Below are 144,179 nucleotides of genomic sequence, written 5' to 3' on the forward strand. Positions count from 1 at the left end.
GATGTATAATTGACCTTTCTCTACCTGCACAAGTATGTACCGTAAACATTTTCTGACTCAATATGCTCATTCAAGTCTATGTTGGGACTTTGATTAATGCTGTTCCTTTTCTATACTATGTCTGGCTTACTTGTAATTGTGATTATATTCTGAAAAAAAGAGATTTCTAAACCTTAAGGGAGACAAGGCAGCACTCCAGTAGTCAGGGTGGTTGAACCCTCTGCGGAGGTCTGGGGTACATTTTTTAGTAGAGGGGGACACATTGCCATCACTTATTATATGGGGAAACTGACAGCCACATTTTTTATAGAGGCAACACAATGGTAGAACTTGTTATAAGGAGGACAGAATCTCAGCACTTTTTGGAATTACCAGGGAGGAATATGTATGTACACCAAATAGAATATACACTATATATATATATATATATATATATATATATATATATATATATATATACCATATTTATATATATACACATTTGTTTAGCAGAGGAAGGTGGAAACGCTTCTACCACCGTTGCTGCTATCCCAAGGGAGCAGGAACCACAGACCTCAGGAACATGTAGATAAAGGCCTCGATTCATAAAAGTGCCTGCGAGCGGGGAAAGTCGAGCGGGGAAACACCGCTGTCGGTATTTCCGCCTTCAGGGTGGTAATTCATAAAAATTTAGCTAGTTGTGACAGGCGTGCGGAGATACTCCGCTGTAGGCAGGCGTTAGGCTGTCGGGAGACATGCGGAAACAGGAGAAGCAGGCGGAATCCCTCCGTGCGGTGTTCTCTCTGCAGCTGCTTGGGAGGTCTGTCCCATTCACTGCAACGGATTCCGCACGCTTCTCGCCACATCAGAGGTAGCGGTAATACCCGTCCGCATACCGCTACCTCTAATCTTTATGAATTGACATTTGTTACTTTTGCTGTGATAATCACCGCGCAAGGCGGTGATTTATCACTCTGCTCGTGGATGTCGGCTTTTCATGCGGAAAAAGCCTTTATGAATACAGATTTGGCTGTGTGGTCGGTAAAGTGAGCCGTTTTCAGCATTTCCTCATGCGGAAATGCTTTATGAATCGAGGCCATTGAAATGATGTCCCGCTGCACCGAGGGTGGGTGTAAAAAGTTTCTTCCTTTATTAATACATCAATAGACACACAAAAAGGCTGACGCGTATCGGAGCTCTAGATGGCTCCTTAATCATAGCCAGCATATACAATGTCAGCATGAGTTTAAATAGTTGGGCGCCCGCCTACGTCGAGCAGGGCCAGCCCACTTAAAGCAACATATACAAAATGCATCTAAAATGGCTAAGCCAACATACAAAAGTCAAAAAAGTTAAAAAACCGATGACATTTAACCACATCAATATGAAAAAACAGCCCGACAATAGACATGGTACAATAAATATTGTCAAAAGCATAATACAAGATGCTGAGCAGTGGGAAGAAGGGGGGGAGAGAGGGAGGGGAAGTGGAACATGAATGAAAAGGAAGAGGGAAGAAAGCAGGAAAGAAAAAGGGGAAAGGGAAAAAGAGGAAAAGGGGGAGGGGGAGGGGAAAACCCGGGTAGGGAAACCCAAAAGGGGATTATGTTCTTATGTCATATGTTAAACTAATATCCATTTTTGAATTTAGGCCCGCTGGAATACGTGTGCCCAATTTCCATATCCATAGGGCCTCCCGTTTGAGTAAATGTCTGTATAAGTCACCTCCTCTGGGTGAGCGTACCACCCTCTCCACCCCCTGAAAAGTAAAGCTAGTCATATCCCCCTGGTGTGCCCTCAGAAAATGTTTAGCCACACTGGAGACCTGGGTAATGAAGGCCTCATTCCTAATGCATCTACCTGATCCGTTATAGTGCTCCGAGATACGTTGCCTCAGAGGGCGGGTAGTGCACCCCACATACTGAAGCTCACAAGCATCGCAGGTGATAAGATAAACTACATTACTGGTATTACAGTTAATGTATTGTTTCATATCAAATCTCTCACCTTTGGAGATCGATAAGATCTCCCGCGTTTGGTTGTGGACACGACAGTACCTGCAGGTGCTATATCCGCATCTATACGAACCCCTGTAGCTTAACCAAGTAGGTGCCGATCTAGACGAACTGGAGAAAAGACTCGGGGAGAGACGGGTCTCCAAAGTGGGAGCACGTCGTGCAGAAAAGGCACAGCCCTCGCCCAGTATCTTGCGAAGCCCAGGATCCGAGTGCAGGACCGGCAAATACTTTTTAACAATATTAACTATCTTGTTATATTCCAAACTATAAGGAGTAGAGAAGGTAAGGCTTCTCTTTTGCTCGGTCCTGCTTCCGGCCCCCGAGCACAACAAGTCCTGACGTTTCTTACGCTGTATCTGTTGTCTAGCTTTATGTGTCAACTGTTTACTATAGCCCCGCTCCCAAAGTCTCTCCTCCACCACATCCAGCTCCCGCCCCAAAGCACAAGGGTCAGAACAATTCCTGGCAACTCTCACCATCTCACCATAAGGAATCGCCCTCAGAGTATGGTTCGGATGGCAACTTGATGCCAATAAAAGCGAATTACCTGAGCAAGCCTTTCTGTAGGTTTTAGTGACAATTCCGCCCAATGTGTGAGAGCCACTCAGAGTGAGATCAAGATAGTCTATCTGGGTGGAATCATGACACATAGTAAAGGATAAATTAAGATTGTTAGTGTTGCAGTATGTCAAAAAACTGGGCAGGACGTCTTGGGGACCCCCCCATATCAGCAGCAGATCATCTATATATCTCCCATACCAAAAAATATAATCTAAAAAGGGGTTCTCCGCTCCAAAGATGCGGAACTCCTCCCACCATCCCATGAACAAATTCGCCAGGGATGGGGAGAATTTGGCTCCCATAGAAGCTCTGCATCTCTGAAGATAGAAAACCCCATCAAACATAAAATAATTATGGGTCAACAGATAATCTACCGCCGACATGAGGAAGTCCCCAGTAGCCACAGAAAGGGAGCTATATTTTCGGATATGAAAGTCCAGTGCTTTGAGGGCAAGACCATGGGGGATGGAAGAATAAAGTGCAGTCACGTCCATCGTAACCCATATATAGTGGTCGGACCACTGCAGGGAGTCAAGGCTTTTCAAAACGTGAGTAGTATCACGTAGATACCCTGGTAACCGTTGTACCAAGGGTTGAAGACAAGCATCCACCCATTGGCCCAGACGTTCCCCCAAGGATCCGATGCCCGCCACAATGGGGCGGCCCCTGGGGGGAACATCAGGATTGTGTACCTTAGGGAGGTGATGGAAAATAGGGATCACTGGTGTCTTTACCATAAGGTAATCCCTCTCCTTTTCCGAAAACACTCCTGATGAAAAACCGGAACTAAGTAGTTCCTTAAGCTCTGCCTGAAATTGTGTTGTAGGGTCCCCTGGTAAAATCTGGTAGGTTTTTATATCCCCCAACTGGCGCAAAGCTTCTGCCCTATACATTTAAACCCATGCTGACATTGTATATGCTGGCTATGATTAAGGAGCCATCTAGAGCTCCGATACGCGTCAGCCTTTTTGTGTGTCTATTGATGTATTAATAAAGGAAGAAACTTTTTACACCCACCCTCGGTGCAGCGGGACATCATTTCTTTATCTACACATTTGTTTAGTCAAATCGTACTTACCAGGTTATTCTGTTACGTGAATAATGCTTGGTTCACACTGCAAGGCAACGCATCTGCTCCGGACTCCAACCAGACATAAAACACCATTGGTGTGAACACTGCACTGCCTTCTCCGAATAGGCCATTTGCAGACTGGCTCAATGCGCACAGAGCCTTAACTACTATATGGCTAGTGTTTTAAACTTTCTGGGCCCGTAGTAGCTATTAATACAGCTATAAATGTGGCTGAAGCATACAGCTACTTTTAGGGCAAGTGCAATTACATGCTAAATGCAATGGCTGTCCAGAAGATCTCAGACTGCTCTCTTTCACTGTGCCTCAACCAGAGTTAAGTTTTCTGGAAGTGTCACATGGGCCTGGGGCTTAGGCAGCTTCTGCCTAATGGTGCGGTTGGGCATGGAACAAGGGTTGGTGCATATGGATGAGGAGGCTGCCAATAGAAAAGGGTGGCTTCAAATGGAGAACCCACACATGGAAGAAGGAAGCTGACTCCCAATGGCACCCATATGCATTACCTTGCTTCAAGGCACTGCTTATTGACCTGAGGAAGCGAGTTAGTGCCCGTGAAACGCGTTGTCTATTTTGTGTTTTGAATAAATACTTTTCTAGTACTAGTGGTGTTTTTGTGGTCAGGAGAGGTAAAAGATTACCTCTCATTCTTATTTTAACTATTAGAATTTTATATATTTTTTTACACTTGGGAGCCTCCATCCTTACGAGTATCCACATAAACCTTCTTTGGAGGTAATAGGTTTTTCCCTGAGAACTACAAACCCAGGATAGCAACTATCCAGCTTCCGGCAGGACCTGGTAGACCAAGTGGGGATGGTCAATGTCTTGCTGGCTTATACGATGGCTGCAGGGATCTGAAACCCACTCTTGTGAGTAAAGCTGTTTATACTTACAGCTTCCCATTTATTATACTACACCATTTGGCTCCTGGTCTCTCTGTTTACATAGGTATTCTTGAGAATAAGGTCCTATACCTCCCAATGGAGCTGCTTTATGTGAAAGAGAGGTTCTACTGTAACTTGGATGTTACACATGTAAGATGGGGCTGCACATAGGACAGTAAGGGGGCTGCTGCAAATGAAAGAGGAGCCACAAGAAAGTGGTAACAATCTGGCCTTGGTGATCGCAGAGGGGCCCCATCTACTAACCGGCCCTTCCTCCGATGCATGGGACTATACTTCTGACGCGGACGGCCCAGACCCGGACGGCATTTTATTATAAACCCCCACCTGACTGTGTGAGAAAGCAGGGTCACACCTGCAAAATGCATTACATACCAAGGAGTGTATCAGTACATTTTTTGATTGTTGAACGTAAATATGTTTGTCTTTCATGTCCTTAGGAGTAGGTCCACCACTGCCACTCCTTTATTGTAAAAGTTGTATTTCCTTTTATTCTTCTGGTGCCTCTGTTCTCTCTCATATACTTCAGATCAGGTGTTTTTGTGGTTACACTTGTTATGGGTATGAAGATCATGATGGCCACACTTATTTTATGAACCTTGTGAGATGGGCCCCAAGGTCGTAAGGGCCAACTAGGGGAGGAGAGGGAACATTGGTAGCGCCCCATCAAAGTGTTGCTGGCTTCTGTACGAATATCCAAAAGACTTACAGTATGTTCCCCCTCCATAACTCAAGTGAGTGAATCAAAGACTAGGACTGATTGATACGAGTAGGTACGCCATTGCCGGTTACACACTGATGCTTTTTCTGTATTGATTAACAGTTGGTTTTTTATAATAACATATTAAGCCCTCCTTCACCCTGATGTTATGTAGACGGTTTATTATTGCAGAAGACATATCAGACTGACCACATCAATCAAAGCATTTCCTTAGCCACTCGAGTGGATGAAACAGTCTACAACAGAACTACAGGGTTGATTTTATTTCAGATCATAGAATATTTAAAAGCATTTAAGCTACAGCTTAACCTCATAGGAAAGGCCTTGAGCTAGAAAAGCTGTTCCTTCTTTGTTTCTCCTGCAAGTCTGCCAGGACTGAAACGTAAGAATGTTTGGGTGATGCAGGCTCACCCGTCGACATATAAACCTGTCAAGTAAACGTGGGTTGCCATAGCAACAAGCGAGCTCTCTATTTGTAATAGTGCTAACTCGCAGACCTACAAATTTAGGCTTTATTGCCAAGGTGCTACCAAGCTGTTTTATTTGTCATTAACATCCACCGCATGCTATGAGGTTAAAGGAGCATAAAATAAATATGTGCACCGGTTGCAAAACACGGCTCAGGCATGTATAAGAGGCTTAGGGCATAGCCCGTACCAGACGGCAAATCAAGCAGCAGATAGTAGCTATAAAATGTATCTGTTCTAATAGCCTATGTGGTCTGTCCAGATATCTCACCAACAAATCATACTGCATTCTGGGTGGCTCAATGAAAACGGTATTACAATGGAAACACCCATTAATTTATTTTACTGCCACTTCTAATATTTTCCAGCATTAAAGTCAGAGAAAAAAGACTACGGGACTGAGGCATGCCAAGAAAGTTATGCCTAGTGTTCCAAAAGCGAGCGGAGGAATTTGTTTCGCTTTCCGAGTGAGTTCTGTAGTTTGTTTAGAACCAAACGCAAATTAGTGGGATAGTGCGAGGTGGTAAGTGGAATCCTGCACTGGATGATTTGTTTATTTATACTGCACAATAAGATGATAGGAGGTAGGTGACATTCACAGTAACCAATGAGAATTCAACTTTAAGTAGTTTAGTATTTTCTGCTTATTTAAAGGTGCTTTCTGATTGGTTCTGTCCCTTCTTGTGCCTTATGTACTTAAGAAGAGAAAATTGTGTGTTCTTGGAAGAAGAGATGGATTGTTTTGCATTTAAACAAGAGGTCCACAGTAAAACACAGCTTGGACTGTATAGCTTGAGTTGTTACACTAAAGTACCTAATACCATGTCTCCCATTGTTACTAAGTGTTTGGTTTCTTGGCTGAGTGTGCCAAGCCTGCCACCAACACAGTATCTCACCCAACCAATTAAAAGATGGGTGTGGTCACATACAGGGGGATGAATACATTAATAATGGAACCCCCTTTTTTCTAAAATAGGTCCCTATTTGTTTCCCCCTTTTTTTTAGTAAGTAAGTAAGTAGTAAAGTAACAAGCTTATCTCAGCATAAAAATAACATAAAGCTTCCTATTTCAGAGAAGATAAAGACACTATGACCAGATGAGTTTACATGGTGATGTAAGCCTGTTGCCTAGGTGATATTTGCTGTAAGAGGGACAGTAAGCTGTGGCAGGGGGGGGGGGGGGGGGGGGTTAATTAACAATGGGCTGGGTTGAAAAAAGAAGTGAAGGGCGGAAGTGATGCCCCTTTGGGCATCACAAAGAACCAGTAAAGATGGAAACCACCAGAAATAATAAAATCTGACAATGAATGCTAAAATAGCAGAAAATAACAATATAGGTAAGCTAAATAAGTAGTTTATTGGATGATTTGTTTTATTTAATGTGGAGTTCCATCCCACTTTAAGACACCTGCTGTATTCTACTGTGTACATCTCTTTTCTTTCAGCATTTGGTCCAAAAATGCATACATTTTTTCTAAATTCAGGTTCTTTGGGTCATTCCCAGCATCCCCACTGGAGAATTCTGGGTTATTTGTAAATCAGAACAAATTACTTTTTCTGACAAGCATGATTAGTCATAATTGCACTTTTCTGCAATAGGGGTATTTTTAATGTCTGGCTTACCGACTGCTGTAGCCTTTGTGAATTGTAATTTACTGACATTTCTTGAGGCAATTACCGCACAAGTCGGTAATTTACCTCACACTAGTAGGTAATTCTAATTTAATGTGCGGTAACAGGTTTAGTGAATTGGAATTTGAGAAGGTGATCGGCGGTTTTCAGCACTTCCAGAGTCATTGTACCTTCTGGTGTAACACGTCCATGCATTACTTTCTGTTTAGCGTACTGATACCAAATGCGGAAATACTTAGTGAATGCTGCCCTATGACAGTTTTGTGCCCTGGAGGATACACCGGGTCCACTGTCACTGTCCCCCGCACCACCCCCTTGTTCACAGTGGCTCTTATTCAATTCACTTTTTTTCCCAAGTTTTCTCTTAGGAGATAATTTTCATCTCCTGTTTAAAATAACTTTTCAGCACTCTGCAATTGAAAAAGTACCAAAAAGTTGGTGAAAAAAATACTGTCAATTATTCTATTTTCTTGCTTGTTGGTGGCTTAAAATGTATTTTCTTGATAAGGTGTATAATTATCACCTAGGAGAAAATTTATGAGAAAAAGCAAACTGAATAAGGGCCAGTGTCTCCATTGTGTACCTTGCATCAACATGTCATTCTGTTATAACAATCAATCTCAGCCTAAAACTGAAAGTCCTTTAACCACTTCTTGTTGCCAAGGCACTAAGGCAGTATATCTACGCCCGGTGGGAGGACTGTTCCCATTCCAGGGGTGTAGATATACTCCTCTCGCCGCATTGCCGCTGTGGTTGCACCCCGTCATCTCCTGCGCACGTTTCTGCACTTGTCCACATCGCCGTCAGTTAGCAGGGAGATGAATGAAAATGCAGTTACCATTCATTAATCTAAGTTCCTGTGTCAATGATCGCCAGCATCAATGGGATGCCTGAGTCATTGTATCTTCCGGTGTAACACGTCCACGCATTACTTCCTGTTTAGCATATTTATAGTACGCTAATATGAAATAATGCAGGAGGACATCTTGTGGCCAAATAGTAACATTATACCTAAATACATTAATTTTAATAAAAAGACCCACAATTACATTTAAAATGAACTCTTTCCCTTCCACACTCTGCCATAGTACTCAAAAAAAATGTGCATAAAAAAAATGACATTTAAAAAAAATACATAAGTTGTTACCTTAGGGACTGAACTTTTTTAATATGTACGCCAAGAGGGTATATTACTTTTAACTTTTAAATTATGGGCTTATGATTAGTGATGGATGCAAAACTGAAAAAAATGCACCTTTATTTCCAAATTAAATTATTGGCGCTATACACTGTACTAGGGGTATAATTTAAACGTTGCAATAACCGGAACAAATGGGCAAATCAAAATGTGTGGCTTTTATCCACTGAAGGATGTTTTATTTTAAAACTATAATGGCTGAGAAATAATGATTTTTTTTTGTATTATTATTCCCATTAAAATCCATTCAGAATAAAATAATTCTTAGCATAATGCATAATTAGCATAATTTACCACTGAAAGAAAGCCTAATTGGTGACGAAAAAATCAAGCTATAGATCATTTTGTTATGATTAGTAGTGATTAAGTTATTGGCGAAAGAAAGGGAGGAGCGCTGAAAAATGAAAATATGCTCTGGTCCAAAAGGAGAAAAAACCCTCAGTGGTCAAGTGATTAAGATATCATATAAATATATGGATGCTTACTCTCTAGTTAGGTAATTCCTCCTTAATTTGAATAGGTGGATCCCAAACCTACAAGAGAGATACCCAGTGATCCTTGCACTTTATAGGAGTTGGGAAAATGTAAAATCTAAAAATACCTTTACATCACCTTGCAACAGGGATAAGCAGAAACTACACCAGTGCGAATTTACGCATCGTAGATCGCATCTACGCATCGTAGTTCATAACTGAAGTTTCAAAACTACGCTTACGAATTTACGCGTAGCTTACTCCCACTATGTGTAGTTAACATGTGTGTTGCGTAGTGGACTACGAATGCGTTTTTCGCGTCTAATTTGCCGCGTGCGATTACAAATTTACGCATTGGAAAGGGGAATGTACGCATAGAAGAGGTCTTCTGCATACGGGCATAAGCATCCGCATACACTATGCTTCGCACTACGCGTAATTGCGTATTTTAACGCGTAGTCTACGAAATGTATACAAAGTGAATATTTGATTTCGAAGCTGTAGTTTGGCGTAAAACTACGTGTAGTTCCAGCGTAGCGAAGTTGGCTGACTACGACCATCCCTGCCCTGCAATTGTAAAAGTATCAAAAAGTATGTGAAAAAAAATTCTGTCAAAAATATTCTCTTCCTTGCTGGTAGCTCAAAAGCCATTTTATTCATAAAGTGTGAAAATATCACTTAGTGGATCACTTAGATGAAAAATGGATTTGAAAAAAAGCCTTTCTATTATAAAATTCATCCATATGGCTCAAATGAAATACTTGTTCTCTGCAGAACAAGGAACGGCTAAAAGAAAAAAAACTCCTCAAGTCACCTTTCAGCAAAAGGCCGGGACAGACAGAATTATGGGCAGATTTTGTCAATTACAGTCACTTCCTTTATTTCAAAGACTGCATAACATCTAGCTGTGTTATTCAAAGTCTTTGACATATTAAATCACGTTTATAGCCACCCAGAAAACTCCATCATCCCAAAGGAGGGCTCAGTAGCCAAACTATTCTACTGATTTCCATAACAATTAGATACGTCAAAAAGTCAGATTGAGGCCATACATGGAAAATCACTTCTGAATGCCTCAAAACTAAAGAAAAAAAATCTGCAGTCTTCAGAGGCGTAATTAGAAATCACTGGGCCCCCTTTGAAACTTTGGTTCCACACACACACACACACACACACACACACACACACACACACACAGACACACACACACACACACACACACACACACACACACACACACACAATGTGCACACAAAACTGACAGACAATTGTGCTCCCAGCCTCAGCTTATTACACTCACTCCTTCCATTTCTGAATGGAGCAGAACTGGCTCTGCAGGTTCCTCCAGCATCGCTGTACACAGCACTTGGGAAGGGGCAGGAGAGGCTCGGGGAAGGGCACTGTACACAAGACTGTGCTGAACCCTGAAAAGGGACCGTCTACAAATCTCTGTCTGCAAATCTTTGTATGATTCCTTATCAATGGCTGAGCAGATGCAGTCATTAGGACAATTGTGCAGAGAGGAGAAAGTTTTTTTCTCTCTGTGCTCTTAGTTGTCAGTCTCTCAGGACAGTGAAAAGAAACCTCTCCCCTCATGGAGCCCCCTGCGGTTCTGCCTCCCCCCCCATTCGGCTGCATCCCTTGCAGGGTCTATTGTTACTCTCCTGGCAGCCTTTACCTTTGTAAGAACACAATCTGTAAATAATTTAACCCATTTCTTTAGGAATTATGAAGATGTTGAAGATTTCGTAGCACAAAACAAGTTTCAAGCTGCGCATATTTCTTTGAACATGGGAAACAAATGGCAAATGTTTTGTATAACAAATTTCACGTGTACCGGCCTTGTTCTTATAAGAAATATATATCTGCAGAACAGTTTTTAGCCTCTTAATTCTAATGCCAATAATTCTTGAATCATGTATGGAGTGGAGACTTAAGAACATTGCAAAAGTTTTTCATAATGTGCCAAGACAATGAACGCTGGCCAGATCGTATCTGTTTCTTTTATTACTGATGAATGTAAAAGAATAAAAAAAAGTTGTGTAATTTAAAGGGAAATGCCTTTTTTTTTGTTGTAAATATTGACGATGGGTGCTGCATAAGTCATTTTGCAGTTTAAAATTGTTAGCATTGTTTTTCCATTTCAATCAAAGCCAAGATTTTCCAAGGTTCAAATTGTTCCTTATTTTTATTATTATTTAGTATTTAATAGCACCAACATCTTCCGCAGCGCTGTACAGAGTATACTGTCTTGTCACTAACTGTCCCTCAGAAGAGCTCACAATCTAATCCCTACCATAGTCATATGTCTAAGTATGTGTCCTGTAGTGTATGTATTGTACTTTAGGGCCAGTTTTTTTAGGTGAAAGCCAATTAACGTATCTGTATGTTTTTGGATGTGGGAAGAAACCGGAGGAAACTCACATAGACACTGGAAGATCATTTAAACTCTGTGCAGATAGTGCCCTGGCTGGGATTTGAACTAGGGACCCAGCGCTGCAAGCCAAGCATGCTAACCACTAGGCCACCATGCTGCCCTGTTCCTTTGCAAGCCTGTACATTGTTTGGAGTACTGTTGCCATAAGACTGTTCTGAAACCTTCACCTTGCAGCATGACTTATTTGCTGCATAGATCAGAAGCCATATGTTACTTATTTTCAAGGCCCGCACTAATCCACAAACTGGCAGAAAACACTAAAACTGTTATCCAGTTTCTGTAGTGGTTTGTATTTTCATAAAGACAAATGATTTAACATAGCTCCGTCAACCTCATTCTGTTTTTTTTTAGCAGAAACATAATCTGTACATCAGATCAGTAGTATAACCATTTTTAACCACCTTAGCGATGTCTGTGACACCTACTGCCATTCTCTTCACTTAGGGAACCAAGCGCTACATTTTTTCTGCAGTGTGTCCTGGTTTCTAATAGCTGTAGGAGCTGCCATATTCCCCCCTCCCCTTCTAGCTGCTCGTTATCTTTCCAGGGGAAGGTGTGAAGACAGGATCTGTTGTGGCTTTTCTAAACTCTTTGAAACATAGTGTACAGTCTCTCCACCATCACCCCCCCCCCGCTGATGAAGGCTTTTGTTTATTCTCTGCTAATGTGTGCAATAAAATGATTACAGCAGTCTATACGTGCCTGAAATTTCTGTGGTCAGGCAGGCCTCGGATGTAGGATAATAAAGGCCTCTGCTGAACTTTGACATGTAAAAAGAAGAGGTAAAATTGAAGTTGTTTTAATAATGAACCACATTGTTGGCATGCATGTTTAATGTGCTATTGAGATGCCCTGGGGTCTGTTAATGGTGCTTGGTTCACTTTAACGACACAAATGATTTCACCAATCACCATAGCATTACAGATGCTGAGTTCAATTGCTTCACTTCATGGAGAAATGGCTAAATGTTTTCTGTAGGGTTTTTTTTAAATCAATCATTAAAAAATAGTGCTAATATTTACAAAAAAAGGAAAACACTGGAAAAATAAACAATATAAACTACAGTATAAAATGAAAAATGAAACAAAGAAAATTATACTTTACATTTGCTTTCACTCTGTTCCATTTTACTTCAGCTACTACAGAAAATCCAGTTTATAGACAGTTATCATTCCATTGTGCTTCTGTGAAGGAAACTCTGGCAGTCAAAATTAGCAATAAGATGACACCATTAGAAGTGCTTTTTGCTGCTTGTCCTGCTCTTTATGAATGTGCGGCGCATGCGAAGTGGGAATTTTTATGAACTGCGCAATCGCAGAACGCTCCTGGCCACGCAGTCTGGATCTGCATATACAGCTCTCAGGGGGGGAGGGGGGGAGGCGCTGAATGGATAGTCATGGAATATCAGCCAGGGACCAGGACTACAGGAAGATAGGAGAAGCCCTAGGGAAGTAAAATTGGGCAGATTTCTTTCACTTTGGGTTTCTTTTAAGTGGACAGAAAAGTTGACATTTGCTTACCTGGGGCTTCTCCTAGCGGAGGTGGTTGACGAGGTGCGCTGCCAGGGTCACAAGTGACCTGATAGGCTACAAGGGATTGGAAGTAGCCCCAAGTAAGCAAAAATCAGCTATTTTTATTCTTGTAAAGGTGGCAATACATTTAGCGATGATGGGCAGAATCGACCAAGAGACAAATCTCTATCTCATTGAATCTGATAAGAGAAAGATTTGTCAGCAGCCCATACACTGCAGTCCGATTCCCAATCAATTTTAGCATAAAATCTCTCGGAATTGTCCGAGCCAGCCACGTCCGCCACCTCGCCGATGCCTACCCAGAGTATAAATGTACACATATGTGCATTTATACATTACATGTCCTGTGTTGCCCATCCCTTTTCGGAATCCCCACTCTTCCATTAGTGGTATACACGCCGCCGGTGCATAGGACGTATGGTAACGTCCTATGCACGTCACACACGCGCCGCGTGCTATGCGCCACTGGCCTGTATGCTGCTTATGGAAGATCAGGGGGTTCGGAAGATGACATCTCACAGTGGGCAACACAGGACAGGTAATGTATAAATCCAGACAAGGAGGTTACATTTATACACTGAGGCAACAGTGCAGGGTTTTTTGACGCTTGTCCCAATATCCCTTGCTGTTACTGCCACACACTAGATCAACCATGACGGCTCCACATCTTGCAGCATGTCATATCAAGCGCCCAGAGGTGCCTGGCTGAAGTTTAGACGTACTTTGCTGTATACTGCCCCTTTTATTGCCTGATGAAGCAGGGTCATGCCTGTGGAACCTGTTGCATTGATTCCCAGAGTGTATGAATAAATGTTTGTGTTGATAAAAACTTCAACCTTTGTCTATGTCTATCAGGAGGAGGTACCGTAAGTCCACTGCTGCCTCCTCTAAACTTTTAAAAGTTTTATCCATTTTTACTCTACTGTTGCCTCTGTTCTTCTTCCACGTATGTCTGATCAATACATGTGACCAATTTCGGCCTGAGATTGGAAGCATTGACTATCGGGCATGGTGTGGTGGCGCCGATTTTCATCGAATTCAATAATCATTACTGAAGCGAATGGTCGATTGGCCGCCAAGTCAAAAGATGTATGGCTACCTTAAGTCCAGTATGTGCGTCTTTAATGCCTCGGAGAAATGCCTTATTGAACACACTGGAACAGCCGGCTGTCACTCACATTATTTTCCTAGCTGGTGAGATTATCTTTTCAAGAATGACACATTTCACCGCCGCTGCTGGTGCTGCAACTTTATACGGGCTCTTTTGAAAGTGATCTGTTTACGCAAGAATTTACACTGAATCAATCAAAATGTTATCTTTCTTAAGGGAGCCAATTAATAGTGAACCTGTAGAAACGGAGCAATAAAAGGACTTCCAGAGGTTGACTTGTCATGCCCCGGATTACGGGTTTATTTACATTTACATTCTTTAAGTAATTATATTGCATACTGCTTCAAGTGTCAGTCCTTTGCTTATTTAGGAAAGCCTGTTATTGCTAGATGTTTTTCCATATGAGCGGTGAAAGCCGCAGAGTAAGCCATTTTATTAAAGGTACTGCTGAGGGGTAGCAGGAAATTCAGGTGCCTGCGGCTAATGGACTGTTTGGGCACCCCATAGGTGCTAATGCAAAATATCGGCTATTGGGTGCCAAAAGCAAAAATATAAGCACCCGATAAATAGCAGGTGTTGGTCCCATCCAACCCCAACTTTTTCATTTTGAGAATTATTGCTTTGAAAATTATTGTTTTGAAATTGGTTTTGACAATTATTATCTTGTAAATTATGCTTTTGATTTTTATTTATTATTTAGAAATTTGTTTTGAGAATTATCATTTTGTAAATTATTGTTTTTCAAATGTATTGTCATTTACATGATTTGCAGCGGAGGAAGGCATCAGGAAGGCAGGTTTGAGGGTTAGGCACCACCAGGGGGGTCTTAGGGTTAGGCACCACCAGTTGGGTCTTAGGGTTAGGCACCACCAGGGGGGTCTTAAGTTTAGGCACCACCAAGGGGGGTCTTAGGCTTAGGCACCAACAGGTAGGTTCTTAGGATTAGGCACCACCGGGGGGTTTTAGGGTTAGGCGCCAGGAAGGTGGGTTTTAGGGTTAGGCACCAACAGGGGGGGGGGGTCTTAGGGTTAGACACCTCCAAGGGGGTCTTAGGGTTAGGCATTGGTAGAGGGAGGGTTCTGTGTAAGAGTAGGGTTAGGATTAGTTTTAGTAAAATATCAGTAATATTTACCATTGTTTTACTATTCTCATTACAAATATTTTGCAATTTCAGCTTCACCCCACAACCTTTTAAATACCATTATTTTATCATATGAATTATTTGATCTCAGATAAAGATGAAGAAACGATTTTAAACATTTTTTGTAGATGATATTTTAACATTTCGGATTTACACTGCACCCTTTTTCCCAGCACCCTTATTTAATGTACGTCTGCTGAGGAGCTTAATAATAAAGCTACCGTAATTCAGTTTTGCCACTACTAATGTCATTTATACATATTGTAGCCATTCTCATAGAAAACTTCCATGAATTCAGGGCCATACCACAGATCAAGGTTTGTTTTGACCACACTTTTTATGGATAGGGATCATGCTGGCCACACTTCTTATATGACCCCTACTAGATGGGAGAGAGGAAAGGGGTATGTGCAGAGTTTTTCTGGGGGAGAGCGGCCATGAATTGTAGGTACACCCCTGCATCCACATTTTAAGGGAGCCTGAAGCAAGAGGGATATTGTATTGATAAAGGGGAAACCAGAGGCGCCAGGAAGATTAAAATGTACTAAAAATAATTTAAAATGGGAGGTAGTGTTAGATTTACCTCCCCGTTGAAGACTCGGGTTGTCTTATATCAGGCAATAACTTAAATTGGGCTAAAACTCTGACATAGCATGCATTCAATAAAAATGTGTTTTCCTACTTTTTATTACACATACAGACATCATATTTGTTTTTGTGCACAAGTAATAATGGATGTTAACAAATACCCAAAGTACAGTTTATCTGCTTTGAAAGCTGTCATTGCATTTTATTTCATAGCTGCTGTATTTATATATTAAAATCTATCTAGTGATCACTTCTCAACTGCACATATATTAGAAGCAGAGAGAGCTCAGTTTCAGCAGTTTTCTAATGTTTACTAAATATATCTGACAAATGAATGTAAACAAACGATAATGTTATCACCTCTCTGGATGCGGCGAGAAGCTGCCCATTGAAGCAAGGAGCTTTTCACTGAAGAACAAAGTGCTGTGTTAAACTGTTTGAATGCTGCTCTGTTTCAATTTTTTTGTAATAGTAGGTTTAATCTTTTAGGGCAAAGAAGAAATGCAGCGTTTCATAGCACTTTAATTGTATACTATAAATAGGAGTAACTAGAAGGATCAAAATAATCAGCAAAGAGTTCAGTTGTAATTCATCGCTCCATCTAGTCAATATTTCAAACATGAAATTTTGGCACACCATTCATTATTGAAAAGGTTTTACCCTATGGCTTTAAATAATATCAAATATTTTATATCTAAAGGGCATCATAAAAGGACATTGTGCCTTCTATATGATTTCTAATCCTGAGGTACCATACAGTAATTTTGCATATAACAAATTAGTATAGCACATGTTAAATAAATATAAAAATGTATATAAATATGTATATAAATATAAACATTGTATATAAAAAAATTCATATTAAATGTAAAAAACATTATGATGATGATGATGATTATTATTATTGCTTTATAAAGCGCCAACATATTCTATGGCTCTGTAAAAAGTAACAAACATGAGGTACAAAATAATACAGACATTGGTATACACCAACATTCCAAATACGGAGTTGGTACAAAATACAGAATTGGCAATTACAGTGACAAAATTAGTATGAATAAATGTATAACAAATTCTCAACCTTTTGTACCCTGGAGGAACCTTGCAAATAATTTTTGGATCTCAAGGAACTCCTGCAATTATTTTGTAGGAGGCATTGTCTTTAAAAGCAGGTGAGGCTGTTAATTTCACTACCTCCTATTACAGTGCCCCTCATTATACTTTCTTCTTATTCTAGTACTTTTTATCAGTGAGCTCATTATTCTGACCCCCAGTTTAGTGCTTCTTTTTACAGTACCCTCTTTTAGGGGTGCTCGGATACCCCTTTTCAAAATCCGGATTGGATCTGGATCCGGATACCCAGATATCCGATGCAGTTCAAAATTTTCTGATTCGGATCCGAATTGGATATCCGACCTCTGTATCCGAGGTATCCGGGCAAATTCAGATATCTGGATAGAAAAAACGGAAGTGGCCTTTAAATAGCTTTAAAAACTTTTTTAGGGTATATGAGGCATGTAGCATAATTATTTTTTAAAGGAGAACACTAATTGACGATGTGGGGACTTAAAATCCCCCCCCCCCTCAAAAAAATGGCTGCCAATTAACATCAGGACTAGGTTCCAGACAGCGGTCGTGCAGCCCACATTGTGTCCAAAGTCCAACTGCACAAGTGGGACATGACAGTTTTCAGCCCAGACATCTCGAAAAAATTGCGCAGCAATTGTGTTTTGGGTTAAATATAGGTGGTATCAGTGGCCTGTGGCACCCTGGCGGCTGGAGCAGCAAAGGCAGCAGGAGCAGGGCAATGCAGCAGCAGCAGGTGTAACGTCTGCTAGGAGCATGCCGAACGTGGCACATGGCACTTGGCACTTGGCACGTGGCACTTTGCACGTAGCACTTTGCATGTGGCACTTTGCACGTGCCACGTGCAAAGTGCCACATGCAAAGTGCTACGTGCCACGTGTAAAGTGCCACGTGCCACGTGCAAAGTGCCACGTGCCACATGCAAAGTGCCACGTGCCACACGCAAAGTGGAAAGTGCCATGTGCAAAGTGCCACATGCAAAGTGCAATGTGCAACGTGAAAGTGCCACATGCAAAGTGCCACGTGCCCTGTGCAAAGTGCCACGTGCAAAGTGCCAAGTGCAAAGCGCAAAGTGCAAAGTGACACGTCACGTGGCACTTTGCACGTGGCTGTTTGCACATGGCACTTGTCACGTGCAGTGCCACATGACACGTGCCACGTGACAAGTGCAAAGTGCCACGTGCAAAGTGCCACGTGCCAAGTGCAAAGTGCCACGTGACACCTGTCACGTGACACGTGACACCTGCCACGTGCAAAGTGCCACGTGCAAAGGGCCAAGTGCCACATGCCAAGTGCCATGTGCTGAGTGACAGTCAGAAAGCAGAGGAGAAGACACTAACTGTCACACTGGCACTGCTCAGCAGCACAGCAGTTCTGTAGTAAGCTAACACAGTAGTACTACTACTCTAACAACTACTAGCACTGACTGCAGTACTACAGTACTAACTACACAATAACACAGTAATCCTATTCCCTAATCCCTAACCTATACTGTAGCTAGCTAAGGCTAATAGCTGGCCAGCAGGCAGCAGCTGGCCTGGTCTGCGCACAGAGCACACAGAGACACATAGCAGCTGCAGCAGCCCTGCAGCACACACTCTGACTGTCACACAATGAAATCAAGCTAATTAACAATACAATAATAGTGTAGTGATAGTGAAGGGGTTAATCACCAAACAGCTTTAGGTTTATCACGGTGTACAGCACTTGCTAGGCCAGCAGCACTGGAGCACACACTCTGATTGTCACTCACTGAATGAAATCAAGCTAGCTAGTCTAATTAACAATATAACAATAGTGTAGTGATAGTGAAGGGGTTAATAACTGAACAGCTTTAGGTTTATCACTGTGTAAGCACTTGCTAGGCCAGCAGCACTGGAGCATGTCTCTCAGTGAGCATTCACAAGCAAGGGACGATACGTCTCATCATGGCAGCCCTCCTTATTATACAGGGGGGCTGGTCAGTGTTCCTTTCTGTGATTGGGTGCCAGGGTTTAGGCTGGGAGCCCTCTGATTGGCTCAATGAGGTCAGGTGGGGCTGGCCAGGGTTCCCCTCTGTGATTGGTTGCTAGGGCTTCTGCTGGAAGCCCTCTGATTGGCTCAATGAAGTTCTGGACCTCTTACAGTATCTCAAGAGTCGGATTTCTCTGGATATCCGCCGGATATCCGCATTGCCAGCCAATTATCCGCAGATAGCTATCCGGATTTTGGCCCAGGTATCCGGAATACGAATCTGGTGGGATAGCTGAAAAAAGGGCGGATATCCGGGTTACCCAGATATTCGGAATCCGGATGAGCACCACTGCCCTCTATTATTATGTGCTCTATCATACGTCCCCCACGATGGGGGAAAATGCCAAAGAACCCCTGCAGAGCACTCAAGAAACCCTGGTTGAGAAAGCCTGATCTAATGGAATGGGGGGGGGGCAAGAGTTGAGGTAGTGTAAAATATTCATACCTAGAGGCATGGTGCTCTAGGTTATCTTTATCTTTAGGTTTGCTTTAAGCAGCATCACAAAGTCAATTTAGCAGAGTAATGTTAAGTGCACTTTCCCATATCCAATATCAGCTTCTCCTAGTGTCAATATTAACTCATACAGGATACAGAAATCCCCTTCCAATTTTCTAGCTAACCTATTCTATAATCGCTCAGCTGTATTTGATGATGTCAACAGGTTCTCTTTTTTAAAACAATATTCTGCTTATTCTCCTGACCGGAGATCTTCTTTGAAGAGATAAAAAAATAAAATACAGAAATGAATCTGGTAGAGAACATGCTTGTGTGAAAGCCTCGTTAGATTATCTAAACACAGGCATGCCTGGAAATATTGAGGGACACGATGATACATACATGGTGCCATTTATTTCCAAGCAGGCTTCTTAATCCTGTTATTCATAAACGTCCAAAGCAGTGGAGTATATTTCTCTGCTATTCACTCCCCTACTGAAAGGCTTTGTCCCGCTGATCCGCACGGAGCAGCAGCTGCCAAGGTTCCGCCTTTACATTTATAATCTTATTAAAAAGCGTGCCATTATCATCCTGATACAAGCAACAATGACAAGGACGGCTATCAGCTGGCAGGTGCCTCTCTCCGGCATACCATAGTGGGATCAGCGTCCTCCTCGCTGGGGCTTGTTACGGGCAGACGTTAGTGTCAGGCCACTGTCGTTTCGCTATACATTGTACTTGTGTTATTGATGTTTAATGAATGCTTTGAGAGTGCTCTGAGATGGCGGAGGTGGCGTAAGCCATTTGTGGCACAAGCGCTAAACGAGACAAGCGTGAAATAAAGGCTGATGTGGCAGGTGTATTAGGTTAAAGGCATCACACGTATAATCTCTATTCATGAGTTTCTAGTGGCGAGGCCTTCACACTGGCAGATGAAAGACAATGCAGGCCCGGATGGTGCCACCACAACAGACGATAAAAGGAAAAGGAACATTCTTCATAGGTTTAATGTCACAGTGCTTAAAGGTCTTATAGGCTACACTTGCGATCTTCAATTTTCTTTCCATCAAGTTCTCATGAATCTGTTGCAGCCGGTTCTTAAACTTCACCGACTGTACGCTTTTCAGCCAAACCTAAAACTAGTCTTAGAGCTGGCTTTAAATATCATTAAAATAATTAATATACATAATTCTGCTTGGCTGTATTACTTTGACATTTTACTGTTATTTACAATAATTATTCAAAGCAATCCTTGTCCTAGCTGATGTGTTGCGTTGAGTTGCTTCCCAATTTGCAAATGGGACACAACTCAACGCAGCTCAATGCAACAAGTAGGTGGGGGAGGTTAGTGATAGATGTAGGTAGGAATAGAATAGTGCTAGGAGTAGGTGGGGGAGGTTAGTGTAAGGCATAGGTAGGGGTAGGATAGAGCTAGAAGTAGGTGGGGAGGTTAGAGTTAGACACAGGTTGGGGTAGGATAGTGCTAGGACTAGGAGGGGGAGGTTAGTGTTAGGCATAGGCAGGTTTAGCATAGAGCTAGAAATACTGTAGGTGGGATAGTGCTAGGAGTAGGTGGGAGGGTTAGTGTTAGGCATAGGTAAGGATAGGATAATGCTAGGAGTAGGTGTGGGAGGTTAGTGTTAGGCATAGATAGGGGTATGCCACACTGCTACTGCAGCCTAATGAAAGTCTATGGGAAAGTTCATACTTCCGTCCCTACCATGCCGGAAGTGTCCGATTTAACGCTAATGCATACCTATGTTACCGCGCGGCTCCTGTGGTAATCTGCGTAGGCTGGAGAGACATGTTAGTCTATGGCGTTGTGACGTCGCGGCATGCATGCGTGGAAGCGTATTTTTACAATACGCCTCCGTGCACTTCCACAGACCAAAACAGGAAGTGACAGCATGTGCATCACTTCCTGTTTGGCCGGATGCCAGGCATGGAACACCGTGTACTAACGCGGTGTTCCCTGAAGGCCTGCTTTTGGCAGTGCGATGCGGTGTGGAGGGCGCGCTGCAACGCTAGCGCCAATTTGTAGTGTGAAACCAGCCTCAGGCATTGGTAGGGGAGGGCTAGAGTGGGAATTAGGTTACAGTAAGGGATGTAGGTATAATTGTTGATACTATCAGAGATTGGGGATAGTACAATATCATTAAAATTACCAATATTTTACTACCAATATTCAATATTCTACTACTACAAGGTAATAGAAACATTAGAATGAGGCATAGTGAGCAGAGTGAATTATTCAATGTACTTCGTAAGGTACTGAAAATGTGTCAGTACTATAAAAACAAAATAAAGGTAGAGTCTTAACTGCGCTGTACATTTTTAAATAATACTATCTAAAGGGGCACTATGGCGAAAAATTGTAAAATGTAAAATATGTGCAAACATAGACGAATGAGAAGTACGTTTTTTTCCAGAATAAAATGAGCCATAACAAACTTTTCTCCTATGTTGCTGTGTCACTTGCAGTAGGTAGTAGAAATCTGAAAAAAGCGACGTTTTTGACTAGTCCATCTCTTCCTAGGGGATTCTCAGCAAGGTTTTTATTCTTTATAAAGATAATCCCTAAAAAGGATTTAAACAATGATGCTGGCCAGCTTCCCTGCTCGCTACACAGTTTTTTGGCAGTTGGACAGAGCAACTTCAATTCACTAAGTGCTTTTGAAAATAAATAAATCCCGGAGAATCTCCTATGAACAGATGAACTAGTCCAAAACCTGTCGCTTCTGTCAGATTTCTATTACGTTGACAGCAACATAGGAAAAAAGTAATTTATGGCTCATTTTACTCTGGAAAAAATGCACTTCTTATTTGTATATGTTTGCACATATTTTACATTTTAAAAATTTTCGCCATTGTGCCCCTTTAAAGAAAATCTGAAGTTAAAAGAAAACTACTCACCTAAGGAGAGGGAAGGCTCTGAGTCCTATAAAATCTCGCCTTTCCTCCTACGGTTCCAGCGCTAGATCCCCCCTTTGCAGTCTCCGACAGATGGGTCAGAGACTGCTCACTTCCGCCGATGTGACAGACTTCAGCAGTCTTCGGAAGCCCAAGTGCTCCCAAAGATGGCCGCTCCATACTGCGCATGTACGAGCAAGCATTCTTGCACACTCGTGCATGCGTTATACAGGTTGGCCAACTTTGGAAGCACTCGGGCTCCCAAAGACTGCTGAAGTCTGTCACATCAGCGGAAGTGAGCAGTCTCTGACCCATCTGTCGGAGACTGCAAAGGGGGGATCCAGCGCTGAAACTCGGGGACCATAGAAGGAATAGTAAGGCTCTATAGGACCCAAAACCTTCCCTTTCCGTATCTGTTTTTTTTTTGTGTGTTTTTTTAGCTTCAGATTTTCTTTAAGCCATAATCAGTCACAGAAAAATGTATGATTTGGATTTATTTAGAAAGAATGTCACTGCCTCGTGCCAGTTAACAGGAAAGAGAATTTGCTCTGGACTTTATAGACGTTGGTCTTTGGTTGGAGCCTAAAACGTGTCAGAAGCTGTGTTATTTTCCTTTTTGGCAAAACACAATTAGGCTGTGGTGAACGTCAGCATAAAACACACTTAGGAAAGTTACCAGGGGAGGACCACCAAGGAGGAAAATATGTCTAACCTGCCTAAAACGACATTCAGCTTTAATAACCGAGAAAGAAAGCAATTTTACGTAGTAGGAGAGATACTAAATCCAACTTACCAAAAAGAAATAACTGTCTACATAGAAATTAATCCCAACATCAAATTCTGGTTACTCTGAGGGGGACATCAATCAGTTCCTCCATCTAAGTGAAGTTATTATTCGGAATGGCTGGAACCAATTTGCATGCTTTCAAGTTGTGTCTAGACATTAATAAGTGCTACACGCATGCGGCAGTTCCATGCCAGTATCTTACTAAATCCAATTCAGAAAAATAAATTCTTACAACTGTTCCTTCCGCGCATATTTAACACCAATAAAAAGGTGACATCTTTGCAGCCGTAACAGATCCAAAACACGTCCGTAAATGTTGTGTTTATTATAGAGCAGCAGTGTTGTTTTATGTGCCGTTTTACATTAAAAGTACATTTTGTTACCATGATGTAAGAATACGCTTTCTTTGTTTTAACAAATTGCATTGCTATGTTATTTGTTTCCTAATTTTTAGTACTCTGTGGCTTGGAATGAGCTGTTATAAAGGCCTTTTAGACATGTACTTCACACTTCTGATTAAAGTGCGATATAATGCATTAACCATTTTTATTTTCAAACAACAAAACAAACAAAAAAAAAACAAATAAAAAAAGTTGCAAGCATATAATAAAATATAAAAGTGGATCCAGTATCAGCATGCTATTGCGTCACAACGTGTTTCGCCGATCTGACGAAGGCGGAGATTGGCAAAGCTCGTTGTGATGCAATCGCACACTGACACCGGATCCACCTCTCAGCTGGCTCCTCTCCCGGTAGACCTGAGTACTCCAATTTACACCCACGCTGCTGGCCACGGGTGGAGTAGGACTAGGGACTAGGCACCACTGGAGGAAAATCCTTGATTTTATTAAATGTCCGCAACTTTTACATTCTAGTAAGTGCAATATGGTTTTATGATTAAAAGTAAAAAAAGGTTAATGCATGATAGCAGCGATGAGCGAAAATGCAAAAATTCTTTTTGCCGAATTTTCGCCGAAAAAAGTAGTAATTTCTTTTCGACAGGCGAATTTTCGATCTAATATTTTTGCGTTAGTTTTCGCCTAATGTCTGTTATTTTCGTGTTAAATTCGTAGTTCATCGCGTATGTATTTCCGCGTAGTCGTAGTACCGCTATGCGAAGCTTCGCCCGCTACGCGTAGTTGACGTATGTATTGCGAAGTCAACTACGCGTGCGGTAACTGCGTCTATACGGATCATTGCGCATGCGCAGAAATATTATTGGCCTTCTATGCGTATACAATTCTGCATTGTAAGGTGGAATGTACGCATGTATTAGTTCACCCATGCGCATATTTAGCGGATTATTGCGGAAATATTTCCACATAAGGGCATAAGCGTCCGCATACAGCGAAGTGTCTGTAATTTTCGCTGCTGGTCGAAAACGCTTATATTTCTAAAGATTTTCTTCGAAAACGGTATTTTCAATGCGAAAATGACTTGGGCGAAAATTCGCAAGCAACACTGCACGATAGCGCACTCCTTGTTCTCCTTCTTAGATCCCCATCATTGAGCCACAGTATTGAAGCTGCGCTTGTTGCTACCTCATAAATTGTTCCTGTTGGTCCATTTGTGCTGTAGCGCCGATATCTTACTGTACTGATACTTCTGATTAAACAGTGATGTGGGGAGCGGTGAGCAGAACCTGCTGGCATTGGCGTAATGATAGGGAAGAAGCCCCTTCAACTGCCCAGAAGTGTGAGGGGCCCCAACGTCTTACCGTCCTATCCTCCCGATCAGGTGTTGTTGTGGCCAGACTTGTTGGGGGGTTTTGGGGGGGGGGGGGGGTGCCCACACTGGCAGATGGGTCCCCTGGTTGTGGGGATCACCAAGGGGGAGGAAGAAAGGGGTTTGAACATAAGATGAACCCCATCAAAGTTTTGCTGGATTCCTGAACTTTAGATACAATCGTGCCTGCTACCATCCACTTGTTAAGGGGGAAGCAATGGGCAATGGCCAAAGTCTATCACATCATGTCACATGTCATCTTGTGTATCTTCAGGGGCGTAGCAATAGGGGGTGCAGAGCACATTCAAAAAGGTCCGCACTGTGACCCAAGAGCCTAGGCGCTCCCCCAGGGACCCAATGCCGGCCACAATGGGGGAGAGCCCGGCTTATGAATTTTAGGGGGGGATGTGGGTCTCTCGCCTGTCCTGAAGGACGGAGTTAGATTCTCTAGTCGACGGGCCCCTACTTTGGGACACATCCTTTCCCCTAGCCTGTTCTCCTCTGGTGCTACAAAGGACACCTGGCTGACAGTAAAAGGGTCTTTTAAATGCGGGACGGCTACGTGTAAATACTGCCATTTACATAATAAAACCAAAACGGCTGTCTCTGTCTCTAATGGCCATACTTACAACCTTAAGCAGTTCATTAATTGTGGCACCCGTCACGTAGTTTATCTCATTGACTGTACCTATTGTTCCGTCCAATACGTTGGGTGTTCCACCAGGCCCTTGAGACAGGGAGTAGCCGAACACTACCTAGGGGCAGGGTGGTCCACCACGAACATTTCAAACGTGGCGAGACACTTTAGAGACGTACACGGGGGGGACATGACAGGCTTCCGTTTTCAGGGAGTAGAAAGAGTTACCTTACCAAGAAGGGGGGGGTGATTTATACAAAATTCTTCTTAAAAGAGAGGCCATGTGGATATACCGCCTGGGGACTAGATTGCCCCATGGCCTTAATGCCAGGTGGGACTTAGCTCTTATCACCCAGTAACCAGCATGTTTCCCCCCCCCTTTCCCCCCCTTTCCCCCCCCCCCCCCCCAACCTTAGACAGTCGCTTCTGCTGTGTAGCTCCATACGCATTTTTGATCATTCCGCTGTTCTTTATGTCTTTTTAATTTCCTGTTCATTGCATTTTATGTAATTTTATCAATTCTTGCATTTAGCAAATTTCCCTGTAATAGGTGTATACTCATGAATACCTGTTTTAATTTGCATTGTAAGACCACCTCCATTTCCACCTCCATTTTGGGGGTGGAGCTTTTGAGTGTTGGAACAGGATATCCTCCTATATATAGGAGGTTTTGTCATTTCTTTAACCAGCTATGATTAAGAGCTGAGATAGCTCGAAACATGTCAGCATATGTGCATTTTTACACTGGATACGTCCTAAATAAAGACAATTACTGGGAATCCTGGATTGGTGCGGACCTTTTTGAATGTGTACTGTGGGCTTTGCTGACCTGGTCGTGCACATCCAGTGAATGGTGGGTAGAGCGGTGTGTACACTCACTTCAGGGGGTGCAGAGGTTGCGACCGCATCGGGGCCCTCCCTGAACTTCAGTATTAGCTCTCTATTGGTCCTGTGCTCACAAAAATCACTTCTATAGATACTATGAATAGGGGTAATCATTAACAAACTGTTCTCCATCCCCTTCTTGCACCTCTGACACTGTAGTTGCCATTGGCAGGTTTTCGTGCACCGTATCAATTATTATGTATACAGTGCTAGGGGGGCCCCATTGTAAAACTTGCATCGGGGCCCACAGCTCCTAAGCTACGCCATTGTGTATCCTTGAAAAGAAAATAAATATGGTAGCCTCCATATACCTCTCAGGTCACTTGTCTTTTCAGTTAGTTATACTTGAGTGATCTTCCCACTCTGCTTTCCACTGTATGCTCAAATTGTCCGCTCACTCATGTTTATGTCATGTTTATGTCAGCATTTGTTTGCAAGAAAAACACACAACACTCTATTGTCTGTATTCTATTTGCATGGCAGAGACCTTCCAATATGTCCAGGCAGGTTATTCCAATATTTAGGTTGGACATATGCTGTAAAGCATGACAATGGTTAGTTAAAGCACAACACCTGACAGAGAGATTACGACCTGGCACCTGGTCACAGTATTGTCCTATAGATGTAGGTGTGATTGCCACTCATTGTGTGTTTATTGGTTGCTACATTTTGTTTCTGTTGACGCCTTTTGATCCATGCTGGGGGTCCATTAATGTCCCTGAAAAGTATCCCCTTCCTGGTTCTGAAATTATAATTGTTTGCAAGTTTCCTGCTCTAGGTAATATGTTCATTGACACCAAGCAATTAATATCACTGCCGGGCTGTTAAAGGGACCTGACACAGGAGATTAACAGGAACCTTTAGGATGACCTCTCTGAGGAACTCCCACAGACGATATCAAGTAACACACTTGCGCTGCTGCTCCCTCGGCAAGTCTGCCTATGATCAGTGAATGAGTGAATGCGTATTAAAAATGCTAAGCTTACTAAGGACACCAATGCTCAGTTGCTGCATTACTGTAAAACATTTATGCTGGATACACACGGTGCGTTCCCACACTCGATTTCCCGTCCGATTATTTCCGACATGTCCGATTCGCAAGAAGGGGATGGGAAAGTGTTTAATAATGATTACTACTATTTAAAGCAACTATAGAAGTGATTATTACCAACACAGGGCCAATAGAGAGCTAATATTGTGCTTGAGAGCGGGCCCCTCGAGGCCCCTCTGACCTAAGGGCCCCCGATGTGGCTGCTCCCTCTGCAACCCCTATTGCTACACCACTGCCTCTCTGTCTCCTATTCTCAAACTAACCTTTGCCTCTTTTAATGTCAAACAGCCGAGCGCAATCAGGTTTACTCTACTGTGCAGGAGTGAGCCATATGCGACTGTGCCGCAAGGGGGGGTCCCGATCGGGCTCAACTATTTCTGCCAGAACCCAAGGGGAGAGGCGCTACTGCGCATGTGCGCAGCAGCAATAGTAAATATTGTTTCCCCGCTGAATCTCCTCTACTGAGGAGGTAGGGGGAAGCCTCTTTAGGATCCAGAGAGGCTTCTCCCTCCAGAGGTAAGTACCCCAGGGGCTTTTTTTTTTTTTTACAAATTCTCTTTAATCCTTGTACACATGCTAGATGGTTGTCGACCAAGGAGTCCAGTTAGGGTCACTTATGCCAAGAATCTAACATGTGTATAGCAGCCCCCAACCCCTCACTCCCCCTATACATTGGAGGGAAAACCAGACTGGCAGAAATTCTCGGTTGCATGCAGTCCGAGCCTATATTTTTCTCCTACTCACTCGACCTGCTCCGTGCAAGTCTGTTGTGCACAACACCATAAAAGTTTTCCTGGCAGCATACAACTTCTGAGAGCAGAGGGGGATAAAAAAAGGTCAATAGTTCATGTATTTTGATTTAGGGACAATTATTAGGCTACCACTGAGCAGAGACAACAAAACATTCACTCTACTTTGTAAATGTTTAAATATAAAATAAAACCATGGGATATCTAAAAAATATCATTTTTAGGAGTAGGAAAATAAATACAATTGTTTATCTCATCAGTTTCTTTTCACCTCAGGTTCACTTTAACTGGCCTTCAGAGGGGCTCACAGCCCAATCCCTATCATGGTCATATGTCTATATCGTGATGTGTATGTATCATAGTCTAGGGCTAATTTTAAGGGGAAGCCTTATCTGTATGTTTTTGGGATGCGGGAGGAAACCAGAGTGCCCAGAGTAACCCCACACAGACACGGGGAGAACATACAAACTCTGTGCAGATAGTGCCCTGGCTGGGATTTGAACCGGGGACCCAGTGCTGCAAGGCGAGAGTTCTAAACACTACACCACCGTGCTGCTGGAAAAAGTTGAGAATCATAGTTTAAATACACTTTTTTGTTATTATATGGCTTCACGCTGTAGAGGTTCTCAATTTCTGAACTATTTGGCACCCTATATTAGATTACACATAAAGCCAACACTGTTTTTAATATGGCCGGAGATTAAATATTATATTTAAGTGTGCTGTCAGATTGTAGCTGAAGATACGATCTACACTTTCCACCGTAGTGTTCATAAAATGTTCATGCGCTCATTTGTCTTGACTTTTCATTACAAGTCATACCATTTTCCTGGATCAATGATGTCTCAACTGGCCGATGAATAATTTAAGCTGTATCAGTTACTACAGTTGAAAACAGGGCATGTATTTCAAGTAAGTACTTCTCAGCTTGACAGTCCACGGATCATGAGTTCATATCAAAATATTCACTATTCCTATGCAAAAACACGAGGCAATGAAGCACGGAGAGAGGACAGTCAGTCAAACAGAATTTCCAACATTGCTGTATATTATTCATGGTTTGCTTTTCATAGGAAAAATGAATGAGGCAAGTATACACTGAACTGGAGTTTATTAATTTGTATTTATATATTATTGGCTAGTATATTGGCAAACACAAGGGTACAGTATAGTTAGACTAGCAGATCGGCTATTGGTTGCTGACCAGCTAGTTCTCCTATTAGCAGCCAATGGACTTGCTTTGTGCTTCAGTCACTTGGGCACTGGAGGGTTGGTGTTAGGCATTAATAATGTCAGGTATTTAGAGGGAAAGATAGTGTGAGAATACGTACTCCCTTTTTGGCCAATATCGATTTAGTAAATCAGGCTGTTTGTTTTGTGTTGAATGAAATAAAATGCCTTATGGTGTCCATGTACTGCTCAAGAACGGCTGTTATGCTACCTGTACCCAAGCCAGAGGCATATCTACAGGGGTGCAGGTATGGCATATGCCACGGGTGCCACTTTCTGGGGGCAAGGATAGCACCCTTGTTGTTCTCCATACAGAACCTAGTTTTCATCTGGGGGACATTCTGCTGCCGGGTTACATCTTTTTGGGTACAAGCTGCCTGCTATTTGTGAGATACAGTATGTATAGGCTGACCTATTGCGATTTTCCATTGTTACGGGCCATGCTTCACCTCAACTTGGACACAACCAATTCAACCAAGACTAAATATTTGGAGGGTACACCCCCTTCCCAGGGGGCTGATTTCAGTGTTTGCCATAGGCGCTAATTTCCTTAAATATGCCACTGAGTCCCCAGCTGGGCACCTTGCCCATGTGTGTGTTCCTTTCCATGCCTTTCTAACCAACACTTTATGGCATTCATTGGACACAAGTGCATGCCCGTGCTGTATTACACAGGACCTGACACTTCCTGGCAGCAGGTTATGCATGGTCACCTGCATAATAGATTTTAGGTTAAATCTTCTCCACCTCTGCTTGGCAGAATCAGTGCAGGAACCAGGTAACTCAGTCCCAGAGGCAGCAGAGATAGAAAAAGTGGGACTTCACTTCGCAAAATGACCCAAGTGAGATATAAACCTTTATTAGATCAGATAAAACCAGTGCACCAAGTTTGCCGACATGTTTGGGGCACACAATGGTCCTTAATCACAGCATCAATGACCATAGCATGCTATGAATAGGGACCAGTGAGTTTCTGAAACAGGTCGGCAAACTTGGTGTATTGGTTTTATCTGATCTAATAAAGGTTTCTATCTCACTTGAGGGATTTTGCAGAACCAAGATTATTCTATTTCTGTCACCAGCACACACATTGGAGTGTGCCACGGTGTGTTAGGGCATTTCCAAATCTGCCATCATCTTACAGAACAGTTAAGGTGCCCATACATCTACCAGTTTTGGCCGCTGATTGACCTATAGACAGATCTCTCTCTGATCTAATCTGATCGGAGAGAGATCTATTGGCCGTCATAAACCACAGGCCGATTCTGACCAATTTCAAATTAAAAATTTTTGAAATCGGCCTCGTGACACCGACTTGTCGCCTTGCCACCTCCCACTCCCAGCTGCTGTCCCCTCTAGTGTACAATGCACTAAAAGATGCATCTGGACACAACGGCAGGCAGCGGAGAGGTAAAGTATTAATGCATGGGCGGGAGGGAGTTGGGGGTGGTACATTTACACTGGGGGGGCAGTGGCTGGGGTTTTCCATAGGATTCTTCGTTTGATTATAGCACGCCATTACTGCCGCACACCCAATAGCATGTTGGCCTGTCATTTTGCACAGAGTCCAATCGATACAGTTGACCAATTTTGTGCCAAAATTGGTCGACTCGTCGATCGGGCTAGCTTTTGGTGCCACCGATTTTCATCTGTTTCAATAATAACTATCAAATCAGATGGTCATTCGCCGGCCCAATCTATAGATGTATGGCCATCTTTATTCTGTGTCTGAATCCTTTTTTCACACAAACAATCCATAATTAAAAAAAGATAAGAACTTGAGCACAGTTGTAACGTAGACCGTGACTGACTCCACTGTGGCTAACTACTACTAATTCTTGTTGCAGAATTACTTTGGGTTACCCACTTTCATGTTATAAAATCATCTCAGTCTGTTATTTGTAAATATATACATTTTAGTTTTCTTAAAAAAACAAGTGACACACATGCTAACGTAGAAATTAAAAAAACACATATATAAGTAGATAAATACTAGTTCTTACTTACATAACAGATGTATTGCACTATCCACATTATGATTCCTGTAAACATTAAAACGGAAAAGCAAAGAGTCCTATTCTAGGCAGTTTCCATCTTTGTTACCTTTGACCTCCTGACATATCTTCCTCCCTCACACTTTTTCTCCTCTTGCTAATTGTGTATTTGTTACCCACCCTCCTCCCATAGTCTTCAGACACTCCCACTGAGGTCTATACTAGGAAGTGCACTGTCTTATGTCCTTAGAAGGAGGGGGAAATAAAGGGAAGAAGAGGAATATATTATAGATAAAAAGACCCCCAGCATGCAACTATTTGGCAATGGCAATTAAAGGGCCAGTGCTCCTAAGGTCTGTGATAACTCTAAACCATAACAGCAGAAAAAGTTTTGAATGCAGGATTAGCATATTTATCACTTAATACACTAAGACCAGTTGCTGTTGAAATTTGATTTTTATGGTGACAATCCTGCTTGAACCAGGAGTGAAAAATCTGTGCTTCACTGCTCCTGTTATCGCACATGCCACTTTAATTATCTGACCCAGACAATGTCTACTTGGTGGAAAGCAGAACATTGCTAGGCTCAGAATATCCATCGCTAAGGAGAGTAGAGGAGGGAAAGAAGCCAATGACCTCCCTGTGTGGGTAATATCACTAGTCCATACAGCAAAACTGGTTGCAGAGGATGGCCGAGAGAGGCTCACACAAACATAGGATTGTTGTCCGATCCAACCACAAGTAGTCAGGATGGGTTGATAATCATATAATGTCCGTATGAGCCTTCACATTTGTCTCTGCTAAAAACATTCTTTGGGGCTGATAGTTCATCTGCCTGGATCACATAAATCTGTCTTATCCACCCATTTTCACAGAACAGACATCTATTAAACCTCTGTCCAGACTTCTGGGTGGTGAAATGCTAATGTGGAGTCAGTGGGAGAGTGACAGGTTGCATGCTTTATTATGGAGATTCCATTGAGTGTATGGAGGGTTATTTAGCTAACCTTGGGTCAAACCATGATTCAGCCTCAGAGCAAAAAGGCATTCAGCTGGTTTATCATGCTGGACACATTGCTGTGAACTCAGCCTGGGTTTCTGTATTGCAAACAAACCTGCAATTTGTGAATTGACCCTCCGAAAGGCAAAATGAGCTGTTCTAAATTTTATGTTTGGCTTCCTTACCTATGTAAACTCCACAGGGTCCACCTGTCCTCTGATGATTGTTATACAGTCTCTAGTGTTTGCATACACTCTGTCACTTCTGTAGAGCTTTTGTACTTGTTTAAAGCCTGAAATGGGTACATGTGATGCTGAAAAGGGAAGGAACTTAGATTAATATTACAGCAACAAATGCAAGATCCTATTTTAACAGTATAAGCATCTCATGGGAAATATGCACAAAACAACACAAGGAAGAGACTGCAGAGGCAAGAAAAATAACAATTCTATTGTACTTTTCCCCTAGTGGACTCAACGCTCTTGAGCTGCAGCCATTAGAAACGCGCTCAGTAGGCAGTGTGAGGGAGTCTAGCCCAAGGACTCTTTACTGAATAGGTGCTGGTTTACTGAACAGAAAGATACAAGATTCAAACTAACGTCACCTGTGCCTGAGGCAACACCCTTAAAGTGGATCCGAGATGAACTTTTACTCATTGCATAATTGTGTTCCTTTCCTATTGTTTATAGGGCAGTCCTCAAGCCAAATACTTTTTTGTTTTAATACTCTAATTCCCTATAAACTAAACAAGGTACGCCCACAGGTTTTCAGAGAGCAAAGGCTCGTGGGAGCTCAGTCTGGGCAGGAGGAGGGGGAGGTGTTACTAGCCATTGATTTCAGAGGCATATGGGAGGAGGGAGGAGGAGGGGGGATTAGGTTTTTTTTCACAGGCTGAGTGCTCAAGATGCAGATAAGCCTGCCTCTGTGTAATGTTTACAAACAACATGGCTGCTGTCATTGTATCACAGGAAGAAATGATCATATTCTATTAAAGCTGTTTGCAGCTAGATTTGCTGTGTAAACTATCTAAACTTTAGATTAGTTATATAGACAAGTTACTTGTTATAGTTAGTTTTTCATCTTGGATCCGCTTTAAAGGGACCCTGAGCTCAGGCTAAAACAGAAAATTTGGACTTACCTGGGGTTTCCACCAGCCCCCGTAGCCTATGTGGTCCCTCGGCATCCTCCTGGCGCCCCTCCCGGTCCTGCTGGCAGCTCTGTTAATCAGTGATTTCGGTTAGGTGGCTCTCAAGACTGAACCGCACATGCGCAGGATTCTCAGGCCGGCATGATGACGTATGATGTATAGCGTGCGCGGCGGGGCCCACACGGGCTGATTTCAGGCCAAACTCGCCGGTTAATGGAGCCACCAGTGGGCCTGAGAGGAGCTAGGAGGATGCCGGGGGACCTTGCAGGCTGGGGGGGCTGAAGGAAGCCCCAGGTAAGTCCAAACTGTGTTTTTTAACCTGAGCTCATGGTCCCTTTAACCATTACACTTTTCAGGCACTCAAAAAGCAACAGCTGTAATTATAAAGGAGCTAGTACAATACGCTGATATCATCAGAAGGTGCTAAAATAATTACGGCTTTTACTAATATGAAGTGACATAGAGCCTAATGCACTATATGTTGGTAAAGTTGTCGTGCGCAGGTAGCGCAGCCAATTTTACCACGTTAACGGGTTAGCATTAATAAGAAAAAGACACCGAGAGCCCAATATGGTGTAGTATGCTCAGGACAATAGTGGACAATGTAATGTGAGAAGGTTATACTCACAAACAAGGGTTACCGCTGAGGCAACCACTGTGAATGCAGGTGAGGAGATTAGACCTGTCCTCACTCAGGGTTAAGAAGTCGCTCTCCGTAGATAGAAGAAAGGTAGGGGTGGGTCCCCCTTCCACCAAGGGTGGACACTATAATGACTTTGATGAACAGAGGCGCCAGCAGAATAAAAACAACAATTAAAAGTTTTAAAATATGCTGGGGAGGCAGTGGTGGACTTACTTCCGAAAGCAGACTAGACTACTTGTCTGACATAAATAAACACTTTATTAGTACCCCAATAGATGCAACGCGTTTCGCAGGACCAAGCCCGCTTCATCAGGCAATAAAACAGGGGACAAAACAGTAGCTCTCAGGTAGCACATATAGCGCCTCTGGGATTAGCATTAATAGTATTATTATTATTAATTTATAGAGTGCCAACATATTCTGTGGTGCTGTACAAAGTAAGAAACGAACATGGGGTACATAATTCAGACGAATTGAAATACACCAATATACAGAATTGATACAAAATACAGAATTAATGACAGTGACAACAACATGAATAAAATGTATAATGAATTCCAACACACAAAAGAAGGACAGAGTCCTGCCCTGCGTGGCTTAATGCGTTCACCCAGTAGTAGTACCGATGGTATAGTGCATGTTGCTCATAATCTATTAAACTATGGCTATGTTTGCAAAGCCATATATATCAGGTTCTGCTTGGTTTGATGCACACACCTTTCTCTTGCTGTGAATCTATTAAACTATGTTGTGAATATGCCTAAAGGATAGCCAAGGCGGGGATAAAAGTAGTTGTACTTACTCTTCAAGTCTATTAGGGTCTCTTGGAGTCTTTCCAATCCCCTCAGTCTGCCGCTGTCCCCTCCAAAAGCATTCTGCACATGTACTTAAACTGTGCATGCGCATGACACGCCCGCCAACGGGACTGCACATTTCGCAGTTAGGGATTTTTTGGAGGTGTACAGCGGCACACTGGAGGGCATCAGAAGATATCTGGGACAATCAGTGGGATATCTGTGAAAAAAGGTGGCCAATCAGAGGTTTTGTACCAAGGAATTTGGGTGCCGGTGGTGCTGTGGTAAAATCGGCGCATCATAAACCATAATGTTGATTGTAGCTATAGCGGCCCCCTGGGGGTAATTTGGGTTCCCTGGCCACCCAATGAAAAGATTGTGACTATAGCGGCAACCTGGGGGTATTTTGGGTTCCCTGGCCACCCAATGAAAAGATCGTAATAACATGGCCGGCACCTGAGTATTTAGTAGTAAAAGCAGCACAAATATCGGTGGGGATTTTGGCGCCATGGGTGAACAATAAAATTATCATAATTAGGCAGCCGGCACCTGAGCATTTAGTGGAGAAGGTGGCATGGATATCATCGAGGATTGCAGTGGGAGGGGGGGGGGGGGTCGGTTAGAGTTAGGCAACAGTGGGGGGGGGGGGTTCGTTAGGGTTACGCTTCGTTGGTGGTGGGGGGTTAGTGGTTTCGTTGGAGTTAACGTTTCGTTGGTGGTGGGGTCGGTTAAGGTTAGGCATCAGTGGGGGGACAGTTAGGGTTAGGCATCAGTAGAGGGAGGGCTAATGTAAGAAAAGGGTTAGGGTTAGTGTTAAATATGGTCACATTTTTGTAGTGGTGGTAGTGGGGTAGGGTTAGGCATTTGTGGCGTGGTCAGTTCGCGTTAGGAATCTGTAGAGGGAGGAATCTGTAGAGGGAGGAATCTGTTCATGTGAGAACAGGGTTAGGTTTAGTGATAGTAAAATATCAGTAGCATTTACAGAGATTTTACTATTGGAAATAGCACTGCCCAATAGTAGAATATTGGTAATTTTACCGATATTCTACTAGTGGCTATCTCCCGCACTCAAATTACTTTTTTTTTACATGTACACATATTACACGAGTGTCACATCTTTACACACAGTTGCCTGCTGAGTTTCTGCATAAAAATGCTAAATTACATTTCATACCCTGAACATAGTTTTACAAGTAGGCCCTGAAATGTTAAGTAAGATGGTCTTCCTGTTGTCACATTTCAGCAAGGCTTGGTGTACAGAGGCATCAGGCAAACAGCAGTATAACTCAATGGGTCTAGATGCAGAAGTGAGCGCCTCTGTTTCTAGACCCATTGAGTTATACTTCTGCATCTAGACCCACTGAGTTATACTCCCGTTTGCCTGATGAAGCAGGACCACACCTGCGAAACGCGTTGCACTAAGTGGAGTTAATTAAAACGTTTTTTGTATTGATATATTGTGACTCAATTGAGTTCTATATTTTTGAGGGAGGTAAGTCCACCTGAACATCCCCCTCTTTTAGACGGTTTTTAAACATTTTTATTCTACTCTGGCGCCTCTATACACCAAGCCTTGCTGAAATCTTGATTCCACCCTCGGTGGAGGGGTGCTACCCCGTTTCCTATCTACAGAGAGCGACATCTTAATAACCTGAGTGGGGTCAGGTTCTAATACTCCCCACCTGCACTTGAAGTGGTTGCCTATGGGTAACCCATGTTTGTGAGTATTTCTAAATATTTTGCTTTAAACCACAACCAACTTAACAATACTACACCATATTGGGCTCTCGATTTCTCTTTGTTCTTCCAAGCACACTCCTGTTGTCACATGGTCAGTCTCAGAGCACTTAAAGGAAATATTATGCCTTCTGCTCCCATTTAAAAGTATATCAGCAACAAGGAAACTCCAGTTAAAGGAGAGGTGAGAATGAGGAAATCCTATCTACTGGCATAATTATGCTGCTGTGTAAAAAGAAGGCTAAATTAGCATTTTTCTGTCATCTGCAGAAAACCACAACTGGCTTCAGATTGAAAAGGTCAATTTTAATTGTGTTAAATTACAAAATGACCTGTGCAGCAATTACACAGGTTATATCAATGTATTGCTTTAAACACGCTATACGTTATTGGCCATTCATTACAAAACAATCTTTTGTGCTTACAACAAAGAGTCTTTATGGCATATTATAAGCAGCGGACCTATGCTGTCAGTGTTACTTTGATTCCTCTGAAACACCCACAGCGGCAAGTTTGTCATCAAATCTGCTGGATAAATTCAGCTCCACCTGTTCTAAGGTTATCAGTAACCAGACTTTTTACTTGGAACACACCAAATTCACTGATATCACAGATTCACATCATAATATTATGTAAGACTACAGCGTGGATTCGCAGAGCTTTTCTCTTAAATCATCTCACCTTACATGCGTCACCACCAGGACTGGTTCTTCCATGAAGCAAGGTGAAACAGTTGCATCAGGCACAGAGATTACAAGGGCAGCATTTTTGTACTGTGTTTATACTAACAGCATGCAGTCAGAGTAGGAGGAGAAGTGAGAGGAGAGCGAGGTGAAGAGATCATCATTGGGGAAAAGCAGCTTGTTGTGCTGTGTGAGGAGTCTGACATTGAGTGAGGAGGGGAGAGGCAGGAGAGCAGCAGTGTTTTATTTGACTTGCACAGCAAAAGAAAGATGGTGGCACTTCTCTCCTGACTGAGGAGGAATGGAGTGGCTGAGGGTGAGCAGATTGTTTGCCACAGACTCACAGCCAGCCAGTGTGCTATTGTGTTGAGCTGCAGCATGTCATGTGAGAACATTAAATGAATGAAGAAATGAAGACTGAAGAAAGCAGAGTAAATTGTTCGGTGCTATGCGATTATTCCAAATCGGGGGGGGGGGGGGTGTCTAGAACCGGCCCTGGTCACTGCAACTATAAGGAGAGCTTATTCATGAGATAAACACATAAAGAAAGGTTATTTATAAGATGAAAAGATGAGCGGCTTATTCACAAAGCTTTTCAGTTGACAATGCCTCCACCACCTGTCTGGCCACCCCCAAATGCCAAAATACCCTCCCCCCCCCTTTCACTGCCCATGCAGTGTAACCTTTCACCTGACCCACTGGTGTGACACCTGAACTCATCCCCATCACCCCCGTATATGCCACTACTGTGACATCACACTCATACATGGTGTACATGGTGCTACACGGGTGTGATGGAGGATGAGTCCCGGTGTCGCACTAGCTGGATAGGTGAGAATTTACACTGCACACGGACATCGGGAGGAGGTACATTGTACACTTGGGGGTTATCGTGCGGTCACATACGTCATTTGTCTGCTTATTACACGCTGTTACTACCACTATGTACTCAATTGACCATGTTAAAGTGAAATTTTCCCAGATGATGGATACAATCTACCATTTTTGGCCCAAACTCAACATTTTCATAGATGGGACATGCTTGTTGAGGCACTGATTTTCTTCCAATTCCATAAAACTAGCGTATAGTCGTTCGGTACACAAAATCGCTAGATGTAAGGGCTCCTGAAGTTAAAGAGACATTGAAGCGAAAAAAAAAATAATATGATATAATGAATTGGTTGTGTACTATGAATAATTACTTGAAGATTAGCAGCAAAGAAAATATTCTCATATTTTTATTTTCAGGTATATAGTGTTTTTTCTAACATTGCATCATTCTATAATATGTGCAGATTACACAACACTCAGCATTCAAAATGATTCTTTCAGAGCAGCCTGTGAACTAATGACCTCTCCTCTGTCAGAGAAAAATAAATTTGTTCACTAACAGTTGAGATAATAAAAGTCAGAAGATAGCCCTCTCCACGACTTTGAAAGTCGTAGAGCTTAATGGCTTTTTTGCATAGAGATAACAACTGGAGTTTCTAAACTCTTCCTGTACTGGAAACAATTAGACTGATGTATCTGATCTTAATGTTTTATTTCTTAGCTGTACTACACATACAAATCATAATATCATAATTTTTTTTTCAATTCAGTGTCTCTTTAAGTCCTAGTACCTAGTAAAGATAAATCATGTGTTAAGATAGATGAAGGGAGATAAAATGTGAATTATTAAGAAAGGTGAGATATTATTTGAGGTTTTGTGAATAAATCCTAAGGAGTGATTAAGCGTGTGTTAAGAAAGATAAAAAAAAATAGATAATTTAGTAGATTAGCTTTGTGATTCAGCACCTACAATTCTATTATTTTCATGGCTCTCCAGCAGCTTGGTGATGCTAAAGTCCCAGGTCTTAACCCCCTCAGGACACTATATGAATGTAATTTCTGCGCTGTCCCTGCTTACCTCTCATGACTTGCAATATGTAGAGACATCAATTTGCAACAGTGAGGGGGATTCAGTGAAGCGTATTGCTTTCTGTGGAAAAAGTTGGTTCTACACAGATAAATACAAGGAAAATGCCCTGATTCCCTTTCCTGGAGAATAGTAGTCATTTTCTACATCGCCAATCTAGCTATATCATTTTCTCCCCCTTTTTTCTTTTTATTTAGTCCAAAAATTCAGTAGAGTTCAGCCCTTCGGCCCAGAGCAGAAGGACGTCCCGCCCTCTTCTCTTCAGGTTTTACGCCTTTCAATAAATCAAGGCTACTGATTTGTGGCAGGCCTCTGTTATCCCCTAATGCTCAGACAAACAGCATGTCTATTAGGGCCTATTCAATCTATTGCCGGGGATGGGAGGTGTGTGAGGCAAGCAAATGAGGCCTTCAGTCCTGAAAACACAAGTAAATCAATTAGAAAGGCAAGCATGAAGTCAATATTCATTGCATCAGGCAGGGATTGTGCCAACAATGAAATCATAATGAGGAGATTTACAAAGGCGGCACGTTTAATGATAGGTTCTTAAAAGAGCCACTGCTCTTGTGATGTGTAGATGTGACTGGCAAACATGCGCGGGGCATATGGGGGTTCTGCCTTTGGGAATTGGCCTTATCCCCACCATCTGTGCAGGGGGCAGAAGGCTCCATGACAAACTAAGGGAATCTCAACATTCCCATCAGCCCCGTGCTATACCAGGCCATGCTGCCTCATTCCAATTAACTAGACCCAGTCTGCTGTGAAAACACTACGTTATTTATACGAATTATATGAATTCTTCTTTTGAAAATTTGTGAATGTAGTATATTTTATTATTATTATTATTAACTTATAAAACGCCAACATATTCATTGGCGCTTTAAACAGTAAGAAACAAACATGGGGTACATAATAATATAAATAATGGTGTACATCAATATTCACAATACAGAATTGGATGGAGACAAAATACAGAATCGATACAAAATACAGAATTGGATGGAGACAAAATACAGAATTGGTAATTACAGTGACAAAAGTAACATGATGAATAAAATGTACAATAAATTCCAAGACACAAAAGAGGGGGCAGGAGGAGAGCCCTGCCCTTGTGAGCTTACAATCTAAAGGAGGGCGGCAGGGAAACAAGAGGTATGGTAGTATACAATAAACGTACCTAGAGGTAGTGGCCCATATGCAATTAACGTTTTCTCCTGAGTTTTCTCCTAGGTGATGTTTTCAAAATTGTCAAGCTCATACCCAAGGGAGCTGTTCATGGAAGGGTGAAAGGGAGGGGTTACAGTACACGCATGATACACATGGAAGTATGGAAGTGCTTTTGTATATGAAAGTGGAGCCACAACAAACTTGGCCTGGGGGCACAAAAAGTATAAATCCAGCCTTGATTATAGCATCAAAGAAATAGAAAATTATGTTTTTAGCAGTTGGCCCCTCTTCAAGAGTCCTGCAAATGAATGCCCACATTCTCTACCTAAATAATATCTCATCCCACAAATAGGTGGCTACATGCTTGAAGTTTGCTAAAAAAATGAATAACATTTGTTTTTTTACAATATTGAGGTAGGATGCGTGACATCATAGCCTAGGCTAAACGTTACTCGGAGGGCGGGGCTACCTACCAATACACAGCAATATACAGATACAGAAACTGGTTCTGATGCTGAAACCAAGATAATTTACATACAATTGGGTATGCTAAATTTACTGATAATTGGGTATGTACTATATGTCAATATGGTTGCTCTTTAACTGTTTAGAAATCAATTGCTTTCAACATATCTGATCAAATTACTTTGGATGGTGGTGGTGGTGGTAGTGATGGTGGTGGTGGTGATGATTATTATTATCTGTATAGTGTTCTGGTTAAGGGCTCTGCCTTCGACATGGGAGACCAGGGTTCAAATCCTGGTTAGGGTCAGTACCTATTCAGTAAGAAGTCCTTGGGCAAGACTCCCTAACGCTGTATGGTGGCCTCTTGAGCGCGCCCCAGTGGTTGCAGGTCTTGAGCAAATTGAGTCCGACAGGAGAAAAGCACTATACAAATGTTTAGATTATTATTTAATATTTATATAGAAATGGGCTCACAGTCTAATCCTTACCATAGGTATATAACCATCATAGTCTAGGGCAGTGATGGCTAACCTTGGCACTCCAGCTGTGACAAAACTACAAATCCCATCATGCCTCTGCCTACCCGAGTTATGCTTAGAGCTGTCAGCGTATTGCAATGCCTCATGGGACTTGTAGTCCCACCACAGCTGGGGTGCCAAGGTTACCCCATCACTGGTCTAGGGACGATTTTGGGGAAATAATTAACATATCTGTACGTTTATTGGAATGTGGGAGGAAACCATAGTGCACGTATGAAACCCACAGAGACATAGGGGGAACATACAAACTCCATGTGGATAGTGACCTTGCTGGTATTCGAATCAGGGACCCAGCGCTGCAAGGCAAGAGTGCTTATCCAACACACCACCATGCTGCCCATACTACACCACCTTTCTTTAGATTGATTTTGGTCAGTCTATTGATATAAAATGTGATCAGATAAGTTGGAAAATATACATACGTGTGAGTAGAGGCGGAAAAGAGAGGGATTCATGAACTACATCGAGTCGAGTTAGGGAGGGATTGATCAGGGTGCCTTATCTGGCCACTATCGACCAGCATATCTCTGACTTAAAGCCTCATACACATTCCAGGAAGAACTCAGCAGAGGCATCTGTTTAGTGCCATCTCAACAAATAATCTAGCTTGTGTACAGGTGTCCCCTGACGTCACTAAAAGTGAACCTCCAGGCTAAAAATCTACTTAGCAGCACTGAATAAGCTTGGTGTTTCTTAAACAGTTTCACAGCATCAGAACTTTATCTTTCTTATGCAAGCCTCATTTTTTGGACTGCACAGAACCTAAGCTCCGCCCATCAAAGAAAACTGCCTAGGCATTTTTTCCCTGATGCTGTGCAAAGCATGATGGTATTTCTGATGTTGTTGTTCTCGTTGCCTAGCAACTGGGAGGGGTGATCAGGACACAGGACAGTTGGAACTGTGTCTCATGCTCCCTGTCACCTCCTTTCAACCAAAAAGATGGCTGCCCTCATGAATCACAAACATTTGCCTGTTCTTTTAAAACAGGGTGGGTAAGAGATTATATTACCTATCTATTTTAATTAACATAACTAATGTAACTTAATGACAGTATGTTTGTGTAGGCTGAAGTTCCTCTTTAAGGCTGTCATTCAATTCAATGTATTTGTTATTGCCACACACTAGAATTTAGATCAAAATTTATTAGCAAGGTTTTCTTGCCAGGTACGAAAATAAACTGCAGTATTCTGCAAAGCTGTGATAAACAGTAACATGTAAAAAAATAATAATTACATATTTATACATGGCACCCTAACCTTTAGGGTTTAGCAATTATTTACCTTGCTAGCAAGAGGCACCATTACCGCATTCTCGGGCAATATTCCTATTTTCTATATATTAGTCCAGTAGTGGTGTTTATAGCGTATCATTACATTTTTATTTTTTTAAATAAATAAAGTAATTCTTCCAACAGTGCTGATAGCCAAAAACATTTTTAGCCAAATTGTTTAGTTAACTATTGGGAATTATGGCCTTTTTTATCAATAGCATAGAACCAGCCAACAGCAGGAAATCGCTGGCAAACATCACATAAATTGCAATAAATGGCCCAGCTCCTTGTATTTTCATTAAGACACAGGTGATTTCATAGGAACCTCTTAAAATATTTAAATGCTTCATTTTAAAGTTTGAAAGCAGTGAAGTCATGGCATATTTTGGACAGAATGCATATCGTATAAACAAATAATTCATCTCCATGTAAACGTAATCCCAAGAAATTAATATACAGGTAATTTAAATCCATTTTACAAAAAATAATTTAATAGATACGCTGTTTTGTTGTAACAAATGATTACATTGGGGATTAAAAGCACAAATATACATTTTATAGTCTAATAAAGCTCTACCAAAAATAACATTAAAACAAATGGTATAGTAATGTACCATAGATTTAGTTATATATCATGTACTTTAAAAAAAAAAGAGGAAGAAATTAAATTATGCTGTAAACTTAAAGGTACTTAAAGGGACAATGTAAGGGGGTCAGGGGAAAATGAGTTGAACTTACCCGGGGCTTCTAATGGTCCCCCGCAGACATCCTGTGCCCGCGCAGCCACTCACCGATGCTCCGGCCCCGCCTCCGGTTCACTTCTGGAATTTCACACTTTAAAGTCTGAAAACCACTGCGCCTGCTTTGCCGTGTCCTCACTCCCGCTGATGGCACCAGGAGCGTACTGCGCAGGCGCACTGGTTTTCAGACTTTAAAGTCTGAAATTCCAGAAGTGAACTGGAGGTGGGGCCAGAGCATCGGTGAGTAACTTCAACTAATTTTCCCCCGACCCCCTACAGTATCCCTTTAATGCCATTTACAACAAAGTCAACTGAACAGAATGTGTAATAAATGCCAATTTTACACAATATATGTGGTGTAGTGGTTAGCGCTTTCGCCTTGCAGCGCTGGGTCCCCGATTCGAATCCCAGCCAGGTCAACATCTGCAAGGAGTTTGTATGTTGTCCCTGTCTCTGTGTGGGTTTCCTCCGGGCACTCCGGTTTCCTCCCACATCCCCAAAAACATACAGATAAGTTAATTGGCCTTATACTATGATACATGCACTAGATGATAGATCTATAGGACTATGGTAGGGACTAGATTGTGAGACCCTCTGAGGGACAGTTAGTAGTGATGAGCGTAATGACCTAATTATGATTACGCGTAATTTGCAAAATTACGATTATGGCCGTAATTGAAATTTTGCAAATTACGCTAAATATTGCGTTTAATTTCATAATTATGATTGTTTTTCGTAATTATGATTGTTCACTTAATATATATAAATCAGAATATCGTGTTTAACATGGAAATTCGTCCGTTCTCAAAATTGTGTTCTAGTCCAGAGCCTCCTAATACATTTAAAGCAACAGCACTTGCAGGTACCTTTGCATTATCAGATATTGCAAGGCCCAAAACCAAGTGTCTCAGCATGCATGACCACTAAGTGCACCTTGGCAAAGAGCACTTGTCTTAGAAGTGGCTGCAGGTAGAGCCTCCTGATACATATAAAGCGACAGCATGTGCAAGGGCCTTTGCATTATCAGTAATTGCAATCAATGAGTGACTTTCCTGAGTTTAGTCATTACCTAAATGTGCATAATTACTAATAGAAATGAAATTACGTCCATTTTCCTAATTAAAAGAACTTTGTTTCGGTAGAAAATATGAAATTACGAAATTTTGTGTTAAACACGAATTTGCGCCGAAACTTGTAATTACGAAACTGACATTTCGCTTACGGAATTCCGAATTACGGTTTGTATGGACATTACGAATTTGTGTTGTAGATGCAAAATTCAGGTCCGTAATGAAGGAAACATGAAATTACGAAAATTTCGGCTCAACACTAACAGTGACAAGACAATATACTCTGTACAGCGCTGCGTAATATGTCAGCGCTATACAAATACTTAAATGAATAAATATATAGTCTTGTAACCGACAACTATCTTATCTTTCATAATTTTTAAAATTAGGGTTTCTATGGTTAAAATTACACTGGACAGGCCTGGAAGAACATAGCTCCTCCTAAAATCTCAGAAGTTAAAATTAAAATTAACTGGATCAAATCCATGGAACAAATGACTGCTGCGCTGAGAGACACTGAGGACCTTTATCACAAGGTTTGGGGCCCCTGGTAACTTCATACACCAGACTACATGCCTCCTTAATTTTTCTAGGCCACATCACTCTCTCACACAACCTATGGGTATTGGACCCTTTGCATCACCATACCCATCGATCCCTCTTCCCATAGACACTACTTCGGGCTGAGGTGGCTGAACACTGTACTCCACCAACTTCCCCTCTCTCCCCTTCTCCCCCCTTCCCTCACCCCCCCCCCCCCCCGCCCCCATTCCTCTTCCTCCCTCTACCCCACTTCTTTTCTGATATCAACTTCTTTAGTCTTTCTTGACTACTAGAGAATCCTTTAAGCTACATGTGTATTCATCGTTATCCTTGTTCAATATCTAAATGCTGTTTCAATTATAAAATATCCCTTAACTACAGGATATGGACACTAGAATGAGATATTTCTGTTCATTAGATGACCATACAGCCTATTTTTAGTTACTTACCTGGACATTCACCTCTCATGAACACTCATACTAGTAAACATGGTGGAGTCTGACAAGCTCAGACTGAAGTAGTTGTTATACATATGCTTGATCTTTACAAATGTCATATTTTGACGATTTGAACTGTATTCTGATTTATATTTCTGGCTAATTATTAATAAAAGTGGAAGGAGGTATGGTGTGGCACTTCCCACAGTATTGCTAGGTGAGCTAGTACGGTTACACAGGTAAATATCCTTCTGCTCTCCTACAACATCCACAGTTTGTAACAGGAATTGCCCTCAGACGTGTGCTCCGCACAAAAACATACAGAAAACTGACAAAATCTTTCAAAAAAGCAAACAGCAAAGTCTGTGCACCTTCCGCCTTCTTACCACCACAGTGGTACGCAGCATGACCAAGTGTCATTTAGATGCGAAACGGCCGTCGCTCTCCCACTCAGTGCCTGACACCCACCTCCACACCGCTCATCCTGCTCCACGCTGGGGGACACGTAAGCTAACCCTAGCGCTTATTCCACGCAATGATTGATTGACCAATGTCACTTAAGAAAGTTTGTATTGAAAATGTGAATTGCCACTATTTTTGCAAATATATACTGTTTTTCAAGACGGAAGGTGCACGGACTTTATTGCTGTTTCTTTTTTGAAATAATTATTAATAAAAACAGAGTTACAAAAAAAAAATTACACTGGACAGAGAACAAGTAATTGGTGGTAGGGCGGAGCAGACTGTTTCAGCGCATGTACGTGGCCGCATTCCCCCTAAGTTGGGCAACGCTGTAACTGCAATATTATAGTCCATGGCCCGGGAACATGTAATTCGGCTGCCAGCAATAGCTAAATCAGAATTTCCGATTTCTGTGGCATGGGTTTTTTGCTATTTTTGTTAATAAAGTTAGGTAATTTAATTTTTGGGCGGAATCCAATATATTTTGCGGATGTAACATGCTTTTCAGACTATAAGATGCTCCGGACTATTGGATGCACCTAGGCTTAGAGGGCAAAAACTAGGGAAAAAATATATTAAACCGGGTGCGTCCATGATGCCAGGGGACTTGTGGAGCTTCTCCCCCCAAGCTGTCTTTGTAATCAGTAGTGTGGTCAGCAGTGTGGAAAGGAGATACAAACAGAATACAGCGCTTGGGAACCCCCCCAATATGGACTTATCACTTAGATGGAAGGTTCTTAGAAATATGTTAATCAATATGAACAAAATATCACAACCAATATGATTCAGGCAAAACAACTACACAGTCCTCAATATGTAGTCAGAAGACCCAGCACATCACATCCACTATAATATCGGTTATCACATCTGTGCAATCCCAAATTGCATAGTCAAAAGGCCCAGTACACAAGTCCACTCAGAGGTGCGCTGCTATTCTAGGAATGAGTAGAAAACAGTGAGATAAGAAAGAAGTGGGTATGACCCGATTGGACACAAATCACACACAAAATATAGTTGCAGTATCAAAAAGAAGAATATTTTATTAATCCAAAAGTTATAGCATAAAAGCACACAATTAAAAATGTGCCCACCCCGCACCCTCCACAATCCCCCCAGAGAACCCGGAACCCCCACCCCCACAGCAGGTCCCACTTCTATACCTCCACTAATGGTATCAAAGAGGGAGCTACTCTGGCCCCTATAGACAATAAGCCCAGCTGTGTGATCAGATCATTGGTTAGAAGCTGCAGTTCAGCATATGCAGATTGTAGATCAGAGGATTATAATAAGTCCATAGGGTTATCCAAGTGGAGGCACTTTGTACAGGTAGACTTCCTGCAAACCTCAGGCCAGTGACAAAGGAGAGAAAGCATCCAAGTATGTAAACAGCACCGACATCACCAGTCTAGTGATCAGGCATCAATTGTATTAATGTCTGTGCCAAGTGGCCTCATTTGAGCAGCAGCCAAAGACAAACAAAGCACATGTATGCAGTTGCCATGCAAAGCAAAGTTAGTAAGTAGAGACTCCGTATCAGCACATGTCCAGGAACAGCATTGCAGCCCTTGAGATGATAAACATATGCTTGATGCACAAGGGATAACAGCCAGCCGGCAAGCACATAGCAATATAATAGCTGTTGCATAAGTAGGCTTACATGCTCCAGAAAGTGTCCATGTCTGGGCAACAGTGGGATGCTTTCCAGGCTCAGACGAGGTGCTGGTAATCCTCAGGAGTCTAAGGACTGCATAGGGATGAGGCCAGATCCACGTGTGGGAGGATGATGGAGGTCGGGACGCAGCACATGCGTCCTCGACCGGTTTCGCCGGACTTCCGGCTTCCACTGGAGGTGTACGTCACTACCATAGTCCTCTATGCGGGGATCTTAACCCCCCGCCGGCCCGACGTCACAATTGGGCCGGCCACGCCCGCCCCCACAGGCGGCCAATGCCGGGCAAGAGGGCTGGGCGGGCAGACGCGGCGGCAGGCCGCCATAGCAACCAGCCGGCGGGTCCAGCCAGAGCCCCGCCCACCAGCCCGAACACCGCACACGGGGCGGGCAGGGCGGGCGGACTCCGCGCAAGAGAACAGCCGGGCCAAAGCGGCACCGTACGTCCCCCAGGCACGGAGTCCACCAGGCCCCAGCCGCACCAAGCGGCACCACCAGAGGGGGCGGGCGAGGCCGGGCCATGCAACGAGCCGGACCGGAAAGGGGAGACAAGGGCTCCACAGGTATATAGCAGTTATATAGTTAGAAAAATCCTAATGCCTGAATACGGCCAATGAACTTAAAGCTCGGTCAATGATGACAGAAATAGTTGGTGGCAAATAACAGATTAGTCATGACATATAGCGCACAGGGGACAAACAAAAAAGTAGTCCCCCCAAAAAGTGCCGATGCAAAGAGCACCATCAAAGACAGACATTTTTTTTTTACGTTATGGCCTATAGCGTTCAGCGATGTGCATAGTGTGGGGGACACCCCACTCGGTCACCCGAGGCAGAGCGAGTGCAGCAAAAGACACATATGCAGAGAGGCTCCCATAAAAGGGGCATCAGATAGGTAAAAAGGAAGCATAGCTGGTGTTCTCATTCAATCCCGGAGGCAGGGTTGCCTCCAGGTCGAAGATCCACCTAGATTCACGCTGTAATAACAGTCTATCCATGTCCTCCCCTCTCTGAGAAGCATGAATGTGGTCCAGACCAATGAAACGCATTCTAGCGGGGTCCCCTGCATGCATGGTTTTGAAATGCCTGGCCACCGGGGTAAGACTGGACGTATTTTTGCTCCTTATATTGGTTACATGGTCAGAGATCCTGGCACGTAACTCCCGTTTGGTTTTACCTATGTAAAATGCACCACATGGGCATAACAATAGGTAAACTACCAGTGTGGTATTGCAGTTTACAAAATGAGCGAGCGTCCAATCTCTACCGTCCGGTAGCCTGACATCGCGACCCACATGCACGTAACTACACATGGTGCAACCACCACATGTGTACGTCCCCAGTAGTGTTGGGCGAACACCTGGATGTTCGGGTTCGGGAACGTTCGCCGAAACATGGCCACGATGTTCGGCATGTTCGGGCCGAACCCCGAACTCCCCGAACATCCCGCTTTGGGGGGCCTTATGGGGTCGCAGGCATAAGGGGGGAGCATGCCCCGATCGCGGGGGGGGGGGCGGAAATTCCCCCCACCCCCTCCGCTAGCGCTCCCCCCTCTGCCCGCTTCCCCATACAAAAGTTTGACGAAAGTAAAATAGTACCGGTAGTGGTGGCTGGCTGCTGCAGTGGCTGGCTGGCACTATGAAGTGACTGAGGAGGAGGAGTCGGAGTAGGACGCGTTGAGGGAGGCCGGGCAGCGGGCGGTTCAGCGGTAGTACCCTTGTGGTACTTCCGCCCTTTCTCTGACCTCACGTCCTCTGCATACGAGGGTACGCGTCACGCGTACCCTCGTATGCGTCATCACGCAGAGGACGTGAGGTCAGAGAAAGGGCGGAAGTACCACAAGGGTTCTACCGCTGAACCGCCCGCTGCCCGGCCTCCCTCAACGCGTCCTACTCCGACTCCTCCTCCTCAGTCACTTCATAGTGCCAGCCAGCCACTGCAGCAGCCAGCCACCACCACCGGTACTATTTTACTTTCGTCAAACTTTTGTATGGGGAAGCGGGCAGAGGGGGGAGCGCTAGCGGAGGGGGTGGGGGGAATTTCCAACCCCCCCCCGCGATCGGGGCATGCTCCCCCCTTATGCCTGCGACCCCATAGGGGGGGCCGTATTCGGCCGAACAGGGCCCTGTTCGGCCGGGCATTCAGCAGTTCGGGCGAACCCGAACAGTTTGGCCGAACACCACCAGGTGTTCGGCCGAACTCGAACATCACCCGAACAGGGTGATGTTCTGCAGAACCCGAACAGTGGCGAACACTGTTCGCCCAACACTAGTCCCCAGTACCTTGCAATGTCTAGATGTGGTTGAAGGGTTGACAAAATGGCTACTGACCAGACTATCTCTAAGAGAGGGTGACCGTCGGAACGAGAAAAGTGGTCTTTCTGGGACATATCTGCTGAGCTTAACGTCATTGGTAAGAATATGTCAATGTTTCTTAATTATATGGCTGATTTGTTGGTGTTGGGCTGAGAATCTCGTACAAAAGCGCACGACGTTCCCACCGCCCCATGTCTCCCGATATTTGTTTGAGAGGAGGGATGTGCGGCTACTTGCATCCGCCCTCTTAAATGCCCTCCTCAGAATCCCCTCAGAGTAGCCTCTTTCCTTGAATTTGCCCTTAAGTTTATTGGCCTCTACTCTGAAGGTCGCATCGTCTGAGCAGTTACGTCTCACCCGTAGGTATTGCCCCACCGGTATGCCTCTCACAGTGTGGGAGGGATGGAAGCTGTCCGCCCTTAGGAGAGAGTTGGTGGCTGTCTCCTTTCTATATAGGCTGGTGGACACAGTTCCCCCCTTCCCCAGTGAGATCCAAATATCGAGGAAAGGAATTTCCGAGGGGCAACACAACTACACAGTCCTCAATATGTAGTCAGAAGACCCAGCACATCACATCCACTATAATATCGGTTATCACATCTGTGCAATCCCAAATTGCATAGTCAAAAGGCCCAGTACACAAGTCCGCTCAGAGGTGCGCTGCTATTCTAGGAATGAGCTGTTACCTTCAGTAGCATACGTTCAAAATCAAGCAAGCGCTTCCTTCTTACCATATGACAGGTGAATGAGTCACGTGACATGACAAAACTAGCAGGGAGGAGTCTACATGCGGAAAGAGGATCACATGTAGTGGAGGGAGGCTGCGGCGGTGGAAGCGAGTTCGGAACCCATTAACAAGTGAGCGGCGTTCAGCCCAGGAGGCCGCACGGGAGGGGGGGGGGGGGGGGCTGGGGGTTTCGTCAGGAACTCCACATGCCTGAAATAACACCCCGCTAAACGTGAGTGTAATGCACATATAAAGTACGTTTGGTTTTTAACAAGCTGCGCAATGAGATTTTTCTATTATTGTTGAGGTACATTTTATGGGAATCTGTTGTGCTGGATTTTAAAGAGGAAGTGCTGTCATTTATGAGAAGAGGAGTGATCGAAGGTGTGGGGAGCCTGTAATGCCCCAAAAGTGCATAAGGCCACTGTAACTCATGGCCCACCGCTGTTGGTGAGTTTGGATCTCACAGGGTGAACCTGGTGGAGGTGTAGCAACTGTCATATGCTAAGAAGGAAGCGCTTCCTTGATTCCTTGAGGGCAGGCAGTGAAAATAGGCAGGTCTAGTATAGGAAGGTGAGGACTGGGTGGATCCAGCAATGTCACTCCAGCTTCCCACTAGTTTGCATAAAAAGAGAGACAATCTGGGGGTGCTCAAGGACCACATATAGGTCAGGCAGAGACCAGGGAGGGTGCAGGTGGGTTTGGAGCCCTAAGAAAGCCAGCAGGGCTGGTTTCAGGCCAGGCTGCCCAGAAGAAACCTGGGCCTAAGTTAGTTCACTCGGCCTGCGGGAATTGCTTGAGAGCACTTCAGACATTCCAAGGTAGAGAATGGCAGCCGGAAGCCCTGTGGAGCCATGAGCAGGGAGGCAATGAGGAGCACAGCGTTGCTAGTGTAGGTGGACAGGCAATATGGAGAGTTTCTGGAGGCCAGGGGTGGAGATGGAACGATCCGGCAGCGTTTCCAATCTGTCACGCTTGGAGTGAGTGGCATGCAGCAGGAGGAGAGCCAGGCTGTTGGGACTTGGTGCCAATATTTTGTTTCGTTGGAACTCGAGATCGAGGCTAGAATCAGCAGCATGCAGAGGTCAGAGCCTTGGCAAACAGGAGTGAGGTGGGAGCTCTATTTTGTCAGAGTGCCTATGCCTGCTGGTAACCGGGGCAGAGGGTCAGAACAGGTTGGGGGTCAGCCCATGACTTTTGCTGGATGGGACCCCAGGCTGTGAGGGTCACCAAGGGTAGGCTTGTGAAAGAGTGTGAGCATGGGGGGGCAGGGGGGGGCATCAAAGTTTTGCTGGGGAATCCCATGATTTGTAGTTACGCCCTTAATACCGTATACAGTAGCGTTTCTGCGGTCCACAAGCCATCTTGAGGTTTGTGTGTTCAGTATTTCTTTAACAATTGGCAGCCAAAAAAGGTGTTGCAAGTTTGTAGTTACAATCATATACATGTATCAGGCAGACAGACAAATGACAGCGCTCAAGGCTGCACCTGCAACGAAAACTAACAGAGGCGTGCAGATCCCCACTGGGGCTAAATACATGCCTTGAATGCAAAACAGATACAAATTATGTACTAATTCTAATCTAAAATTTTGAATGTAGATTTGAAGCAATGAATGCAGCTAGCCACTAGTATACTTACGTTCAATTCATTCAATTTGTACAGCGGTAAACATGGCAGCGTTTTCAAACAGAAGTTATACCTGAATGATCTATCTGCATGGATGTGCAGAGCTCCAGAAACTGGACTATATTACACACCTAGCACTCAAAACCGGCAAAGGAGGGTGTTAGCTTAAGTAAATAATGTGTGCACAGATTATTACCTAATAGACTTCCCAATGGCGATGACGGACTCTCTCGGAGAAGGCCTAACACTAGTCTAGCAATAAAAGCATAATATTCCTTGTGCTGCTTATCATAAATGGTATACCCATTTCATCAAGCAAGCAGACAGACAAATGACAGCGCTCAAGGCTGCACCTAAAATGAAAACTAACAGAGGCATGCAGAGCCCCACATATATGCATGTATCATGTATCATCTGATAACATGAAAAGAAATAACTGAAATGAAGATCAGTGATGGAACAGGATATGCTTATTTGAAACTAAAACAAAGCATGTCTGGTTTTATTTTGAAATAAAACATATTTTGTTTATTTAAAGTGTTTCAAACCAAAAATAAATGCTTAAAAATAGTAATTCATTTATTCTATTAATTAGGCACATGTGAACTGTTATGTTTTTTCATAGTTTGGCACCACAAGCTGGTTTGTCTGGCAAGTTTTGTACGCAATGTACCTCTCTTTAAGCTATGTAGATACACTAAGGAGACCTATTAAGAGAGCCTCAGTCGAGAATCTACTGTGTGTATAGCATGCCTGATATTTAGCAGTCTGATGCCCCACCAACACCTAAGTGCATTGTTTTCCAAATCATCCCACCCACTGGAGGGCACCCTGTTGTGCGCAGTAGATTGTCCCTCCACCCTCTCCATAGCAACAGAATACATCATTAGCCAGCAGGCTAGTGACTCGTCTGTTCAGTCTCAGCCATGAACTCTCACTTGAGGGATTGAATCTTGAACCCTGCCATGAACAGTAATCAAAAGATTTAACTAAACTTCACTGCTGTAGTGAACAATTCTGCAACATTTTCTATGGCTACTGATAACTAAGTCAAATGGTTAAAGAAACACTGAAGTGAGGCTAAACTCCCTTTTTTAACTTGTAGTTATGTTCATCACTATAACCCCTGCTAAAACGTCGCTATCCCGTGGCAAAACGAGGGGTTAATACCCCCAAATCCCCCCTGCAAAATCCTCGACTTTCTTGGCAGAGCTATGAGCCGCAGCTCTGCCTCCATGCGCGTCAATCTACCGGTGGATCTCGGCCTCTCCCCCGCCCCTCTCTGTGAAGGCAGATTGAGAGGGGCGGGGAGAACCGGCTATCAGCTGGGATTGACGCGCTGAGAGGCAGAGCTACAGCCATTAGCTCTGCCTCAAGCAGGAAGCGCTCCCCGGACACTGGAGAGGGGATTTGGGGGTTATAGTGATGAACATAACTCCAAGTTAAAAAATGGAGAGTCTCTTTAACCATTTCAGCTGCCCGGGCGTGATCCTCACGTCCAGGTGGCTGCTCTGCTGCGGTGCCGCACTTCGGCGCACTCCTGTGCGTGATCGCGGGCGCGCCCCCATGCTGTCCTCCAGTAGCCCTGGGATCAGTGAACCGGAACATGGTTTCTGATCACCGATCCGTGCCCCCAGCAGAAAAACCGAAGCGCTCTTACTAGAGGCTTCAGTCTTTCTGCAAAAAAAAAGTTTCCTCATCCTTTTTGTGCTTCCGGTGATAGAGAAGCACAAGGAGAAAAAAATAAACTCAAGGTGGCCATCTTGTGGCCAAATAGTAAAACTACATCTACATACACTTTACATTAAAATGTACACATATAATAACATTAAAAATTAACTGTTTATTTCCCACACCAAAATATTACCTAAATAAACTTTTTTATGGAAAAAAAAATACAATTTTAAAAAAGAAAAAACATAAATAGTTACCTAAGGGTCTGAACTTTTTAAATATGCATGTGAAGGGGGTATACTACGAACTTTTTTTAAATTATAAGCTTGTAAATAGTGATGGACGCAAAACGGAAAAAATGCACCTTTATTTCCAAATAAACTATTAGCACCATACATTGTGATAGGGACAAAATTTAAATGGTGTCATAACCGAGACAAACAGGCAAATAAAATACATAGGTTTTAATTATGGTAGCATGGATTATTTGAAAGCTATAATGGACGAAAACTGAGAAATAATTAATTTTTTTCTTATTAGTCCGGTTAAAATGCATTTATAAAAAAATAATTCTTAGCAAAATGTACCACCCAAAGAAAGCCTAATTAGTGGCAGAAAAAACAAGATATAGATCAATAAATGGTGTTAAGTAGTGATAAAGTTATTAGCGAATGAATGGGAGGTGAAAATTGCTCTGATGCATAAGGTGAAAAATCCCCGCGGGCTGAAATGGTTAAAGAGACTCAGAGACGAACATCATAATAGATTTGTACATACCTGGGGCTTCCTCCAGCCTCATCTGCATCGATCACTCCGCAGCCTTCTCAATCACCGGTACCGGGTCCCGTCACTTCGGCCAGTCAGGGCCAGACAATGCAGGTGCAGGCGCTCCTTCCATACTGCGCAGGCACATGTGTAAAGCAGGTGCTAGCAAGACGGAGGGAGTCCCTGCGCATGCGGAAAACTGGTCGCGTCCGGCAGAAGTGACGGGACCCAGTACTATTATGTTATTCGTCTCTGAGTGCCGTCTTTGGTTTTCTCCTAAAACTACTTCTTTAGCTTCTGTTTAAAATAAATTTTCTGCACTTTGCAATTAACGATTTCTGCTGCACTACCGTGAGTCTCACGTCTGTGGCTGGAGCTGCTGCAGCCACAGGGATGTGACTCACGTCCATGCAGTTTGCGGGGCTGTGCGCACGATCATGCGGGTGGAAGCCCACAATCGCAATGGTCCCGGCAACAGGGGGGGATTGGTTGCAGGGGACAGAAGTCCCCTGAGCCAATCCATGCTTATCCGGCTAGAATGATCACTGCTTTTGTTCAAATGGGAACTTTGTTCTCATTCATTCATCTACCCTTTTAAGTCCCCGTAATTGCCGGTATCAGTGAGATGCCTGCAGGCATGAGGCGGGGTGAAACATTTGCCTCAGGCGGCAAACTTCTAGGGGTGGCACCCGCCCGGGGGCAGGTCGGGGGTATTGGGCCTAGCGGTGGGTCCTCCCTCGCCTGGGTCCCCCGATTTGTGCTCCCCTCCAGCTGTAATTAGGAAGCAGCCGCTTGCAGATCGTAAGAGGTAACGGGCGGGGAGGACTCACCTTTTCTGCGTTCCAGCGAGTGCTCCACTGACGTCACTTCCTGCATCGCCGCCCACTGTATTGTAAGTGGACGGCGATGCAGGAAGTGACGTCAGTGGAGCGCACGATGGAACGCGAATAAGGTGAGTCCTCCCCGCCCGTGCCTCTTACGATCTGCAAGCGGCTGCTTCCTAATTACAGCTGGAGGGGAGCGCAGATCGGGGGACCCAGGCGAGGGAGGGGGAGGGTCCAACCCCCCTCCCCACCGCTAGGCCCAATACCCTCAACCTGCCCGCTACCCCTCCAGCTCAGCGGCCGCCCCCCCCCGCACGGGCGGGAGGTGGGGGCGGCAGCAATTTTCTACTAAATTTGCCTCAGGCGGCAAAAAGACTAGGGCCGGCCCTGCCTGCATCACTTCTGAAGTAACATAGGCACGCATGACTTCCTATTTGCATACCTATTGTACGCAATAGAAGATAATGCGCGAGGACATCTTGTGGCCAAATAGTAAAATTACACCTACAGACATTAGGTAATACAAAAAATGTAATATGTAGGTCAAGAGGGTATATTACTAAAATTATGTGCTTAAAATTAGTGATGGATGTAAAACTGAAAAAATGCACCTTTATTTCCAAATAAAATATTGTCACCATACATTGTACAAGGGATATCATTTATACATTGCAATAACCAGGACAAAAGGGCAAATAAAATGTGTGGCTTTCATCCACAGTTTTACGCTTTATTTTAAAACTATAATGGCCAAAAGAAATAATGATTTTTTTTCTATTTTTTTCCTCATTATGCCCATTAAAATGCATTTAGAATAAAATAATACTTAGCATAATGTACTACCCAAAGAAAGCCTAATTGGTGGTGAATAAAAAAACAAGGTATAGATCATTTTGTTGTGATAAATAGTGATAAAGTTATTGGGGAATGAAACGGAGAAGTGCTGAAATGTGAAAATGCCTCTCGTCCATAAGGTGAAAACAACCCGCGGGCTGAAGTGGTTAAAAATGTAACAAAAGTAAGTGTACAAGTACTGGGAAAGTTATTCTGAGTATTTTCTTGCTTGCTGGTGGTTTAAAGGGCATGTAATTGATATGGTGTAAACATTTTTTTTAAAAGTAGGAGACAAAAGGATATTGAATAAGGCCCCCTTATATTTATTACAATGGCCACAGCAGTCTTTTCTAGTAACAGTCTTTCAAACCACCAGGAGGATCGAAGCATGAAAAATTAATTTGAAATATTTAAGTCTGCCTGGTTACAAAATTGCTGCCTTTAAATGGCCAACATAAAGCTCTAGTTCAGGATGAATTAGAATTTCCTACTTTTGATCTAGACCAGTGGGGATCCTCTCTCAGAAATTCAAATGTTCCAGCTCCAGGAAGTCCTTTTCCTTTGTTATGGTACATACACACGGGTTACAACTGTCACTGCAACCGCGTGGCACGCGCATGTTGCAGCGATAGATCCCAGTGTGTATGCCGCACGCGCCATGAACCGTCGCTAGTCTGAGCTATCGCCGGCAACAGCTGTCGCCGCAACTTCGATGAAACTGTCGCTAGTCCGCCGTGTGTATGCGGACTAACGACAGCAACGCCATACACAATGTATGGAGCTCCCGGCGGGGGGGAGGAACCTTCGGCGACAGCTTCCGCCGCGTCTCTGCCTTTGGGCAGAGACGTGTAGACAGCTGTTGCACGGGCTGAGCTGTCGCCGAGCTGTCGCGCGCGCGTCCCCTGTGCGCTAACGACCAGCCACAAAGGTCCCCCTTGTGTATGTACCATTAGAGGAAATGCAGCAGGCACAGCAGACAGGACATCAGTCCTTCAATCAAGCCAGAAGAGCACACATGAAGAGCAGCCACACAGTGATGATGAGGATAAATACATTAAGGCAGGGAACACACTTGACGGTTTTCATGTGCGTTTTCTGCACAAAAAAACTGAGAACTCATGTTAATCAATGGGCTAGTTCAAACTTAATGTGTTTTTCGCGTGCAAAAAAAAATGGACAATCTGTATGATGATTCTGCACATTTTGTCAGTTTTCTATATCAATTAAGTCAGCTTCTGTGAAAAAACGCGCACATTTTTCTTCATAGAAACACACATGGTGTGCATAAAACATACGCAGAAAAATGCGCACCGAAAACTGAAAGGCAAGTGTGTTCCATGCCTGAAATTTTAAAATAACAATGAATTTCTGCTGGAGGATTGTCATGTTAGTCAACAGTAGGTGATGCAGGCTTGCCAAAAGAACAAAATCTAAGCATCCTCCGCCCCAAGTCTTCACTAGAGCACCCCAGTAACCAGTGGCCACTGAATTCTATGCTGCCAAGGATGCTTATGTCATTGCCATTCGGTTCTCCTAACTGATGGCCATTCTGGACAGGAAACACTGCAGTGTAGATACAGGGAGGAGGATGGTGATGAAGTTCTGGCTTGTCAAAGGTTCAGGTCTAGGTTAGAGCAATCACATGACAGCAGGCTATATGACGGTCAAAGCTGAGGCCAGGTCAAACAGACAGCAGGTAATATCAAGGTCACAGGCTGAGATCAAGGCAGGTAGATATCAAGCAATATCACGCAGGGCCGGGCCGAGGCATAGGCTGGAGAGGCTCCAGCCTCAGGGCGCAGTGTAGGAAGGGGCGCAGAATTCATTCAGCTGTCATTCCTAATTGTGTTTGAAGCAGAAAGAAATAAAAAAAGGGGCTAGATAGCAGTGACTGCAAGCCAGATAACTAGATATTAAGGTGTTGGGGAGGTTGTGGGCCCTGTGGCCCTCTTAGTCTAATAGCAATCAGTGTGTGACGGTTGGGGTGGGAGGGATGGAGGGGCGCACTTTGCTGTCTCAGCCTTGGGTGCTGGAGGACCTTGTCCCAGCTCTGATATCACGGTCACAGACCAAAGTCAAAGTTGGAGAAGGAGATCAGGGATAGTTAGATAAGCCAGATCAAAAATGCCAATTACAGCTTGAGTAAGCACTCGTAATTGGCAAATAAGCAAATGCAAGCCGTGTGTACATAAAGAACTGTGGATACACCCGGGACAGGGCATGGACTAGTGGATATGACAGTGACATTACCCAAATACTCATTTGTTTTAAAAGTAGGTGTGTCTTTTTCATGGAAAAAAAAAATTACTGTGTCAAAATCTGATCACATTTAGCTTAGCAATTGTAAATGCAGGGCTGTACTAAGCTAAGGATTGCTTTTGGCTTAATAAATAAGTCCCTAGATCCCTTTTAAGTTAGCCACTAAAAGGTATTACTCTGTTGAGAATCTAGCATTTGTACAATGACACCTCAGGGGAAAGAAAAAAAAACACAGAGGTGCTTAGATGAAAATCTTCCATCTTTTTGACTTTCGTGATTGACCTGAAGAAGTGGAGTGTAATCCACGAAACATGACTAATGAGTCAATAAATGCTGTACAATTTTATTTGACTTACTGGGGGTTTTTGTAGTTGTCATTAGTTCTACCTATTTATTACCCATTGACATTATTATTATAGTTTTATACATATTTTATGTATAATGCTTTGGCGCCTTATAGTTCTTGTCAGTAAGCCTTACATGAAGGGGTCACAATTTAATGCCTAGTCTGATATCTGTACCATTGTTATTTCCACCAGAACTTGTACTTACGCTGTATTTTTTGGTTCAGAAACCCTTGCCCTAATGATCTTGGACCAGAAGCAATCACACCAAAAACATCAGTGGTATTACATCAGCGTGAGGAGACCCCAGCCAGGACATTTAGAATACACACGCCAGAATAGACTCATAACCGAATGTTAGTTTAGCTTGGATTTAGTGTTTAAAATATAATACTGAAATGCAATCACGTATTCGATTATTGCTAAAATAGTAAATTATTGTAATTACAGTAAATGTTCCGAATCCAAGCAGCTCTATAAGAGAAAACGCTTAAAACCATGGCGGATGACAGCATGCTTTCCCTTAATTATATAAGCCTTGATCTTAACAAAATAAACCTCTTAGCACAAAACCATCTAGAGAAAACTGTTATGTCCAACGACCAGCTGTGCAAATAGTTTACCTGACGGGCGGCAAGTATGCAAATAGCCAGCCAGACATTATCAATGTACACAGCCATCACTTTTGCTTTGTGTGCCGGGCTCCTGAGAGTTGTTAAAATTCAAAAAGATTAAAAAAAACTTCTCAACTTCTTTATGAGCTTTCTGTCGGTCTGCGGCTCGTCTTGCGATATAAAAAGTGATTCCTTTGAAGGATTCCTGTTTTGTGTCACTTAAGCTACCTAGTCTACAAGGCCGCTGGGGTCAAGGCACTATCAGGAGTAAGATTTCTTAAGTGCAATGTGTGAGACACCATCTGACACTGTTTACAGATAGAGTGAGTCCCTTATTGACTAAAGGATATAGGTTAAAAGCATTTTACTTTCTGATTCACAAATGTTAACTGGTAAGGCGATGCTTAAATTGATTTTTACATTTAACAAGCCTACTAGTTTCTATTCTTTTTATGATACACCTACCTCTAATAATGTTTTTATTTGACTGGTTATTAATTTAAAAAAACATCCAATATGTCCTATAACATTACAATCAAGTGAATATTTTTATATGTACAAAATATCTAGAAACATAGCATTCCAAATTTCTATCACTAATACTTCTGATAATATCAGGGTTGGTGCTTCCAAATGGGAAAACTGGGTAATTGCCCAGGGTCCCAAAGCCTGTAGGGGCATCCAAAGCTCCCCCCTTAAAAAGGACCAAACATTGAACTGAAGTTCATCCCACTAAGTAGCTGATACCCCCTTTCCCATGAGAAATCTTTACCTTTTCTCAAATAGATCACCGAGGAGGAGGGTATGGCTGATATTGTGGTGAACCCTCCCACACACACACACATGTGTGTGATGTCAGGACCCAGGTCCTGACAGTTTCCTGTCTGTGAGCCATGTTGCATTGTGGGAAATAACAGCTATTTCCAACTGCAAAGCAGCCAGTATCTCCCTCTGTGCTTATGTATATCTATAAAAATAAAAAAAAAACAGTTAGCCTATCGCATTGTTAGAGGGTGTGTTAATAGATTATGGCAGTTGGTGCGGTCTGTTTTTTCATGTCTGCCAGTAGTAAGGATGATGATGTGCAGGCTCATTGTGGATCAAACAATATGAACAAATTACATGGCGAATATCAATCATTTCTTGATCATTCAACTATTCTTTAAAGAGAGTCTGAGGTGGGCTTATGAAATGAAAAAAACAACAACTTGATGCCAAGATATTACTGGTACTAAGTGCACTGCTACTAATGTATCTAATAATACTAATATACTACTGCTATTACTGCAGCCCTCTGCAACTAATATTACTACTGCTCCTACAAGAGTAATGGTGGTACTACTACGAATATGACTATTATAAATAACACTACTAATACTGTGTTTATTGTTACTCCTGTTACAACAAATACTAATCTTTCTGATACTACAGGGTGGGCCATTTATATGGATACACCTTAATAAAATTGGAATGATTGGTGATATTAACTTCCTGTTTGTGGCACATTAGTATATGTGATGGGGAAACTTTTCAAGATGGGTGATGACCATGGTGGCCATTTTGAAATCGCCATTTTGAATCCAACTTTTGTTTTTTCAATAGGAAGAGTGTGACACATCAAACTTATTGGGAATTTCACAAGAAAAACAATGGTGTGCTTGGTTTTGCCCATTGAGTTGGATTGTCAATGCAACCCTCTTCTTCCACTCTTCACACACTGATAGCAACACCGCAGGAGAAATGCTGGCACAGGCTTCCAGTATCCGTAGTTTTAGGTGCTGCACATCTCGTATCTTCACAGCATAGATAATTGCCTTCAGATGACAAAGATTGTGGGGACATTCTTCATCAATGGAAACCTCAAGGCCACTGGATATGCAAATTTGCTACATGATGATGTGTTTTCCTCTTTATGCACTGAAGCTGGCACGTTCCCTGAGTTTTTCCAGCAAGATGGTGCACCACCACATTATGGGTGTCAGGTCCGAGCATTCCTAGATGAACAGTTTCCTGGAAAGTGGATTGGTTGTCGTGGGCCAGCTGAATGGCCCCCAAGGTCTCCCGATCCGACCCCCTTAAACTATTATATTTGGGGTAATGTGAAGGCAGTTGTCTATGCTGTGAAGATACGAGATGTGTAGCACCTGAAACTACGGATACTGGAAACCTGTGCTAGCATTTCTCCTGCGGTGTTGCTATCAGTGTGTGAAGAGGGGGAGAAGAGGGTTGCATTGACAATCCAACTCAATGGGCAGCACATTGAACACATTTTATAAGTGGTCAGAAACTTGTAAATAACTCATAAAAGAATAAAGTTACATTAAAATCAAGCAGACCATCGTTTTTCTTGTGAAATTCCCAATAAGTTTGATGTGTCACATGACCCTCTTCCTATTGAAAAAACAAAAGTTGAATTCAAAATGGCTGACTTCAAAATGGCCGCCATGGTCACCACATATCTTGAAAAGTTTCCACCCTCACATATACTAATGTGCCACAAACAGGAAGTTAATATCACCAACCATTCCCATTTTATTGAGGTGTATCCATATAAATAGCCCACCCTGTACTATTAATACTAGTACAAATATCCCTACTAATACTAAACTACCCATACAGTGGTATAATACTAATGCTACTGCTACAGATCCCACTTCTGTTTTTTCTCTTTCTACAATAAAAGCTCAAAAATACACTTTAAGAATTAGTAAAACAAACAATTATTTCAAAAAGCAAGATAAACCACATACAGTGGGTTGCAAAAGTATTCGCCCCCTTGAAGTTTTCCACATTTTGTCACATTACTGCCACAAATATGCATCAATTTTATTGGAATTCCACATGAAAGACCAATACAAAGTGGTATACATGTGAGAAGTGGATCGAAAATCATACATCATTCCAAACATTTTTTACAAATCAATAACTGCAAAGTGGGGTGTGCGTAATTATTCTGCCCCCTGAGTCAATACTTTGTAGAACTACCTTTTTCTGCAATTACAGCTGCCAGTCTTTTAGGGTATGTCTCTACCAGATTTGCACATCTAAAGACTGAAATCCTTGCCCATTCTTCTTTGCAAAACAGCTCCAGCTCAGTCAGATTAGATGGACAGCGTTTGTGAACAGCAGTTTTCAGATCTTGCCACAGATTCTCGATTGGATTTAGATCTGGACTTTGACTGGGCCATTTTAACACATAGATATGTTTTGTTTTAAACCATTCCATTGTTGCCCTGGCTTTATGTTTAGGGTCATTGTCCTGCTGGAAGGTGAACCTCTGCCCCAGTCTCAAGTCTTTTGCAGTCTCCAAGAGGTTTTCTTCCAAGATTGCCCTGTATTTGGCTCCATCCATCTTCCCATCAACTCTGACCAGCTTCCCTGTCCCTGCTGAAGACATGCACCCCCCGAGCATGATGCTGCCACCACCATATTTGACAGTGGGGATGGTGTGTTCAGAGTGATGTGCAGTGTTAGTTTTCTGCTACACATAGCGTTTTGCATTTTGGCCAAAAAGTTCCATTTTGGTCTCATCTGACCAGAGCACCTTCTTCCACATGGTTGCTGTGTCCCCCACATGGCTTGTGGCAAACTGCAAATGGGACTTCTTATGTTTTCTGTTATCAATGCATTTCTTCTTGCCACTCTTCCATAAAGGCCAACTTTGTACAGTGCATGACTAATAGTTGTCCTATGGACAGAGTCTCCCACCTGAGCTGTAGATCTCAGCAGCTCATCCAGAGTCACCATTAGCCTCTTGACTGCATTTCTGATCAGCGCTCTCCTTGTTCGGCCTGTGAGTTTAGGTGGATGGCCTTGTCTTGGTAGGTGTACAGTTGTGCCATACTCCTTCCATTTCTGAATGATCGCTTGAACAGTGCTCCGTGGGATGTTCAAGGCTTTGGAAATCTTTTTGTAGCCTAAGCCTGCTTTAAAGAGTAACTGTCAGGCTGCAAAAGCTAATTTAAACCTCTATTCTCATGTGTTGAACAGTTTAGAAGAAAGCCAAAAAGGCAATACTGAAGTTAAAAATCTCTCTTACTTTTGATGTGTGCTGAACAGCAAGGCTGTTAGACCCAAGCTCTTAAAAGGACGAGAGGCCGCATACCATACTGCAAAGCATTCTGGGGCTGCTTCTCCCCACCTTGGGTCCTCCCCTCGGCTGCTAGTGAGAAGTTACAGACTCATGTTACAACAGCGTGTAACTCACAGCACTGAAAAATCTCCGGGCAGAGTATACTGCATGAGTCCGCTATTGTTCCTAGCCACATGGCTAATTAATATTCACTGCACAGTAGTGTTGTCTTTTTTCTGAGTGGAATCATCAGGAAGCAGGGAGGACATGAGGACACATTTGGCTTAAGAGGAGACAGACAAACATGGAACCTGCCATGAGCTGTCAGGAGCATCATTCTCTGCAAATACTATATAAAAATTCTGTGAAATCCAAACGTGGACAGTGAAATGCATATGTAATGTAAGTACAGCCAATCTTTAGCTAGTGATATATGTGTTTTTTTTCTCTGAGACCTTATACCTAACAGCTCCTCTTTAAATTTCTCAATAACTTGATCCATGACCTGTCTTGTGTGTTCTTTGGACTTCACGGTGTTGTTGCTCCTAATATTCTTTTAGACAACCTCTGAGGCCCTCACAGAGCAGCTGTATTTGTACTGACATTAGATTACACACAGGTGCACTCTATTTAGTCATTAGCACTCATCAGGCAATGTCTATAGGCAACTAACTGCACTCAGATCAAAGAGGGCCGAATAATTATGCACACACCACTTTGCAGTTATTTATTTGTAAAAAATGTTTGGAATCATGTATGATTTTCGTTCCACTTCTCAAGTGTACACCACTTTGTGTTGGTCTTTCATGTGGAATTCCAATAAAATTGATTCATGTTTGTGGCAGTAATATGACAAAATGTGGAAAACTTCAAGGGGGCCAAATACTTTTGCAACCCACTGTAAAAGCAGAAAACAGCCATAAACACATATAATATATCACATAATCCCCCAGGACAGTCAGTAACAAAGACACTGAATTCCCTCTGGGTTAAAGAAAAGAATCCCATCAGGAAAAGAAGCATAGATTTAACGTGAGAAACTGCAAAGCAAAAAGGCTCAAACAACAATTATGTTTCGCATTGATAATGCATAAAAGAAGATAATAAAAATAAGGCTACAGACAAATACAGGATCTTCTCAAAAAATTAGCATATTGTGATAAAGTTCATTATTTTCCGTAATGTACTGATAAACATTAGACTTTCATATATTTTAGATTCATTACACTACAACTGAAGTAGTTCAAGCCTTTTATTGTTTGAATATTGATGATTTTGGCATAAAGCTCATGAAAACTCAAAATTCCTATCTCAAAAAAATTAGCATATTTCATCCGACCAATAGAAAAAAAGTGTTTTTAAAACGAAAAAAGTCAACCTTCAAATAATTATGTTCAGTTATGCACTCAATACTTGGTCGGGAATCCTTTTGCAGAAATGACTGCTTCAATGCGGCGTGGCATGGAGGCAATCAGCCTGTGGCACTGCTCAGGTGTTATGGAGGCCCAGGATGCTTCGATAGCGGCCTTAAAGAGAACCCGTACTGAGTAAAAATATTTAAAATAAACACATGAGGTAACTTCAAATGAACATTACATACCGTATTTGTCGCCGTATAAGACGCACTTTTTCTCCCCCAAAAATGGGGAGAAAAAGTCCCTGCGTCTTATACGGCAAAGGCAGAGAATCCCCAACTTAATAACGCCCGCCGATCCGAACCGCTGACCCGCCGCCACGTTGGGGATTCCCTGCCTTTCTGTGCCTGCCTTTCTGTGCCCGCCTGCGTCTCCTGGCCCCCCGGATGGAGTGTTAATAGCGGCGGCAACTTACCTTTGCCAGGCTCCCGCGCTGATCCTAGATGATTGCGCTGCCCCCCGCTAGCCTCCTCTGCCTCCCCCCTGTGTATCTGGCCCCCCCGGGTGTAGGAATAAGTATCGGCAGCTTACCTTCGCAGTGCGCCCGCGATGACTGCAGACCTCTGTCTTCCAGGCACTTCTCGCTCTAGTGGCCGGCTTTGAACTGCGCGTCATCAGTTCAAGCCGGCCACTAGAGCGAGAAGTGCCTGGAAGACGGACGTCTGCAGTCATCGCGGGCGCACTGCGGAGGTAAGCTGCCGATACTTATTCCTACACCCGGGGGGGCCAGATACACAGGGGGAGGCAGAGGAGGCTAGCGGGGGGCAGCGCAATCATCTAGGATCAGTGCGGGAGCCTGGCAAAGGTAAGTTGTTGCCGCTATTAACTCTCTATGCGGAGGGCAGGAGACTCGGGCAGGTGGGAGGGAGGAAGGCAGGGGGGGCAAATGAGGGCACATGGGGGCACCGGAGCACACATGAGGGGGCACAGAAAAACACATGGGGGCACAGGAGGACACATGGGGGGCACAGGAGCACACATGGGGGGCACATGAGGGCACAGGAGGACACATGGGGGGCACAGGAGGACACATGGGGGCACAGGAGGACACATGGGGGGCACAGGACACATGGGGGCACAGGACACATGGGGGCACATGAGGACACACAAGAGAACCCATGGGGGGCACAGGAGGACACATGGGGGGCACAGAAGGATACACAGGAGAACACATGGGGGGGACAGGAGGACACATGGGGGGCACAGGAGGACACATGGGAGGCACAGAAGGACACATGGGGGCACAGGGGGACACACAGAAGGACACATAGGGATATGGGGGGCACAGGAGCACACATGAGGACACACAGAAGGACATGTACAAGATGCTCCTGGAATAGGGACGCACCAGGTTTAGTATTTTTTTTCCCTGGTTTTTGCCCTCTAAACCTGGGTGCGTCTTATATTCCGGAGCGTCTTATACAGCGAGAAATACGGTAGTTACCTTGCCATCAGTTCCTCTCAGAAGCTCACCATTTTCTTCTGACAATAATCCCTTCCAGTTCTGACTAGAGTTGGGCCGAACGGTTCGCCTTCCGTTGTTCGCGTTCGCGTCCCGCAGGCGAACGTTTGCAGAAGTTTGGTTCGCCCCATAATGCACCATGGAGGGTCAACTTTGACCCTCTACATCACAGTCAGCAGGCCCAGTGTAGCCAATTAGGCTACACTAGCCCCTGGAGCCCCACCCCCTTATATAAGGCAGGCAGCGGCGGCCATTAGGTCACTCGTGTGCCTGCATTAGTGAGAGTAGGGCGAGCTGCTGCAGACTGTCTCTCATAGGTAAAGATTAGTTAGGCTTAGCTTGTTCCTGGCTGCATACCTGTTCTGTTCAGTGAGCCCACCATACCTGTTCTGTTCAGTGAGCCCACTGCATACCTGTTCAGTGAACCTGCCACTGCATACCTGTTCTGTGAACCCACCACTGCATACCTGTACTGTGAACCCACCACTGCATACCTGTTCAGTGAACCCACCACTGCATACCTGTTCAGTGAACCCACCACTGCATACCTGTTCAGTGAACCTGCCACTGCATACCTGTTCTGTGAACCCACCACTGCATACCTGTTCTGTGAACCCACCACTGCATACCTGTTCTGTGAACCCACCACTGCATACTTGTTGTGTTCAGTGAACCCGCCACTGCATACCTGTTCTGTTCAGTGGACCCGCCACTGTATACCTGTTCAGTGAACCCGCCACTGCATACCTGTTGTGTTCAGTGAACCTGCCACTGCATACCTGTTCTGTGAACCCGCCACTGCATACCTGTTCTGTTCAGTGGACCCGCCACTGTATACCTGTTCTGTTCAGTGAACCCGCCACTGTATACCTGTTCAGTTTGGTGTGTCAGTGTGAAGCAGTACCTTAATTACACTACCTGATTGATGTATACACATGCAAGATGTTTTAAAGCACTTTAGGCCTGTCATTTAGCATTCAATGTGATTTCTGCCCTTAAAACGCTGCTTTGCGTCAAATCCAGATTTTTCCCGGGGACTTTTGGCGTGTATCCCACTCCGCCATGCCCCCCTCCAGGTGTTAGACCCCTTGAAACATCTTTTCCATCACTTTTGTGGCCAGCAGAATTTTTTTTTTCCAAAGTTCGCCTCCCCATTGAAGTCTATTGCGGTTCGCGAACTTTTCCGCGAACCGAACGTTCCGCGAAAGTTCGCGAACCTGGTATCCCACTGATGTACCAGGTAATGTCCATGTTTCCCTATGGCTCAAGTGGGCAATGTTACAGTTTAACTGTGTGCTGACCAGAAAGCTGTTATGGGTAATGGCCATTTTCAAAATGGAGGACGGAAAATTCCATTGATCACAGTGAAAAAACAGGACGCGGGAGAGGAGAAAGACACTGAGGAGTAGACTACATGAAAGGTAGGTATGACTTGTATATGCTTATTTTGACTTTTAATTTTCAGTTCAGGTTTTCTTTAAGCTCATCCAGAGTGTTGGGTCTTGCGTCTCTCAACTTTCTCTTCACAATATCCCACAGATTCTCTATGGGGTTCAGGTCAGGAGAGTTGGCAGGCCAATTGAGCACAGTAATACCATGGTCAGTAAACTATTTACGAGTGGTTTTGGCACTGTGAGTAAGGTGCCAGGTTGTGCTGAAAAATGAAATCTTTATCTCCATAAAGCTTTTCAGCAGATGGAAGCATAAACCCACTTTTGAACCAGAAACAGCGGCAGAGGCACCTGACCTGGGCTACAGAGAAGCAGCACTGGACTGTTGCCCAGTGGTCCAAAGTACTTTTTTCAGATGAAAGCAACTTTTACATGTCATTCGGAAATGAAGGTGCCAGAGTCTGGAGGAAGACTGGGGAGAGGGAAATGCCAAAATGCCTGAAGTCAAGTGTCAAGTACCCACAGTCAGTGATGGTCTGGGGTGCCATATCAGCTGCTAGTGTTGGTCCTTGTTTTATCAAGGGCAGGGTCAATGCAGCTAGCTATCAGGAGATTTTGGAGCACTTCATGCTTCCATCTACTGAAAAGCTTTATGGAGATGAAGATTTCATTTTTCAGCACGACCTGGCACCTACTCACAGTGCCAAAACCACTGGTAAACGGTTTACTGATCATGGTATTACTGTGCTCAATTGGCCTGCCAACTCTCCTGACCTGAACCCCATAGAGAATCTGTGGGATATTGTGAAGAGAAAGTTGAGAGACGCAAGACCCAACACTCTGGATGAGCTTAAGGACGCTATCGAAGCATCCTGGGCCTCCATAACACCTGAGCAGTGCCACAGGCTGATTGCCTCCATGTCACGCCGCATTGAAGCAGTCATTTCTGCAAAAGTATTCCCGACCAAGTATTGAGTGCATAACTGAACATAATTATTTGAAGGTTGACTTTTTTTATTTTAAAAACACTTTTCTTTTATTGGTCGGATGAAATATGCTAATTTTTTGAGATAGGAATTTTGGGTTTTCATGAGCTTTATGCCAAAATCATCAATATTCAAACAATAAAAGGCTTGAACTACTTCAGTTGTAGTGTAATGAATCTGAGGGCTCGTTTCCACGATTGCGTTGCGAAATCGCTGCGGCAAAATTCGCATGCGGGTGCGAATTTCGCATGCGTGTGCATGCGAATTTTCGTGCGAATTCGCATGAAAATTCTCATGGATGACGATGTATGCGAATTTTATTTAACCATGGCAATGCCGGTGTGCTTTTCCATTGATTTCATGCGAATTCGCATGAAAATTCGCATACCAAAACAGCATGCGAATTTCCTATTAAATACATCAGCGGCGATTCGCATGCATTCCACTCACAGGCGAATTCTGCGGCTCTTTTGTGCGTTTTTTCACCGCTGAAAAAAACGCACCTCAACAACGCTACAGTGGAAACAGGCCCATCCACTTGCATTACATGTGCGAATCTGCATGCGTTGGACGCATGCGGATTCGCGATAGTGGAAACGAGCCCTAAAATATATGAAAGTCTAATGTTTATCAGTACATTACAGAATATAATGAACTTTATCACAATATGCTAATTTTTTGAGAAGATCCTGTAGCTGCTGCACAAGAGGTCAAATGCAATAGAGCAAAAAGGGGAAAACATTACCCAAGATATCCAATAAACAAAATCAATCAAATCTAGTGAAACCTGCTGAAGCTGTGAGCAAAAGAAGCAAATCAGCCAGGTGGTCTGACGTGTTGCAGCAATCACACTGCTTCCTCAGAACTATGGCTTCTAATGGCATTCTCCTGCAAAAACAACCTGTTCACCCTCTTTATAAATGACCCTTCTTGTTTCAAAGGAGGTTATATGTTTTCTAGGCAAATATCAAGATTAATCTTAACCACTACGGATTAGACGGCTCTGGCCGTGAACCTGAACTATTGCACAGGACAGAAGGTAAACATAGAGAAATGCAAACTGTATGTATTTAGAAAGTTTAGGCTGTCTAAATCTTATCTTTTAAAGCAGAAATTAAGTTCTGAGTTCAGGTCCGCTTTAAGCAATGTAATTGCTGTGATTGGCTCAGTGCAATCACAGGGTCAAGAGCCAATGAAATTGGCTCCTGCCAAATATATGGAAACTCTGCTGTCAGCGTGACAGCAGATTCAGTGCGTGCAGCGACATGAACATCGATGGAAGCAGCGAGAGCGAGCGGGCCGCGCTGCGGTGGGGATTGCAATCTTTGCCCTGGCAGGAATAACAGCACAAAAATAGGGCCTGGATTTCAGTTAAAAGGGTTAAAGTATTCCTGAAGCATTTTTAAAAATAAATATGTAATACTTAATTGAGTTGAGTAGACAGCTAGAAAGACTTTTGTGATTATGTAGCGAGCCTGTTCCTTATTCTGTTAACTTTTCTTCTGAGTTTACACATAAGAGATCTTTTCACACCTTGTTAACAAAATACATTTTAAGCCTCCAGTAACCAAAACATTATTTAAAATACATTTGATTTTATTTTTCTCCTTACTTTTTTAGACGTTTTCAATTGCTAGGTGCTGAAAAGTCATTTTGTAGGTAAGATGACAAATTATCTCCTGGGAGAATACTCAGGAAAAACTATAATTGAATAGGTGCCTTCAGCTGTCTTAACTCATGAGGTGAGCTATGGTAATTAAAGAAAAACTATTTGTGAATCAACCCCTGGGTTTTTGTGATATTAGAAACTTGTTTAGTACAGCAGCAAGGCAAGACAATTCTCTGCATACATTTTTTTTTGTTTTGTGTTGTTTTTTTTTTTGTTTTTTTTGTTTTTTGCCAAACCAGCAAGCGGAGATCTGCAAATTACCATCTATTTGAAATATTTCATATGTTTCTTATTACAATCAAATTAAAACTATTTTGGGCAAAAAAAAAATGTAGTGCTAAACATAACGAATAAATAAAACAAATATATTAGAAACATTCTCCAGTCTACATTCTCCTCAAAAGAAATAAGGCAAATTTTTTATCTTGGGTTTTCACTTTCCATTGGCTCAGCTGGGGTCTCCGAGGGTGTTTTTATGCTTTTGCTTTTTAAGCTGATCCCAGTTGAAATATCTTTTATAAACCTGTGTAACTATTAAACTATTATTATTTCTATGGAGAAAAAGTATTGCTAACTGTTATTATTAGCACTAATAAGGGTAAAAAAAAAATAGTTTGAAAATTAACCGGTGGAGTCCCACTTGTAGTCCTTTTTTCCCCTTAATAGAGCAGCTGGTAAAATACAGCTGATGTATTTTAATGTAACAGTATGCCTCTAAACGAGTTCCCTGCATAACATGGCTGTTTTTTAAAGATCAATCACATAAAGGGCAGTGTGCGTTGGACACGTTCCCAAACAATTAAATACTTGCCAACATAAAGCAAGAGAGCATGGACAATTATGCCAAAAAAGCTTGTTCATTCTTTGGCAATTCTATCCAAACACCCATAGATTAATAATCACCCAAAGCAAATGCAACTTACTCAACCAACGTGCAGACATTGTTAGAGATACAGCTCACTGTATGATAAACGGTTTTTAATAAATAGTTTGTCTTGACCATAATCAAACGTAGGGCAGATCCTCCCCAGAATGCCATTTTATATAAGACAAAGTACAAAATTGGACTGAATTAAAGATACCGGCTTTATGGAAGGTGAACACAATTGACTAAGCGATGCCAGTTTTCTCGTCAGATAAGGTTATCTTTCCTTGACGCGGGAATGGTAAAGATAAATGCTGGAAGCTACTAAGGCTCCATAATAGCTATAGAAAGTCCTACACTCCCCAGACAGAGGAATGTTTCAAAATGAATTGTTAAAAAATGAATTATGAGGAGAGATGCTACTTCTAGCAATGTAAACAAAATCAAGTATTACAACTCTCTGTGTTTTTGACTCCCCTTTCATATTTTGGACAAATAGTAAAGGATACTAGGCAGACCCTTAAGCTGGCCATACACTGGCCCGATTTGCCGCCGTTTCGACAGCAGATTCGATCACTGGGATCGAATCTGCTGCCAATCGTTCGCGCTACATGCCGAATTTCGATCCATTCCGTCCGATCCCGTCGATCGCGCCGTGCGGAAAATAACCGTCGATCGCCCGCGGGTAAAGAGCGCATCGCTAGCGGCGTTCGAGTGCCCGACGACCGACGCAATAGAGCTGCAATACATTACCTGCTCCGCCGGCGCGAGTCCCGGGTCTCCGCTCTTCTTCTCCGCTCTGGTCTACGGCATGCTTCCCTTCTTCCTGTCCCGGCAGGAAGTTTAAACAGTAGAGGGCGCTCTACTGTTTAAACTTCCCCCAGACAGGAAGAAGGGAAGCATGCCGGAGACCAGAGCGGACCAGAGCGGAGAAGAAGAGCGGAGACCTGGGACTTGCGCCGGCGGAGCAGGTAATGTATGCGGGATGGGGGGAAGCGGCGGCAGCACCACCACCACCACAGATTGTGAACGGTTTCAGGCTGAAATCGGTTCACAATCTGTTTGCAGTAAAGGTAGCCATACGATCCCTCTCTGATCAGATTCGATCAGATAGGGATCTATCTGTTGGTCGAATCTGATGGCAAATCGACCAGTGTATGGCTACCTTTATACACATTAGTCAGGTCATGGGTGCTTATCTTGAAACTGGATACCACTACAAAACATTACCATTATTACTGGGCAGAATACTGGGTTGGAGGGGGAAGTTAAAGTGCTCACCAGCACAACACATGGTGCTTCGTGGAGGGACCGCTTTGTTGCCCCACTTGCAAAGTACCCCTCCACTACAGCTGATGACCTTTGGGGTTACTTCTGACCTTGTTGCAGGATGGCAAGGCTAGATAGCTCTGGTGAATAGGTGGGGAGGGGCAATCTGGCTACATTACTTGTCTACTACTTATTACCTATTACTACTTATAATACTTATTTGACTGCTTTAATGTTTTGTGGTTTTTTTTTTGTTTTTTGTTTTTTTGTTTTTGCTTTCTTAAAGTGTACCCAAGGCAATATGTGACATGATGTATGTACAGTACAAAACATGCTTGGTTTATTTTGCTGCCTCAAAGACTTAATTTCCAGGCATGGAATTGACAGCTTCTGTCTTGTCGATACCTTGTCGGGAAAATAGTGAACATCACTGACAAGCAAATTAAAGCCATAAAAGTTTTCCCTGGCAGAATACAACTTCTGAGGGCAGGGAGAGATAAAATACATGAACTATTGACCTGTTTCTAAAACTGGGACACTTAAAGAGACACTGAAGCGAAAAAAAATATGATATAATGATTTGTATGTGTAGTACAGTTAAGAAATAAAACATTAGGAGCATAGACAGAAGTCTAATATTGTTTCCTGTACAGGAAGAGTTAAGAAACTCCAGTTGTTATCTATGCAAAAGAGTCATGCTTCACTACTTTCAAAGTCACACTTTCAAAGCCGCAGAGAGCTCTGTCTTCTGAAGCTTGTTATCTCAACTGTCAATCATTGTATCTTCTTTTTCTCTGCAGAGGAGTTCAATACTTCACTAGCCTGTTCTGTAAAATAATTTAGAATGCTGAGTAGTGTGTAAACTGAAAATATTAGAGAATGATGCAATGTTATAAAAAAAGCTATATAACTGAAAATAAAAATATGAGAATATTTACCTTGCTACTAATGTTCTAGTAATTACAACCAATTCATAATATCATAATTTTTTTTTCTTCAGTGTCTCTTTAATAAGCTGCCACTGATTAGAGGCAGTGAAACATTCAACCTGCTTTGTAAATATTTAAATTCGAAAAAAAAAACTTGGGATACTTAAACAAGTCATTTTTAGGAGTAGTAGGATAAATATAATTCTTTATTTGTTCAGTTTATTTTCACCTCGGGTTCACTTTAAGTGGAACCTGAAGTGAGAGGAATATGGAGGCTGGAAGCCTCAGGATAGTCTAGATGCTTTCTGGATTCTTCTCCAGCCCACCAATCCAGCGCTCTATGCTTCTAAAGAGTGAATATAGTCCCTCAGACCCATTCTTTATTAGATATTTAACTCGGCACTTGCGTTTAAACATCACATTGGCTCACCAACCACTTCCTGTCATCTCATTCTGTGGAAAAATTTGTGTTAAACTGCTTATGCATGCTCTTGGTTTACCCTGACTTCACTACTGCACCACCCATCTCTGTGGCTTCTCCACACCCGTCCACCTACCGCATGATTCTCACAACCTATGCACACTTCTCTTATGCCTCTACTTTCTGTCAATCCTTCCACTGGCTAGCTATCACACATAGGATTTCAAGACCATTCAAGCTCTTACGTAGAAAGCTCTCTATTCTAGAGCCTCCATAAGGTGCATACACACACACACTATAACTGTCATCTGTGGGGATTGGGACTTGATCACTAGGGTGACAGTTCTGCAATAAAGGCATACTAACTTCTCGGGAGGGAAGACAAAGCCACTTATCACCTCACCCAATCAGGATGCTAGAGGGTATGTGGTAGTCATGCCACTCAAATCCTCTCCCACAGGGTCAATGGGTAAAAGCTATCTCTCGGAATCTCGAAACAAGAGCCAAAGTGGCATGGAGGGAGGGACAAAAATGACCTGTAATGGCCATGTGAATGCCTCTGTGTACTCTCTGAACTTTCATTCATGGACTACATCTCCCGGCAGGCAAAACACTGCCAGGAAGTTATAACCTGCAATTGCTGTGGCTGGTTCGGTAGAGAGGAATGCTTATCACATACAGATGGGGGAACCAGAGGAGCAGGACTTCGTAGGTAAGTAACAATGCTTCCCCCAACCCCTTCCCCCCAATAGCACACTCAGTTAAGAAATCCCTTATGGGGAGATTCATTTAAAGTGACTCCGAGCACCTCTCATGGGTATGCCTTTAAGTCAGACGACTTCCAACAAAGTCGTGCTATGACCCCTCTGGAGGAGCCTCTTGCAATGGCCATGTGTGTCACTTCCTGCTTCATTCAGTGATGCACTTCTATAACAGAGAAGACAGGGTTGACCCGGAAGTTATAACATAGGCAAGATGGCAGCCACAATTTTTAAATTGAAATTGAACGAAAACTATTTCGTGTAGAACAGCGATTCAGGCATCAAAGAAAGAGGAGAGAACAAGCTACATAAAGGTATTAATCTTTAAGTACTTGGCAGTACTGGTCGGAGTCTCTTTAAAGGCATACCAATAAGAGGTGCTCAGAGTCCCTTAAAAAAATGTTGCTTGGTTCCCTTTAATGGGATGCATAATCATCAAAAATGAATATCTGTGATTGGTGGAATGCGGAGAAGGAGACTAGCATAGAAAAACCTTTATTTTTGACACTGACGCCATATTGGACTGCTCATCAAGATAATATTGGACTGCACACAGCTGCCTTATTTACTGAAGGAGTTCTGTCATCATAATATCTTTGTAGAAATACAATACTAGCCATTCATTTTGATTAAATGTGGATGGGTAGCAATATTGTTACAAATTGGCATATATATTATACTTAAAAATTATTGTAAATAGTGATCAGCTGAGGGACTGGAGACCATCAGTGGCCTCTTGACCTGTGCTTTAAAACGATCCTCCTAAACAGGAAGTTTTGGCATTCATGCCAGATTGGTCAATACTAATTTGTGGCTATGGCGTCACTGGGTGCTTAGATGTGGCAGGAGTGCCATGGCTATTCCTAGGGTGCTTAGCAATGACTAAACTGACCGGACCGAGCAGCAGTAGCAAAAGAAATGGGAGGAGGGATGAGCAAACACAATTGGCCAATGACTGCCCAATTTTTCCACTTCCACGTAGTATGAAGGCTAACAGATTTTGAATCCTGTGAACAAACTGAGCAGGTAAACTCCCACACTAGATGCAGGTGGTAGAGTTGGCCAATCATTGGCCAAAATTGGCCAAGGACTTGTAGGTCCACATTAATGTATCCGACACTGGGTATTGGGGAAAGGGGCTATGGAAAATTCTTACTTACTTGGCCAAATATATTTTTATACCAGTTGTATCATTATTGCCACAGAAGTGTATGCGCATCCAAGATTTTTGTACCCTTGCATTCTCCTCTTTGAACCTGACGCTGTCTTCTATCTACTGCTTCAATGCAACCGCTCCTCTGCTGTCTGATTGTTGCAGAATGTGAGCTGAAAGTCCTAGAAAAGCCTAGCATGCCAGGCATTTGCTTACATGCTGCATGTTGTGACTTCATCAAGTGCATGTGCATTATCCTAAGGACAAGACGTTGGCAGAGGAGTACACAGAGCAGCCCCCCTCACAAGTTGGAGGTCCATGCTGTTTAAGGATAGTAAGGGATAGTAAGGCTGCCCCATGCAGCCTCAAGCATCTTACATGTGCATGGGGTTTCCAGGGCAAACTCAATCTCCCAGGCGACAGTTCCAGGCCAAGGCTGTACAGACACTTCACTAGCCTGTAGAACATATTCTGTTACTATGCATAAGGGAGGGAGGCTGGCAGTGCAGCAAAAAATGGAGAACGTCAGGTGGATCAACTGCCAATGGAAAAGACCAACATAGACTGACAGCCATGATAGGCCAGTAGTGAGCAGACAGAACAACCAATCTTCTCCATAAAGAGGATTAGATGACCGTATTTTGGAAACATACATTTTAATAAAGTAAATTAAGTGTGCATTTGCTTTACACACACAAGGACTTTCTTACTGTACATATTGCTGAAGATGATTCAGAAGCACCAGATAATATTATGGTGTAATTGCGACATGGTTCTCATTTATTTCTCAACTGTTTGTTTTCCAATTGAGTCAGATGACGTTACTCATCCCTTTCTGAGTGACTACTCCTCCCACCCATGTGGTGACCCCCAGGTCAGAAAGCTGGTGCAGCCATAACATATGTTCCAACCTTTAACAAGGATGGTCGTCTCAATCCCCCCCCCCCCCATCCCACATAGCTCCCCCACAGCAAATAAGGCAACTATCAAACATCGCTCAAGGGAGGGGCTACATTCCAATATACAGCAATGTTAAAATATAGGAAGTCTTACTGATATTGAAACCAGGATGATTAACGTAAAATTGTGTATCCTGGATAATGTATCACATTCTGTTATGTGTTGTTTTGGTACAGGCTCTTGGAATCAGGAGAAGGACCTGCATGCTCAGTACATCTCTGCATGACTGAGAACCGGGTTGGTTTGCATATGAAAGACTAAATTCAAATGAAAGTGCCTTACCACTCAAAACACACAGGCCCATATGTAATTCACTTTTTCACCTTTGTTTTCTCCTAAGAGATAATTTTTCATCTTCTCTTTAATGAGGAGCTGTCAGCCATACTATCTCAGAAAAAAAACACATATATAAGTAGCTGAATACTTGCTCTACTTATACAACATATGTATTGCACTGTCCACAGTTTGTTTAGTTTGTTTATAGTGAATTTTCTACAGTAAAAAAAAAGATAAAATCCGTCTTAGGGTTTCCTATCTTAACTATGGCTATTCTGAAGCCAATCCTGATGTAATTTCCCCCCTTACTATCCTCTGACTGATTTGCCTGCCCTTCACTATAGAAAGTGCATTGTCTCCGCTTGAAAAATATTATCCAATCAGAGAGGAACAGAGGTGTGTGTGTGTGTGTGGGGGGGGGGGGGGGGACAGAACGGAAAGAGGATTCAGCCAATCAGGCTGCAATAGTTAAGTCTGAGGGGAAGTATAGAAGCAAAACAGGACAACCCAGCATGCCCTGCAACTTCCTTTTTGTGTACCAAATATTGTGTGTACCAAATAAGAGTCAGGTAAACTGGGGAATGATCATTTATCAACAAGAAAAGTAATAGTGATTTTAACTTCTGGATTGCCTGGTTAGCATCCTTATTACTTTTTTGCCAGATAAAAATAAAGAATTTACTTTCTATTTTATGCCCGACAGTTACTCTTTAAAATAACTTTTCAGCACTTTGCAATTAAAAAAGTATCAAAAAGTAGGTGAAAAAGCATAATCAAAATTATTTTTAGTATTTTCTAGCCTGCTGATGGCTTAAAGGGCATTTTATTAACAAGTTGTGAAAATATCACCTAGGTTAAAACTCCGGAGCAAAAGTGAATTGCATATGGGCCACAGTGGCATAGCAACAGGGGATGCAGAGGTTGCAACCGGACCAAGGCCCTGGTCCTGGGGGCATTCCTCCACTCACTGCATTAGCTCTGTATTGGTGTTGTAATGGTAATGATCACCTCTAAATTGCTTTGAATAGTGGTAATAATTAACAAACCTTTTGTTTTCCTCTGCCTACATCTCTCTCTCACAGTGCTGTCCTTAAAGGAAATAATAAATGAGGGGAAAACCTTGAGGTGTACTTACCTGGGGCGATTTCCAACCTCCGTACTATATGTGGTCCTTCAGTATCCTTGCAGTTCCCTCCGTTGTGCCATGACTGGTTCAGTCGCAGACTACTGCCTAGCCGGGAGCATTTTGCTTATGCACAGTTGCATGTTTTTCGAACAGGAGCAAAATCGAGGAGGTGTGCGGATGGGAGAGTTCCATGGGTTGACATTGGCACAACAGGGAGGACAGATACTACATGGGGCTGCAAGAAGCGCCAGGTAAGTAAAACTCAACTTTTTTCAACCTCTTCAACAACGGCCCTACCACAGAAAAGAACATTTTCTTCAACGTCCCTACCACAGGTTATTTCCCCTTGAAAACCACAGATATTTTAATACATCACACTCCTCTAATTCATTTGCCAACAACTTTATCACTACTTATCACACCAAAATGGTTTATGCATTGTTTTTGTGGGACAAACAAAACATTCTGTGGGTGGTACTTTTTGCTAAGAATTATTTTATCTCCTATGCATTTTAAAGGGAATAAGAAAAACAAATGTGGAAACAGTCATTATTTCTCAGTTTTCAGCCATTATAGATTAAAAATTAAAAGTGGTACTGTAGATAAAACCCCCACATTTTATTTGCCCATTTGTCCAGGTTATTACAACAATTAAATTATGTCCCTAGTACAATGTGTGTTGACATTATTTTATTTAGAAACAAAGGTGTATTTTTTCCATTTTGCGTTTTTTTATGTTATATCACTAATTACAAGTCATTGTTTGCAAAAATAACAGTAATATAAACTCATGACATACAAATGCTGAATCCCTAAAGTAACTATTTATATATTTTTTTTAAATGCTTAATGTTGTTGTTTTTTTTTGTTTTTTGTTTTTTACAGGTGCTTTATTTTGGTAACTATGGGGAGTGGGGATTTACTTTTTTAATGGATTGTACATGTATTTTGCTTTTTGCTGCTTTGACTTACCCAACACTGCTGCCTGTGTACTGAACAGTACACAGAAAGTAATGTGTATGTGTGTTTTGTTTTGTGAATTAACACAGGCATCTTGCTGATGCTGGTGATCCTTTAATACAAGCACTTTGATTGGCTTTAGGAACACATGTTCCCATTCACCGGGATGGTGGCTGGAGTACGCGTGCAGAGCTCAAAACAAAAAAAAGATATGTATTTCTAAGCCCCTAATCTGCAAGTGAAGTTTAAAGGGGTGTAGATTTATGTAGCAAGGATGCAGAAAAGGTTAAAAAGCCAGTTTTGGCACTCTGTATCTTGTGATTGCTACACAAACTATGGTGGTGGGCGGGGCTGGGGGGGAGAGTCAGTGTACAATTAGCACTGAGCCTCATGGCTCTGTAGCTACACCACTGAATATAGATTTGCTTTAGATCTTCTCTTCCACCGTAAGCTCTGGTGGTTCTGATTTGCAATTAAAACTGCCCCGTTTCCACCTCCCTGTTTGCAAAAGACACAGCTGAATGTTTGCAGGCTCAGTCTGTTCACGTAATTGCAGATGTCATCTATGCACAAAACACAATTAAACATTTTAGGCAGCCAATGTGCAGAGCATAAGGCATATTTTAAATGAACTGTATCTCAGTAAGTCAGAAATGTTATTTTTCCTCTTGTGCATAAATGATATAGAAAAACTCACATACTTCTGGACCAGATGTGCTTCATGTAAACTGGGAAGATTCCTCTGCGCTCTTTTTACAGATTGTGGGTTAATCCCCCTAAATCCCGTCTCCTCTAAATATAGCATTTGATAACTTAGTTAGCAGAGTTCCCAAATGGTCAAATGGCATTTTCCTTTCTGCTACTGCTTCCAGGGCGGGATTTCTGAAAAGGCCACAAAGGCCCGGATCTTGGGCGGCTGCAGTCCAAGGAGGCACCTGGTCATGAAAGACTGGTTGCCAGTGGCGTAGCCAGAGGTTATGGGGCCCCATAGCAAAACTTTCATGGGGCCATCAGATGGAGGCACTCTTGAGCGATGGGACCTGCCCCTACCCTATGTATGTGAGTTAGTTGGGCAATTTACAATCTCATGCACTCTACACTGCATATGGTCAATGGGCACTGAGACAATGTGAGAGGGTGTTGGAACACAAGTAAGTTAATAGTGAATACATCAGGTACCACCTGGGCCCCCTCTGCTCCAGCAGATGCTATGGCTGCTATGGCTATTGCTACGCCCCTGCTGGTTGCTACATATGAAAGAGGAGGCTGAAAATGAGGAGCAATACATGAAACAGGGAAACTGATGCTCAAAGGAGCTGTTCATGAAAGGAAGGGGGTGCCGTACATGGAGCATTCTGTGCATGCGCTCTTAGCAACGCTTGTAACTACGCTAAGGCAGAACACTTCCAGCCACTAGAGTGCAATGGAGATGGTGCACGGCCCAGAAAAGCTCATTTGCAGTGGCCCATAACCCAGCTGGATCACAGACTTCACAGCAGCACTGCGCATCAAACCGGGACTACATTGAGGAAGGTGACAGACTACAGGGGGCTGGAAGAATCCCCAGGGAAGTAAAAATCCACTTGTTCACGTCACAGGTTTACTTAAAAGCCCACCTGAACCAAACGTCAAACTAGGTATTTTGAAGTAGATCTGAGATGAAAAATTAACTATAACAAGTAACTTGTCTATATACAGTATCTTATCTAAAGTTTAGATAGCTTACACAGCAAATCTAGCTGCAAACAGCTTTAAAAGTTTATGATTATGTATTCCTGTGATACAATGAGGACAGCCATGTTCTGTTTGTCACATTGTCAAAGGCTGAGGGCTGAAGATGCTAACAGCTTGCCTGTGTGTAAATTCAGTCCCCTCTCCTCCTCCCTGCTCCCCTCTGCCTCTGAAATCAATGGCTAGTAAGGTCCTCCTCCTCCTGCCCAGACTGAGCTCCCATAAGCCCTTGCTACAGTGCCAAGGCACAAAAGGAGCTGTGGGCGCGGCTTGTTTAGTTTATAGGGAATTAGAGTATTAAAACAAAACAAAAAAAGTATTTGGCGTGAGGAATTCCCTATAAACTATATGTAAGGAACACAATTATGCAATGAGTAAAAGTTTATCTCGGATCCACTTTAACTTACCTGGGGCTTCTTCCAGCCCCCCTGTAGTCCATCAGGTCCCCCAGATGCCGTCCAGTCCCCTCTGTTCTCCCGCGGTCAGCTCTGAAATTTCTGCGACTAGAGCTACATTTCCGGGAGCATCTGTGCATGCGCAGTTCTCAAAAGAAGAATGCTCCTGGCGTCATGACCAAGATTGCAGAGCGTGTATGTACAGGACCGTGCATGGGCAGTGAAGCTTGAGACCACAGGAATTTTAGAGCTGACAGCAGGAGAATGACCTGATGGATTATGGGAGGGTGGTTTGGAGGAGAAGCCCCAGGTAAGTTAAAATCCCCAGGACTTCCTCTCTACTCTAAAAGATCAGCAACAACATGATAACCTTTAAAGAAAAACATTTCTCATTACAGCTGATAGATATCCTGCAATACATCTGCAGTGTGTCAACTTCCTGGTTTCATGGAAACAGACATAGGGTTAACATCCTGTACAAATTAGCTATCTGCCAAGGCTGCTAAAATTCCTGAGCTAACACAGCTAAGAGATCAAATTATACTTGTGATTAGTCACATGTGATGGGGGTATTAGGCTAAACTCTCTAAATACATACAGGGTGGATTTCTCTCTGTTTTCCTTCTGTCCTGTGCAAGAGTTCAGGTCCACTTGAAATGATGCCAAATATTACAGTGGAATGGACTTTGTTAGCTAAGCAGCATATCAGGTCGTAAGATTTCTCTCTTATGATAAAGCACTCTTCACTAGCAAAGAGTTCCTTATCGTTTCGGACTACAGGTACGTTCCAACAACTTGTCTGTGCGTATTTATATCGCTTATCATCCTTCCCTTTGATGTTGCCTAAGTAGATCTTAGTTGTAAAAATCTTTTAAGGAAGGAACTGCTTTCCAAGTATTTACTTTAATATCTCCATCATTTCTTTGAGAATACAGACTGCTGTGTCAAGCTCTGGCCACAGGGAATCTGCCATACAGACACATCTAAGGAAGACAGATACCAGTCCACAGCAGTGACTCGGACTCCTTACTAAAAGTGTCATCTTTACTTGTCATACAATGTTGGAAAATAAAAGGCTTTGTATGGGAAAGACGACGTAGAAACAGAGGTCGTTTTTGCAAAGTGCTTTGTAGTCACATTCGCTGATTTAATAGTTACTTTGACCTGTTCTGCATCTATACTGGATCACTTTAAGCTGTCTACAGATACACTGAGGGCAGCTGGCTATGCAGGGGTAATCCAACATTCAATCAATCAGGATGGGAGCCTGTCAATGCGCATCCATCTGAAAATGGCGCCTGTGAATAATGGCGCACAGTGTTGCCGCTAATCCGTTTGCCGCTTATCGCTATTTAACGTTAAAGCCTTATTGTTATTTAGCGTTAAAGCCTTATTGTTATTTAGCGTTAACACACAGAACCCTCTCTGTACCTATCCCTAACCCCTAAACCCCCGGTGGTGCCTAACCCTAACCACCCCCCTGGTGGTGCCTAACCCTAACCACCCCCCTGGTGGTGCCTAACCCTAAGACCCACCCCCAGTGGTGCCTACCCTAACCACCCCCCTGGTGGTGCCTAACCCTAACCACCCCCCTGGTGGTGCCTAACCCTAAGACCCCCTGGTGGTGCCTTACCCTAACCTTGACAGTGTTACATTAAATCCATTCATCGTTTTGCAGTTAAATAACTTCTGCAGTTTGGCTTATGTAGGGCGCTATTGATAAATAACGTTAGTGTGTGCCACTATTGATAAATAACGTTAGTGTGTGCCACTATTGATAAATAACGTTAGTGTGTGCCACTATTGATAAATAACGTTAGTGTGTGCCACTATTGATAAATAACGTTACTGTGTGCCGTTTTTCTTCTTTATTTCCCTGTGCGCCATTATTATGCAGTACTAACGATAAATAGCGATAAGCGTATCTTTTTAATGCAGCGCCATTTCTATGCATAGGCACTGTGCGCCATTATTCACTGATCCCTGTCAATGCAGCTTACATGCAATTGTATTTTGTATGTTCTCCCCATGTTTGTGTGTCTTTGCTCTGTGCATTCTGGTTTCCTAGCCTCTGTCTTTCTGTACCAGTACTCAGATTAGTTTCCTCTTATCTGACCTTGCTTGTACTCTGCCTGCCCTGACAATAGGTGGCCACTAATGATCCAAACTTTTTCATCCAATGTTACCAAATCTTTGTAGTGTAAGAGTTAAATTAAGCGGATCCGAGATGAAAAACTAACTATAACAAGTAACTTGTCTATATATCTTATCTAAAGTTTAGATAGTTTACACAGCAAATCTAGCTGCAAACAGCTTTAACAGAAAATTATTATTTCTTCCTGTGATACAATGACAGCAGCCATGTTGTTTGTAAACATTACACAGAAGCAGGCTTATCTGCACCATCAGCACTCAGCCCCCTCCTCCCTCTGCCTCTGAAATCAATGGCTAGTAACACCACCTCCTCCTCCTGCCCAGACTGAGCTCCCATGAGCCCTTGCTACTGCCAAGGCTCGCTGAAAACCTGTGGGCGTGGTTTATTTAGTTTATAGGGAATTAGAGTATTAAAACAAAAACAAAATAGTATTTGGCTTGAGGAATGCCCTATAAACAATAGGAAAGGAACACAATTATGCAATGAGTAAAAGTTCACCTCGGATCCACTTTAAGTGAATATATTGAATGGATAAGTTACACGGTTCCCTTATATTACATAGAAATGGTAAGATTGGATGAAAAAGATTGGATCATTAGTGGCCACCATTAGCCTATCTTCCACCTGCTCCAACCTCATCAATCACAATTGTTACTTTGTTGCACCTTGGTTTGTTCCCTGACAACACCTTCTTCTGATACCGGCCTTCAATTCTATTGAAACCTGAGACCAGTGAAGCCTCCTGCACCTTGTTTTTCTAAGGGGGGGGGGGGTGTCTTTGGGGCCTCATGCTGATGGCTTTCATGGCTGGGTCTAGCAACAATGGGGCCCCCGGGGAAACTTAAACTTGGGCCTCCACCCTACAGACCCGACTTCTCCTTCCCTAAAGTTGCGTTAGGGTCCCCTTTTTGTTGATAGCAAATTGCCTTGACTTGCCTGCCCAGGTCTCCCCTAAGTTTATCTTCACTTCAGGTGTACTTAAGAGACTCCCCAGACATAAGATAATCAGCTAGTCCAGGCAAAAAATGGATCTGCTATGTCTCGTGACAAGTTTTCATATTCTGTGCTTTCTGTATTATTGTTTATTTCTATATGATATGATCATTTTAGGTGATAGTCTACTGTTTATTACTGCCACATTAGGAGCACTACAAATCATATTTTGTTCAGTCCATTGCTGTTTAAAGTAAAACTGAAATTTGGAAAAAATGACAGATACTTACCTATGGAGAAGGAGATCCCTCTCTGTCCTCATTCCAGCACTGACACCTCTCCGTTGCATGTGTTCGACCAATTGCTCAAATACGCCTTCAAGGATCCTGGGAAGGCTTTGGGAGTGCTCGTGTCCCCAAGTGCTACTGAAAATGGTGGGCTCCATACTGTGCATGGGCAAACACACACCCACGCACCCTCGCACATGGGAAGTCAGGAACTTACCTTCTTCGGGAACACTCAGGAACGCAAGTGCTCCCGAAACCTTTTGACAGCTCCCAGAGGTGGCAAATTTAAACAGAGGACAGCACTGGCACGAAAACACCAAGGGGGGCAGGGAAGGCTGTGTAGGATCCAGAGCCTTGACTCTCCATAGATAAGTATCTGAATTCTTTACAGATTTGCATTATGTTAACAGCATTGCCAGTTACCAACTCTTGCTTATCCTCCCCCTCCCCTCTTCATAGGATGGTACAATTTGTTTGGCAGAGACAGGGGCGTAACAAGAAATCACTGGCCCCCCTGCAAAACTTTGGGCCCGGGATTCCCCCTCCCTCCGGTCTGCTCTGTTGCAGCACCTCACTCTACTTTCTGATTCATAATCAGGAAGTAGGGTGAGGTGCTGCAACAGAGAAGACCGGCACTCCGTCGCCTGGAGCTAGGAAGAGGTGAGTCTGTGGGGAGCACTGAAGGCAGACCTTGAGGTGAGGAAATGGGGAGTTGGGCCACCCTCCACATCGCTGTGTGTGCCTGCTGCTCCCCCCTCCTGCACTGCACTCCCTCCTGACCCTAAAAATGGCCTTGGTTAGGCCCCAGAACTGCAACACACCCTCAGGCTTTTCCCCCCACAGGCCCCCCATGGCTGCATCCATTGCAGGGGCGACTGTCACGCCCTTAGCCAGAGAGACAAACATACATGCCTCGATGGGGACACCTAGAGAGCTGTCACTTGGAGCAACCACAAAAAATTATTTTGTGCAACAGAAGGAACAGTCTGTACATAGTTTAAGATTGTAGGCGTGACACGGCAGGTCTTTCCTTCTCTATTGTGCTTTCTAATTGTTCATCTCGCATTTGTATTCTCTCCACACGTTACTAATGTAATGTACAGTTCTACATAATATACTGGCGCTCTATACATAGATGATAGCAATGACTGTAGATGCCTTTAGGGTTTCCAGCAGTGAGAAGTTTATCATCCTCGCCCTGTTCCTGCACACCTTGTGACTGTTGGGTTTACACACTACTCCCTGTTTTATTTTCTCTTGCTGCATCCTTTATAAAATAAGACCAAATACGTTTATCCAATGGCAGTAGAGAACCCTTGTAAAAGCCTGAAGGTCCGAATGAACGCTAGATAAAAGTTGGTGCGGACAAAAGCGTGATGTTGCTAAAATGACATTACCCGGTAAAAAAAACAAGTCCTTTGAACGACGTTGTCCACACAACAATATTCTAAACGAATGGATGGGAAATCTTGCGCTGCTCAGAACAGGGGGGCAGCCAATGGGACAGTTGGAAATCACACTCTAGCAGCTCCTTGACACACGGCTGTGAGGCGGACTGGAAGAGAAAAGGCAAATGAGGAAGAGCTAGTGTGATAACTTTTAATCAAATGCACAATACAAATGCAATTACTAGAAAGAAGATAAAAAACAGGCATTGTGACACTGAAGCAAAAAAAAAAATTATGATACAATGAATTGGTTGTGCAATACGGATAATTAATAGAACATTAGTAGCAAAGAAAATATTCTCATATTTTTATGTTCAGTTATATAGTTTTTTTTATAACTTTCTGTCACTTCTTGTCTGAGTCAGGACTGAGTCAGACACTTACATACTTGATATTTAACTCTTCCAGTCAGAGAAAGAAAAAAAGGAACACAGCATAGTTATTTGTGTGCTAAGCACTGTACATACACATGTCTGTTTCATCATGTCACATGTCACTTCGGGTATCCTTTAATATAAGAGCACTTAGAGCAGTGCCTGGGGGCATTAGCAATAGCCATAGCAACCACGGGGCGATGGAGTAGACGGGGCACAGGTGGTACTTGATGTATTCACTAATATCTTTCTTGCATTCCTCTGACTTTCTCTCACTGCCCATGGACTATATGAATATATCGGATCAGTGAATAATGGCGCACAGCGCCTATGCATAAGAATGGCGGCGCATTAAAAAGATACGCTTATCGCTATTTATCGTTAGTACTGCATAATAATGGCGCACAGGGAAAAAAGAAGAAAAACGGCACACACTAACGTTATTTTTCAATAGTGGCACACAGTAACGTTATTTATCAATAGTGCTGTTCATTTCTCAAACAGCAGACGTTATTGCCCACAGTAACGTTATTTATCAATAGCGCCCTACATAAGCCAAACTGCAGACGTTATTTAACTGCAAAACGGTGAATGGATTTAATGTAACACTGTCAAGGTTAGGGTTAGGTACCACTGGGGGGTCTTAGGGTTAGGCACCACCAGGGGGGACTTAGGGTTAGGCACCACCATGGGGGTCTTAGGATTAGGCACCATCAGGGGGGACTTAGGGTTAGGCACCACCACAGGGGTCTTAGGGTTAGGCACCACCAGGGGGGTGGTTAGGATTAGGCACCACCAGGGGGTCTTAGGGTTAGGCACCACCAGGGGGGTGGTTAGGGTTAGGCACCACCAGGGAGGGTTTAGGGGTTAGGGATAGGTACAGAGAAGGTTCTCTGTGTTAACGCTAAATAACAATAAGGCTTTAACGCTAAATAACAATAAGGCTTTAACGCTAAATAACAATAAGGCTTTAACGTTAAATAACAACAAGGCTTTAACGTTAAATAGCGATGAGCGGCAAACGGATTAGCGGCAACACCGTGCGCCATTATTCGCAGGCGCCATTTTCAGATGGATCCGAATATATATGTACATTTCTCAATTAACTCTTATCCATAGGGTAGGGTCAGGTGGCACTGCTCAAGAGTGCCTTCTTCTGATGGTCCCATGAAAGTTTTGCTATGGGGCCCCATAATCTCTAGCTATGCCACAGGCCAGTTCCCCATGCCAGAAGAACACAGTCATCAGTTTGCGACATTAGAACCAGGTCTAATGTATTTTTTGTAGTATGGATACAGAGGCGCCAGAAGGATAAAAATATCTAAAACGTTGAAAAGTTAGGAGGTAGTGGTTGACTTACCTCCTACGGGCAGACACAAGAAAATGCATATCCATTTTCAGCAAAACAATTTATTTACACCAGTAAAATGTAATGTGTTTCGTGGCAGTGACCCGTTTCCTCAGGCCAAAAGATGGAGCATATACTAAAACAGGTCTAGTACTATGCCATGCGCCTCTGTATTTTTTGTATACACTTTGGAGGGCAAACAGCAGAGGCGTATCCACTTGGGGAGAAGCTCCTACAGCGTCAGTGGGACCCAAGGTATTTTCCTTATTTCTGATTCAGCCCCTCCCCCACATTGCAGGTGTCATTGTGGCTATACTTGTTCCGGATGAAGGGAACCATGGTGCCCATACTGTTTTAGCAGGGGTTGAAAGTGGCAAGACATGTTATGTGACCCCTGGCAGATTGGTTCCCAAGCTGTGGGGGCACCATGGGATAAAGGGAAGGGGGCGTGAACATTGAAAGGAACCACAAGTTTCACAGGGGGTCCACCATGATTTGTATCAATGCCTCGACACATAGATAACCGTTATTACATGCATAAGTACAGTTATCCTGTAAGGTTCCTGTTGAAGTGTAGAACTTGTTAAAAATCAGTTTCACTACTTATAGGTTCATTTTATGCACATTAAAAAAAATCCAGTTGAAAGATTATTATAATGGGGGATTCATGGAACTTTTAATGGGACTTACTGAGGTTTTAGAAATAAAGTTAGACCTACATAATTTTCCATACCATGCATTCGGACATCTGAAAATTCTGCACTATAATCTTGTACATAAAGTATGCCGTAAAAAGAAATGGCGGGGACCATAAAAAAGATGCATATTTCTACAACAACCAAAGTCAACTACAGTCTAAGCAGTAAACAAGCACATGTTTTCTATTTCCTGGTAAAGAAAATCTTTGTCCTTTGAATATTCATATAGTGTGTACATATGTTCTGCGAGAGTTTTATAAGCCAGCATTACAATACTTTATTAATAAGAAAGCTTAACAAGGGTTGCAAGCAGTTATCCCGGTACAATAATTACACACAACTATAGGATTCTTTGGCTTGGCCAACACAAGGAATCCTAATGATAGCAATGTGTAAGAAAGAAAAAAAAAACAGAACATGCTAAGTTGATAAATAGTTTGGATTTACCCTTGAATTGAATATGTTAAATAATGTAGGCTGCGCTTATGACTAAATGCATGAGTGTGTAATGGAGTAATGGCAGGGCCGGCGCTTCCATAGAGGCAAAGGGGGCAATTGCTCCAGGGCCCTCGCATCTATAGGGGCCCCCACATGTCCTCCCTTGCCTCTAGAACTCGAATTGCTGCTGGGCAGATACCCCCGCTTGCTCCCCCAAGGCTTCCCTCACTTCTCCTCCCCCCACGCACTGTCCCCCGCAATGTAGCAAAGGCAGTGGGACTCATCTCCTGAAGGATCCAGGAGATGCAGCTTCTGTCTGTCTCCTCTGTAGTTACGCTGTCCTGCACTTAATGCTTTGAATGGAGAAACAGGAAGTGAGGGACAGAGTAACTACAGGGGAGACAGACAGAAGCTGCATCGCCTGGATCGTTTAGGTGAGCGTGAGTATCTCTCACTGCCTTTGCTACACTGCGGGGGGGGGGGGGGGGGCAGTGCACGGGAGGGCAGCCACGAGGGGGCTGGGGTTGCATGTGTTAGGGGGTTATGGGAAGGAAACTTAGGCTTAGGGAGGTTTGGTTGGGGGGCCCTGGGTTATTTTTGCATCAGGGCCCCATTGTAGCTAGAACTGGCCCTGATTAATGGTTGAAGACCAAACATACAAGGGGACACCACAAAAAAAGAGGAAGCAGAACCAGTGGAGATATCTATGCATGTTCATCATCTATTCCAGGGGTATAAACTTTTTATGCCAAAAGTCATATCACCGTTCTTGAAAGTGCTATGAGGTCAAACTAGCAAAATTAAGCACAATTTTTGCCAATTGCCAATAGGTACTCTACGCCTGTGACATTTTGCCAAATTAAACATTTCCACGGGAAATAACCCATATACCATGATGTGCACTTTAGCACAGTGGCAGCTGCTAATCAGTGCCCGTTACTGCTGCTGGCCCCTGCATGTGGAACCACTGCTGCGGCCTTTGGGCCGCATGGAATTAGCAGCTACAGAGAGCTTTGGGGGCCACCAGAAATAGCTGGACGGGCCCCATTTGGTCCCTGGGATGGACTTTGGACATGTCTGATCTATTTTGTCAGATTTTGGAAATGGGCACTACAGAACAGCAAGTCACCTCAGAGTGACATTTGACCAGACATAAGCTCAAGATGTTCCTGTAAAATGCAAAGGTGATCCCAAGCTACCTGAGGGATCTACATTAACTTTGCTCAGGGTCAACCCGAGGCTTTCTCACAGTTGGATCTATTGTATTCAAGGACATGGGCCAAGCTAACTAGCTTCTTACAATTAAAAACCATTATAACTCTAGTTTGATAGTTTGTAGTTCTTCTAGTTAATCAAGCTATGTACTCAATTGTAGAAAACGAAGCCCAATAACAATAGGAGAAAAAGTCTCACCTCAGTTAGTTTTAACGGTGACCTTGTTCCCACAAAGTTCATGACCGTAAAGTTCAGAGACACAAGGAGCATAGCCTGGATAAGTAAGCTGAAAGGATGCCTTTACTTTGAATAACACAGAAGGCACCACGCTGAACTGTTTTCCAAAACAAGAGAATGGTTAAAACTAGTCATGATGTATTCGGTATATTCAAATTCAGAACCCTGCTCCAAATTCTGTCAATCAGAGCTTGAATCTTCATACATGTGCACCGTGGCAGGGGGTACTAACTTGCCTTTGTCTCTGCCTCTATGCGCTGCCTTACACATCGCACCCCAGCTTGCAATCTGAAGTTACATTTTTAATTTTTTTTTTCCCCACAAAAAGATGGTGGATCTGCGGCTTTACATAGGAGTACAGTATTATAACTTTTCTGTCGTAAAATAGTAACAAACCAACCAAAGATCTTTCTGTATGAAAATGTTTGGGATAGTCTTTGGCCCTTATTTAATTCCCTTTTTCGCCAAAGTTTTGTCCTAGGAGATAATTTTTCATTTTCTGTTTAACTCTCCAACACCCTGTAATTGAAAAAGTACCAAAAAGAAAATGAAAAAGTTCTGTCTACATTCCTATGTTCTTGCTTGCTGGTGGCTATAAAGGCATTTTATTGATAAGGGTCCATATGCAATTAATTTTTTCTCCTAAATTTTCGCCTATGTGATATTTTCACTTTTGTCAAAACATGCCTTTTTAACCAGACAGCAAAAAAAACCCCTCAAAATAATTTTGATAGCACTTTTTCACCTACGTTTTGGTACTTTTTCCATTGCAAAGTGCTGAAAAAGTATTCTTAAGTTTTTGCAAATAGAAGATGAAAAGTTATATCCTTGGAGAAAACTCAAGAGAAAAAGTTAACTGCATATGGGCCTTTAAATCCCAGCAAATAACATTCAGTAACACGAGTTTTCTATTAGGAGATTTTTTTTATGTTCTATTTAGAAAACTTTTCAGCACTTTGCAATTGAAAAAGTATCAATGCTTATGGGCCAGGGCCAGGATTCACTCTTATTCTGGTAACTGTGGAGACAGTCTTTCACACTTGCTGCCACTGAGGGGTTAGTTATGGACATTCACAAAGTTTATGCAAACAATCTGTTGGTGTAGATCTCCAGCATTTGATCTTTTGGCAAATTTTCTATCTGGACTAATGCTATTGCTATTTACATATTGGATTCTAATATTGGATTAGCCTATCCCTAATGGCCGCTAATTGAGGGACTAAATATGCCTAATTTCATCTCCAGAAGGAAAGTGGCAGCTCTACGATCTTAACATAATGATATTTTGGTCTATTAATTTAAATTTGGTCTAATAATTTTTTCACAATATACATTCTATCTCCGAAGTAATACTTTCTATTTTTGGGGGATCACAACTAGAATAAGGAAGCAAGTCTTCTTTGAAGATATCTGAAGAAATCCTTGTTTATTACGTGACGTATTAATTTCAACTGGTTACGTTCCATAAAATTATGATTCTGAATATGTGCAATGCAGTTGACTCCTTATGATGCCCAAATTACTGGATAACTTGTATACTGTAGTATCTTTTAATTCTATCATTTTCCCCAGAGTAGATTAGGAGGGGAGATCCTTCTATGCCTTTGTGGATGCTATTTATGCACTTGGTTCCATGCTCTCAACACTTTTTTTATACAATTGATCCGATATATATTTAAAGACCACCTCCAGCCAAAAAAGGTCTGAATGGCATTATATATATTTAGTCTATGCACTGTGAGCAGTGAGATGAACATATAAGGTTTACATCTGGTACATCAAAAACATACAGATAAGTTAATTGTCTTCCCCCTAAAATTGGTCCTAGACTACGATGCATGCACTACACGACACATACATAGACATATGACTATGGTAGGGATTAGATTGTGAGTCCATCTGAGGGACAGTTAAAGTGTACCCAAGGAGACATTATTATTATTATTATTTAGTATTTATACAGCGCCGACATATTACGCAGCGCTGTACAGTGTATATATATATATATTGTCTGGTCACTAACTGTCCCTCAAAGGAGCTCACAATCTAATCCCTACCATTGCCATATTATGTTGTGTAAGCACTGTAGTCTAGGGCCAATTTTAGGGGCAGCCAATTAACTTATCCGTATGTTATTGGAATGTGGGAGGAAACTGGAGTGCCCGGAGGAAATCCACGCAGACACGGAGAGAACATACAAACTCTTTGCAGATAGTGCCCTGGCTGGGATTCGAACCAGGGACCCAGCGCTGCAAGGCGAGAGAGCTAACCACTACGCCACCGTGCTGCCCATGTGAGACATGTGACATGATGAGATAAACATGTGTATGTATAATACTAAACATATTCATAACCAGGCTGTTTAACTTTAACTAGTTTTTTATAACTTTTTGTTTTGCTGCCTAAAAGAGGTAATTTTTAAGGATGGAAGTGGCAGCTTTTGTCTTGTCGGTAGTTTGTTGGGAATATAGTAAACATCACTGACAAGCAAATTACAGCTATAAAAGTTTTCCTGGCAGAATACATTTTCTCAGTGGCGTAGCTAAGGAGCTGTGGGCCCCAATGCAAGTTTTACAATGGGGGCCCCCAGGCACTCTATACATAACAATTGATACGGTGCACCAAAACCTGCCAATGGCAACTACAGTGTCAGAGGTGCAAAAAGGGGATGGGGAACAGTTTGTTAATGTTTACCACTACTCAATGTGTATATAGAAGTGATTATTATGAGCACAGGACCAATAGAGAGCTAATACTGTAGTTGAGGGAGGGCCTTCGGGGTCCCTCTGGCCCAAGGGCCCCGATGCAGTCGCTGCCGCTGCACCCCCTATTGCTACGCCCCTGCATTTTCTACATATTTCTGAGAGCAGAGGGAGAGAGAAAAGGTCAATATAGTTCATGTATTTTTATTTAGGGACACTTAATAGACTGCAACTGAGCAGAGACAACAAAACATTCAATCTACTTTCTAAATGTTTAAATATAAAGTAAAATACTGGGATGTCTAAAAAAAGGTCATTTTTAGGAGTAGGAGAATAAATATAATTGTCTATCTCATCAGTTTATTTTCACCTCAGGTTCACTTTAAGTGACAAGACAATATATACTCTGTACATCGCTGCAGAAGATGTCGGTGCTATATAAATAATAATAACCATTAAATCACACTGACATTAAAATACTTTAGTAATAATAAAGTAATGTGTATTATAATATCTAGATTTAAAGCTTCTATAAAGCTTCTGCTAAATCCAAAGTTTTTTAATATATTGTATAGGCAAAGAACAAACGTAGTATGTTAATAAGGACCAGGGGTGTTTTGGAGGATCTGTGCTGGGTGGGCTCTTCAGCCCTCAGCACAGATCACGTTGCAGGCAGGGCGATCAGACTTTCCCCTTTTTTCCCCACTAGGGGGATGTCCTGCTGGGGGGGTCTGATCGCCGCCGCTCACGTGTGCCTAGCGGGGGGAAGGGGCTCCTCAAAGCCCCCCTCCGCAGCGCTATTCCCCCCTCCCTCTCCTTCCCTTCCTCTCCTATTCTCTGTGGGCGGCACAGGTCGGCGAATCATCCTGTACCGCCTCTGATAGGCTTCAGCCTATCATATGCGGGCGATCCCCGCCCAATCAGAGGCCGGGGATTGCCGATCTCCTTTACGGCACTGCTGCAATAGCAGCGCAGTGCGACGTAAACACCAGGGATTTCTTCTCTGCGTGTTTACATTTCGCCTGCGAGCCGCGATCGGAGGCTCGCAGGCTGTTCACGGAGACTCCCTCCGTGAACTGACATGGAACGGCCTCCATGGAAACACCACTGCGACCAGCCGACGCCTATCGGCGTTAGGCGGTCATTAAGTGGTTAATTTATTAATCATTTGTCCTTCCTAAGAGGTGAGTTTTACTTACAAGCCTTTATTTTTTTATTTTTTTTATTTTTGGGTACCCTCTTTCTCACATCCTCCTCCACTCTCCCCATCACTATGTGATTCACCTCCATGGTGCTCAATTTCTGCTGGATTTTTGTGCAAAAAGTGGTTCAATAAATTTTCATGACATTTTTGCCTGTAAATGACCAAAAATGTGTCAAGGAAGAGTCTAGTATACATTTTGAGTATAATAAAAGTTTCAAACACAAAATAATGTCAACTCATGTTTACTTGCAGGTTTCCAGAGCATCCAAACATGGATTTTAATGCTAAAAAAAAGCATACGAGAAACATAACTCTGCCTTAGAACTTCTGGACGTCCCTGACTCATCCATACAAGGCCAGATTTATATTTCCCCTTTCTTTCATGTGCAGCTCCCTTGGGCATCAGCTTCCTTTTTCATGTGTTGCTCTCCATTTGCAGCCTTCTCTTTTTGAAGCAGCCCCTATTTCACATCCAGGTGTTCCCTTGAGCTGCAGCCCCCCAAGGCTCAGACCAGGGGCATGGCTAGGATCCTAAGAGATCAGGGGCACTTTTGGGCACTCCAGCTGAAAAATGGGTGTGGCCACGCACTGGAATGTGGGTGTGGTTGTGGGTGGATCCAAATTTACATGAACTTAACAGCGGTCTAAGTAGGCTTTCCCAGCAAAATATTAGAGACATCATTTGTAGCTGGCGATTCTCCCCCTAGCATCAGACGCTAGGAGCTATAAGAGCTGATCCATTCTCAGACGCTAGGGGGAGAATATGTATGCATAATCTGAAGACCAAGTGACTGAAGGTGTATCCTGTCATTCGCTGCCTGATTCTGCCTTGGGATCATCCAGGGCACCCCAGAATACATCCGTGGCACGTGCCACTGGTCTTTGCCACTATACTTAGGAGGGCGGCATTGATGCGGCGAGCAGAAGTAGAGAAAAGGTAAGCTCCCCGCTCACTGCATATAAACATTGTAATTACTTTTGAGCAAACTAACTGGAGGGGTAGCGGGGACGGGGACCCCAATCCTGCCTGCTATACCCCTCCAGCATGGCAGCCCCCTCTCCCCCCACAGGCTGTGACACAGAAACGGATCCGTTTCTGTGTCCGAATCTACCTGTGTAGACCGGGATCTGTTTTTCCATTGCCTGCCACTACCCCTCCGTGTATCAGGATCCAGATCCGTTGCGTGAAAATGCAGCAGATCCGGACCTCCCCTTCAGGTTTTAAAAACTCGTCCGCAGACGGATCCGTTTTTTGTTTGGGTGAAGACAGATCCTATTTTTAACATTGGTATCCGAGCTCCGGTTTTGATAAGGTTTTAAAAATGGAGCCAAGGATATGTTTCCAGACCTAGTGTGGACCAGGCCTTACTGAATAATCCATAATAATCCGTGATAATTTTAATGAACGTCAATGAAGGATTGAGATCAGGGGATGATCCTCCAGGAACCTCCCTATTATCATGTGACACTAATACTAATAGCACGGCCGTTTTCACGCACATTTTCCTATTTCCGCGCGATTGCGAATTTTCACGCAAAAGCGAATTTGCACATGCAAAGTTTTTGTGCATAAACGCGAATATTTCGTGCGAAAACATTATTGTTTGCGCGCAAAAATCCACCATCGCGCGAAGATGAGCGCGAAAACAGCCGTGCGATCAGTTAGCACTCTTTTGTGAATCAAGCACTATATGTCAGTGTGTGAAACGTGGTGTGGTTACCCAATAGCAAGAAACCACCTTACGCCGCCCGGATCGATTCCCACTTGTCCCAGCGGGCACTTCTTATCTCCTGTTCGTTTTCTTCCATTGTCCGCCCGCGGGTAATGAGCGGGGAATCGATCCGCGCGGTGATCGGACCTGTCGGAAATTATCAATCGAGCCATCAGCGGCTCGATTGATATAAAATAACGAGCCGTGTATGCCCGGCATTAGGCCTGCCTTGCATAGACAGAGAACAAGATGATGAGGATATCTCTAGCCATCTAGCTATTACACTGCAAGTACAAAATACATGTTCTTATTTTGACACTGAATTGAGAAGTATGTATGAATACTGCTATTTTATTGCAGAACCTTAGTTCTGCTTTTAAAGGACACCTGAAGTGAGAGAGATATGGAGGCTGCCATATTATTATTATTGAATTATAAACATAGTCGTGGTGCTGTAGAAAGTAAGGCCCCGCTCACACTGCACGCGTTGCCGTCCGGCTTTCGGCAACGCTTGCAGGAGGCCGACACGCACGACATCAGAAAGTGCATAGACTGCACTGTCTGATGTTCACACTGCATGCATTCCGGACCAGTGCGGTCCGGGAACGCATGCTGCACGCATTTTTTAACAAAATGCACGGCTGATCCATTCACTTTCACTGAATGGGGTCAGCCATGCAATGCATACAAACGCAGATGGCGTGCGTTTGTACGCGTTGCGTTTTGAACGCACAGCCATGTGCGTTTCATGATGTGAACGTGGCCTAAGAAACAAACATGGGACATGTCCGATCTGATTTCCGATCGATTTTTCATAGAGGTGAGCGGAAAACCGATCGGAAAATCGTTCGGAAATCAGATAGGACATGCTGGAAATAATTGTTCTGGCAAGAAATCTGCCAGAAAATCACGTGTGTATTAGGCATTCGAGGCAGAGGATCAGTGGGACAGCCATGCAATATGCATTTTTTTAAAATGAAACAAATATGGCAGCCTCCATATCCCTCTAACGCAGGGGCGTAACAATAGACCCTGCAAGGGATGCAGCCGCAGGGGGGCCCAGAAGCCGCAGGGGGCCCCCTGGGAGGAGAAGTTTCTTTTCCCTGTTCTGAGAGACTGACAACTAAGGGCACAGAGGGGAAAAAAACTTTCTGCTCTCTGCACATTTGTTCTGACTGCAAATTGCGTGCGCAAAAGTCCGCGATCTCGCAAATGGCAGCACTTTGCACGCGCAAAAGTCCGCGAACGGCACTACACGTGCTAACTGTTTAGCACACCCTTGCTAAACAGTTTGCACGGCTTTGTGAATCAAGCCCAAAGTGTTGCAGACAAAAGATTTGTAGACAGTCTTTATTCAGTGTTAAGCAGGGTCTTGTGTACAGTGCTGCTCTACCCCCAGTCTCTTCACCCCCTTCCCAAGTGCTCTGTACTGTAGTGATGCTGGATAAGGGCAGAGGAGAGGGGGCACCATCAAAAGTTTTGCAGGGGTACCCAGTGATTTCTAGTTACGCCCCTGCTCTTACATGAGGTGTACTTTAATATATTAGCAAAATACATTTACCACTGAAATTAAGGGAAAAAAGGGACTCAAAATCATTCGGTTTAGATTGTAAGCTCGCAAGGGCAGGGCTCTTTCCCGCTTTTGTGTCTTAAAAATTATTATACATTTTATTTATCATGTTACTTTTGTGACTGCCATTAGCAATTCTGTATTTTGTATTCTGTATTTTGTATCATTTTTGTATTTTGTCACTAATTATGTATCTTGTATATTAGTGTACACTATTGTCTGTATTATTATGTACCCCATGTTTGTTTCTTACTTTGTACAGCGCCACGGAATATGTCGGTGCTTTATAAATCAATAATAATAATACGGTTGTCATATGGTGGCAAAAGAAAACAAACATTACCAGTTAATCTAACGCAGAGCTAAAATGTCAACTTTGCTCTAGGGTTAATTTCCAGAGAAACAAAATGAAAATAACATGCAAACTGTGCAAACAATAAGACACATGATAATCCCAGCCACCCCCTAGGCACCGGCATAGTGTGCCTATTTCTGAACACTGCCTATATTATCTACCGGGAGGGATCGGCTGTAACGCAGCAGAGGAGTTTACTGTAGACTGGTGTGAAACGCAAGCCTACGGCGTATATTGTTCTGATTACGAGTACACAAAGTACCAAGCCTGACATCTGCTGCACTGGATTAGACCCTGGTTAATATTACACATGTGTACCTCCTTTAAAATACAACAATCTGTCTTCCTCCCTACATACATTCCCATGTTTGTGCCTTGGTGATAAATACTTTGAATAAGCAATACGCTTCTATGCGTAGCCTCTTATGGGACATAAGGGGTAACTACAGGCACTGATTTCCTTCCAGCAATCTCAGAACTCTATTACTTGAGGTCTTTTTATTGTTTTTTTAAGATTTGGCCCTCTCTGAAAGCCAACTAATAACAATGATGTCCAGATCTAAAGCATGGGAACATTGCGGAATAATGTGCAGACCGTATTTAGCATGATTTATGGCCGAGATATGATCAGGGAAAGAGGCAGGACTCTGTTCCAATCCTTATTATATACTTCGTGTCTAAATAGAAATCCTGGGATTAGAAGGGCGGATGTTTACAGAGCTTTGTGCCTTACAGGGGCCTGTCTATCCAAGAAATATATGAGGGTGTCAAAAAGACAATGCAAAATTATAACACAGCCGAACGGAAGAGTAAGCATGGCTACAAGTAATACGGTTGTATTGTTGTTGGTTTTTTACTTGCATTTTATGCTGTCGATAAGAGGTTCAGGTATACAATACATTTAGATTTATTTTTTTTTAACACTCCTTAGGCCTGGTGCACACCAGAGAAGTTTTTCTGAGCGTTTTGAGTTTTTAAATCTGCTGCTAATGTTATCCTATGTGTCTGTGCACACTGGAGCAATGAGGTTTTGTAAAAAAAAAACCCATAGCATTACATTGGGAAGAGCTTTTGAAACCTCTATGTAATGCTATGGGGTTTTTTACAAAACCTCATTGCTCCAGTGTGCACAAACTCAAAACGCTCAGAAAAACTCCTCTGGTGTGCACCAGGCCTCTGGCCCAGTGCACACCGAGTGGTTTTTGGAGCGATCCGCCGGCCGCATCCGCCTGGAAAAATGCTTGGCTAATGTATTGCAATGGGATGGTGCACACCGGCGGTTTGAGGTTTTTGCCAAGCCGCAAACGCGCCTCCTGCTGCGCGTTTGCAGTTTGCTAAAAAACCTCAAACCGCCGGTGTGCACCACATGTTGAAATACAATAGCCAAGCGTTTTCACTGGCTGATGCGGCTGGTGGATCGCATACAAAATCCGCTTGGTGTGCACCCGGCCAAATATCTGCTCTCTGCTCCCAAAACCGCTAGCGTTTTGACGATCTGCTAGCGGTTTTGGTGTGCACTGGGCCTTACACAGTTCTGCTTTTATAGTTATTGAATTCTACTTTGATCCCTAAACTGCATATTCTTGTTTCATCCAAATCTGCTGTGAACTTATATTAGGCCCAGTGCACACCAAAACCGCTAGCAGATCCGCAATACGCTAGCGGTTTTGGGAGCTGATTTCAGAGCGATTCTAGGTATGTTTAGAGAGGTTTTCTAAACATACCTAGCGGTTTTGCGTGCGTTTTTGTGTAGCAGATTACACATATTGTTACAGTAAAAGCTGTTACTGAACAGCTACTGTAACAAAAATGCCTGGCAAACCGCTCTGAACTAGCGTTTTTCAGAGCGGTTTGCGTTTTTCCTATACTTTACATTGAGGACGAAACGCTTCCGAAAACTGCAAACGCGCAGCAGGAGGCGCGTTTGCGGCTTGGCAAAAACCGCAAACCGCCGGTGTGCACCATCCCATTGCAATACATTAGACAAGCGTTTTTAGAGGCACTGGGCCTTAGTGGCAACATGGAGGCGTAGTGGTTAGCACTCTATCCCAGCAAGGGTAACATCTGTACGGAGTTTGTATGTTCTCCCCGTGTCAGTGTGGGTTTCCTCTGGGCACTCCGGTTTCCTCCAACATCCCAAAAAACATACAGATAAGTTAATTGGCTTATCCCTAAATATTGGCCCTAGACTACGTTACATGCCCTGCACGATAGCAGCACGGTGGCGTAGTGGTTAGCGCTCTCACCTTGCAGCGATGGGTCCCCGGTTCGTATCCCAGCCAGGTCAACATCTGCAAGGAGTTTGTATGTTCTCTCACCGTATCTGCATGGGTTTTCCCCGGGCACTCAGATTTCCTCCCACATCCCAAAAACATACAGATTAGTTAAACGGCTTCCCCTAAAATTGGCCCTAGACTACGTGTACTACATGATACATACATAGACATAGGACTATGGTAGGGATTAGATTGTAAGCTCCTCTGAGGGACAGGTAAGTGACAAGACAATATATACTCTGTACAGCGCTTTGGAAGATGTCGGTGATAAATAAATACTAAATAATAATAATTAGTGTTGCACAAGTCTTTTAGTTATTTATTATCAATATTGTGCTGTACACTATTTGTATACTTTATATATAGTGTAGTGCTGTATTCGATAAGACGACAACTGGCACCTAATCTAATATAGCATGATCAGGCCTGGATTTACATCACAGGAGCCTATAGGCACAGATGTCCTGGCAACTTAGACTTCTCCCTCCATGATCCTACTATCCCCACCGAACGCACCACAAGTGTGCTGGCTGGTTCAGCTGTCACTTCTCCCTTACCTATGATGCTCATCATAGATAGCCACAGGGGGTGCATATTATTTCGGCGCTGCTCAGTTCGGCGTGGTGAGAGCCGAATGACGGCTCTCACCGCTGCCGCTAAACTCCGAGGCAGCGTTAAATACTATTCCCCCTTCGAGTTGTCGCAGCCGCCAGAGCCCCGAATTACTGCTACGCACCCCGCGCAGCATAGCATTGCTGCTATGGGGCGCCCAGTTTCAACTGATCTAGCTACAGGTGCCCCTTAGTAAAGGGTAGCCAGTGGTACCCTCAGTATTAAGTTGCCTCTGACTGAAGGTTGATCTCATCAGTGGAATGCCGAGAGCAGGGTGAGGAACCTCTCATTTATACTCTGCTCGGGACTCTGCATAGGGAAGGAGGCAGGGAAGCACTCGAGGAGCAGAGTGAACCGCACTCCATCATCAGGCGCCTGTAGGCACGTGCCTACAATGCCTTTTGGTAAATACAGCCCTGAGCATGATCTAAGTACATATGAAAATAAATGTTTAACATCAGAAATATATTAATTGTTTATGTGAATCTACTGTATTAGTGTGTGGGCACAGGTAATCAGTTTAGTTACTGCAATGGTCTCCTTTCTGACTTCCTGAGACCAGACTCCACCCCCTGAAATCCAATATGAATGCAGCTGCCAAACTCATTCACTCCTCCTGACGCTCCTGTTCAGCTACCCCATTATGCAGGTCCCTTCACTGGCTCCCTGTTCCCCTCAGAATTAAATCTAAGCTGCTCTGCCTGGCATACAAATCTATGCACCATACCTCCCCTTTGTACATCTCTGATCTCATCCAGGGATACTCCCTAACCTGTTTTCTCCGCTCCTTCAACACTACGGATGTCCACCGCATCACTTGCTCACCCTCAAGGCTCCAGGACATCTCAAGAGCAGCCCCTACTCTATGGAACTCCCTCCACCCAGCACCACCATCACAAGAAATAAGAGCTGCTGAACTGCATACAAAAGAAAAAGAGGTGTGTGCTCAGACCAGGTATTACCTAACTTATTCACTATACAGAACAGGCGCTCAACTATACTATAGCTATACTATATAGCCAGGTGCAGCTAGCCACAAATTGCATTGCAGCCAAAGGCAGTGCCTAAATCGCCAACCATCCATTTTACCTGCTATTGATTCTGCTTGCTTCCTTGTAATCAGAGCGCCGACAGGTTCTCCTTCTCGTATGACTCACCAGATTTTTATCCCAAAACATTTAACAGTGATTTGGCTAAGATAGCCAGCCATGAATAACTTAAAGGGAAGGTCCGAGGAGTATAAAAATAAAAAATCCACTTACCGGGGCTTCCTCCAGCCCCTGGCAGCCATCCTGTGCCCTCGTCGCAGCTCCGGTGGCGCCCGGTCGGCTTCCACGTCGGCTTCTCCTGCGCTACAGCATGTGGCTCACTGAATAGCACTGACATCATCAGGACTGTAATGCGCAGGCGCAGAGTTACTGTGCCTGCGAAGTACAGTCCAGATGACGTCAGCATGAATACGTGACGCGCGCTGGAACGCAAGTAGGCCTCTAGTACTAGAGGGGACTCCGGCCCACTATTGGGAGTGGAGCTGCGGTAAGGGCACAGGACGTGTGCCAGGGGCTGGAGGAAGCCCCAAGTAAGTGGATTTTTTTTTATGCTCCTATATCCTTTAAGGCTCAAAAAAAGTAAATCTCACAGCGAACAGAGCAAAAGAAGATAAACAGTCCACAAGAAAATAAAAGATAATGAAGATTACAGGTGTAACAGCAACTGACTGTTAAAACAGTCTGAAGAATTTTCAAGGCGTTTTATAATGCAGAACAATCTCATTTGGGCCATTTTGCTCTTAGTATGGGCTAAGTTACAGGGTGCCTGATTGCAGTGCACCTTCTCATCATCCCATAATTACGCAACATAATCACCATTTGGTCTCCAGTCACTATAACATTAAGGAAGCTAAAAAATGCAGGTAGCATTTAGCTTTGCAGCTTAATGTGACTTAAAATTCTGCAGCTTGCCTCTCTCATCCCCTGTGTACAGAATAAACATTTCCTACTAACAAAGTCCACTAATGCTAAAGAATATTAATCTTTAAAGATACATATGCAGTATAATTTCATGAAATCTGGCACCCTCAAAAATCCATATTATCTAGGATGTTAGAGTAGAGTTTATTATATACAGTGGGTTGCAAAAATATTGGCCCCCCTTGAAGTTTTCCACATTTTGTCATATTACTGCCACAAACATGAATCAATTTTATTGGAATTCCACATGAAAGACCAACACAAAGTGGTGTACTCATGAGAAGTGGAACGAAAATCATACATGATTCCAAACATTTTTTACAAATAAATAACTGCAAAGTGGTGTGTGCATAATTATTCGGCCCCCTTTGATCTGAGTGCAGTCAGTTTCCTATAGACATTGCCTGATGAGTGCTAATGACTAAATAGAGTGCACCTGTGTGTAATCTAATGTCAGTACAAATACAGCTGCTCTGTGAGGGCCTTAGAGGTTGTCTAAGAGAATATTGGGAGCAACAACACCCCAAGGAGCACTGTTCAAGCGATCATTCAGAAATGGAAGGAGTATGGCACAACTGTAAACCTACCAAGACAAGGCCATCCACCTAAACTCACAGGCCGAACAAGGAGAGCGCTGATCAGAAATGCAGTCAAGAGGCCCATGGTGACTCTGGATGAGCTGCAGAGATCTACAGCTCAAGTGGGAGACTCTGTCCATAGGACAACTTTTAGTCATGCACTGTACAAAGTTGGCCTTTATGGAAGAGTGGCAAGAAGAAAGGCATTGATAACAGAAAGCATAAGAAGTCCCGTTTGCAGTTTGCCACAAGCCATGTGGGGGACACAGCAAACATGTGGAAGAAGGTGCTCTGGTCGGATGAGACCAAAATAGAACTTTTTGGCCAAAATGCAAAACGCTATGTGTGGCAGAAAACTAACACTGCACATCACTCAGAACACACCAGCCCCACTGTCAAATATGGTGGTGGCAGCATCATGCTCAGGGGGTGCATCCCTTCAGCAGGGACAGGGAAGTGGTCAGAGTTGATGGGAAGATGAATGGAGCCAAATACAGGGCAAACTTGGAAGAAAACCTCTTGGAGACTGCAAAAGACTTGAGACTGGCGGAGGTTCACCTTCCAGCAGGACAATGACCCTAAACATAAAGCCAGGGCAACAATGGAATGGTTTAAAACAAAACATATCTATGTGTTAGAATGGCCCAGTCAAAGTTCAGATCTAAATCCAATCGAGAATCTGTGGCAAGATCTGAAAACTGCTGTTCACAAACACTGTTCATCTAATCTGACTGAACTGGAGCTGTTTTGCAAAGAAGAATGGGCAAGGATTTCAGTCTCTAGATGTGCAAAGCTGGTAGAGACATACCCTAAAAGACTGGCAGCTGTAATTGCAGCAAAAGGTGGTTCTACAAAGTATTGACTCAGGGGGCCGAATAATTACACACACACCACTTTGCAGTTATTTATTTGTTTGGAATCATGTATGATTCTCGTTCCACTTCTCATGTGTACACCACTTTGTGTTGGTCTTTCATGTGGAATTCCAATAAAATTGATTCATGTTTGTGGCAGTAATATGACAAAATGTGGAAAACTTCAAGGGGGCGAATACTTTTGCAACCCACTGTATTGTTAGCAAGACCATTGAGACGCCTCTTCCTGTTCAGTAAGCCAGCACCTATTCAGTAAGGACAGGTTTTAAAGGGAACCTAAACCCATGAAAAAAAATTAGTTTCACTTACCTGGAGCTTCTACCAGCCCCCTGCAGCCATCCTGTGCCCTCGCAGCCACGTTTAGATCCTCGGGTCCCACGCTGCCAGTTAGTTTCGCCCTTGCCATCCCGGAGTCGGCGGGCCGCCAATGTGTATTCTTGCACGCGTTCCTGCAGGTGCAGGATGCTATTGCGGAATTCAACACGTATCTTTGTACGCATTGAACCGCAACACGTACAAAGATACAAGTTGACGTCCACAATAGAAAAGTTGTTTGAAGGGGCCTAACACCTGGATGGGGGCATGCCGGAAGGGGATCCATGGCAAAAGTCCAACCAAAAATGACGTAGTCGACGCAGAGTCGTATTTCAATCTCTAAAGGGCAGAAATCACATTGTATTCCTAAATTGGTGGAATGAAGTGCTTTAAAACGTCCGGCATGTGTACATGTCGATCAGGTAGTGTAAGGGTTACGCCCTGCTTCAGACAAAATGCCGCTGACTGACAGACAAAATGCCGCGTTTAACGCAAAAAATTGTAACTAAAATTGAGTTCTTTGGGCATAACAAGGGGCATGGATGCATGGAGGAAAAACAGCATAGCATTCCAAGAAAAACACTTGCTACCTACAGTAAATATGGTGGAGGTTCCATCATGCTGTGGGGCTATGTGGCCAGGGCAGGGACTGGGAATCTTGTCAAAGTTGAGGGACGCATGGATTCCACTCAGTATCAGCAGATTCCGGAGACCAATGTCCAGGAATCAGTGACAAAGCTGAAGCTGTGGCAGGGCTGGATCTTTCAACTAGACAATGACTCTAAACACTGCTCAAAACCCACTAAGGCATTCATGCAGAGGAACAAGTACAACGTTCTGGAATGGCCATCTCCGTCCCCAGACCTGAATATAATTGAAAATCTGTGGTGTGAGTTAAAGAGAGCTGTCCATGCTCGGAAGCCATCAAACCTGAATGAATTAGATATGTTTTGTGAAGAGGAATGGTCTAAAATACCTTCAACCACAATCTAGACTCCCATTGGAACCTACAGGAAGCATTTAGAGGTTGTAATTTCTACAAAAGGAGGATCTACTAAATATTGATTTCATTTCTTTTTTGTGGTGCCCAAATTTATGCACCTGCCTAATTGTGTTTATTAACAATTATTGCACACTTTCTGTAAATCCAATAAACTTCATTTCACTTCTCAAATATCACTGTGTGTGTCTCCTATATGATATATTTAACTGACATTTTTTATCGTAACAACCAACAATTTATACAGGAAAATCATGACGACTAACAAGGTTGCCCAAACTTTTGCATCCCACTGTAGTTCGACCCACCATCTCTACCTATACTGTATATTGTGGACCTCTCTGGCTATCTGTACTGGGGAAGGAGGGGCACTTTCTGGCTATCAATAACAAAGGACATACTCTGGCTACATGTACGAGGGTCACTCTTTGGCTACCTAAACTGGGGGGGTACATTCTGGTTACCTACACTCGGGGGTCCCCCTCTGGTGGTCTAAATTTAGATGTAGGATTCCTTTACGGAGAATGAATTGTACCGCGTTTTAGAAACTGGAAAGAATCATACCGTTAAGGAGGTTAAATCTCATCTTTACCCTGTCCAGTAAACCACAGGCATTTTTATTTATATGAAAAGAACAGGAAAAGTTCAATCCAAATAAAATTGTAGGCCCTGAATAGGTCTGGTACACAAAGGCCTGGAGAGGTCCCCCCACCCCACCAAAAAGTCATAAAACACTTTCCTACAACTCAGCGATATTTACTGCTATGTAGCCCTGGACAAAAGAATGGCTATCATTGTCAGGGCAGGAGAACAGAAGGTGACCTAAACTAGCAATACTCACAGCCTTAAAACATAATTTATTTGGCCTTTGGAGAATACAGAGAATGCTTAGCATTAAACACAATCTATGACAGGGTGACGTGTGAAGGCAATATTGTCTCTGCGAATTCTTAACAATAGACATATATTGCCTAGAACTGCAGTAGCATCAGGCTTGGGAAGTCTGCTAAAGGAAGACTCAGGGCAAACGTTAAAAAGCAGGATTCTGTTTTCTAAAAGAATTCCAGGGTTTATTGGAATGGGCACTGCATTAGGGCTGGCACTCATGGAGAAGCATGTGATCAGTTTGATCAGCTGATAGATTTGTAAGGCTCTGATTTGCTGGTCATGGTCATGCATTAAGCCAGGAAGTCATCACAGCAAATCCTCAGAACCTTACAAATCTATCAGCTGATCAAACTGATCACATGCTTTTCCATTAGTTCTCCTAAGCATTGCCATAAGTGCCGTAACTACAATTCATTAGGGTCCCACAGCAAAACGTTGATGCCCCCTCACCCTTCCCCCGCAATGTTCACACCCCTTCCCTTGCCTTCCCTTCGTGCCCTCCACGGCCTTGGAGCCCATCTCGCTAGGGTCATAGAACAAGATTGGCCATCATGATCTTTACGCCCATAACAAGTGTAGCCACAAAAACAGCTGATCTGAAGTATAGTCCTCTGTATCAGAGGAAGGGAAGGTTAGTAGTTGGGGGCCACTTACAACTCTGGAGCCCCATGTGATCACACACATGTGGCTAGCAACATGTGTTGTCCGAGTTGCCGCCGCTCCCTCCCCCCCGTCATGTCCGATCGTCGCCATAGTGACGACCAAAGTCGAAAGAAGAAGTTACGGCTCTCGCGGAATCCCGGAGTGATAAATATAGCCGGCGGCGATCAGGGGCGGGACACAGCACCGGGTCAATTAGGGAACACATGTAGCTAGCCTAGTGCTAGCTACATGCTTTAAAAGAAGTTTAAAAAAAAAATAGCCCAACAATTGAACGCCAGGGAGGTTAAACCCGATGTGAAAATAAACTGATGAGATAAACAATTAAATTTATCCTCCTACTCCTAAACAATGACTTTTTAAAATATCCCAGGGTTTTCTTTTATATTTAAACATTTACAAAGTACCGTAGGTTGAATGTTTTATTGTCTCTAATCAGTGGCAGTCTATTAAGCAAACCCTCAAAACTTTTTCTTTAAAATGGCCTACCCCACATCTACCACACTCTAACTCTCTCAGTCAACCACCTTTTCCACAGTCCTACCTTATGTGTCCCTCCCCCACCCCTTAGACTGAAAGCCATTGGTAGGGCCTCCCCCCTCCCTCAGTGTGTCCTTCTTAATTTTACTACTCCAGCAATGACTCCGTTCTCATGGACTAACTCGGACTTGTTTTGCCGGGTCTCTGTAAAACGCAATTTATACCCTGATTGCATGTATAACCTTGTGCTATGTTGTATAACCGTTTGCTGCCTTGCTGTCTGTCACCCCTTGTTGCAATGTATGTATCCCTGTTTATTGTCCAGCGCTGTGTAATATGTTGGCTCTTTATAAATACAATTAATAATAATAATTATAAAGTGTCCCAGAGTTAGAAAAAGGTTAGAGTTAGAAGAAGTTGTATTCTGCCAGAGAAAACTTTTATGGCAGTAATTTGCTTAACAGTGATGTTTACTAGACTCTTGACAAGGTACTGACAAGACAGAAGCTGTCACTTCCATGCATACAAATGAACTCTTTCAGGCAGCAAAAATAAAACAAGTAAAACATACTGATTATAAATATGTTTAGTACTGTTCATATACTGTACATGATTATCTCATCATGTCACATGTCACCTCGGGTACACCTTAATGTCAAAAAAAGTTGTTGGGTTGTCTGACCACTCCCCATTCTCCTTGCTTGCCTGAAGCATAAACATACAAGGCCATGGCTACCCCAATGTTCAGTTTCATGCAAGAGGGGTAGGCTAAGGCAATAGTGTAGACTAAGTTTATGACTCAGGAAGTGGGTATTTAAGGATATATTTCTTCAGTGAGGAGTTTTTAGCCTTGGAGCCTTCGGTACACCAACAGACAGCAGACCTGGTGAGAAGTAGGCATTGGAGTAGAAGACAGTAAAACGATGCCTAGACAGGTAAGAGGAAATTCAATAATGTGTAAGGCCCTTGATCCAGGAAACTGCATAAGTGAAGGTGCTTTTGCACTGTGAGCCAATGGGAATAGGATATGTTGAGAGAGAGTTATGACTTTACCGTAAATACAAAGTTGCCAAAACCAAACCGCTGAATAATCTTAAGTGCTGTTTTGGTGCCGAGTACCAGCAACCAAAACTCTTCTGCCAAATTTACACAGACTCCTAGATGTTCAGGGAGCAGAGCCACCACGTCTAGAATGGTGCATGAGAGGGTAAGTTCACCGAATTAAGCATCATTTTGTGAAAATGGTAGTAAAGAAAAGTTATGTAAGACCTGGCAGAATGTGGTTAGCTTCTGGCCAAAGGCTGCATAATGGGCTCCAGAAGTTTTAGATTCCAGGAGTCTGCACAAGTGAAGGTGCTTTTTTATTACGGGCCTATGTGAACAGGGCAAATTGAGGAGGAATGGACCACAGATACAAGTCTGCTATCACTAAACAACTGAACACTCTTAACTGTTGTTCTGGTGCTTCGCTAATACCCAGTACTTCCCCCACCAAATCCATATCCAGTTCTAGAAGTACAGAAAGCAAAGCCATCTCAGCCAGATTTTAAATGACAAGTATACTTCACTAGAGGCAGGCAGGTGCATGGGGGAGAGGGGCTCTGGGTGCTCAAGAAACCCCCTTTGTGTGACCCACTACCCTAGTCCCTTAATCAAAACGAGTGTGGAGTCTGTGGTGTGGAGTGGACTGGAGAGTTTCAGCAGACTTACAGTAAGTAACTTATACTCACTGGTTGCTGACAGATGCAGGGACCCAGGCAACACAGGCGTCAACAAGTAGGAAGTTTCTTGAAGCTTGGTGCCTCCATGGCAATTGCATGCCGCGCGTGTCACGTAGTGTTGTTGTCATCCTGACATCATGATAGCAGAGACGAGGCTGTCAAGTAGACATAAAAAGAGGAGGAGGGAACGTGAGGCCACCGGTGACAGATCTGACTTACTCAACACCAGCGCCTCTGTGACTGCATATGTATGTCAAGCGGAGGGGCTAAGGGAGATTGTTTGGGACAGTCATAGAGCTTTACTACTCTGGTTTGGTACTACTGAGCATTTCAGGGGGGGAGGTCACATATCATCCCAGGGATAGGAGGTTGGGATGGTCCCCCACCACTTGTTGGATGGTACTATTGTGCATCTGGGGGGGGGGGGGGGTTCAGATTTGAGCATTTGAGCACCCACCATTTATGGACCCTCTGCACGGCCCTGACTGAAGCACAATTATGTAAAAATATCAGTAAAGACAAGGTTATATAAGGCCCGGCACAGTGATGCTTAGCTTCTGATCAAGGGCTATAGAATGGGCTTCAGGGTCGGAAGATGGGAAGCTGCTTTTTCCTTGTGGACCTACGGGAATTATAAGTTGAGAGAGATTTATGAATCTATCATAGATAAAAGGCTGACATATCCAAACAGTTGAATGACCTTACTTGTTGTTTTGGGTCTTGTAGATATAAATGTTTTCTAGCTACAGACAAACACGAGACCGTTATTCTCACTGGTACACGAATGTTCCTTTTTGCTTACATATGTATGACATATGGTTTAAGTGAGAAGCCGCTACAAAGTACAATATTAATGAAAATGAGGAGTTTCGGGCTAATTGCGCATTTTTTGGCAGACTTTGACCTGCCTAGAGCTCTGCCAGATGAACAATTTTATGTACTTTTTAACATTTAATCATATCCTAATGTTAAAAATTAAATGATTTCAGACAACAGATGGGACTTACATTATTGTACCTCCAGCTGCTCTATGGCACAGCATGACCTGCACATATTAGGATGAAGAGGATTGGGCACAGCAGAGTAACCTATACAAACCACTACCTGATACCAGAAGCACCAGGATTGTGTGAAGTTAAGACCTATTCACACAGGAGGGTTTCTTAATTGCTTAAAAAAGGTTAAAAAGAAACATACAATACAAGTTCCGTGTTTGTAAAAAGCACAAGTCCAAGTTTAGGTCCAGACTCAGACTGTAAGTGTTCAGACTTCACATTCACTAAGGTTCTGTAATCAAATTACAGTGGTGGTTAGCTACAGATGAGACAAGCTCAACTCTCTAAATACATACACGGTGCATTTCTCTCTGTTTTCTTTCTGTTCTGTGCAAGAGCTCAGGTCCACTTTAAAGAAAGCCCCAATGTGCCAATGGTGACATGGGTCCACCAAACAATTACAAGTCACAAAAGCCAACCGATCTTCCAGGAGTCAAAGTGGCCCCTAATCCACAGGCACTCATCTACACGGTACAATTTACCATCAGATCAACCAGCGATCTGATAAGAAATTGCATTGTGTGTAGATGTCCAAATTGTTTCTGATCAATTTTGCGATAGATTATGCATTGATAAGTACCCCAAATCTATTGCAATCCAATTGGACCGGTTGGAAATTATCGAATAGATCCGTCAATCCAACACAAAATTGTACCATGTAGATGAGACTTTAGAGGCCCACACTCCATTAGCAGTCACTGGAGTACTAAATCTGCCAGCAGTCACAGCAATGCTATCTACCAGCTGTTAGCAGTCACAGGGACCCCCAATCAGCCATAAATCACAGAGTACCCCATCAAACTTTTTTCCTAGGCCTCGGAGGTGTGACGGTATGTTACACGGGGGGAGGAGACTATGTTGAAAGATATTACTAACGTATAGGAGGGCAGTAGTATTTAGCATTAGAGTGGTCATGACTAGAGTGTGGGGAAAACTTAAAGGGAACCTGTACTGAGTAAAATTATTTAAAATAAACACATGAGGTAACTTCAAATGAACATTACAGAGTTACCTTGCCATCAGAGATTGATAAGTAGACTACACGGGAGTATGACTTGTGCATGTTTATTTTGACTTTTAATTTTCAGTTCAGGTTTTCTTTAAAGAGGAACTCCAGTGAACATTTTTACTGTTGGCAGGTGATGTAGTTGCTGCATGGTTTTTGACAGTTGGAAACCGCTGTTACAGCTATTTTCCACAATGCAACGAGGTTCACAGACAGGAAACTGCCCAAAAAGTACATACTTTTCTTGTGGGAGGGGTTTCTTGTGGGAGGGGTTTCACCACAATATCAGTCATACAGCGCCCCCTGATGGTCTGTTTGTGAAAAGGAATAGATTTCTCATGTAAAAGGGGGTATCAGCTACTGATTGGGATAAAGTTCAATTTTTGGTCAGAGTTTCTCTTTAACATTCACACTGTAGAAGGATGTGCTAACAACTCCAGCCTGACCAAACCAACACATGTGCTGAAGGCCAACTCCTACCCAACTGGCAGGTCCATGAACTAAAGTCTTTTTACCACATGTCAAGCTTTTCTTTTGTTTTTAGCTTAGAATGCTATTCTTCTGTGGTTGTGTTTCCAGCAGAAGGACCAGTTTTCTGCTGCAGGCAGGAGTTGAGTAAGTAAATTACATTAAACAAACAAATTCCCCAGTATTTAACCCAGTCAAATTAAAAGGGACCTAATTAAAACCTTATTTTAACATTTAAATTAAGCATTGAGGTCTCAGCTGCTTTGCAAACATATGTGAAAGTCACACAACACTTGCAAGGTTCCTCCACAGAATGTGGGCCTGCCCTATTCTGTGAGGACACCAGCACTGGGATAAGCAGAAATGACTGAACTGAGAGCATATTAGGTAGCAGGAAGTAGTATGTCAGCCATTAGTAGCCATTGGACTAAGGTAATACAGTTAAATGATACCTTTTATTGGCTAATTAAATACATAATAACTCAGTTTTCAATACTGTTGATGTCGTAGCAACATTGAAGTGACCTACAAAAGAATAGTCAAATACTTACCTATCAAGAGGAAGGCTTTGGATTTCATACAGCTTTGCTAGTCTTCTCTCTGTGTCCTCATTGCTCCATTGTTCCCCATTCAGAATTGGTGCCTTAGGGACATCTCGGAAGGTTCTGGAAGCACTCACGTCCCTGAGTGCTGAAGATGGCGCATCCATACTGCACATGCTCGAGTCTATCTTCAGAAGTACTCAGGAACACGAGAACTTCCAGAGGAAGCCCGAGGAGGGCCAAAAACATTCGAACTGTAGGGTGAAAAACTTTGCCAGTGGGATTGGGAGGGGGAAACGAGGACACAGAGGAGGACCAGGAAAGCTTTATGGGATCCAGGGCCTTTCCATAGGTGAGTATATTACTCTATTTTTTTAGGTCGCTTCAGAGTTGCGTTAAAAAATAAATGATTGAATATTAATCTTGTGATTGGACTTGGACTGCTTGTTGCATACAACATTTTTTGTCACAAAACAAAATGTGGAAGTAAAATTCTCTGTTGAATTTAATAAAGTGTGTACTTCTTGAAAATGGACCTGGGCTGTCGACTCCCACCAAGGTGGGCCAGCAGGACATCTGCATGAAGTTTGTATGTTCTCCCTGTTTTTGTCTGGGTTTCCTCTGGACACACAAGTATCCTCCCTCAACCCCAAAACCTACAGATAGAGACGTAAGGCAATGACTATAATAGTAGTGAAACTGTGAGCTACTGTAAGCTAGTGTCATGGCCATATACACTCTATATAAAGTGCTGTGGAAGATATCAGTGCTACATAAATACTAATGTTAATGAGTTCCTCCAGTAAAATCCAAGGTGCTCTTGGCTATTATAAATGTACTCTTTAGGCCTCTTGCACACTACATGCGATTCCGATTTTTAATCGTTTTTCACATGCGATTCCGATTTCCAATTTTTAATCAGTACTGCATGCTGTGTTTTTTCTGCAGTTTTTCTTATGATAGTATACAGGGAAAATCGGAATCGCAAATCGGATTTGCAGTGTGCATGGAGCCTTACTCGTTTTCTGTATCACACCTGCATGCGAAAAGTCGCATTCAATGGAAATGACTCCATTGATATTCATTGATTTCATTTTTAATGCGAATATTTGCATTATGAATTCGTACTTAGTGCAAACGGGCCCATAAGACCCGCGCCCATTATGCAAATTTTCCAACTATTTTTCTGATGGCCGACAATTTTTTGAGCAACAAGCAATTGTTTTCACGATTTCGATCTCGCGACGTGGGCACTGGGCACAGACGCATGATTACGTGAATGACATTTGGGGACCCATGTCGATAACGGCCGTCACAGTGGAACAGATCTTTAAGACGACTCCACGCAAAGTACCGCGCTCTTTTGACTTTCCATTCACGCCCGTCATGTGATGTTGCATGTACCGCCCGCAGGAAGATGGTTCGGGGAACACTCATGGTCATGTGACGTCGCTGGTATCCATCTTCCTGGGTTGTCAGGTGAGTATTCAGCTTCAGGAGAAGCCGGTAAACGTATCCGTATGTTTGTATACAATGCATCATTATTGTTATCATTATTACTATTAGATACTGTGAAAATGAGGATGTTAGCTTCATCCTTATCACTAGTGAGATGGGAACACATTTATTGATCACTATGAAAGGCCAGTTTTGTACAGGAAGTGGAATGTAAAAACAGCAACTATTTTAACAATCTGGTCAGTGCCCTCTTCTGTCAATATTCATTATGCAACAAATGCAAAGTGGATTTTATGAATTGCTAACCATCTATCACACATACAGAGTACCCAGATCGCTCATGGTGATGCTTTTACATACAGCTACAAAGTGACCTTTTGTGCAATGATCAAGGAACATCTGTGATATAATATTGATATATGTGATATTTTGACACCTAATCAATAAAATGCCTTTTACAGAGGAACTCCAGTGAAAATAACGTAATAAAAAAAGTGCTTCATTTTTACAATAATTATGTATAAATGATTTAGTCAGTGTTTGCCCATTGTAAAATCTTTTAAATCCCTGATTTACATTCTGACATTTATTACATGGTGACATTTTTACTGCTGGTAGGTGATGTAGCTGCTGCATGCTTTTTTGGGAGTTGGAAACAGCTGTAAAAAGCTATTTCCCACAATGCAACAAGGTTCACAGACAGGAAACTGCCAGGAGTACCATGGTCCTCAGAGTTTCTCGTGAGAGGGGTTTCACCACAATATCAGTCATACAGCACCCCCCGATGGTCTGTTTGTGAAAAGGAATAGCTTTCTCATGTAAAAGGGGGTATCAGCTACTGATTGGGATAAAGTTCAATTCTTGGTTGGAGTTTCTCTTTAAGCCATTAGCAAGCAAGAAAATATGCAGAATAATTTTTTGACAATAACTTTTTGACCTACGGTACTTTTTAGTACTTTTCCAGTTGTGAGTTCTGAGAAGTTATTTTAAACATGGCAGTGTACTGCCCCCCCCCCCCCCCTATACTTACCACCTGAAAATAAATAAATGTTAGACCTAAACCTCAAATCAGACACCGCACTTTTTTTTTCTCTCTCTTTTTTTTCCTTTTTTTTTTTTTAACTCTGTGGTAAATTAGAACATCACTTAAACCACATATACACCAATTCATCATTCAATTGATTTAGTAAATTAAAGTGGACCTGAACTCTTGCTCGGGACAGAAGAAAAACATAAAGAGAGTTTAGCCTGTCTTAATCCCTCCCTCATCTGTGACTAATCACAAGTGTAATTTGATCTCCTAGCTGTGTCAACTGGCTGCCTCGGCAGAGTAGCTTATTTGTAAACACAGGATGCTAATCCTATCTCTGCTTCCATGAAAGCAGCAAGTAGACACACTGCAGATTTATTGCAGGATTTGTATCAGCTGTAACAAAGAAATGTTTATCTTCGAATGTTATTATGCTGCTGCTTACCTTTTGGAGCAGAGAGGAAGTTCTGAGTTGAGGTCCGCTTTAAACAAATACTGCATGCACACAAAGTTCTTCTTCAACGCTGTCACAAAAGGCATTTGTATGAGGATGATCTGACCTGACTTAATGAGATTTCCTATTAACAAAACGAACATTCCACGTTTTGCTCTCACATGGGTCATGTTAATGACACGAAGACTTTCAGCCTCACAGAGACAGTGACAGGTACAAACTGGTAGAGAATTTTACAGTTCCCTTTTTAAAACGACGATATTTGCAGAAACAGCAGCCAGGCTGTGCAGTGCAGTGAAGCGGTGACTGTTCAGAGGAAGCTTGCATCCTTATGATAGTACTGTAGTTTACGTGCAATAACAGGTCATTTTGAAAGAGAGAAGAGCACACCACACCAGATCAAGCCTGTAAACTTTATAATAATAGTGCATAAGGAAGTATAAAATAACCTTACAGTTTATATGAGTAAGTGATCACCTAGGAAACTTGAAGAGTTCATTTGGGGAGTAAATGACGTTGAAGCGGCACCATGGGAGCTGAAATATTAATAATGACAATCTCTGCTGCCCTGTGCTGCTCTACGTCATAGACTTGTGCAGCGGGCAAAACATCAAGGATGGCGTGCAAAGTGGCTCTGAGCATGCGCAGCTCATGCCTGGGTATTCCCGTCACTTTGTTCTGCCTATAGTTACTCCGCCCATTCAAAGGCATATCTATGGCAAACACTGAAATCCGATCCAAGGAAAGGGGAGGTTCCTTCCAAATATTTAGTCTTGGTTAAATTGGTTGTGTACAAGTTGAGGTGAAGCGTGGCCTTTAAGAATGGAGTATCGCAATAGGTCAGCCTATCCATATCCCCAAAATAACAGTTAGGCAGTAGAATGTCCCTCAGATAAAAACTAGAATCTGTATAAAGAACACCAGGGATACTACGGAGCAGCGCCCCCAGTAAGTGGCGCCCTTGGCACATGCCATATCTACACCCCAGTAGGTATGCCTCTGTGCCCATGTAAATCTTTCAGCCACCATATCAATAAACTCATCCACAGCCTCTGTCCACAGCCTTCATGCTTCATCCACAGCCTTCGACCACTGGACCTTCATCCACAGCCTTCAACCACTGGACCTTCATCCACAGCCTTCAACCACTGGACCTTCATCCACAGCCTTTGACCACAGGGCTTTGGGAACGGCGCTTGCTTTGGCTACTTCCTCCACTTACTAAACCTATTCGGTAGGTGCCATGGCTAGTGTTTCCCGCTGGTTCCTCATTTACATATAAGCAAGGGGTGGAGGCTAAGAGGGCAGTACTAAAAGTGGGGGCGGACATAATGAAAGAAGCAAGCACTGAGCCATGTGCAGTTCGGACAAGTATGGGTCAGTTGGGGATAAAAAAATAATGAATCTGTGCATGTGTATTTTGGTACAAGGAGAAGTGTGCATGGGCAGCAGCAAAATGTGAGCATTTACTGTCTCAAAATCATTCTGGGCCATGTGCAATTCACTTTTTCACCTGAGTTTTCTCCTAGGTGATATTTTCACAACTTGTAAATAAAATGCCTTTTACACTGTCAGCAAGCAAACAAATACTCAAAATAATTTTGGCAGTACCTTTTCACTTTATTTTTGGTACTTTTTCGATCACAAAGTGCTAAAAAGTTAAACTGAAGATGAAAATTTATCTCCTTGGAGAAAACTCAGGAGAAAAAGTGAATTGCATATGCCCCTCTCTTTTAAAGGATACCCGAAGTGACATATGACATGATGAGATAGACATGGGTATGTACAGTGCCTAGCACACAAATAACTATGCTGTGTTCCTTTTTTTCTTCAGTGAGGGTCACACTGTAGTCACTTCCTGTCTGAGTCAGGACTGAGTCAGCCACTTACATACCTGATGTTTAACTCTTTCAGGCTGAAGGAAAAAAAAATAACACTGCACAGTTATTTGTGTGCTAGGCACTGTACATACACATGTCTATCTCATTATGCCACATGTCACCTCGGGTGTCCTTTAAAGTTGAAGATAAAAAATTATCTTCTTATAAATTCTGGAGAATGATATGTAGATCAGCATTGTTGCTATCTCACATTTGCTTTATTCACTAAACCGTGATAACTTATATCATGGACGCGCTAGCGTTTTCGCACGCATTTTCGCTTTTTGCGCAAAATTCACGATTGTGCACAAGACCGCAAAAACACATGCAAAACGCAAAAATACGCGTGAAACCGTTAACGCGGCCTGATATAAGTTATCACGGTTTAGTGAATCAAGCCCATTGTCAGAAGGAAATCCCATTTTTTAACCTTTCGTGCCTCCCTGTTGGTTTTTTTCCTGTTGTTAGTGACTTGACTGACCAGCAGGTAAGCTCAATAGTTCAGCATTTGTTTCCATTTTGTATACTTTTGCTCAAATTTCTGGATAACAAATACAAATTTAGATTTGCAGTTTTTCACTGTAGCTATCCTCCGATTTTGTTTTTTTGCTTCTGTGTCCTGGGTAAGTTATGAACATAATCAGCTAATTTTGATAATGCAAAATTTCACATACATTTTGTCAAATACGCCCATATGTTATTACGATTTGTAAATTCAATTAATTCATGTAATCATTTGTAATTTAGAGTAATTTGAGTGGTTTTCTGCTGACTTTAGCAGTAAATAGCAAAGCCACACAATTGTTAATGTGTTAAAGAGACACTGAAGCGAAAAAAAAATGATGATATTATGATTTGTATGTGTAGCACAGCTAAGAAATAAAACATTACGATCAGATACATCAGTGTTATTGTTTCCAGTACAGGAAGAGTTGAGAAACTCCAGTTGTTATCTCTATGCAAACAAGCCATTAAGCTCTCCGACTAAAGGTGCCCATACACTCGTCAGATTGGCAGAAGATAGATAAGAAATGCATCTGATGATCTATCTGATGCGTTTTTAGAAAATTTTTTACCAGGATAGAATTCCAATAGATTTCAGTTTGAAATCTATTGAAATTCGATCTGATGGCATTTTTTTGCCATCAGATTTCCATTAAGGCCAATGCAAACTGATAAGCAATCTCATCAGATCGACCTAAATTTTCCACCCTGCCAGTTCGATGGAAATCCATCGAAATCGATCGAAATCGGCCATCGATCGGTCGATTGGCCAACCGATTTGCAAACGATCAATTGATCGATCGATCGGGATCGATCGGTCGGCCAGAAAATCGGCTGAGTGTATGGGCCCCTTAAGTTAGTCGGGGAGAGGGCTGTTATCTGACTTTTATTATCTCAACTGTTCCTGGACTATTTACTTTTCCTCTGCCAGAGGAGATGTCATTACTTCACAGACTGCTCTGAAAGACTCATTTTGAATGCTGAGTGTTGTGTAATCTGCACATATTATAGAATGATGCAATGTTAGAAAAAACACTATATACCTGAAAATAAAAGTATGAGAATATTTTCTTTGCTGCTAATCTTCTAGTAATTATTCATAGTACACAACCAATTCATTATATCATATATTTTTTTCGCTTCAGTGTCTCTTTAAGGAGAATAGTGGATACAAGTAAAAAAAAATATTTTTCAAAGAGACCTTGTAGTTTTTAAGAAAAATCATTTTAAAAATGCAAAGGAAAAAAATGGTTATTAAACTAAGAAAAATTACAGTTTATAAAACATTTTTCCTTTGCATTTTTACAATCGCTTTTCTCAAAAAGTACACGGTCTTCTTGAAAAATTATATCTAAAACTGTAGGATATGAAAAAATGGGGAGTAAAGCCAACAAATCAGCTCAATAACTAGTAAAATATCAAAAAAAGATTTGTATTATACAAAAAGACATACACACATACACGTTTAAATTTAAAATAGCTAGGGGGCCACCCCGCAACCAAGCCGGCGTTTTCACACTCACACACCCACACAAAAAAAACCCAGATATTAGGATCCAGAACGGTCAAATATGGCATACGCTGGTTATTATAAAGGGGACTCAACTGGGAGTCAATTAGCAGAAAGTTCCACCAAATTCCTGAAGATAGAAGCAAAAAGATCAGATGTTTTAATAGCCACTGGCTGAAATCACAAGCAAGGTTATTAATAAACTATTCCAGCATACTCAGCCGCAGTCACTATGAAGGACAAGCCTGTATAGCGTCTTGTTAGTGCGGAAGCAGCAAAGTCATTAGGAAGCTCAAGCAGCAATGTAGGTCGCATCAACAGCGTGTCATACAAACATGGTGTCTATTGTAGCTTACCATCCAGGTGTCAGCAATTGTCCATATAGGATAGTGCGACCGTATTGCCTCATATAGATGCCACTCCACATGCAGGTGAATAGATGTATGGTGGATAGTATGGTCCCCGAGGTAATGGGGTCCTGAGAAGTGATGGTTAGATCAAACCTAGAGAGGATCCAGCCCAGATTGGCTACCGTGCAGGGAATGGTGAAAGCTGTTAGCACCTGTAACGAGCCCCCAATGAAATAAACTCTCAAATGACGGTGGATCCTCCGGTTTGTGTAGAGATGTGCTGCAGAGAGCAGCTTGAGGTGTGCGGCGTAGCTCGGCAAGGTGGCGGGGGCCCAGCAACCAGCTACCAGCTAAGGAGATGCCACGCTGAAACCGTCCGACATGTTTCGCTGGCAAGCGGCCAGCTTTCTCAAGGAAGGCGTGATGAACAAAGTTGTTCATAGGCGGATGCCTTTTGAAGACGCCGCCGGAGCGGCGGAAGTACGTAGACTCCCAGCAGCGCCCGCGCCCCCTGCCCACCAGCCGGAAGCTGGAACTCAGATTCACCTGCGTTCCAGACGGCGCACAAGGGAGCGAGCCAAGTGCTGTGCCCCACCCCCAAACCCCCACGCATGGAGCGCAGGACTGGCAACAACACTGCGTCCACTGCGGGAGAAAAGGGGGGGAGGGCAAACGGAGCCAATGAATGCCTAGTCATAATACACAAGACAAGAACAATTCTCACATAAGGTGGTGTGTGAACAGAATATATAACTGACACATCCAACCATAAATATAACTGAACACATAAATATATATATTAAGTAGCCATAACAATATATCATAATTACCAAATCTTTATGTTTGACTGATAAGTATGGCTTAAATAAAAAGCCATACCAAAGTCCAATAAATACATTGGAAAAACGATCAGAGAAAGTGGAGAGAAGAAAATGGGGGATCTCAAACCCCCCAAAAAACTCCCAGATAATGTTACTATAAAAAATATATATATGTATAGCAAAGAAATGAAGTAAATGCAACAGTGGGATAGGAGAGCTCCGCGGCAGAAATGGCGAATAGCCGAAGGATTCATTAAGTCCTGGGGGCTCAGTAGCTGACAGCTCGTAGATCCACCGGGCCTCCCTCTGCAAGAGTAGCCGATCCAGATTCCCACCCCGTATCGAACCGTGTATACGGTCCAACCCGATGAAGCGGACCTGGTCATGTCTGCCGCCATGCGCGGTCCTGAAATGACGAGCCACCGGAGTTAACACAGACAGGTCAATTTGGCTATTATCCTTGTTCTTCTTTTTACCTCGGATACTGGTGATATGCTCACCGATCCGGGATCGAAACTCCCGTTTGGTCTTTCCTACATAGAAAGCTCCGCAGGGACAGATAAGTAAGTAAACAACTAAAGTAGTCTCGCAGTTTACAAAATGTGCCAATGACCACTGTCTGCCGTCCGGTAGCTCAACATCCCTTCCCACCTTCACATAGCGGCAGACAGAGCAGCCTCCGCAAGTGTAAGTGCCCGTGACACGGCAGTGTCTAGAGCCTGCACCCGATCCCTGGAAGTGACTCCTAACTAGAAGATCACCCAAGGATGGGGCCCTACGAAAAGATAAAGCGGGTTTGGGGGGCATTAGAGGACCGATAAAGGGGTCATTCTGAAGGATGTACCAGTGCCGCTGTAAGACATGTGAGATCTCTGAGTGCTCCATGCAAAAACGTGTAACAAATCTTGGGGAGTTATCTAACTGACCCCGGATAACCGGTTTACATATCACGGAATCCCTGCCACGACAACGGGCTCGTTCATACGCTTTTCTCAAACATCTGTCACCGTATCCCCTTGCTCTGAATCTGGAACGCAGATGTTTAGCCTCGCGCTGAAAGGTCTCGTCGTTAGAACAGTTCCGTCTAATACGGAGATATTGTCCGGTGGGGATACCCCTCAATGTGTGATGAGGGTGGAAGCTATCCGCCCTAATTAAGGAGTTCGTGGCAGTGTCCTTCCTATAGAGGGAGGTCGTTATCCTGCCAAAACCATCCACAGAAATCAATAAATCCAGAAAGGGAATACTGGTGCCCGAAAATTCAGAGGTAAATCGAAGATTACGGTCGTTGATGTTAAGAATCTGGACAAACTCCTTTAAAAGGGATGTGGTACCTGACCACAATATGAGGATGTCATCGATGTACCTGTGCCACGACAATATGTGGCCCAGGTACATGGAGAGAGCCTCACTGGAGAAAATCTCCCTTTCCCACTCCCCCAGGTACAGGTTGGCATATGACGGGGCACACGTTGTGCCCATCGCCGCCCCCTGCACCTGGAGGTAGTGGGTCCCTTCAAAAACAAAGTAATTGTTAGTCAGCAGGACTTTCAAGATTGAAGACAAAAACATATTATGGGGTACACATTGAACCCCAAGTTCACTCAAAAAAGTTTCTACTGCCTGGATACCCCTCGCATGCGGGATGCTAGAATAGAGGGGCTCCACATCGAGGGCCACCAATATTGTATCCTCTGGTACTTGTAGATCATTCAAAATCTGTAAGAGATGCGATGTATCTCTGATGTATGACGGCAAAGACTGGACGTGGGGCTGCAGATGCTTGTCCAAATAAATACTGATTCTTTCAGTCAAAGAACCGCAGCCTGAGACGATAGGGCGTCCCGGCGGTCTTTCTAGTCGCTTACGGACTTTAGGCAGCGCGTAAAAGGTCGGTAATACTGGATCTTTGACCTTTAAATACGTCGCAATCTGAGCATCTACAACCCCACGGTCCAGTGCACCATCTATAATTTGGAAGAGGATGGGGAGGCCCGCAAATAGCACTCCCGCCTACCGAGAATATCCATGCACATATCTCTATACGCGGACACTGTCATCACTACAACGTTGTCTCCCTTATCTGAAGATTTTATGATCCATGAATTCTGAGTTTTAAGAAAATCGAGGGCCAGGCATTCATCTTCAGTTAGATTTGGCTCAGTTAATGATTTGTGGCGACCTGTTCCTAAAGATGCGAATTCATTCTCAACCACTGATAAATATTCTTGAAAAATTATTTTTGTGAATTGTACCAATTATTCTCCTTAAAAAGGAACTCCAATGAAAATAATGTAATAAAAAAAAGTCATAATTATGTATAAATGATTTAGTCAGTGTTTGCCCATTGTAAAATCTTTTAAATCCCTGATTTACATTCTGACATTTATTACATGGTGACATTTTTACTGTTGGCAGGTGATGTAGCTGCTGCATGTTGTTTTTGGCAGTTGGAAACAGTTGTAAATAGCTATTTCCCACAATGCAACAGGGTTCACAGACAGGAAACTGCCAAGAGTATGTACTCAGAATTTCTTTGTGGGAGGGGTTTCACCACAATATCAGCCATACAGCGCCCCCTGATGATGTGTTTGTGAAAAGGAATAGATTTCTCATGTAAAAGGGGGTATAAGCTACTGATTGGGATAAAGTTCAATTCTTGGTCGGAGTTTCTCTTTAACATATGTAAGGGGCAATAGCATGTATGGGGGCTTTGTTATTAACTGCAAAAGTCAGCACAAAATGATGTGAAAATTACGCAAAAATTATGCAAAATTACGAATGATTACAATTAAAGATTAAATTACTTACGATTTTTCCCGAAATTACTCATTATGATTTTGCACAGTAGTTGTGAATGTCGATGTGAAGTTACATCTATGCAAAATTTTTGTTTATCAATAGTCCTGGGTTTGCTTTGGGGTTGCCATTATAAGCAGAGCCATCATCATCGGTACAGATGACGCAGTAACGGTGCTGATTCACTTCATGACACCATGAACTGAATTACCAGGTGAGAAGAGGCTCTGTCTGACCACCAGGAGAACAGACCTCATCTCAGACAGACACACTTCATCATATGGCATGAGCCAGTAAGTGGCTTTGTGGCGTCATCATGACTACGCTTGAAAATTAGAGTCCTCTGGGCAGCTCCAGGCACACTGTTCTGAAGCCGACAAAAGCTTGCTGTAATTTTCTTGCTAAAAAGACTAACCATTAATTACCTTCACAGTCATCCTGAAATACTGTCTACAGCAACATGTGGGGGTTAATATTTATCAATGAAAAGCTAAAGAGGTTACATGAAACAAGCTTCAAAGAAGGAGCCTTCAAAAAGAAGATGGAAACAAAAAAGAATAAGGATTCCTGTCAATCGTGTATACAGACCAGCTTCCAAACAAGTTGGAATGCTGTGCAAAATGTAAATAAACAAAATTGTGATCATGTCCATATCACTGGAGCAAATGTATTTTTAAATTTGAAAATAATACAAAGACAACATAACACACGTTAAAGTTACATAATTACATATTTAGTTGGGTTGAAAAATAGACATACGTCCATCAAATTCAACCAGCAGTTGGAAAAGTTATAGTTTTATGATTTTTTTTATACCAGCAACACCTTTTAAAAAAAAAGTTAGGGAAGAAGCAATACAAAACTGGAAGTGTTAATGCTAAATAAATACATTAAAATAAATAAATGTCTGGTGAAGCATCTCACAACTACTTGTTATGTGGGAGGTATATGGAGGCTGCCATATTTATTTCCTTTTAAGCAATACCAGTTGCCTGGCAGCCCTGCTGATCCTCTGCGTCTATTACTTTTAACCATAGGCCCTGAACAAGCATGCAGCAGATCAGATGTTTCTTACATTATTGTCAGCTCTGACGAGATTAGCTTAAAGTACCTCTGACCTGGTGTTAAAGTCTTTTAAAATCGTTTTATTGCTGGTGCTGTGACTTCGTCACAGCACACAGCATGATCATCCCCCCTCCAGCGCCCCCTGTGGCCCCGTTCTAGCAACTATTATGAGCGGGGAGGAAGTGACGTTCTTCCTCCCCGCTGTGCGTCCTTAACTCTGCCCCCTTCACCTGCCGGTTTAGATCCGTATATGTTTTACTGCACACAGCGCGCAGGAAAGCTGTGCTGTGTGCAGGCTTGTGGTAATTGAGATCGGATATCATTCCGACCTCAATTACCACAAGCCCGCACACAGCGCAGCTCTCCTGCGCGCTGTGTGCAGTAAAACATATACAGATCTAAACCGGCAGGTGAAGGGGGCAGAGTTAAGGACACACAGTGGGGAGGAAGAATGTCATTTCCTCCCTGCTCATAATCAACGTTCTGCTTCAGTCGAAGAGGATGACTGAGCAGAACGGGGTCCACAGGGGGTACTGGAGGGGGGAGGATGGTGCTGTGACTTAGTCACAGCACTAATAGTAAAATACTATTAAAAGTTTAAGGGGAGAGGGAAACCAGGTAAGGGGTACTTTAATGCTCGTTTCTGGTGTTATTCAGACTCTACTGCAGCCACATAGATCAGCAGGGCTGCCACTGGCAATTGGTATTGTTTAAAGGAAATAAATATGGCAGCCTCCATATTCTTCTCACTACAGTTGTCCTTTAAGGTAATAGGAAACTGGTCAATAATATAAGTGAGCTTCTCAGAATAAGATGGTGAGGGGTACACCACTTTGTCAAACGCTACCAGTGAAAAAAAATGTATAGGTAATGTTCTTCAACAAAAATAATCAGTGGTAAATAATATCAAATTATACAATTCAGAGAAATAACTTTAGGCAAGAGATAAGATACCGTAAGTATTGGATGGCTGTGATCGTCTGGCATTTAGGGCCTGAACCCACTAACACAGTTGTATCCGCTTCTGTCCGCTTTTCAGCATCTCTAAAATTGATGTGTAACTGAAAAGCAGACACAACTGCGTCAGTGGGCTCAAGCCCTTAGGCAGCTCTACATTTAGAACACGATTCTGTAGTGGAAATCATGAGGGGGGCTGCGACAAAGTGGTAAAATGTCCTCTGGTCCGACTAATGAAAATTAAAAAAAAAAGTTGAAATCAATGATGATGCCTCCTGCAGGCTAAAGAGAAGACGGACCATCTATGCTGCTAGTTCAAAAGTCACGGTCAATATTTGTATAGCGCTTTTCTCCTGTTGGACTCAAAATGCTTGCGAGGCAGCCACTAGAGCGCACTCAGTGGGCAGTAGCAGTGTTGCCCAAGAACTTGTACCGAATGTGTGCTGGCGTACTGAATAGGAAGAGACAAGATTTGAACCCAGGTCACCTGTGTCAGTGGCAGAGCCCTTAACCATAACACTAAGGCTCAACACACACCATACAATCTTGGTTGTTCAATCTTACCACTTTCCTGTAGTATAAGAGCTTATCCAATCAATCATTCAAGGTATTTTCAATCTGTTGGCACTTATGCTACATAGATTTGGTAAATCTGTACAACCAAGATTGTATGGTGTGTGTTGAGCTTAACCAGACAGTGATGACGCATAATGCAGATGCATGACAAATAATATACAGGTAGTCCCCGACTTACGAACAACCCGCCGATATGAACAGCATGGATTCTGTGTTTCCATGGGAACAAGCCCAAAAAAAAATCAAATTGGACTTGTAGTTTTTGAGAAAATCGATAAAAAAAATTTCAAAGAAAAAATGGCTTTTAAACTTGTATAAGCAGGCAGAGGGCAGAGGTGACAGAGGGGGACACTGGAGGCACAGAGGAGGTACAGGGGACAGAGATGGCACATTGTTCCGAATTAAGAACAGATTCAGGTTAAGAACGAACCTATCTCGTTCGTTAACCGGGACTACATGTTTTCAGGTTTTGGAACATGTTGCCATTCAGATCAAGCCTTTTTTATATTACAACAGCATGTGATTCAGACCTTCCAAGCACTGAAAATGGTTGATATGTTTTGAGACAAAACAGCACATCAAAGGAGACCCTTTGAATCCCGAGTAGCTGAAAGCCTATATCAGGCAAATACTTGGCTATTTTGTTCTCCCATTTTATAAAAATGGACTTGTATCGGGATATTTAATGGACAACAGTAAGCTGTGGAATCCCACAAGGGAGAGTATTGGGTCCATTTCTTTTTATTTATTTAATAAAATAATAATTGATGAAATTCAAAGTCATTGTGGCATCTTAGTAGATGATATCAAATAATGCAGCATTATGAACACACAGCAGGATCCGTGATTGTGTCATTACCATGGAAATCAACCATGTTACCTAGGCCTTAGCAGTGATGTTCTGAGACACGAGGCCTGAGATTACATCCCTGGGCTTCATCTTGTCTAGATGAAAGAACCGTTGAAACCCCCATTATGTCCCGTATGTATGCATTTTATCTCTCAAAGTACCAAGCTTTATTCCTAATAAAGGATTTATTAGCATTGGCTATATTCCAGCATCAACTTTAAAAAAAAATCTGTTTTTTGTTTCTTGACCCCAAACATTTTTAAGTCCAGAAATGAAATTCTCACGAGTGACGGGTGGAAGTTTCTGTGATAGAAGCCATGAAGGTTGGAGAGGGCAGACGGCTAACACTGCAGCTAAAAGCTCGGCTACTTTTAGTAAGTGCTCTTGTGTGGCTCACATACATTAGCCTGACATCATCCTCAAATATATTATCTGGAAAAATGTGCTTCATTTTCATTAATGTAATTCTTCCTCCACCTACGCCTGGTATTCATAATAAAACCGAGAGTGGGAAAAATGGTCTTCACTGATGTGCCAAAAACAAAGAGGGCTTGTCTTGTAAGGTCCCTGGTGGTCTCATGTTCAGCAGGTGCAACTGCGATATAGCATTACACAAACATATTGCACCCTTTTTGTTTTTATTTTTATGAGGGGGTGGGGCTGTCGAAAAAGTGTTTAGGCTGGTCAGATCATAACCAGCAAGGAAGGGGAAGACACCAATGTCTGATATACTGGGCCCGATTTAAGTCACTTTTTCTCCTAGGTGATATTTTCATACAGTATCTTAAAATAAAATCCTCAAAATAATTTTGACATTATCTATTCACATACTTTTTGATACTTTTTCATTTGCAGAGTGCTGAACAGTTATTTAAAAAAGAAAATGAAAAATGATCTCCTAGGAGAAAACTAGAAGAATAAGCAAATTGAATCAGGCCCACTGTTAACTGGTTCTGTCCCAGATAACCAGCTGCCATACCTGTCTATTGGGTCTACACATTTGCCATTAAACAAAGTAGAAACTTGCCTACAAGTGGCCTTAAAGCATGAGTTGTGGCTGTTTTGCAAATACAATATTAAAGGCTAATAAAATCAATGTTTTTTTTTTCCAAGTTAAGAAAATACTGTTACGTAAAAAAAAGTTTCTAAATTAGTTCACACATAAGGCCATGTATTACTTATTTGCACATTTATATCATACTCACGTGAGTCATAACATCGCAAAAAAATGACATTATTATATACATTATTATATAAATTATAAACTTTGTATATACAGTGTGGGGGGTTGCCACTGTGACTCTCCTCTGTAGCACACTTTTGCACTCATTTTTGATTTCCTTTTGGGGCGATTCTTTAATACCATTCCTAGCCGTAGCTACGCATTAAGGATAAGCTTGAATTTGCGCCAGAGTTATTTTCACCCCAAAATTTACATTTTCACCTGAATTCTAATTCTAAATCTAAATGTTCACTCATTATAATAATTATTCGTACATATTTTCACGAAAATAAAAAATATGTTTTCTTACACCTATTGGCATTGCCAAAAAGAAAAAACTCCCATTGACTTCAATGCATTTGGCAAAAAAAGTGTTTTCTCATGACCGTTTGTTTTTTACAAATACAGGCAGTCCCCTGCTTACAACAGAATACAGGCAGTCCCCTACCTACTTTTCATACATACAGGGCCATATGCAATTCGAGGAGATAAGAAGCTGAAAACATGCGAGCTTCTTATCTCCTCACATCGCTCAGGATTTACCGGCAAATTCAATTGCCAGTTTCACCTGAGCGATGTTCTTGCGTAAAGGAGCATAACTTAGGCGAATACTAGGTATTCGCTGAGCGATGCTCCTGTGTGGCCAACGTTGTGGAGTGAGGCATTAGTGCTGGGGAGCTGTCCTTCAGCACCACACCACTGCAGCCTCGCTCCCCGGGAGATGCGCGCATCATCGCAAGGCTCTTACCCGCCGCCCGTCGCCTCCTGCCGCTCGTTGCTGCTGGGAAATTCTGAAAAAACATACCTCCATCGTTCCGGCTCGTCGCATGTCCCACGCCGCTCCTCCGCTCATCTCTGTCTCTGTGATTATTCTTGGAGCCCGGCAAAGCATCTTTGAGTATCCCGCCGGGGCTCCCCATTCATCCACTAGGTGGCCCAATGAGAATCATCCTGATTCTCATTGGTCCAATTAGAATCAGGATGATTCTCATTGGGCCACCTAGTGGATGAATGGGGAGCCCCGGCGGGAGACTCAAAGATGCTTTGCCGGGCTCCAAGAATACTCACAGAGACAGAGATGAGCGGAGGAGCGGCGTGGGACATGCGGCGAGACGGGAACGATGGAGGTATTTTTTTTGTTACATTTTAAATAGGTAAGGAATCAAAACGGACTCCTTTACCTATTTAAATCCGTGGCATCTGGGGTTTCCTTAGTAAAGGAGGCTCCCAGATGCCAAAAACGGAAACAGTAAAAAAGGGCGCAGGTGGCTAGTGGACAAATCGGGCGCCACCATTCACTTCCATAATAATTATCGATTACTGGGCGCCGAACAGAAAAAAGGGCGCCCGAGAATAATAACGTTTTCCAACGGCGCCCGAAGATTTTTCATGTTTTATAACTGCTTGTGATGATTTACGTTTCCTATTTCAATAAAACATTATTTTAAATGTTATCCCTTAGTGTTAAAACATTATTATTCACGAAACAAAGCGATCAGTACGTAACGTAAATTGTAATATATTTTATCCCTTACTGTTTTTAAAACATTATTCTACACACAATACAGTGATCACTAAGGAGGGTCTTAGGTTTAGGCACCACCAGGGGGGTCTTAGGTTTAGGCACCACCAGGGGGGTCTTAGGTTTAGGCACCAACAGAGGGGTTTTAGGTTTAGGCACCAACAGAGGGGTTTTAGGTTTAGGCACCAACAGGGGGGTCTTAGGTTTAGGCACCAACAGGGGGGTCTAGGGGTTAGGGGTAGGTACAGGGAGGGTTACTTAGTTAAAAAAAATTTAAACGTTATTATACGTTTCACTATTTAAACAAAAGATTAACGTTTTTACAATTGCCGATTTCATGCACATTATTTAATGATTTATAACTTTATAAAACATTAATTTTAAACGAAATACAGTACAATTCATTTTTAAACATTATCCATGCTTATCGTTTAAAACCCCGCGCCCTTTTTTCCCAGCGCCCCTTTTTAACGTACGCGCCAAAAACAGCCCGCAGACACCGGCGATAGGTCTTTTCGCCTGCTCAGAGCAGGTGAAAAGTTAGCACCTATGTTTGGCGGGAAGCATCGCTTCCCGGGGGGTGCAAAATGCAATTGCATAGGGGGAAAGGAACTTGCTGGGCGATTATATTGCCCAAGCGAGTTCTTTTCCGCCCTGGGGGGTGTTAAATGCAATTGCATTAGGCGACCTTGCTGATGCCTAATTTAAGAACTCGCCAACACTTAGCGCTGGCGAGTTTGGTAATTGCATAGGGCCCACAGAGTTGTCCCCACCCCATGTACAAAATACCACTGTTTTTGATATTACTTATTTTAGTTCTTACAGTACGTTACAGTGTTGTGCAAACTGCTGTAAGTAGTTAAAACAAAGGCACATTGAAAACTACCAAAAACATTTTTTATACTAAATCCCCAAATCCAGGGTTGTCTGGCAGTAAATCATTTATCCACGTTTCGATATGTATAACACATGACTCAACTTACAAACAAATTCAGCTCACAAACTCCCAGAACATAACCCGCTTGTAAATAGGGGACCCCATATTCTCAATTTTATGAAAATGATGACAAAGAGAATATGGCCATATTCACTCATCATTACAGCGCATGACAAACCACATGTAAAGCCTCCTCCAGCAGCAGTGCAGTGCCGTAACTTTTGCAGCAGAGTATGTTTCATGGCTCAGTTCCTGTGCTAGTCCCAGCTCACCTTACCTGTCCTGATCGCTCGTGTATTGACTTCAGCCTGTCCTGACTATATGCTATAATTAGTGTCTGTGCAAACCTCATTTATTCTAGATAGTTCTATTACCCAAATTCTTGTATTTTACATTCATATTAAACTTCCTCATACCTTATATAAAAAATAGCCAATGCTACTTTGAAGAAATTTTATAAATTCATTACTAAAGACATTACTACAAACAATTACATGGGGGACTTTGATGCTCTAAAAGCTAAATTCTCTTTACCTAATAGTGTGTTCTTTAGATTCCTTTGACAATGCCAATCATTCAATGAACTATTCTCTACACTTGACATAAAAATAGAGAGTAATCAAGTCTTATAGCAGCTAAAAACAACTTTTTAGAATTTACATTTTTACACAAAGTGTTCTATACACCTAAAAAGTTGAGAAGAAAGTAACCTGAGACAGATTCATGTTATCTTAAATACTAGACATAGGCCCATCCCTTAAAAAACGGGTGCTAGGCTTTGGCTGCGACCCCCGCACTGCCTCTCTCTTTGCAACGGCCGCTTTCACGCTGCCGAGCGCCGGCCTCCTGCACCCGATCTCTGCTGTCCCAAGTCCACCCGTGTGCCGGGCATGCCCAGTATGCCAAACGCACGGACACGGACAGAGGATGCAGGGACACAGCAGTTTTATTATACAGGATGGTGAAGAAGATTCAGGATTATTACATATGTTTTGGGGTTGTCTCTAGATTTGAGAATTCTTGGAAAAATCTTATTGGTCTATCCTGTATAGGATTATGTCTCACTTTGCTAAAAGAGAAGTGTTAATTCTTTGGCACATTGCCCCTCAATAGACAGTTGGATAAAATAAAAATAAATGCTATAATGCCTATGTTTTAATGATGAGCAGAAATTTCACGTTTTTGTAATTACGTCATGAAATTTGCAATTACGACACAAAATCTTAATTTGTAATTATCAGAAAAATCATAATTTTGTGTCATAAATTTGCTTAAAATTGTAATTTTGTGTTTCATTCATAAATCTTTAACTTAGTGTAATTACTAAAATTTACACTTAATTATGGGTAACACAAAATTAAAAAAAAATTCATAATTATGAAAATTTTGTCCCAAAAACTAATTAATTACGAAAACAATTATGATTGCATAAATTATCATAATTACGCTGTAACAAACTTATCTGGTGTTGTCTCTGGAGGCTGCTCTGACAATGTTGAGCAGGTGCAAGAAGCTTCCTATTACTCTTTGTTCAGACGCATCCCCTGCTCCCCTGTAGATGTGAGTCAGCGTGTTGTTTCTGGCAGTCTCCCTAGGACGCGCACAGCTCAGAGCTGCCTTTATAGTTTAAGGAGGCGTGTCTGAGGTTTGTCAGCTGATTCCTGTGGTCAGCTGACACTTGCTGCAGGGATGTTGCTGATTGGTCCGATTTTCCTGAGGGCTTGGTCTGTGATCTATTCCTTCTATATAAGCCAGTTACTCGCTGTCCATTATAGCTATCAGTACGCTGAGCGCTGGAACTTGCCTTGCTATTGTGCCTAAGCCAGCTAGTTTTTCAGAGCTATATTAATATGCAGACCCTACTGATATATATGTACTATAGTTAGATCAGTATTGTATATTGTATATTATATTGTATATTCTCCTGATTGTTATCCGGCGTATGACCCAGCGTGCCCCTCACTTTGATTAGCCTCATCTTTCCTGTACTACAGACATCTGATACTCGGTTCTGAACTATCTCTGCCTTATCCTCTCTGTACTGCAATCATCTGATACTCAGTTCTGACCTCTGCCTGTTAACGACTCTGATTTTGTCTGACTGCTGGTACCTCTGTTTATGATACTTGTATGACCCTTGGCTATCCCCGACTTCTCGATTTCTATAGATCTGCTAAGTACCTAGTGCCCCAGGAATTACATATGCAAAATTTAGGGTAATATTTCATGATTACGACTTTCCCATTACCATCATAATCAAGAAAATGATGTGAAATTTCACAAAATTGTTCTTAGTACATTACAATCATCACTGCCATGAATAAATTTATATATATTGATAGAAATTATCGAAATATGAGAAAATACAGTATAGAAGGGCAGATTCCAAAATTGCTCAGTCCTTTCTTCATCCTTATGACTCACATAATATGAATAATGACAACACTATATGAATAGATTAATTTATGTTTGATGGAGAACATATTTTATTGATGTAGGCATAGATCTTCTGGGATTGGGATTTGTTTGTGTTATATTTTGTGTTATATTTTGTAAAAAACAATCATTTTTTTGAAAAAGTCACACCTGGATATTGACTGCAAGAGTTTGCACCCTGCCTTTACATTCTGCCAGGATTCAGATTATTCTAGATTGTCACCAGCCCTGACCATATCGACCCATAGTAGCCCATATCACCAACTCGGGTTAACTAGCCACATCCTTGATATCTACTTCTTTTCCACGGACCCTCCTGTTCTTTTTGTCTCCAGTGAAGCAACCCCAGTGACCGTAAACTGGCAGAGTCTGCTGCCCACCTGGGATATCGATCCATCGACCATGACTAGACGCTCGGCTGAAGATCAGTAACTATTTAGACTCTGCGACTTGGTAGCGCCCATGTCTACCACCACCAGTACTTTATGTTGGTATATAGTCCTGGTTCCCAGGGATGTCACAGCCTAGGCTGTTAACGTTGCAGAATTCCGTCCTCCTCCCCCAAGCATTTTGCAAGGCTAGAGAACGCTCAGTAAACTAACATTTCACAGATATCACCTGCCACTGACTAAATCATTTGTAAACGAATATTATGAAAAATAAACAATTTTATTAGTTATGTTATTTGGACTACAGTTCCTCTTTAATGGTCTATATCTCTACTATTTAGTACTCAATTGTAAGGTGCTGTAGAGTTATTTTGTGAATACATTAAAATATTGTCTCCAGAGAGAATGATCAGAATAAATGATAATTGCACAGGGTCCAAGGTTATTATTATTATTATTATTTAGTATTTATAAAGCACCGACATCTGCCACAGTGTTCTACAGAGTATATTGTCTTGTCACTAACTGTCGCTCCGAGGGGCTCACAATCTGATCCCTACCATAGTCTTATGTCTATGTATGTATCGTGTAGTGTATTTATCATAGCATAGGGCCGATTTTTGGGGGAGGCCAATTAACTTATCTGTATGTTTTGGGTTGTGGGAGGAAACCACAGTGCCTGGAGGAAACCCACGAAGAGACAGGGAGAACATACAAACTTAGTGAAGATAGTGCCCTGGCTGGGATTCGAACAAGGGGACCCAGCGCTGCAAGGCGACAGCGCTATCCACGACTACACTCCCGATTTGCCCAGGTATTCTTGCTCAGTAGGCCAGCACCTATTCAGTAGAAGACCTTAGGCAAGTCTCCCTAACACTGCTACTGCCTATAGAGCGCGTCCTAGTGGCTGCAGCTCTGGCGCTTTGAGTCCACCAGGAGAAAAGCACGATATAAATGTTCTGTGTCTTGTCTTGTATTCATGAGATAACTGAATTTTGTGAATCAACCTCAAAGTTTGCAACTACTCAAATTGCCATGAATTAGTCATACAATGATTCCAAAGTCTGGCTGTTAAATTTATTATATAATCAATGTTCTTCACAGATTTTAAATAGGCAAATGCTGGGAATGAATAATCCCGAGAGTAAAAAGTAATAGGAAGTGAATGAGGCAAGGCTGGCAATAACTCATAGTAGAGTAGTCTGCACAGTGTCAGAAGTTCACAGCTATGAAAAAGTGCTCACATGCATGTGTTGGTATGCATCCATTAACATTCTAGTCCCCGACAAAAGCATAAACATACACACACATACGTTGGTGGAGTCATTTTATTAGCGTATCGAAAGCAGAAAGTCCTGCCTGGGCACTTCTATGTAAACACAATACAAAAACTGCTGTATACATTCAGATATATTGCACATCATAAATTTATGGGGACAATAGGAAACAGTTGTCAAGGAGGTGACATCAAAACCAGACGCTTATCTAAGGCAATTCAATTGACACTTCTGTGCAACAATCCTAAACAGATTTGTAACTGAAACCTGCAAAAACTATCCCCACCCCAGGTAGTTTTGACTTTAAAGCAAACATGAAGTGAAAATGTGAGAAAGCGTGGAGGAACCGCCGCCATGAGCCAGCGGCGGGCGGCTCCTTCCGCGCATGGCGAGCCTGCACGCAAAGAGGCAGCCGCCTCCTCTCGGTATGGAGCGGCTGTCCCCGTGCATGGCTCGGCGAAACGCGCGCATACCCCCGCTGCGGGCACACCGCTGAGCAGGGCTGTGCTGGCTGGGACCCGTAGTCCCTCTAGTTTTAGAGTGACGCACGCGCGCGCACTCAGGCAGGGGATATATGGCAGCAAGGAAGGAATCAGCTGACCAGGCTGGTCAGCTGATTCTGGCTCCACACCTCATTGGTCCAGCACTTAGGGAGGTGCTGGAGAGAGGATCAGGTATATATACTGCTGGCTGTTCACTTGTTCCTGGTCTGGCGTTGCGATCACATATGTGGGAGCACCCAGATCCGTAGTCAGATCCGCAAGTGTGCCGGGACCAGCTGGAGCTGTAATCCTACACTTAGCTAGATTATTGATAGCTAAAGTACTAGTTTGATTGTGTTTATCTGTTATGACCTATTGCCTGCCTGACCATCCTTCTGAACTCTGATCTTGTACCTCGATATTTCTGATACTCTGTTGCCGAACCCCGGCTCGTTCCTAGACTCTGCTTCTGCCTCCTGATTTGTACCCCGATATATCTGATACCCCGTTGCTGAACCCTGCCTGTACTTTGACTCCGCCTTTGCCTACTGTATCTGTACTTTTTCTGTCCGTGTGTTACGACCTGGCTTGTCCGACCTCGAGAACCGACCTCACGATTGGAGGCGGTTCCCCGTCCTGTTAGTGTCACTTCCTCCTGAGTGTCACTCTCGGGCTATCCTTCCTACTGTCAGTCTGACTCCTCCCGTCTTGGAGAGCTCAGGTCTGCGGAAGGAATCCGTGCAGTTCACCTTGCTGCACGGAGGCCTAGGCCTCCAAGTGTTACTGTTACACCAAACACTACACTCTACTTAGGTGAGCAGAGGCTAGTTAGTATATTGGATTATCGGTGATACTGCAGATCACGTATAATCTGGTATACATCTGTATTTCCTGTGATACTGCAGATCACCGGTAATCAGATCCTCTCTGTGCTTCACCGATCGTTACAGAACGCCAGACCACAAAACAGATGGAATCACGCGCTGATCCTCTGACTGTGCTTGCCACTTCGGTGGATAACATTCATCAAGCACTGGGCCAGCACAAAGCCTTAATTGATGCTTTATCAGGCTCTGTGAAAACCCTCCAGACGTCGGTTGATTCAGTGCGATCCCCTCCTAGTGATGACATACGTATGCCTGTACCTGATAAGTTTTCCGGCCACAAATCTGACTTCCGGAATTTCAGGAGTAGAGTGTTGTCGTATTTCGAGTTGAGACCCCGATCCTCGGGGACTGAGACCCAACGGGTCATCATTATTAAAACTTTGCTGACTGGGGACTCCCAGTCCTGGGCATACAACCTGCCTTCTACCGATACTGCTCTGACCTCGGTAGAGGAATTCTTTAAGGCCATGGCCATAATTTACGACGACCCTGACCTTGCTGCGTCCTCAGAGCGGAAGCTCAAACTTCTGCGGCAAGGCAGAGGTTCGGTCGAGGATTATGCGGCAGAGTTCCGTAGGTGGTCAGTCACCTCTAGATTTGACAACTTTGCCCTGATGGATTACTTCTTGTCTGGGTTGTCGGAGGAGGTCTCCGACCTAATGTTAACCGTACCCGAGCCCAAAACAGTTGATGAGGCCATATCATCGGCCATTCGAGTAGATCGCAGGTTACGCCATCAGAGGCAGGCTAGGGGCAGTCACCGTGTCAGGGTGACTTCGTACGCGGCACCGGCTGCTGCATCCTCAGTAACAGCATCTCCGCCTGTCTCACCCTCTCCGGCTTTGCCTCCACCAGAGCCAATGCAAATTGGTCGATCAAAACTGACCCAGGTGGAGCGAAGGCGGAGAATGACGGAACAACTGTGCCTATACTGTGCAGAGGCAGGGCATAGGGTGCGAAACTGCCCTAACAGGTCGGGAAACGGGTCTGCCTAGGAGTAGTGGGGGGTGACACCCTAGGCACACAATCCTCACCCCTTAGAGAAAGAAAATTACTTCTCCCGTGTACTGTCACATGGGATGATAAGTCTGTAGCCACTGAAGCTTTTATCGACTCCGGCTCAGCGGCTAACTTTATGAATTTTGAGTTTGCTCAGGAGTTGGGTCTACCACTCACTCCCGTGAGACCCCCCATTCAGGTCACGGCAGTGGACGATTCCCCTTTGCAGCGGAATCGTGCCCTGTCACAAACTCCGCTTGTGAAGCTCACCATAGGGGTATTGCACGGGGAACTATTACAATTTTTTGTTTTACACACGTCAACCTCCACTATCATCCTAGGCATGCAATGGTTGCAGGTTCATTCTCCACAGATAGATTGGGCCACAGGGCAGTTGACAGCATGGTCACCTCATTGTTTCCAGCAGTGTTTGGGGAGGCTGACATTAGGTCAAACCAAGGTGCAGGTGGAAGGGGTACCGGAACAATACTCAGATTATGCCGATGTGTTTTGTCCCAAGGCTGCGGATAAATTGCCCCCGCATCGCCCGTTTGACTGTCCCATTGACCTTCGTTCTGGTTGTATGCCTCCTCGAGGCCATTTATATAATTTATCTGGCCCTGAAAAACTAGCCATGCAGGAGTATATCCGTGAGAACTTGGCCAAGGGCTTCATTCGGCCGTCCCGGTCACCCGCTGGGGCAGGCTTCTTTTTTGTTAAGAAAAAAGACGGGGGTTTACGGCCTTGCATTGATTATCGTGGCCTCAACAAGATCACAGTGAAGAATCGCTACCCGTTGCCACTTATAGACGATTTGTTCACACAAGTCACGGAGGCTAGGATATTTTCAAAACTGGACTTACGGGGGGCATACAATCTGGTCCGTATAAGAAAGGGCGACGAATGGAAGACGGCCTTCAATACCCCTGATGGGCATTACGAGTACAGGGTGATGCCCTTCGGGTTATGTAATGCCCCGGCCGTCTTCCAGGAACTCATCAATGAGGTTTTTCGGGAGGTGTTAGGGAAGTTCGTTTTAGTCTATTTAGACGATATTCTCATCTTTTCCAACAACCTCTCGGAACACAGAACCCATGTCAGGATTGTATTAGACAAGCTGAGGCCAAACTCGAGAAATGTATTTTCAAGGTCACGTCGGTTGCCTTTCTGGGGTATATAGTCTCCACCTCAGGTCTGTCTATGGACCCTGCCAAAGTCTCCGCGGTCCTGGAGTGGCCGCAGCCGGTGGGGTTAAAGTCGCTACAACGGTTCTTGGGGTTTGCGAACTATTATAGAAGGTTTATAAAGGGGTACTCCACAGTAGTCGCCCCCCTTACTAGCCTTACTAAAAAAGGGGCAGACACCACTCATTGGCCTCCCGAGGCCTTACAGGCATTTTCTAAGTTAAAAGGGTTGTTCTGCTCAGCACCCATACTCAGACACGTGGACACTTCCTTCCCGTTTATTGTTGAAGTAGACGCCTCGGAGGTCGGGGTGGGGGCTGTGCTGTCCCAGCGTTCTGGTCTCCAGGGTAGATTACACCCGTGTGCCTACTTTTCCCGAAGGTTCTCTCCGGCAGAAAGAAACTACGATATAGGCAACAGGGAGCTCCTAGCCATCAAATTGGCCTTCGAAGAGTGGCGTCATTGGCTAGAGGGAGCTGAGCACACTATCACGGTTTATACCGACCACAAGAATCTAGAATACATCGAGGGGGCTAAAAGGTTAAGCCCTCGGCAGGCTCGATGGTCTCTATTTTTTTTGAGGTTTGCATTCTTGATTACGTACACGCCAGGTAGTAAGAATACCAAGGCCGATGCACTCTCTAGGTGTTTCGAGCCGGAGACAGCACAGCCCTCTATTCCCGAAACCATTGTCCCACAAGGAGTGGTCTTGGCCGCTACAGAGACTTGGGAGGACTGGAAGGAGACGTTGAGTCCTTTCCAGCAGGATATCCCGGAAGGGAAGCCAGACGGGGTGCTGTTTATCCCGTTACCATTCCGCCTCCAGATCTTGGAGATGGTCCATTCTCATAAAAATGCGGGACATCCTGGGGCGTCTAGAACGCAGGATCTCGTGGCCAGATGTGCATGGTGGCCTTCATTAGCAGCTGACTGCAAAGAGTTTGTCAGGGAATGTGCGGTGTGCGCAAAAAGCAAACCCTCCCGGCTGGCATCTGTAGGTACATTGCAGCCTTTGCCCACCCCGAGTGAACCATGGACCCACTTGTCCATGGATTTTGTGGGTGAGCTTCCTAGGTCTGAAGGCATGTCAGTCATCTGGGTGGTGGTCGACCGCTTCAGTAAAATGGCCCACTTCGTGCCCCTGAAGGGACTCCCCTCGGCCCAGGAACTGGCCGATTTATTTATCACCCATGTCTTCCGATTGCATGGCATTCCAGAAGACATAGTTTCCGATCGGGGAGTCCAGTTTGTTTCAAAATTTTGGAGGGTATTCTGTCACCAAATTGGCATGAAACTGTCGTTCTCCTTGGGTTACCACCCACAGACAAATGGCCAGACGGAGAGGGTCAACCAATCGTTAGAACAATTTTTGAGGTGTTACGTTGCTGAGGCGCAGAGTGATTGGGTTAAATTTTTACCGTATGCAGAATTTGCCCATAACAACTTAAAGAGTTCTTCTTCAGGTTTCTGCCCATTTCAAATAGTAACCGGTAAACTACCTAAATTTTCTCTCCATTGCCAATTGCGTCCACTCCATTTTCCACCTTGGAGGCTTGGCAAAGGTCATTTAGGGACATGTGGGGGACCATTAAGAATAATTTGGTAAAAGCATTTCAGAGTCAGAAAGGTCAGGCTGACAAAAGACGCTTGTTAGAGTGGAAATTTCAACCAGGAGATTTGGTTTGGGTGTCAACCCGTCACCTGACCTTGAGACAACTTTCTGACAAGCTTGGTCCCAGGTTTGTGGGTCCATTCCCGGTAGTCAGGAGGATTAACAATGTTACCTATACCATTGACCTTCCCACCAGCATGCGGGGGGTAAGGTCCTTCCACGTGTCCCTTCTCAAACCCGCAGTCCAGGTGGGTCCTACTCCTCCTCCTCCCGTGTTGGTAGATGCCCAACCCGAATATAAAGTAGAAAAAGTATTAGATTCACGCCTGGTACAGAACTCGGTACAGTACCTCGTACATTGGAAAGGGTACGGCATTGAGGAGAGGCAATGGGTACCTGGGAATCGTATGCATGCGGATGACTTAGTGAGGGAGTTTCATGCCTTACATCCAGGGAAACCTGGAAGGAGCTGTCCGGAGTCCACTCCTCAGGGGGGGGGAGTACTGTGAGAAAGCGTGGAGGAGCCGCCGCCATGAGCCAGCGGTGGGCGGCTCCTTCCGCGCATGGCGAGCCTGCACGCGAAGAGGCAGCCGCCTCCTCTCGGTATGGAGCGGCTGTCCCCGTGCATGGCTCGGCGAAACGCGCGCATACCCCCGCTGCGGACACACCGCTGAGCGGGGCTGCGCTGGCTGGGACCCGTAGTCCCTCTAGTTTTAGAGTGACACGCGCGCGCACTCAGGCAGGGGATATATGGCAGCAAGGAAGGAATCAGCTGACCAGGCTGGTCAGCTGATTCTGGCTCCACACCTCATTGGTCCAGCACTTAGGGAGGTGCTGGAGAGAGGATCAGGTATATATACTGCTGGCTGTTCACTTGTTCCTTGTCTGGCGTTGCGATCACATATGTGGGAGCACCCAGATCCGTAGTCAGATCCGCAAGTGTGCCGGGACCAGCTGGAGCTGTAATCCTACACTTAGCTAGATTATTGATAGCTAAAGTACTAGTTTGATTGTGTTTATCTGTTATGACCTATTGCCTGCCTGACCATCCTTCTGAACTCTGATCTTGTACCTCGATATTTCTGATACTCTGTTGCCGAACCCCGGCTCGTTCCTAGACTCTGCTTCTGCCTCCTGATTTGTACCCCGATATATCTGATACCCCGTTGCTGAACCTTGCCTGTACTTTGACTCCGCCTTTGCCTACTGTATCTGTACTTTTTCTGTCCGTGTGTTACGACCTGGCTTGTCCGACCTCGAGAACCGACCTCACGATTGGAGGCGGTTCCCCGTCCTGTTAGTGTCACTTCCTCCTGAGTGTCACTCTCGGGCTATCCTTCCTACTGTCAGTCAGACTCCTCCCGTCTTGGAGAGCTCAGGTCTGCGGAAGGAATCCGTGCAGTTCACCTTGCTGCACGGAGGCCTAGGCCTCCAAGTGTTACTGTTACACCAAACACTACACTCTACTTAGGTGAGCAGAGGTTAGTTAGTATATTGGATTATCGGTGATACTGCAGATCACGTATAATCTGGTATACATCTGTATTTCCTGTGATACTGCAGATCACCGGTAATCAGATCCTCTCTGTGCTTCACCGATCGTTACAGAAAATAATCTGATGAGATGAAAAAAAAATATATCTCTAACCCTAATTATAAATAAAACTTTTTCCTGAAATACCATGGTTTTATTTTGCTTTTAAAGCAAGGCCGGATTTATATTTTTTCCACCCCTACGCCAAGAATGCTGGGGCTGTCCTTCCATGTGCACCTCCCATTCCATGTGACACCCCCTCTTCCATGTGTATGATCCTTGTACTGCAGACCCTCTCTTTAATGTGCAGTTCCCTTGGGCAACAGCTTCCTTTTTTCATGTGTTACTCCCCATTTGCAGCCTTCTCTTTCATATATAGTAGCAATTGCCCCCTCGGGCTGCACCAGCCTAAGGCCCTGGGCATTGTGGCCTTTCCAGAAATCCGTCCCTGTTTTAAAGTATGCCTATAAGGAAAAAGTGTCCCAAATAGAGAATTATCTCAGTAGAAGGAAGCCTTTGGATAATCCAGAGGCTTTCCCTGTCTCCCCCCATCTCTCGGCCCCAGTGGTGGGAACCCCTGAACCCTATCAACAAGAGCTTGTCAACCGAGCATAGCCACACTGCGCAAGTGCAGGACAGCTTGCACCTGCACAGTAGCACAGAGCTTCTCAGGCTTGGCTTTTTCAGATGAGTATGAGCAGCTCTGTGCACTGCATAGGCCATCATGCGCCTGCACAGTGTGCAAAGAGGAGCATGTCTGTGAGCTGTCAGAGGGCCCTGGGCAGTGGTGGTTGTCTGGAGGAGGTTTCCTCTACCGCAGCAACTATCTGGATTTTTCTCCCCTCCACAGATGTGCTTTAAAAGTTGAAAGTCAAAGTTTTGTCTGCAATGGGAACTTTTTAACTGTTTCCTACACAAAGATGTGTTTATCAGCCACACAGGAGGTTTATAACCTCTAATTAGTTGGTGCGTACACACGCTGGTCAAAATTCAGCAGAGCCAACCCCGACATTCGTTTCTGCCGAGAATATTCTAGTGTGTACAGCATCGTCACCACAAGATCTGGATTGCCACATCACCATGGCCCAGAGCTTGTTCAATTTATCCACTTCATCAAATAATTTGAAAAACCTAATCAATTCAATATACCATGAAGGTATGATCAATTTTTCTGAAAACAATTGGTAGAAAAATGATCCAATGAAACATCTAATTTTCTAAGTTTTGTATCTGATGTTTCCAACACATCTGATCAGATATTTATTGAAAAAAATTGGAAAAATTGTTTGTTTTGCCAGGATGCTGTACAGGATCTTTGAAGGCATATCTCATTATCATTAATGTATCTGTTTGGTGTACACAGCAAACAAGGCACCTCCCATGTTCACTGTGTACATCAAACAGATACTCCTGTATATGTTTGCCTGAAGAAGCAGGGTAGACAACTACCGCCCTATCTCCCTCCTCCCCTTTGCCTCAAAACTCCTTGAGCGTCTGGTTCACAAACGCCTGACCCAGTACCTCAATGCCAACTCACTGCTAGACCCACTGCAATCTGGATTTCGGCCTGCCCACTCAACCGAAACTGCTCTCACCAAAGTGCTCAATGACGTTGCCTTAGCTAAAGCTGAAGGTAAATACTCCTCCTTGACCTTTCAGCAGCTTTTGAGACAGTAGATCATACCCTAATCCTCCTGTCCCTCCAGTCCATGGGCATTCACGATCTCGCCCTGACCTGGTTTTCATCCTACCTCTCCAACCGCTCCTTCACGACCTCCTTCAATGAGTCCTCGTCCACCCTCAACCACCTCTCGGTGGGAGTCCCCCAAGGCTCAGTCCTTGGCCCCCTACTGTTCTCCCTATACACATCCTCCATTGGCAAGGTTATCTCCTCCATGGGTTTTAACTATCATCTGTATGCAGATGACACCCAAATCTACCTCCACACCCCTGACATCTCAACCACTACCATGGACAAGGTGTCCTCCTGCCTATCAGCCTTCTCCTCCTGGATGTCCGCTAGGTTCCTGAAACTAAATCTAGACAAAACAGAATTTATGATCTTCCCACCTCGGCTATCCCTGAACCTCCCAGATGAACATGTCACTGTTAACCACACTACAATTCGCCCTACCTCTCAAGCCCGCTGTCTGGGTGTCACCCTGGACTCCAAACTCTCCTTCACTCCCCACATCCAAAACCTCACAAAGTCCTGCAACTTCCACCTTCATAACATCTGTAAGATTCACCCTTTCCTGATCTCTGCCACCACCAAACTCCTCAACCATGCGCTCATAATTTCCCGCCTCGACTACTGTAATGCCCTTCTGTCTGGTCTCCCTATGACCCGAATAGCCCCACTGCAGTCCATCATGAATGCGGCAGCCAGAATTATCCACTCCTCCCATCGCTCCACCAGGGTGGCTCCCCTCCTTGAATCCCTCCACTGGTTTCCTATCCAGTCCAGAATTAGATTCAAGATATTGCGTCTGACCTACAAATCTGTCCACAAATCCCTGTCCAACCTACATTTCCGATCTTACTCAGAGGTACACACCTAGCCGTTCACTCCGTTCCTCCAATGAACTTCGCCTGACCGCCCCCCGCATCACACAGTCCCATGCACGCCACCAGGACTTCTCAAGAGCTGTTCCAACACTTTGGAACTCTCTACCTCCACTTATTAGGGCAGCCCCCTCCTTCAACATCTTCAAGAAGGCCCTCAAAACTCACCTTTTCACTCTGGCCTACCACCCCTCACAATTGCTCTAAACCCACAATGGAACTCTGGTCCCTACCTTTCGTGTCTCTACCTCTCCTTCTAGATTGTGAGCCTTTGGGCAGGGTCCTCCTCCTTTTG

General features: G+C 43.4%; 1 long non-coding RNA gene across 3 annotated transcripts; it reads left to right on the forward strand.

Annotated features, from left to right (window-relative positions):
• The first annotated feature begins 29,012 nt into the window (after positions 1–29,012).
• LOC137570922 (uncharacterized) lies at positions 29,013–82,554 on the forward strand. 3 transcript variants are annotated; one of them, XR_011031240.1, is made up of 4 exons: positions 29,013–29,041; positions 74,706–74,812; positions 78,530–78,627; positions 82,398–82,554. It is a non-coding gene; the product is annotated as an uncharacterized lncRNA (long non-coding RNA). The 3 variants fall into 3 exon arrangements; XR_011031239.1 differs by lacking the exon at positions 29,013–29,041 and adding an exon at positions 29,051–29,216 and having other exon boundaries at positions 78,333–78,627; XR_011031238.1 differs by lacking the exon at positions 29,013–29,041 and adding an exon at positions 29,051–29,216.
• The last annotated feature ends 61,625 nt before the right edge of the window (positions 82,555–144,179 follow it).

This window comes from Hyperolius riggenbachi, chromosome 4 (assembly GCF_040937935.1).
Source record: "Hyperolius riggenbachi isolate aHypRig1 chromosome 4, aHypRig1.pri, whole genome shotgun sequence".
NCBI lineage: Eukaryota > Metazoa > Chordata > Amphibia > Anura > Hyperoliidae > Hyperolius > Hyperolius riggenbachi.